Here is a 144,179-nt window from a genome sequence, read left to right as displayed (position 1 = left end):
TGAGAATGATGGATCTAAGGGTTTATGCAGTGAGGGAATTGTGACGGCAGACACTAGACACCCAAAAGGTGCTTGGGTAGACAGCTTCCGGGAAAAGGCAACCCAGGAAAGAGAAGGTGGGGGATGTTAGCACAAGCTTACAGTTAGCCCCCTACAAGTAGAAAACTCCTCTTGTCACTCCACAGGCTTGGACTTGGTAGTTCCAGATTCCCAATTGCAAGAGTATCCCTGGTTAGCTTGGCTGCTTACTTCTCATTACAGGTCCTGAAGCTGTTTTCATTAGGTAAAAAGATTAACAGATTGTCAAGTTCACCTCTTAATCCACTCACCCCTGCAGCAAATATAAAAACTCACAAAGGGTAAGAGTCAGTTTCAAATAACACAGAGGAAAATGTTAACCTCGGAAATAAATTGACAGCCTTTCCTTTTCCTTCTTTTCTTCTCTCTCTCTCTCTCTCTCTCTCTCTCTCTCTCTCTCTCTCTCCTCTCTCTCTCCTCTCTCTCCTCCTCCCTCCCTCTCTCCCTCCCTCTCTCTCCCTCTCTCTCTCTCTCTCTCTCTCTCTCTCTCTCTCTCTCTCTCTCTCTCTCTCTCTCTCTCTTTCTCTCTCTTTCTCTTTCTCTCTGTGCACATGTGCCTGCATGCACAGGGCAGCCAGAGGTCAACTCTGGGTGTTATTCCTCAGGAGCAGCTCACCGTGTGTGTGTGTGTGTGTGTGTGTGTGTGTGTGCATGTTCAGGTGTGTGCTCACATAGGTATTAAGGTACAAGTGTGAGTGCATACATTTGGAGTCAAAAGGTTGGAGTCAGATGTTTTCCTCAGTCACTTTTTTTTTTTTTTTAAGTCAGAGACTATCACTAAGCATGGAGCTCACTGATTGAGCAAGGTTTGCGGGTCATTGAGCTACAGGGGTTTGCCTCACCTCATCTACCAGTGTTGGAATTATAGGAATGTGCTGCAGCATTTAGCTTTTTACATGGGTCCTGGGGCTTCAAACTCAGGTCCTCAAGCTTGCATGACAAGCTCTATACTGACTGAGCCATCTCCCAAGTCCCCATCTTGATTACTGGAGCAGAGTTCAATAATCTCTGTTTCAGCTGGTGAACCCCAGGGAGTCTCCTCCTCCTCCACCTCCCAGCACTGGGATGGCAAAGCCCACACTATGCTGAGCTTGTACATGATTTAGAGGACCATACTACAGCCCTCAGGGTTGTATGGCAAGCTCTTTACCAACTGAGATATCTCCAAGGCTTCACAAAAATATAATTGCTTTCTTGACTATCGTTTTGTAATCATTGGTACAAGGTAGACTATTGTTTAGTCAGAAAAAAAAATTAAGAGTAGTGCCCACCAGTTTCTCATGTACCTTAGGGGCAAACTGGCTTCTGTGGTTTCAACAGGCCTTGTATAACCCTATTAGGAGATGTTTCAAAGGCGTTTCTTAGCATTTTGAACAAAATATTTGTGCTCCCTACTGAAAATAGTTTAATATTAAGTCCCAAAGGAATTCTGTCTGTCTCATAAAGTTGCTTTCAGAGTTTTCGGCTTTTGGCCCTTCCTCTTCCAAATACTGGATACATAAATTCAAAGTTAAAGTCAAAATTGTGTCTCCAAATTCAAATTGGAAATATGTTGCATTTATCTTTTAAAATAGGAGATTTCCACCTAAATCTTTCATTAGAGAATATTGTACTACATCAAAGCAATCCTTAAACCCAACAATTTGTTACCAGTTCATCACTCCACGTTTCCTATGCAGCTTGGTTTCCCTTTTTGTGTGTGCAGACCTCCACAGGCACTCTCTTTACTTCATCAGCTTCCTAATCAGAGAGAAGTCATGCTCCCTGACTCTCGAGAGTGCCCTCCCTCAGATTTCAGCGGCACAGATTTCACCAGCTGTCCAGCAAATCACTTACCCCACCGCAGTAGTTTGTAACATAGGCTCACAGTAGCAACTCCCAAACAGAATTACTTGGGTGAATGCATGAGATGGTGAACATGCAACCTGCAGGATAGCACCAGCATGTGCAATGGGTGCAGGAACTGTCAGCAACTCTTACTTTAATTAATTATTTGCATCTTGGTTAGGAAATCACATTTTTCTCTTTTTTTAACCTGTATTAACATTACTTTCTTGATTTTATAAACTTTATCATAAAAAGCTTGTAAACAAATAAAAATATCACACACTAAAAATAACCAGACCCAAAGTCTTTACAACCCAATTGACTTCCATACAGTTCAAATAGGCATTCAGAATGGAAGCTGTGGGGCTTCACACTGACTTTTACACTTTCTGTTTTTTTGTTTTGTTTTTTTTGTTTTTGTTTTTTGTTTTGTTTTTTTGTTTTTTTGGTTTTTCGAGACCACTTTCTGTTTTTAAGTCTATCTTAGATTTTGTTTTCAGTGGTGGATAAGTGCATAAGGTATACTGGGTACACATTTTTTAAAATAACATCCTGCTTTTACTTAATCAGACATAGCTATTATGCAAATAGTGATATAGCCCAAATGTCAATTTGTGAGTGAACTCCAGACACAGTGAGGTCATTATCTGGTGAGTGCCAGATAATGTTGATGGTAATCTAAGCATGTTAAAGACTTCAAAGTGGAAATAGATAGCATCAGTCAGAACTGGTTGCTATGTAGTATAATATCAAATGTGATCCATAAAATTCTCTGGATAAATGCATGGTTATAGTATATTATGAACTCGAGCACTTCTTTCCAGGTATTAACAATTCATTAAGATTGGTAAATATAAACAAGATGGATATTGCAGTTGAGTGTGTTTGACTTTTTTTGACCCTCTGACTAATTCAGAGATTTCATTCATCGTACATTTCATTCATGTACATCACAACTGATGTACATGAAGTGGAGTAGGAACCCTGAGGTTTTCAGTCTTTCCTGGGCCACTCCCATCACTGTTTAGCATATAGCATTGTATCCCAACTCCCACCAATCTTGTCTCCCTTCCTCCCTCCATCAGCTGCTTCATTTCTTTGTCTTCTTTTATGTCTGGACCCTGCCTTTCCTAGGCTGCCCTCTTAGAACAGTTCCGTGGAGAGTTTTCTTGTCAAGTCCCCTCTATACATTGCCAAGTTCCAAGTCATTCTTCACCTTTGGCTCAGCTATTGCTGGGTCCTAGTGCAATGATCTGTTTCTCTCCCCCCACCCCATTCTCTCAGTCTCTCCGTGTGTCTCTTTTTCCCAGTCTCCCTCTCTCTCATTCTCTTCCTCTTTCAGTCTCCCCTTCTCTCTCTTGTTCTCTCAGTTCTCTCTGTGTGTCTCTCCCAGTCTTGCTGTCTCCCTCTCCCTCTCCCTCTCCCATTTTCACCTCTGTTCAGGCCTTTGGTTTTAAATATCTTTATATATAGATGACCCTAAATCTTCAACACTGACATTTCCATGAACTTTACATATGTATAGACAACTGATAACATACAATAGCCTTATGTCTAACTAAATACAAAAATTTAGAAAGGAATATTGAACTTACCTTGTACATAATAGGACTCTCAGTTTTGGGGACATTCCTAAAGTTTCTCTAGCTCAGAATACTTGCATATATTCTCGTTGTCAACAGATCAAATTGACCAATTTGGAGTTAACCTTTTATTTTACTTTTCTTTTATATTTTATATTTTTATCAATAATTACCATCCCTACTTCCTAGATATATACAGAAGTGCCCCCTACCATCTTCATGATTACCACTTAAGCCCATGCCATGGTCTCCTTTCACCTAGGTTGTGAAAAAAGCCTCTAGATTTCTCTCTATTGGCCTAAATAATACTAAGATTCTTGTTATCGCTAATTAACTTTGTTATGGTTCTTTAATGTTAATGTGTCACATTGAGAAAGAACACAGGCAAGTTATCAGCAGCTGAATACCAGGAAGTCCAGATAATTATTCTTTAGGAAAAGATAGAGGTGGAATTTTGATGTGAGTTTTGCGTGTGGATAAAAGGTGAGATCATGATGTACTTTGGGGTCTCAATTTGCTAATGGGTTAGGCGGATCCAGAGGGATGCTAAGTGAGACCTAATGGCCTGTGAGCTAGTTAGGAGACCCTCTGGTCCCACAGATGGGAGCAGACACTGTTCTGGGGGTTGTGAAAGCTTATCTAGGCACATGGTATAAATGATACACCTTTTGTCTTTCAGTGCTGGGAATCAAACGTAGGGCCTTAAAACTACTGAACACATCCTATTTCACCACCACTGAGCAATACTCACAGGCTAATTGTGTGTGCTCACAGTTTCATATGCAGGTGTGTGTGTGTGTGTGTGTGTGTGTGTGTGTGTGTGTGTGTGTGTGTGTACCTGTGTGCGCATGCGTGTGGAGGTCAGAGCTCAATCTTGGGTGTAGTTCCTTGGAAACAGCCACCCTAGTTTTTCGGATAATGGGTCTCATTGGTTGGCTTGGAGCTTGCTGATTAGTCTAGGCCCTCTGCAGATTAGTCTAGGCCCTCTGCTGATTAGTCTAGGCTGGCTCACTAGTGAGTCCCAAGGATCTGAGTGTCTCCACCTCCCCAATGCTGAGACCACAAGTGTGGCGTTATGTCTAGCCTTTTTTATTTTTTTTTATGTGAGTTTTGGGGATTGAGCTCAAGTCCTGTGCTGTGTGACAGGAATTTTGGATACCAAGCCACCTCTCTAGTGCTGTGGATATCGCTCTATACAAATAAAGCACTGATTGGCCAGTGACCAGGCAGGAAGTATAGGTGGGACAAGGAGAGAGGAGAATTGAGGAAGGAGGAAGGAAAGGGTGACCAGCTGGAGTCACCGCCAAGACAAGAAAGATGTAAAGTACCGGTAAGCCACGAGCCATGTGGCAAAGTAGAGATTAATAGAAATGGGCTGAATATAAGAGTGAGAGCTAGACAATGATAGGCCTGAGCTAATGGCCAAGCAGTTTAAATAATGTGAGAGTCTGTGTGTTTATTTTATAAGTGGGCTCTGGGACTGGCGGGACTTGGCGGTGGGAGCTGGAGAAAAATTCTCCAGCTACAAATGGCGCCCAACTGCTTGAGTTTCCACCTTAAACCTAACAATATTTAATAACCAATTCTAAACAGAGCCAAAACCAGGTTCCTGTTTCATGTCTCATATGGGCAGCTACACTCTAGCCCTGCATATCTTTTATTGCACACGTTATCTTCAATTTCTATAAAAGTTTTATATATATATATATTTTGTTGAGTTTATCCCCTCTTTAGTATTTTTATTTTCTATTTTCTTATACATTCATTCCATGATAGCTTCCTACCTAAAAAAAAAAAAAAATGTACTTGGGTCATTTAAGTCTAAATGGAGCTATTTTAAACTTCTAATTTTTCATCAGAGAGCACCAGAATTGAAAGCTATGATTGACATGTACACAGTGAGCTTTTATAATGAAAGTTTGCTTAAGTCATTTGCTGGTTCTTAGGACTCTTGCAGATCCTTTGGGGTATTTTGTACTTGGAGAGTCTAGGGACAGACAGACAGCGGCATCCTTGTTTGGCGTTTGCTCACTTGTTTACTCGTTTTCCTTTTGACTTCCTGCCCTCCCACTCTGCTCCAGATATCCATGCTGCTCTCCATTCTCAGGGCATAGCATTTCACTAAGTCAGGTGACCAACAGACTTCTGTGCCTTGTGTTAACAGATTCCTTGATAGGATTAAGGAACTTTACTTTTGTCCTAGATTGCCAGAATGGGTGCCTCCTACCATGAAGAGATGCAGGCTTTGACCAGTTTTGTTTCCATGTTTAGATGACCATGTTTTAAAAATACGACGTCGCATTGATTTTTAGTCTTTTAAATGTACTCACTCTTATTTGAATTATTTTTTCTTTAAACCACACTTAAATTGATTTTTAGATTTTTCTACCTTACCCACACTTCTGTAACAAACTTCATTTACTCATGATGTGCTATTCTTTCTATTCACTGTTAGATTCTATTTGCTAAAGGTTTTGCAGTGGTTTGTCAAACTCATCAATAGAGGCAGGGCTGTTCTAGCTGTCTGGTTTACTCTATCTGAGAGTCCTCACTCTCACAGCCCCAGCCCTCCTTCTCTGCCACAAAACTTGACTGCTCCAGGTCCGAGAAGACGGAACAGCTCATTTCTCACTTGCTCCAGGTTCTCCCTGTGGTTGTCTCCTCCTTCCAAGGTTTTCTCCCCCGTTCTCTCATTATCCTGTAGATGTGCGTCACTGATTGCATTACCCTGTGTTAGAATGTCCCCTTTGTGTATCATGCTTTCCCAATAGACAATGGAAAGAACAGTGTTTTTCTTGCTGGGCACAGTGGCATATGTCTGTATGCTCAACACACGGAAGACCAAGAGAGGAGGGCCTCAAGTCGGAGGCCAGACTGGGCTACATAGTCAGAGACCTTGTCTCAGAAAAATAATACAACTATGTTTTGCTTACTAACATATCTTGGTACTGGTACAAAGAAAGCATAGATTTTTATATATGTACACCCATTATGCACATATACATTTTAATTATTTAAATATGCATGAACATATCTATATATACATATTTATGTTATATATTCATACATTTACATATATACATACATTTTACACACATAAGCATTAATCTATTTTTATCAATCTGCGTTTATTACTGTCTGGGCTTAACCTTCAGAGATTGAGAAAACATTTGGAAAATCTTTTTTGAGCTCATGATGTTAACTGCTTCGAGGAAAGCCATGCTGAGATTGATGCCAGTGTCACGTTTTTCTAGGACTTAGTTGCTTACTGCAAAGCAAGAGACTTATTAAGCTTGTTGGAATGATAGTGCCATCTGTACACTCGTGCACAAGTGTCTTGTTTTCTTCCTTATTTCTCTGGGTCGCCTCTAGAATCTCTCTTTATAAAAAACAGGCTATATTCCTGGGCACATTTTAACACCACAATTAGTCATGGACCTGGTGACTCATCAGGTTGGCTTCTAAAGCAAAGGCAGCCTTGCCCTTCCTAAGCATTGACTGTTGGCAAGTGTCTTTCCTCCTCTGAATCAGACGTGTATTTGTTTGAGTAATCAAGAAAGAACTGTCTGTCTTGTGACCTTAGAGGTTGGTGAAAGGGAGCAACTGAGTGTTTTTGGCATAGGCAAGTTAGCAGAACAATGCAAATCTGTAAAGCAGAAAGCTTCTCTGTTGGCTGCTTCCTCTGGGTAGACGTGAATGTCACACAAGCCTCTGATTGCCAGCAGGCTTTTTCATCCTCGAAGAAAACTATTTTAATATAAGCAAAAATGGATTTCAGATCTTATAAAAAGCCGTTCTCAAGCGCTCTCTGTGCTCATTTGTTAAGTGCTCTGTCTTCTATGAGGAAAGGCAGGTCTTTGCCAAATGAGCGTTTTGAATCCTACTGTGATAATAGTCAGTGAGATGCAGCTTCACAGCATGGATCCCGCTGAGGAAAAGCTCACCCTCTAACCTAGCTAGGGAATAAATGAATCAGACCAATGCAAATTAGGTGAGGCCAGGAGAGATGGTTGCTGAAGCCATTTCAAAGACAAGTGAGTCCAGGAACTTTGAATGAGATGACAGATCTGAGAACAATAGAGCAAAGGGACTCTGGCAAAAGCAAAGGATTCACTTTACAATGAATTCCCTCCTTCTATTTGTCAGTTAACCAACAGGTTACAGAAGCCATCATTTGAAGAAAGTTCAAAGGTTGAATTTTAAGGATGTTTTACTAGATTAGTTACAAGATGGTCTCTGTCTCTCATATACATACACACAGAGAGACACACTTGTGCACATACACAGAGACACATGTGTGTACACACACTGAGATAGAAAGAGAGAGAAAGAATTTTTTTATCATTATAACTATGTAGACTGTCATGAAAAGATTAAATAGAGGTATAAATCATAATGCAGAGAAACAGATAAGCAGATTCCTCTCCCTTGGATGGATATCTTTTGATTTGGTGCCTTTTATTTTGAAATCTCTAGAACAAATCTCCATTTTTTTTTCTCACGCCTGGTTAAGTCAGCTCTATGATTATACACCTTCTTCAACTCCTCTTCCCAAGTGATCCTACTCTAGATATGACTTAGGGTTAGTTATGTGTGGCACTCTGATGTCTTCTTAAAGGAAATTTATTTTGAAAGTAAAGTCTCTCATAAAAATAATAAACAAGATAATGCACTATGCAAATATGAGTCTGGGCAATATTGGATACCACCAATGTCAAATGTCAAATCACAGATGAATTTTCTCACTGCATAGAGAGATTGGTTAATACATATGGGTGACTGCTGGTTTGGATTAAGTTCCTACACTGGCCAAGAAGATCAGACTATGCCAGAGTTGAGGACTTCTGCTAGATAATGAAGTTGAAAGAGAACTAATTTTCAAAATAAACAAGCAACCCCAGAGCTTCCTAGCATCCAATCAGAAGATTCCAGCCAACCATGAGTGTAGGACACTCCCCTCTTTACCAACCCAAAAAGGAAAACAACCGTTCCTGTTACTGTTTCTTTCAGCCTTTTCTGCCAAAAAAGCTTCCTTCCTCTGCTGAACTCATTGGAACACCTACATCTCCAGGAAGGGTTGAGCCTAATTCAGGAGTTACCAATAAAAGCAGAAGAGATTCCCAACTCAATCTGAGAAAAGTCAGACTAAGAGTTTTAAATAATTAAGTTCAGGACTACTACTTGAGTGGGTACTTAGAAATTCCTCATGGAAAAGAAAACACAAATGGCCAATGTTGGAAACAGAAGTTAATGTTATAAAAGAAACCAACAAAAGTCAAGTTTCTTTGTGGTGATATTGTGTTCCCCAAAATATTGTGCACCCTAATAAACTTATCTGGGGTCAGAGAACAGAACAACCATTAGATACAGAGGACGGAAAATGGTGGCACACACGCCTTTAATCCTAGCATTCCAGAGGCAGAGATCCATCTGGATCTCTGTGATTTCAAAGCCACACTGGAAATAGCCAGGCGTGGTAACAAGAGCCTTTAATCCCAGGAAGTGATGGCAGGAAGCAGAAAGGTATTTAAGGTGTGAGGACCAGGAAGTAGGCCTGGTTAAGCTTTTAGGCTTTTGAGCAGCAGTTCAGCTGAGATCCATTCGGATGAGGACACAGAGGCTTCCAGTCTGAGGAAACAGGATCAGTTGAGGAATTGGCAAAGTGAGGTAGCTGTGGCTTGTTCTGCTTCTCTGCTCATTCAGCATTCACCCCAATAACTAGCACTGGGTTTGTTTTTATTAATAAGCCCTTTTAAGATTTGTGCTACATTTCTTTCTACCCCCCAACATGGGAGACTCTCCTTTGTCCAGGCCTCCTGATCCTATGAGATCAGGTCAGCCTCAGCTCCAGTCACCAGGTATCCTTTGTCTCTGTGGGGACTGCTTCGGGAAATCTTGGGACTCTTTGACTCCGTGGATCTCTGCCTGGGACCTACTACATTGACTATCTTATGGGGAGTGGGGGTTAGAGGTCAATATGGTTGCCACTTGAAGGTCACATTTTTCCTTTTATAAGGTGACTGATTGAACTCACCTTCTAAACTTCAATAGCTTCTGAGCTCAGATACGAAAGAGGATATTTATTCGTGGATTCTGCTAAGGCTCCAGTGGTTGACTAAAACATAAAACTGGAGAGCTGAAAGAAGTATGCCTAAGTACCCATTACATAGATCTATTAAACAGAATCTGATTTCTGGAGAGGAAGATAAACCAACTAATTTTAAACGTATTTGTTTGCATTGATGTGTGGGCCAGACTCAGCACAGAGGGAGCACAGGGCTCCACTGCATGAGTATTGCCCAACCAGAAAAGAACTAGCGCTTCCAGAAAATGCCCAAAGAAGAAAAGAATTCTGAATTATGTTCCTCTCACTCCTGCACACAGTGGGCATTATGAAGCAGAGGTAGATTAGTTAGGTGTGGGAAAAGGGCAAACTGCATGAGGGGTGGACTTCCATGCCACACTGAAATGTAGTAGAGGAGGACACCATTTGGTGGCCCAAACAGTAAACAAGTGCCAACCCAAAATGAGAGGAGCCCAATTAATCCTGTGGAGACAACTGCTCATTGTCCTTTGCTTAAAGACAATGGCATCTCCATATCACTAGCCTTGTAGAATTGCTACTCCCATGATGCATCTGATGCCATGACACCCAGAAAACCCAATACAAAGACAAGGGGGAGTGGACCCTATTCTGGGGAAGGTCTGACCCATTCCTGGAATCATTGGCCGTTTTTCCTGCTTTAAGTCTGTTAAGCTTACTCATAAAACATCCCAGTAGTCTCCCCACAAAATCCCAGTAGTCTCTCTCTTTTGGCAAGTCTTAACTCACTCCATGAGTGTTTGTCATCCTTCTGCAAAAAACATCCAATTCTTAGTTTGCCTAATCTTTGAAATTTCTCCCTGATGGTGACAAGAACCTAGGTAGAAATCTCAGTCTGCTCTTTCTCTAAGACCTCCCAAGCCATTATCACCAGCAACAAAGCCGTAGAGTGAAATACGATTCTAGACTAGGAGTAATTAATTCCAAGATCTAAATCAGGACCAATCACTCTACATCATGACAATGTAATGAGGCTATGCTTGAAAAGACTCCCAGTGATCCATAGGAGAGAAGGTTCTCTACGGGAACAAGAGAGTTTCCTTTTAGAGAACAGCAGGGAAGAAAGAGGGTAAATATAAGACCTAGAGGATCCCGACATCCACATATTCATATATATCTGCACACACGAGCACCTGCATGCACACACATACACACACACACACACACACACACACACACAAATGGCAAGTGACAAATTCAGATTCTTCCATAGGTTTTGTGGTAAGCATGAATCCTCCTCCCACAACCCATAGAACTGGCTAGTTCTGACTTGGCTCCTGTTGAGGGCTTTCTGTAACTCCCTAATTTCCCATTCCTCAGTAGTCTTGCATGATCTCCTCCCAAATTTGGAGTGGGTCAATGTTTAGTTACTTGGATCTCTATAGACAGACCTGTGTTTGAAAACCATCTCACCAATATAGTATTTCAGCTATTTTGTCTAAGTCTCTCCTAATCTTATTTTTTTCATGGATAATACCTAGTAAATGATTGTACACAATCCATAGGCTTGTTGGGAACAGGAACCAGGCAAAATAACGCAGTACCATTGGCACATCAAAATCACACAGTAAAGGGTGGTTATGATTAGCGGGCCAGTCGTTCTCGTGCTCTAGCCTAGTCCCACCTCCTGCATCTCAAATGCATGTCTGGGTCTGTTTTAGTGTAGGCTATGACCTGGAAGTTGAGTGTCCAATGCCTTGTACCTGTCACAAAGCCCCATCCGTGTTTGTTGAACCACTTCAAGGAGTAAGCTTACTCAGTTCTCCACTACAAATGGTCTGTGGTCAAACTCAGGACACTGTATGCTAGAGAAGAAACTGCCCAAGTTGAACTGCCACTGCTTTTTCCGTAAAAACATCTAAAACAGGAGAGCCTGTGATCTCCCCTGAGAACAGCCTGCTGTCAACATTCCCACAAAATCAAATGCACACCTCTTCTTTAAAATAGAAGCCTACGCTGAATGTTTTGTATCAGTGGAGAGAGAAGACTTCTGCTTTACGTAAAATCTGCTCACGTGCACACAAGCATTTGCACCAGCTGGGCTTGTACCCTTCTCTTAGCAGAGCAAAGCTATTTCCTAAACCATTTAAAATGGCCTTTGCTCTCAAATGCTCTAATAATTGTGGTCCTGTAACATACAGAGTCACAAAGAATGAAAATAGTTAATCAAATACGTAAGTCTCAGAGCTAGTATATTTAACAGGTGAAGGATGACCATCTAAAAATAGCCTAATATTTCTGAGGAGTTACAATTATTCAAAAATAGTGCTTTAAAACAATACTTTGTAGGGAAGTAAAATCTTAGCATTTTATTCAAATGTGCTAGTTAGTCTTTCTTAATAAAATAATATTTTTCCAAGCGGTTGAAACATTCATTAAAGTGAGTAATAATCTTATTTTTTTTACTTTGACACATATACAAATTACATTTCTAAAGATATGGCCCAAGAAGAATTATCAGTAGTTTTATCATAACATGATGTCAGGTAGTGAGAAGCTGGAGATGGCCTGAACTTTAGCATTATGGAAAAGGTTGTAAGGTGATTTGTCTTAGAAAAATTCTTCTATAAAAATCCATAAACAGGAATTACATGTATAAATTTTGAATACACACATAAAATATTATTTTAAACATTATTTTTGGTATGATAAAATATTCATGATATAACAAAAAATGTTAAGTAAATTATCAAATTGAATATTAAAATTAAAAAGATTCATGAGATTTTAAAATAACATTTCAATAAATATACTGCTGTAGGCATTTGTCATGTATGTAATTTTGTGTGGTGGAAGATTAAGATTTAATGGTACATACTGCACTGATACCCAGTAAAATCCAGACTTTCTAAAAAGCTCTGGTGGTAAGGTTCCAAACCTGAGTGACCCTCCTTATCATAGGCATCAGGCAAAATGCATGCTGATCCCTGAAGAATCAGTGCTTTCAGAATCCTGAATCCAGAAGAATCCCTGCTTCAGTTCTCTGACATCCCATCAGATAATCAAACATGTTGAGCCAGCCCCCCCCATAAGAAAGAATGCCACCTCTCTTTGGGTACTACAAATCCTACCTCCCACAGCCTCTACTTGCTCACTCTGCTTGCAGGTGCAGCCCACCACATGGTCTCTGGGGTGTGCCAGCTCCCTTCACCCAGCTCTTCTCTGTGCCCAGGTATTTTATAAACTGCTGTTATTTCAGTCTCCCTAAAGCAGAAGTGATTGGAATCCCTCTGTCACTAGTGAGAAGATAGGAGGCCACCAGGAACCACTCTAAGTCAGTAAATTCCCTCTTTATATTTGGTGAACTTCTCACCAAAATATAAAGCATCGCAGTCCAAGGACTTGCCTGCCTTCAAAAAGTGTTTTCCCGAGAACAAGGTCCCTATGCGAGCAACTCCAATAGGAGACAGTCAACCGCCACTGTCCTCAGGAGTGTTCCTCGAAGGTCTTGGGTGGTAGTGGTTTTACAGGGGGGCAACAGTTATTCTATTTTGCCCCTAAATCATGGTGGAAACACATCTGTGAAAGCTGTGATGTGGTTGATATATTGTGCACCCCCATAAACTTATCTGGGGTCAGAGAACAGAACAGCCACTAGATGTAGAGGCCAGAAAATGGTGGCACACATGCCTTTAATCCTAGCATTCCAGATCAGAGATCCTGTGAGTTCAAGGCCACTTTGGAAACAGCTAGGCATGGTAACAAGAGCCTTTAATCCAGGAAGTGATGGCAGGAAGCCAGAAAGGTATAAAAGGTGAAAACCAGGAACTAGTCAGTTAAGCTTTCAGGCTTTCGAGAAGCAGTTCAGCTGAGATCCATTTGGATGAGAACACAGAGGCTTCCAGTCTGAAGAAACAGGATCAGCTGAAGAATTGCGAGGTGAGGTGGCTGTGGCTTGTTCTGCTTCTCTGATCTTCCAGCGTTGACCCCAGTACCTGGCTCCAGGTTTGTTTTTATTAATAAGACCTGTTAAGTAAGATACTTGCTACACTGTGGTGCCATAATGGAGATGTGGTGGCTCTTCTGACTTGACAGTGTTTGGGAGTAGCAAGCTTCTCACACTGGATCTTTGACCCTCACAGATCCTGTGAAGCCCAGGATACATTTCTGGATTCAAGTCCCTATGTGAAATCGTGTGAACTGGTTCTCTTGTCTACAGTTTAGTACTCGGATGAAAAATCACAAATGATATCAGAAGTATCAAGCATTTAGACGCGTAAAGAAAGAGAAATCTTCCATTATCTGCCCAGCTTCTGTCTGAGAGTCTAGAGAATTAAACTGTTACCAGATAAGACATTTTGCCAGCCCATGTGAAGAGCAGCAAAATAGTAAGTTAAGGCTTAACTTGAGTGGGTCTCAATCTTTGGGTAGTGATCCCTTTGGCATTTCCATTTCTATCTCCAGAAATATTTACATTATGATTCATAGCAGTAGCAAAATTACAGCTATGGAGTAGCAAAGAAAATAATGTTTTGGTCGGGGGTCACCACCTGTATTAAGCATGCGGAACTGTATTAAAGGGCCACAGCGTTAGGGAGGTTGAGAACCACTGCTGTAGCAGGCTAAAGAACAAAGCAAAGGCCAGTGCTCTGAATCAGTGGGGTGTTCGAGGGAGATGTAAGCCTGTGGGGTCAGCTGCTTGGTTCCAGGTGCACTAAAGACTTCACAGGAAGACAACACACCCAACCCTAGCATGCCTACGGGAGCAGGTATTTCCTGGATCCTACGAAAAGGACTTAGAAACTTCCAAATTTGAACTGGAACAGGAGTAGTTGAATATTAAACTAAAAACTGTGTCCTCTGAGTCAAGAAATTGAGAAAGTCAATTGAACTCGGACTTCTCGTGCTCATGTGACAAATCAGGGCGTCCTTTGAGCAAGGGGAGGAGTCTGTGCATGAAATGGGCCACGAAACCCCAGTTGTTCAGAGTTCCCACCGTCATCCCTGTCTCAAGCCTCTCTCGCCCCCCAGTTGGCCTGGAGGCTTGTAATCTCGGCTTGGGAAAGGCAAAGGAAACCTCTCTCCATGCCGGCCCACACCATCTCTCCCGGCTGTCAGTGTGAGCAGAGTTATACGACAGCATACCTCTGTTAATAAAACAAGGGAGTAAAAGCTTACAGAACAGAGGGTTTGAGATGTTTGTTGACTTGTGGCAAAGGCCGAGGTAACATATGAGGGGATATATTCCGGAGGTGAAAGATAGAATGGGGAGACAGAATTTTAGATGAAGCTGAGTAGCTTAATTTAAAACACTAATTGATCTTCTCTAACCCGACATCCTAACCCAAATATCTGGAGATGGTATTAACTATGAATATAATGAGAGTCACCCAGGACCTACATTCTAAATTAATATGGAAGGTCGTAGCTCAGCTCCTCACTGTAATGTAGAGGTTGAGTGTTGATGTTAGGCAGCAAAGAGTTAATTACGCACTCATTTTTAATTTTCTTCATAATTCCTTGTGTGTGTGTGTGTGTGTGTGTGTGTGTGTGTGTGTGTGTGTGTGTGTGTGTTTGGGGCTGACCTATATTTGTGGAATACCTTTTCTATATTTTGGGAACCCGTACCTGTGTTTTTGAGTCTTCCTTCAGGTAGAATTTAGATAGGCTGTAGGAGTTGATGCATGAAAGTCATTAGCTCAATTTAACCATTACTTTGAGAAAAGATGTAATATCAAGAGTCTTCCCTCACCTTGTGTATAGATTTGCTCTCATTTGAGAATGTGATTTGAAATCTGCAGTTTTCTTTATAAATCAAAAGATTAAATGGAGTTAGCAGAAGAGGAATGTAAATTGTTCGTAAAGTTGGGTCAGCTTTTGAGAAAATAGTGGATAGGGCAGGTATGGGGATGACAGGATGAGAAATGATTACTGGAGACACAACTACCTCTATATAGATTCAACTAAGTTTTTAAATTTTATTTCTATTGGCACTTCTTTTTCTTAGAATTTTTATAATACTATCAGTTTATCTTAGCATTCCTGTATAGAAGCAGCTGAAGGGACTTTGTTTATTCTGTAGCCAGATGTAAAAAGTTGGGAGTTAGTAGCAATCCATAAACTAGATGGCTAAGAGGCCTGGAGCCCTGAGAGGGAGTGGAGGCTTATGTAACTCAATGCCCTTTCAAGCTCGCTTCTGCTCAGACCTTGGAAGGAATCACTTTGTTTTAATTAGAGAGGCCAACACCTATAAAAGGAGATGAATTTAATTAATGTTCGTCAGAAAGTATCCAGACAGTGTGTATAAAAGGTAAGCACAAAAGTTCCTGGTGAGTCATGTGCAGGCTACAAAACCAGACTGAGGGGGTCAGTGAGTGGGATGTCCAGATTTGACTGAGCATGGGACTGCATCAGGAGAAACCTTAGTTAATAAATGAGCGAACTTGTGAGGTTTTACAAAGTGAGGATGCAGGGATGACACCCAAAATGAAAACCAGCTCTGGCTGTGTCCGGCCACCTGTGTTTACCCCCCTCGTCATCACAGATCCCCTCATTCATAACCACAATCTCAACATCCAGTTCATCAGGGTTGTGATCACATAGTATGGAAATCATATTAATTTTGACTCTTTTCAACTGGATATGAAGGGAACCAAACATATGTTCTTAGGGGTCTGCCTCCTTCAATTCAATGTATTTTGTGAAATTTGTCTATAATGTTGCTTGAAATCGCAATCATTTATTTTAGTTCCTGTAATGTTTTGAAATGTGCACTATTGGATTGTGTATCCTACTGTTGATGATCATTTTCTGCAGTTCTCTGCAATCTGGCATATTCTGAATCATGCTGCCACAAGCATGCTACAAACACATTTCTGTTAAGGATGTATGTAGGAAGAGACTTGTTTGGTCAAACGCAAGTTAAGCTTTATTAGGAATTCTGTGTTTGATTTTTAAGTGCTATATTTCAAGCGAGATGTGTGAACACATATATTCTTTCAGATTGCAAAGGAAAGCAATTTGGGTATTTTCCAAAGTGATAGTATGATGTTATTCATGATTAAAGTACTTCTTAATAAAGTTGGTTTTATATAGCTTATCTATTATGAGCAGTTTAAAATATTTTCCTTTGTCTTTTGATTTACACAACCTTTGGCAGCTTCAATTACCATAAGGTGACATATGGATGACTACATTCTTAACAGACACAAAAATTGACTTAAAAAAGATCTCCCATAATCCTTTCATAATTTGGAGATCTCACTCATTAACTAGACTTATGTTATGTAGTGAGGTTGACTAGACAGTAAGGTATATGGTTGTGTGACCTGATTTTATTGGCTAGTAAATGTGTATATTTGAACACTTCCAAAGTGAAAAGTTTCATTTTGGGTTTTGATTTGTGCCAAAAGGGATGACTTTTGTGTATTATTTCTCAGTCAAGAGCCATTATTTAAAACGCAAGCTTGTTTCTTTTCACCCATATTGCATGGCTTTTTTATGGGGTTGTTTCTCCTAGGCATTTCTTTCTCACCCTCATCACTCGGCATGGTGTCTATTAAACTCTCCCAGTGTGTATGCGCTGTCAGGTGATGCACAGCAGAGGATCCCTGCTTTCAAAGAGCAGGTGCACAGCTGAAGTGTGCTCGCAGCTAGAGCGGAATGTCTTACTTGGACCACTTTGTCCCCATTTTTTTTTTTCAGTAGAATTCTGTGTTCAGGAAATTTATTCTGTAACCCCACCTTCCTTCTAGAGACAGGTCAGGTACCAACTTTTAAATCCCATGCTCTTAAGGTTTATTTAGCGTATCCCTTACCATCCTGTGTGTACTCCCTACACTGTAGATCTGTTCATGTTTTCCTCTCCTCATTTCACTACCACACTCAGCCTTTTTTGACCCAAATTAAAACCTATTTCCTAGACTCTCTCCCGCAGGGACTCTTACATGGGTCCTTTGCTAGCACTCACTGGCCATGATATTGACTTGCCACCCAGACTTGTCCTACATTGTGTTTGTAGTTCTTATCCAAGTATCATCCCAAATACATTACAGGTGTAACTAGTGCAAAATATAGGCCTTGTTTATAGGCCTGCGTCTTCTACATCCCCTACTGCCAGCAGTAAAGTTTCAGTGAGGGTTGCTCTATTCTTATTTTTAAAAGAACAGAAATATGTCAGCACAGTCTCCATATTGTTACATATATTATATATGTACATATATATATGAATATATGGATGTAGTATCAGTTGTAGTTTTTAATTCCATGATACTGAGCTAAGATAAGGGAATATGGGATAGGGGTATCCCATCCTGGAGGTCGAAAATGTTTTGGGTGTGACATAACAATTGATATGAGGGGAAAACACATTTTCCTAATGTGTGAATTCAAAATTCCACAGTCTCTTGCCAGGTGTTGCCAAACTTTGGTTCAGTTTCGATAGCTCTGTTAGAGCCAAATTCTCAGTGTGCACTAAGATAAGAGTAATACAACACCGAACTATATAATTACAACAACCACACAGGCTTCTTAAACAAAACAAGTGAGGTGCCCAAGGAGTCACATTCATGGTCGGGATAAAACTTGGTGCTGTGATAAATTACAATCTCACCTTGACTCTGAGTAACAGACGATCACAGATTATTTCAAAGTCAGTGAACTTTATATAAGATGGCATTTTGCTTAAAATCAAATTTTATGGTTAAATATTTGTGACCCTCAGACCTTTAAAAGTGCATACTCATTTTCTAGATTTTAAGAGGCACATTATTTTCTTTCTTTTCAGTACAGATGTGGGGAGGACTGGAGGCTCTTAATATTAAGAATAGAAGGTAAGTTTTAGTTAAAGTAAGTTCCGTCTTAATTACATGGAGACACATAGCCATGGTTCTGCTAGCTTCCTACCTTGTCATGCACTTCCAATGAAATTCACGAGCTAATAAAAGATTCTGAGAAAAAAATCTCTACCATTTGTTCTGATTTTCCCACGGATCCAAGGGGCCTGTTTGCTTCATGGTTATACTTAAACAAAAATTATGGAAAGGCCTTGTTCTGGACTGAACTCCTGTACTGTACGCCAACAGACCAGACCAAAAGGAGTCACTCTTGAGAAATGTCATATCAAACTAAAACCTCAAGGAAGCAGATAGATGCTAGGGTATGTTTTTTCAGGAAGTTGGAAACTGGAGTCTAATAAAAAAGTGATCTCTGATTTTAGCCCTACAGGAAAGTGTCATCAGAACCTGACCCCACTGATACTTTCTTACTGTACCGATGCATTGCTTACATCTTACACACATACTGTTCAGTTATTGGCGGTGGACCTCCCATTCTATTGTATAGCATGGAGACTACCGTAATTAATTAGTCTTCAATAAGATTACAGCTGGATCCAATTGGGAAGGTGTTTGCTGTGTATCCAGGACCTATGTCAAAAACAAACCACAAAAACAGGCACAGTGACACTGAAGTGACTTCAGTGCTGAGGTCACAGATACAGAACACTGAAGTGACTTCAGTGCTGAGGTCACAGATACAGAACACTGAAGTGACTTCAGTGCTGAGGTCACAGATACAGAACACTGAAGTGACTTCAGTGCTGAGGTCACAGATACAGAAAGACCCTGGGAGCTTGCTGGCCAGCCAGTCTGATCAGATAACTGAGCTTCCTGTCCTGTGAGTGACAATGTCTCAAAAAATAGAAGGTGGAGAGTGATCAGGTAAGAACTATAGCATTGGTCTCTGGTTTTCACATACACCCAACGTACAAATGTGTGCGCAAACATGAACCACCCCCGACACACTAAAATCTATTAGAGTTAAAATTGAATTTGTTATATTTTCTTCAGATGTTACTCTGGGTTACAAGCAAAACATTCTATAAAATGGATTTTAAAGGATTCAAGAAACTTGACAAAATAATCCATTTCTACATGATCCACACATTTCTTTTCACTACATACAGTAGTTTCTTTACACATCCTTGCATCAGAATACCAGTCAGAAACAAAGTACATGGGGAAGAACTTAACTTTGCCCAGAGTTTCATCCCATCATGGAGGAGAAGGCATGGCAGAGCAGAGCCCTTCATGTCATGAAAGACAAGCAGAGAGAGGGAGAATGTCAGTGCTCTCATGACCTTTCTCTTTTTTTCCCTTTCAGCCACACCTGTCCCGGAGGATCTTCTACCCATATTCAGGGTGGATCACTTCAGTTTAGTTAATTCTCTCTGAGAACAGCCTCACAGACACACCCCTGAGTGTGCCTCACCAATCTCTTAGGAACTAGGTGATTGTAAATCCAATCAAGCCGGCAATGATGATTAGCTTCCTACTTTGGCAATAAGGTCAGAGAGAAGCCTACGGGTATCCATTCACATACTACCTACCGACCAAGAGAAGCTTCTGAGATGGTCAGTGGTGCATATACCAAAGGCTGGAGTTGTAGACTAATCGTCTAAATGAGAAGAGTACTCTGTGCTACTTTATGTGACACCTCCAGACCTTCACAAAAAAAAAAAAAAAATGGAAAGTGCTGCAGAGAATTCAGGGTTCTGAGACATTATTGGTAGTACTAGGGAAAACCAGTTTTGATCTATTGATTGTGTATCTTTAGTGTGAAGTGTAATAGTCTATCCATTTTAGATCAGGCTTGCTATTAATGCTGAAATACTAAAATCTTCTATTATCTACTATTAGTTACTTTTCTCATTGCTTTGGCAAACTACCTGACACAATCAGCTTAAGGGAGCAGAGGGTTACCTTGGCTAACAGTTTCAGAGGTAACAGTGCATCATGGGAAGGCAGGTACAGCATTGGCTTAGTCTATCCTCGTGGTAACTTCAGCCAGTTTGTCACATTATGGCAGCTAACCAAGAAGTAGAGACTACAGACCAGAACCAGAGACAAATATAACCTGCACATTACACTTCCACTGATCCACTTCAGCTAGGGAGGCCATGCATTTCACAGATTCCACCATCTCATCCAACTGCACCATGAGTTGGGAAACAAGAATTCAAATGGATGGACTTCATGGAACTTTTCAGAGTCAAGCCATAACACATATTTATACTACCTTTTTATCTTCTGGACAACGTATCTCACTGTCTGCCCCAATTATCTAATAACTACTGTCCTTAATCTGGTCTTTTGTTGCTAACTCAACACCTGGCTACCCAGGATGGGCTGTTTGAAGTCTGACTCATTCAACTAATATTTCCTGAGCAATTGGAAGAAGCCAGCCCTTGGCTGGTTACTAAAGTTATAGAGCTAAACAGCATTGCCTCTCCCCAGTATTATTTACAGTCTATTAGGAAATGGTACTCTGTTCCTTTTTTTTTTTTACACATTTCTTAATACTTAAAAATGATACTTTTAGCAATGAAGTGAAGTCAGGCACAGAAAATGCAGAACATTCGACCTGAACAAGACAAGACAGAATGACATCACAAGTCACATTCAAATTTGTCTGGATTTAAAAAAACAAACTTTAATTTGCATTAGATTTTGGTCAGCAATTTCTGAGATACTATGGGTTTCTCAGTTCCACCTTAAAAGTGGGACAAGTCCTATCATGTATTGCCCACCTTCTGAGATACTATGGGATTCTCAGTTCCACCTTAAAAGTGGGACAAGTCTTATGTATTGCCCACCTTCTGAGATTCTATGGAATTCTCAGTTCCACCTTAAAAGTGGGACAAGTCCTATCATGTATTGCCCACCTTCCCCTCAGGGATGCTGTATTTTTCTATTAGTCCTACTTTCCAGTATGAAGAAAGCATTCTCTTTGGTCTCTAAACACTTCTTTGTTGAGTTTGATGCTATATTGACTGACCCTGCTTTAGTTTCTTATTCCTTCCCGTCACCTCCCACAGTTCCATGTTTTGTTCTGTTTTTTTTTTTTTTTTTTTTTTTTGTATCATTTGTCTCCTACTTTCTTACCATTCTCCAATAAAGTTTGACTTTTCTACTGACTGCTTCCAGGCTATAGTTTTTAAAACATCAAGCCCTACTTCCTTATTTATGTTTTCTTCTGGGAAGAAAAGTAAAGTTAATAAAAACTCCCAGAGGAGGCAGGTCCATTATCTTGTAGACTGTGACAACAGAGTGTATAATCTTGGGACGCTGACCTGAAGTCACCCCAGGATCTGGGATTCACGTGCACATAGTATGGTCATTCAGCATTCAGGCTGGAATCAAAGCCACAGTGAACCCAAACCATGTCCTACTGATTAGCTTTGCATCACTACAATGGAATACTTGGCACAAGGAATGTGAGAACAGCAGGATTGATACTTAGCTTATAGTTTTGGAAGTTCAATGTCCAAATGGCATGGAGCAGGCTGTAGAGCAAGGCTCAGCTTTGCTGAATCATCATCTCATGGTTTGGTTAACACTTGTGGAGAAAGTGTGTAAAACAAACAAGTACTTCTGTGTTGAACTAGAATCAGATGGGCTTGATCCTTTGATCACAATTGCCTCATACAAACTCAAGTCACCAGATGAAAACTACATTCCATGGCCCTGATGACCTAAGGATTTCCCACTAGGCCCTATTGTGGTGGCTGTTTCTGTATTTATATGCATACGAGTGTATACAAGTATTTGTGCATGTTCATGTGTGTGCATTTGCATATGGAGGCCAGAGGTCAGCTTTAGGAGTCATTCCTCAGGAGACATCCACCTTGCACTTTGTTTTTTGCTTGTTTGTTCTTGGACAGGATCTCTCACTGGGACCGGGCTCACTGATTAGGATAGAGTGGCTGGCCAGAAAGACCCAGGGATCTGCCTGTCTCAGGCTCTGAGCACTGGGATTATGAGTACATGCCACCACCCCCAGCTTTTCACATGGGTTCCTCAAACTCTGGACTAGAGTGCCTCAGACCCTAGTCCTTGTGGTCTCATGGCAATCATTTCACTGAGCTCTCTCCTCAGCCCTGAGGTTCCACCTTTTAAATGACCCACATTACCTGCCAATGCCTACACTGTGGAAACCATGTCTCTAGTCACAATGGTCTTGGAAAACAGCCAAGCCATATCCATATGAAAACTAAAGTAGTGAGGGACTGTCACTTTGAAGAGACCAAGTAAAAGTCATAATGGAGAGTTTTTTAATTTCTAGAAAAAAGCAAAATAGAACATGGGAAGTAGAAGGGAGCTACATTTTCTTATGAATTAACAAGCACTGGTGAGGAGTTTGAGTAGGAATCACGTGGTTTCAACTGCCAGCTTTTCCTTGACTACAGGATCATTTGTTCCTTTATCCTCTGAGCCCTTTCCAGGAGACTTGGAAGAAAATAAAACGTAATCCATGGAAATATAACTGTAGATTTCTATTTATACTTCTAAGTGCTAAAATAAGTCCATATTTCATGAAATTAAATGGGAATGTTTCCCCATTGAATATAGGGATGATCCTAGCAATATTCAGTTTATTCCAGATGGCTGTTTAATGAGGTAGAAGCTGGGGGAGTTGCTCAACATCCCTTTACTTGTATGGGAGAAAAAACATACATGTATTGTTCGGGTCTGTGTTTGGATTGATGTGATCACATGTATAAGCTGATACTTAGCGGTGTTTTGCATTTAGTTTTGAGTACACTTTACACGTACTCATTAGTAGCAGTGATCTTGTAAATATCCTTTGGCAATGGAGTCATCTTCTACTGAGAGTTCTTCACATCTTGTCTCTAAGCCTCCTACAGCTAAGGGAGGACATCAGGACAGCTCTCCCATACAGTGTCCAAGTGCTAAAATATCCTCCTTCATCATCATTTCACTCTCTCCCACCTTCTGCCTATCATTTGCAACACCCTTTATTGAGATTCTAGTTGGAGTATAAGATAGACGCAATCCAAATAAATTAATTCATGTGAAAGCTTGAAGTACTCAGAAATACTTGTCTCTTTCAAAGAATATGTGTTAAATGTAACTCAAATTTGGAAAAATCAGAAAGTATAAAGAAAGAATGAACTGTTTCTAGGGGGTAGTCAAGAAACAAGACAGACTAGAATCAGAATTACTTTTTTTTTTTAAAGTTGAAATATTCAGACTGGGTCATTTCACAGCATGTCAGACCTGTACTATCTTAGCCAGGGAAATTAACACTTCTGGAAACTCTTTCAGTTCTAAAACTTACAAAATAAAATGGAGTTGTTCTTGTGTGTGTGTGTGTGTGTGTGTGTGTGTGTGTGTGGTGTATGTACTTGCTCATGTGTGTGCAAGCTTTCACTAAGATTTCTGTTCATGGGATGGTGCTCATGCACACTTGTGTGGAGGCTGATGCTAGTGTTAGGAGTCCTTGTTAATTACTCTCACCTTATTTTTTGAGATGAGGTCTCTCACTGAATCCCTACAATTTGACTGGCTATAAGTTTTTATGGCTTCTCTTTGGTGGTCTTTTTACCTATCCAGAAATTCCCTTGAGTGGGGTTTTTGCAGCTTCCCAAGTAGGATCATGAGAAATTCAACACTTTGACTGGCCTCTGTGGAACGCACAGTTCTATGGACAGAAAGCAGCAGCTGGAAATCTCCAAGGGATGTCAGATGGTCTAGCTCCAGAGGATATGACAGGGTCCTGCTCTGATACTCTGAAAGCCTTTCTTGCCAAACTAAGGTGACAGGGAAACTCTCCCTCATAGTTGGAGGATAAGAGCGGAGGGCTGTGGGCATACAGAGTCTGGAGGGCAAACTCTGAGGTTTCCAGGTTCTTCTACCCAGGAACAGGGAATTGGACCAGGGACATATAAACAGTGATAGAAATACATACCTTTATGGAGAAAAGGAACATTCTAGTGCAGAAGCAGGCCATGGAGCTCGGGAAGGTTAGAAATTCTAATGATCCTCAGCCACAAGAGCACTAAGTCTTTATGAGTCAACTACATAGGACCTTCATTCTCTCCCATTAGGAGATCACAGAGTTTTGATTCCTTTGCTTTTGTTTTTGTTTTTCCTCATTCTCTGACTCTTCCTTGTTGCACAATGAGAAGCGTTTCCATTCTTTGGGCCAGCAAGCATGTTGCCGGTGTTCATCTTGATCCCCTGCTCTGCTGACCCTCCTGACACAGAAATGGAGACACACATTGGTTTAACAACTTTTGCAGCCTCTTTATTCATCAGACTCATGCGCATTTACGTTGAGGTAAGGAAATGAAAAGCCACTTTCCTTTCAAATGTTCCCACATACTTTCCTTCCTCACTGAAGTTATGCGACCCACCTTTCGCAATGCTTGAGGCTGATGGTAGACAATTGTAATCCTGTTAGGAATCCAAAGTAACAAATGCCAAGTTAGAAGTAAAAATAAATGTATAATAAGGAAATTAAAAGGGAATAAGAGCTAGCTACAAACTTTAAGAGCTTAGAAACATTATGAACTTCAGAAAACTACGAGAACATAATACTTTGATTTGCTAACTCTGACACCCCTACTTTTTCTCATGATTTTTGTTTGCCCATTTTTTTACCTCTTCATGTGCTAGTGATTTAGAAACATAGAAATGGTAGCTGTAATAGATGTATTAAGAAAAAATTTCAATTTTTCTCTGATGTAGTGAATGAAAATGTTGCTTCTCTCATTACTTTGGAAACTCTTTCTTCCTTTCCACCTTGCTATTTGGACTACAGCGCAAACCTTTGAGATTATTGTAAAATTTTGGGAAATAGCTACTAAAATTCTTCCACATGCAAGCCATAGTATCGCAAGATGTTTCAAGTTACTCAGTGACTCATATTAAGCTCGAATTTAATTGACATGTGTAGCCTTAGAGACAATAAAAAAAAAAACCCTCAGGGACAGGCTTGCAATATTTCTCAGCAGACACTTTAAATAACATTAACTTAAAAGAATAACAGTTGATTTCTTGTGTATCTGATACCTTCTTTTTAAAGATTTTTACTTCAGATAGGCAGAGATAAGAGAGACACAGGAATGCTGGTTAGTATTTGCTTCTTCATTTTCGATTGGCATAGTAATTTGGGGGCTCTTTTCTTTTCCTTTCCTTATCTTACACAAAGGTCTTTGGTGGGCCTATTTCAAGTAGGTCAAGTCCAGATCTCTGACTGGACTTGTAAGCTCATTATAAAAATGCACCCTGCACACACAAATGTGTTCTGAAAAGTATCTACGTAGACAGAGACTGCTTCCCAACCCTTTTCTTTCTCCAGCCAAACCAGGGAATTGTGAGTATGGGCTTTGGAAACAACTCATAAGTAGTGGGTAGAACCTTTGAACAACCTTTAAGTTGCTGTCAAGAGTTCATCAACATAGAGAACACATTGTAAAATATTTTGAGAAAAATCATACTACAACAGATATATATATATAGTGTATGGACAAGAAGCTTTTGACACTATAAATAATACATTTTATGTGGCTATTAATGGTTTAGAGTTTTTCCCATGTTTATCTTCCAAAAGCTCACCTTGTCTCTGCCACAGCCAACAGCTCTATTATGAGTAAGGATGAATTTATCGGTCACATTTTAGCCAGTTAATGTCTTATCCCTTTTTAATTCCTGCTCTACAGATAGTTCATAACACCACATACTCTTTACATCCAGCACAACAATCCATATAGCACTGAACCAGATTGAAGTGAGTCCTGATATAGTTCATTCTGCTAGGGTCAATGATTTCCAACCTCAGATTCCAAATTCTTGGACATATTCTTGAGGAGAATTTAGAAGTGTGTGTGTGTGTGTGTGTGTGTGTGTGTGTGTGTGAATGCACTTGTGCAAATGTAGAAGCCAGAGGTTGATGTCATCTCCTATCACTCTCCACTTTATTGTTTTAGACAGGCTCTCTATGGTTCTACTGAGCTGTCCATCTAATGAGCTGACTAGTGATCTCCAGGGATCCCTGCCTCCTCTCGCACCCACACCCCTTTCAGGCCTTTGCTACTGGGCCCAGCTTTTAGAATTCCTTTCATCCTTTTACAGAAACAAATACATTTGAAGTCTCCCAGTAAATTTTTATATGAAGCCATCTTTTTATTCTCCAGATATTCAAGAAACTTCATGTCCACGTTCAGTAGCTAAAATAATTCCTTGATAGTTTTTTGTTTGTTTGTTTTGTTTTTTGGGTTTTTTTTTGTTTTGTTTTGAGACAGGGTTTCTCTGTGTAGTTTTGGTGCCTGTCCCAGCTCTCGCGCTGTAGATCAGGCTGGCCTCGAACTCACAGAGATCCGCCTGACCCTGCCTCCCGAGTGCTGGGATTAAAGGCGTGCGCCACCTAGTGGCCCTTGCTAGTTTTAAAGGCTTGAATTCCTTCCCTTGGTGTCAATGAAACATTGCTTTGCAAATTTACCATCATTTTTCTCCTGTGAAAGACAACTGAAGATATAATATATAATGATTTTATTATGCCTTTTTATGTGTCACATGCACATGTGTGTACATGTGTGTGTACATGTGTGCGCACATGGAAGTGAGAAGAAAAATGGTCAGACTCCTGTTCTCCTTCCATGACATGGGCGCTGTGGAACAGGCAACAATTCAGGTCCGACTCAAGTCATCTGGCTTCTACCTGCTGAGAGATCTCACCAGCCTGATATCTCTATTTTAATCTTTAAAAATAAATCTACAACTATTTCTTACACACATTCCCAACTCTGCAAAAGGTTAGTGCTAAACAAAGAACCATACAGTTGTGAACGATACAGTCAAACAAAGGGAGCTGTGAAGCCCTACCATGCAGGTTTCCACTGCCAGGATCCTGGAAGCCAAGTCTCCAGTAAACTGCAACTGGGCTAGTGTGTCTCTGAGCTTTGCTGTAGAGGCACAGGGCACAGTCCACTGTGACAAAGACCGGAAGGTGACCGTGAGTGAGGCCCTTCCTGAGAACCACCAAAATGAGAGCACAGTGGAAATAAAGATTATTGTCCCCTAGGTGGAGGAGGAAGAGAGGGCTGGAACCCACGGGAACAGCTTTAACTTCTCCTAACACCTAACAAAACGAAAGAGGAAGAAGAAATTCCCCAGCAGCCACATAACAAGAGGAAGATGGTACAACCTCTGTCCATCAAGCTGAAAAGTGATAGTGTAAGAGACAATAATTCTAAAAACAAATCCTCTCAGAAAATAGCCATCACTCCTCTGTCCGTTAACACAACCGTAGATTGTTTCTCCTAGTCCTCCAGGTCAAAGCTCAGGGCCTCAGAAATTCCTGCCTGGGCCTCTGTGTCCTGACTTCTACACCTCTGACCTTAGTGCTGTCCATTCTTCTCATCTACTCCTCACTAGTCACCTTGGCCTGTTCACTCTGAACTCTCACAGTCTGGGTCTTATGTGTGCTCTGTTCTTCATTCATTATAGTCTTATCTCCCCAAAAGCTGATACACATGGGTTTCATCTTGGGTCTGTGCTGTTTGCTGCTCTAAACTGAACAGAGTGGGTGATACCAACTGAGACTCTAAAATACACATTGAATGAGTGAATGGATTCTGTTGTGGTACTCTGTTATAGCCCTAATCTTATCTTTCAGAAACAAAGCTTTATCAGTGTAGCAGTTCCACAAGTGATGACTGACACCCTTCAGTAACATGTCCCAGAAAGAGATGCGGACTGACAAGATACCCCAGGAGAGTTTTGCTAGGGCCTCATGCCAACACATACAGAGCTGGAGAAGTTTGCAAGAGTTGAATATACAACAAATCCATCACCCTAAAGAACTTTATAGATGAGGACCATGGCAAACAGAAGATGAAATGAAGAACTCAGTCTGGAAGAAGACAATTTTACGACAGTGGTTTAAATTTTATTATTTGTAAAATATAATTAAAAAAAGAATATGGCATAAAATAATAGATTAACATTAAGAAGAAAATTACAAAGCCAAATAAGCAAAGTTTTAAGCAGAACAATATTGTATAAAAAGGTGAGAAAAGCAAAATCAAGAATGTATATAGTACAAAAACTCAACTCTGGTATACTGGAACAGTTTTGGATAACCAGAATGCCCATAGGCTTAAAACAATGGAGCAAAGATAGTAAGTGTGGAGACTGCACAGATACCTTAACAACTTGAAATGTAATCTCTCTCTCTCTCTCTCTCTCTCTCTCTCTCTCTCTCTCTCTCTCTCTCTCTCTCTCTCTCCTTTCTCTACCACTGAACTACATCCTCAGCACTGAGCTTAATTATATTGAGTCTCTGACATAGCTCTTTTTGAGAATCAACAAGTGTTTTGAGAAATTTCCTGCAGTCCACGGAAGTGACCGTTGGCTCTCTATGGTTCCTTCCTCTGAGCTCTATGAGCCAGCACTCAATTATTGGCCCCTTGTCTTCACAATCTCTCTTTCCTGAGTTGTGCTCTCCTGTAAGACATAACTGGATGTAAAACTAAGTATACATATTTTATTTAGTTCAGAGAGATCACATTGGCCATCTAAATGGGTAGTCTTCCAAGATCATGCTAAGATGGACTTGTATTACCTGGTCTTCTGATAAGAGCTGCTTCTTAGGTGACCTCTGTTCAGTTAAAATTCTTCAGAAGAGGCCATGCTGGGAAACGACACTTCCTCAAAGCTTTGTTGCAAATCACATACACACTGAACATTTTAACACACTGTACAGAGTGAATATTCTGTACAGTTGATATTTTAAAATTAGGTAGTAAACAGCTTTTTCAAAAACTCTTGAACTGCAATGATGGCTGGCATATGGATTCCACTGGTCTTGAAACAGATCAGGAGATGATGGCACAGTTTACCTGGCTGGATGGAGTTAGTTTTCCTCTTCATAAGGCACGTGCCAACATATGACCAAACTCAAGATGTTTTCATTGCTCCATTTTATAGATGGATAAGCAAGGCTCAAAAGGAATAGGACCTCATCCAAGATCATTTCTAAAGAAGCAGTCATAATCAAAACCAGCCAGCACAGCCAGATACTCATCTTGATATAATTTGATCAGCATCTAAATTCAGTAAAGACAGCAGAAGAATTGCTCTGCTTTACTCCAATAATTGCTCCAAGAAGTGGAAATAAATTGTGCATGAGATGTTTACATGCTAGTGTGAGTCACAGACGATTGGTAAGGTATCTCTGGCATTTTGCAACAAATGATTCATGCAAGAATATCCACCACTTGGCCTTGGAAAAAGTGGAAACTGCCTATGTACACAAGATTGAGATAATATTTATTTCAACAAAACACTTCGAGTCTGTTCAATTTTGTACCCAGGGAGTTTGGAAAATCAGACATTTGCTTAGTTTAGCTAGTGCAATCTACTTTGGCATTAATGCTCACTCCCTTTCTAATGAAATTAGTTTTAGGTAAAAGGGCAGTCTGTATTAAATCAAGTGTTTTCAGTGTAGTGTTGTTTATCTTAATCAAACTTGTATCCAAATTGACTCCTGGAATACAAGTCCTTGTAGATCATGAAGTTTAGGAAAGTTGAAAGGATGAAGGTGATTTTCTCAGAGAATTTAAATCCTAACCTGATATGTTATCATTTTCAATTAATGTTGAGTCCACATACTAACTTCCCTTTACTTCCATTTGTGTCTAGAACAGCAAATTGTAGCTATTGGACCCTAATAACCATTGCATTGAGAATAAGTTACTTAGTAGATTGGAATTTTTTTTTTTTTTTTTTTTTTTTGGTTTTTTTCGAGACAGGGTTTCTCTGTGTAGCTTTGCGCCTTTTCCTGGAACTCACTTGGTAGCCCAGGCTGGCCTAGAACTCACAGAGATCCGCCTGGCTCTGCCTCCAGAGTGCTGGGATTAAAGGCGTGCACCACCACCGCCCGGCTAGATTGGAATATTTTATACAAACAAATACGTGTCTCTTGTGTCAGCTCCGTTTTCAGGAGAGGCTAGCTCATTTTTAAAAGTGTAGTAAAGCCATATGCCCCATGGAGCCTTGACTAAGACTGGCAGTTTGTTGTGGAAGGCAGTTTGAACGAAAAGATGCCATCTCATTAAAACTATTAGCAAGGAGAGGGTATCAATGTAAAGACGTCTGTAAAAATCTCAGACTTCAACACCCCTTCTTTCATGAACTCTGGCCATGCTTTTCCGGCATGCCTTCCTCAGTATGACATGGCCCTTCGAAGATATACATCCAGACACAGCTAATTTTCCCCCCTCAGATTCATGTCTCCAGGCCTGTCCATTTTGTTTCTGAACCCAGTACTGCAGGTGGAAGTGACAGAATCATCACGTTTTGTACTTGTTGATTTGATTCTTAAATAAATCTTAGGGCTGGAGAGATGGCTCTGCAGGTAAGAGCACTTACTGTCTCATGAAGGACCAGTTCCCAGAACCCATATCAGATGGCCAGCTCACACCATGAGTAACTCCAGGTCTAGGGGATCTGATACTTTCTGGCTTCCACAGACATTTGCATGTGTGTAGTACACATCTCATATAGGCACAAATGCTTAAACACATAAAATAAACATTTAAAAAAGATAAATACTTACAATGTCACAATGGGGGTTGTTCAGTCATGCTTTTTAAAAGAAATTCCAAAGGTGTAGAAAAATTACAAAAGAAAAAAAAAGAGGCTACTAAAATTTTCCATTCAACTCCCACCAAAAATTGTCACTTGTTATTTATTTGAGAGAGGGGTTCGTGTATAGTCCTGGCTGGCCTGGAACTCTCTGTTTAGACCAGGCTGGCCCCAAACACAAAGACCTACATACCTCTGTGTGGTGATGCAATATTACAAAAATATCTCTTATTCTAAGAAACTGGAACCTTTGCTGAATCTCACAGCCATAGTTAGTAATATAACTTGAGGTCACTTCAGACTTGAGACTACTACCCTACTGTGTACTCAGCTTGAGTTTTTAACCTGACTTTAAGAGAACAATGCAGCAACCAACCTCAGTTGCCTTGTGTTTCTCATGTAATAAACTTTTATAACTTAAATTCATTTCTTAGATATTACCTTAAATTACATATTCTTCCATGTGCTGTGGGATAATGCCCTTGTATACTGGTTTAATAAAATGCTGATTGGCCAGTAGCCAGGCAGGAAGTATAGGGGGGCAAGAAGATGAGGAGAATTCTGGGAAGAGGAAGGGCTGAGTCAGGAGTCACCAGCTGGTCACAGAGGAAGCAAGGTGACAAGGCAGAACTGAGAAAAGATACCAAACCATGTGGCTAAACATAGATAAAAATCATGAGTTAATTTAAGTGTAAGAGCTGGTCAGTTATAAACCTGAGCTAATGGCATAGCAGTTATAATTAATATAAGCCTCTGTGTGTTTACTTGGGGGATGCAAGTGGGAGAGATTTGTCCCGGCCAGTCAGGACACAGAAAAGCTTCTGACTACATCCATGCCCAACCCAGAGTAAAAATGCATGTGTATCAGTTGCTAAAAGCAGCAAATATAGAGGTGGAAAGCAATCTTTTAAAATGGATGTCCACCATATATGTTGAACACAACATTAGATATTGGTTGATAAATACTGGTGTTTGTAATACTGCTCATTATCTAGGTCAGTTGGAGGCAGTGACTTAATCCCTTGTTTTTTTTTTTTGGTTTTTCGAGACAGGGTTTCTCTGTGTAGCTTTGCGCCTCTCCTGGGACTCACTTGGTAGCCCAGGCTGGCCTCGAACTCACGGAGATCCGCCTGGCTCTGCCTCCCGAGTGCTGGTATTAAAGGCGTGCGCCACCACCGCCCGGACGACTTAATCCCTTGTAAAACTCTGTTAAACATTTCTGTAAAGTGTCCCATTCTTTTTCCATGTGATGCTTTCTATATCATTCAACAAAGACCTTTGTTAGGAACAGACACACATAGACATATAGAGACAAACACAGAGGCAGATACAAGGACAGGGACAGAGAGATTCACGAGACAGCCTTCTTCAGGAAGGCACAGATTCAGACTCACATAACAGAAAAAGGACAGAAGACACAGGGAACATGAAGTAGATAATTCAAATCTGGACTTTCTCTTAGTTAAATGATTCCAAGAGGAAGTTCTTTTATTTCTTTTCCTTAATGTGACATTGATGCATTACTGGTGACTCAGAGTTAATCACTAATGTGATTAATTTATCCCACCTCTGTCTCCTGAGTGCTGGGATTAAAGGCAGGACCACAAATCCTGGTCTTAACCAGATTTTAAAATTTCATGTTTTAACATACCATGTTTACCTTATTATTGTCTTTCTCTCTTTCTGGAAATTTGCCACATGAAATATGTAGTATACATTTATATGTGTATATATTGCACATTTCTTTCTCTCTTTCTGGAAATTTGCCACATGAAATATGTAGTATACATTTATATGTGTATATATTGCACATTTCTATTCTGTTTGAGAGATTTTACAGGCTTTATGCTCCACTTATTATTTAACTATTTTGTTGCTACTTTCTAAGAATAATAACATCCTCTAAAATTAATATAGTAAAACGACTGTAATATAAAACTGACATTATCAAACTCATAAGACCTATTTTAAAATATCTTTTTCAGTGTCTACTGCAGCACATATTTTGCAGGTGTAAGATGCCATGAAGAATCACACCTGTACTTAGTTTTCCCATTTCTTTGTCACCCTACTTCTTGAACCTTCCTTGGCCTTCACTACATCAATATTTCTTAAGAGCATAACCCATTGAATTCTTTTTTCCAGAATGCTTTCCAAGTAAATGTTAGCTTACACCCATAGTTCATGGTTTGTAGTGGTGTAATGACCTTGTCAGTGTGCCATATTGAGAGCTCCTTTACCATCAGTTTGTCTCAGTACCACAATGATGTTATTTTTGATGACTTCATTACTTCATCATTATACTCCCATTCAACTCTCCATTCTCCATTAATTAACCATTTAGTTCTGTGAATTCTGAAAATGTATCAAATTCAGACTTTCTATGCCATTCACATGGGCTTTCCCTAGACTTCCACTTCCCAACTTAGTCTTCCAAGTCCCCCTTTAGCCTTGCCAAACTTGAATTTCTGAAATTCAAACCTTCCTGAGACTTTCTTCGCCCTTTAGTGAATATGATCTTCAGTTTTACTCTGTTGTTTATAGTACCATACATGCTACACTAATGCTTCATGATAACCTGTGAAGGAAGGTCAATTAAGCAAGAGCTGTCATTATTATAATACCTTGCATACTATATATTACATATTAGACACAGAAATAATTTGGACAATACATTCAGAATTTCTTAAATGAGCTTGAGAAAAACCCTTTCCTTGTCAGTTCACTGTAAGTAACTTAGGAAGAAGGCAACCAATGAAGCCTTTGTAAAGTAAAGCCATTCTGTGAAGGACCCTTTGGAAAGAACAACTATGCAGCTGCACTGCCAACAATGTCTTCCTCATGCATTCTCTTCTTCACCAGCTCAAAGGCTGCTCCTCTTCCTGCATTGCTCCTTCTCTTCCTTCAGTCAAATTACTCCTCCTCTTGGGTTACATGCACACTCAGGTCTTGTTACTGAACACATAATGCTTCTGTTTGCATGACTGTGATGCCAGCATATCCACTGTGTTGCCTTCTTCCTTCTGGTCACTCAGACTCCTGTTTATGGATCCAGTTCCAACGTTGTTTTTCCATTCAATGTCTCCTTCCTTCCTTCCTTCCTTCCTTCCTTCCTTCCTTCCTTCCTTCCTTCCTTCCTTCCTTCCTTCCTTCCCTTTTCTTTCTTTCCTTCTCCTGAGGATTCATGTGTTGTCTAAGTCTATTGAGACTACTATAACTAAATGTCATAAACTGGTAGGCTTATAAAACATGGAAATTTAGTTCTCACAGTTCTGAAGCTGAAAGTACAAAATCAAGGTGCCAGAAGTCTCCAGGTCTGATAAGGGTCTACTTCCTCATTGACAGCCAACTTTCCTACTCAGTAGCAGATGACTTCTTAGGCCTCCTTTGTAAGAATGATGAAGTCTGCATTCCCATAACCTCTTACTCCTCTAGGAGAGACAATGTCAGCACAAGAATTAGAGAGGATATAAGCAGTAAGACAATATTCCATGATGATTAATTGATTACATGTCTGCTTCTTTCTCCAAATGCTAAGTGTCTTGAGCTCATGAGCTTGGTGCACACCATACAAATGTTTGTAGCTAAAGTTTTCCTGGTTCTGTTCAGGTCCTGTGGCCCTGCAGCTGGCCACTTGGACCCAAGTAAACACACAGAGACTTATATTACTTATAAACTGTATGGCCGTGGAAGGCTTCTTGCTATCTGTTCTTATATCTTAAATTAACGCATTTCTATTAATCTATAAGTTACCACAGGGTTTGTGGCTTACCAATACTTTTGCATCTCACTTCTTCTGTTTCTGGCTGGCGACTCCTCTGACTCAGCCTTCCTGTTCCCAGAATTCTCCTCTCTGCTTATCCCGCCTATACTATACTTCCTGCCTGCCTACTGGCCAATCAGCATTTTATTTATCAATCAATCAGAGCAACACATTCACAGCAAATAGAAAGACATCCCAAGCATATGTTATCACAGTTCTTAGAACTCTGAGAGCCCTGTTGGTTAAAGAAATGAATAAACACAGAGCTGATATTTTCTACCTGCCATCAGAGTGCTATCTGATGGGTCTGTTGATATCAGTTATACCTGGTGATGTCACATTATTGGCTCTGAAGGGATGTTCTAATAAGTCAGCATTATAATTACCTGAGATTGCTTTTCATGTCTCTCTTCACATACCTTTTGAAATATTTGTTACAAGTGAGGAGAGGGAAAGAACTTGGCTTTTTCCTTTGAATAATAACCCAAACCAGTAGGCATCATGCACACTTCCTTCTCAAAAACATTTAAGATTCACAAATTAAGAGGGCATGTTCACAGGGTGTGGTGGCACATGACTTTAATCCCAGCACTTGTGAGGCAGAGACAGGCAGGTCTCTATAAGTCCAGGCCAGCCTGGTCTACAGAGCAAGTTCCAGAACAGCCAGGGCTACACAGAGAAACCCTGTCTTGAAAAACAAATAGAAAAAAAAAGAAAAGAAAGAAAAAAGGGGGTATGTTTATATTATTGCTTGACAATGAGAGAGAAATTTATGGCATATGTATATTCTACATTTCTGAAAAACTAGTAATTCTCTACGATTTGGTAGAATAAGTGACTTCATTGCACATATCTTTTCAGAGAAACTTTTAATGTTATAGCCACAAATTTTCTGCTTTTTTGCTCATTCAAAATGCCTTCATTATGTATTTTTAAATTTTCAGATATGTTAGTATTCATGAAATTCAAAAGCGAAAATAGCAACATCCGAAAAGCACAATGTATCTATTTCCTCTGAAATGAAATTTCAAACATGACGGCTAGTCATAATTGACTTTGCTGCATAAGGGCACGTTGCTGATCAACAAACCGGCATTTCCAGCTTAGGGTAAACCTGTAAAGAACGTGGTTGTGAACGATGTTCTCACATCTGTCTATGACTTTCATAAACAGCCCTCATCTTGTAAGAGTCTTAGCTTTTTGGTGTTGAAGCTATGATTCATTGGACCTTTAGATTTGTTCAAGAAAATTAGCTTAAAGTTTTGTCTATGGTACCTGTGTGTTCTCAGGGCACATCTTTCCACTTTAATGCACCACTGACCTGCTTCTATTATCTTTATAATTTAAAGGGGTCAAAAATTAGCTATTTCCTAATCAGTAACCTCAAAGCATTAGCTTAGCAGCTCAGTTCCTGTCCCTGTCTCCAGACAATGTTTGAGGAATGGACTTTTCTACAGCATAGTTTTTTTGTTTTTTGTTTTTTCCCTCTATTCTTAAAAATGACTTTGAGCCGGGCGGTGGTGGCGCACGCCTTTAATCCCAGCACTTGGGAGGCAGAGCCAGGCGGATCTTTGTGAGTTCGAGGCCAGCCTGGTTTACAGAGCGAGATCCAGGACAGGCGCAAAGCTACACAGAGAAACCCTGTCTCGAAAAACCAAAAAATAAAAAAAATAAATAAAAGACTTTGAAATCAACTGTTGAACTAAACTTTAGGTTTGTCTTCTATTTAAATGCATCCCATATAGATTATGGGGCAGGGCTAGGGTATATCATGCAACCTCCTCATCAACTGTAATTCATAAGAAAAGCCCTTTTACTGGCTGCCAACAACTGAGGACCTTGACATACCAAGGTATGAGGGATCACAGATCTAGAGTGAGCTTGGACCTGGCAGGAATACAGTGTGCATTCCAGGTTGGCAAAAGAAGCAGTTTACAGTTGCAAGGCAAAGAGCAGCTCTTGTTACCAAAGAACAGTTGGGAAGGTTGGTAAATGTGTGATAAAAGCATCCCCAAATGCAACACTCCACTCTGTGTGTGTGTGTGTGTGTGTGTGTGTGTGTGTGTGTGTGTGTGTGTGTGTGTGTGTATCTGTCTGTCTGTCTCTTTCCTTCCCAAACCCTTTCTTTCATTTTCTTCCTTTCTCTTTCTCTAAAATTTGAGGCACTTCACTGTTCTGAAACCCCTTGCCCCTTGTTAAATGGCAAGCCAGTGAAATTCTCTGCAGCACCATAGTACTGATCCAACACTCCAATCGCAGTTGAATTTAGGATGCCGAAGTATGTGGTGGTTTGAATCAGCATTACCATACAAGGCAGCTTTGAATTCCTCATGGTAACCTTTTATTACTGTTTTTAAGTCTCCAAGCACTGCCAAACATCTTGAGCTTTGTGGAATGATTATAAACTTTATAAAGATAAACCTTTGATTCCACTTCGAAATGCTGCTGCAGCATGCCAAAATTATATAAAATTGCATATATTTCAAAATCAAAGACCTGTAAAACTATTTGGATTGTTCAGTCTTAGAAAAAAATGTTGGTGCCATTGGGCAATTGATGAACGGGCATCACTGCCACAGTCGTGCGGGCTTTCAGATTTAAAAAAAAAAAAAAATGGCAACTCCAACGGAACTGCTTGGGCTGCAGAGCTAGCTTGCAGTCCAGGCTGGCTTCTTTCAGATTCCTTGGATATTTAGAAAACTTCCCGTTTACAATCTCTGAAACATTTGTTAGAAACACTTCATAATTCGAGTGTTTTCCTTGGCACCTCAGCAGAGGGCTTCTTGCTTTCAGCTCACAATCAGAGGAGTTTTGCTGGAATGGCAAGCATTCTGTCTGTAGCAAGCTGCTGGCCTCCCCACCAGGAATGAACCCACAGTGCAGCAAATCCTCAAGGATGTGGACTTTCCCCATGAGGGCCGGTTAAAGGTTCTTAGAGGAGACTGTTGATGAGAGAGAAATGAGCAAACCCCACTGCTTTTACGTGGTGCTGACACAGTGTTCTTCTGTAGTGTCTGTGAAAGGGATGAAGTTGGCCATGGATGCTCAGCAAGCCACTATGGCATGGTAAGCAGGGCTCAGGCTTTGGGGCCTGGTTGCTACAGTCCCAATTCTAGCCATTTAGTTTGCAGGCCTGGCTGTGGCCAAATGGTATCATCCCTTTATCCCCAGTTACTTTCTTGTAAAAGGATTTGACGAAAAGACTTATCTCAAAGCCTTCTTGTGAGGATTAAGTGGTCAGTTCAAAGAACAATCTGGAACTTCTGCTCAAAAGAACATTAAGGCAATTTCAGAAAGGAAAGAAAGACTTAAAGTGAACTTCGTTCATGAAAAGTTTTGGTCAAATTTGCTTTCACAGGATATACCAAGCTCCAAATCACACACACACACACACACACACACACACACACACACACACACGTGCCAATGTAGACATGCCCACACTTGCATACACACTAGTACAAACACATATACAAATGCATGTACCCAGGCACATGTACACACATGTGTTCATACATACAGGCATACATATGCATGAACATACACACACACACATGCGTAGATGCATACACACAAGTACAGAGACACACAACCACCTGCACCCACGTATACGTTTACAAATACACACATGGGCAAATATGCACATAAGTACATACAAAAGTCATTCTAATGCTATTCATGCACCCTTTGTTAAAATCTCTAAGTCTTGTGCTCACTTTGGCAGCACATAACTAAAATTGAAATAATACAAGGAAGATTAGCACGGCCCCTGCGTGAGGAGGACAAGCAAATTCATAAAGCGTCCCATATTTTTTAAAATCTAAAAGAAATGGACAATTTCTAAATAGATACCACTTACCAGAGTCAAAACAAGATCAGATAAACAATTTAAACCGACCTATAACCCCCAAGACAATAGAAGCAGTCATTAAAAGTCTCCCAACCGATGAAAGCCCCAGGGCCAAACGGTTTTAGCTCAGAATTCTACCAGAATTTCAAAAAAGAGCTAATACCAACACTCCTCAAATTACGCCACAAAATAGAAACAGAAGGAACATCGCCAAATTCTTTTTATGAGGCCACAATTACCTTGATACCCAAACCACGCAAAGGCTCAACAAAGAAAGAGAATTACAGACCAACTTCCCTCATGAACATCGATGCAAAAATACTCAATAAAATACTGGCAGATTGAATCCAAGAACACATTAAAAAAAATCATTCACCATGATCAAGTAGGCTTCATCCCAGAGATGCAGGGATGGCTCAGTTTACAACAAACAAACAAACAAACAAACAAATAAATAAATAAATAAACTGTCAATATAATCCATCATATAAACAAACTGAAAAAAAAAAGTATGATCATCTCACTAGATGCTGAAAAAGCCTTTGAAAAAAAACCAGCACCCCTTCATGATAAAGGTCTTGGAGAGATCAGGGATACAAGGGACATACCTAAACCTAACAGAGGCAATTTACAGCAAGCTAATATCAAATTAAATGGAGAGAAACTTAAAGCAATTCCAAATCAGGAATAAGACAAGACAATAAGACAAGTATTGTCCACTCTCCCCATATCTATTCAATATAGTACTTGAAGTTTTAGTTAGAGCAGTAAAACATCTAAAGGAGATCAAGGGGATACAAATTGGAAAGGAAGAAGTCCAAGTATTGCTATTTGCAGATGATAGGATAATATACATAAGTGACCCCAAAAATTCTACTGGAGAACTCTTACAGTTAATAAACACCTTTAGCAAAGAAGCTGGATACAAAATTATCTTAAAAAAATCAGTAGCCCGCCGGGCAGTGGTGGCACACGTCTTTAATCCCAGCAGTCAGGAGGCAGAGCCAGGGAGATCTCTGTGAGTTTGAGGCCAGCCTGGTCTACAGAGCAAGATCCAGGACAGGCACCAAAACTACACAGAGAAACCTTGTCTCGAAAAACAAAAACAAAAACAAACAAAAAAAATCAGTACCCTACTATACACAAACAATAAATGGGTTGAGAAAAAATATCAACACCCTTCACGATAGCCACAAACAATATAAAATATCTTAGGTTAACTCTAACCAAGCAAGTGAAAGACCTGTATGACAAGAACTTCGTCTTTGAAGAAAGAAATTAGAAAAGATATCAGAAGATGGAAAGATTGTCCCATACTCATAGATCCATAGGGTTAATAAAGAAAAAATGACCATATTACCAAAAGCAATCTGCAGATTCAATACTGTTGTTGGTTGTGTTTTTATTCTTATACTCTTTGAGGGGCCTGCCACCCAGCTCCCAAATAATCACATGGAGTCTTATTCTTACTTATGAATGCCCAGCGTTAGCTTGGATTATTTTTAGCCAGCTTTTCTTAACTTAAATTATCCTATCTATCTTTTGCCTCTGGGCTTTTGTCTTTCTCTATGCTAAATACCTTTCTTTACTTCTTACTCCATGGTTGGCTATATAGCTGTGTAGCTGGGTGGCTGGCCCCTGATGATCTCCTCTCCTTCTCCTTTTATGCCCTGAACTTCTCTTCCCAGATTTGTTTTCCTATTTATTCTCTCTACCTGCCAGCCCTGCCTATCTTTTCTCCTGCCTGACTATTGGCTGTTAAACTCTTTATTAGTTCAATCAGGTGTTTTATACAGGCAAAGTAATGTCACTTCACAGAGTTAAACAAATGCAACATAAAAGAATGCAACCCATCTTTGCATCATTAAACAAATGTTCCACAACATAAACAAATGTAATATATGTTCAACTAATATAACATAAAATATTACAATTCCCATCAAAATTTCATCACATTTCTTTACAGACCTTGAAAGAACAATACTCAACTTCATATGGAAAAACAAAAAACCCACGACAGCTAAAATGGTCCTATACAATAAAAGAACTGGAGGTCTCATCATCTGCCATCCTCTGTTTTAAGTTGCAATAGTAATAAAAACTATATGGTATTGGCATAAAATAGACAGGTTGATCAATGGAATTGAGTTGAACACCCAAGTGTAAATCCACACACCTATGGACACCTGATTTTTGACAAAGAAGCCAAAATTATACAACATAAAAAAGAAAATATCTTCAACAAATGGTGCTGGTCTAATTGGATACCAGCATGTCGAAGAATGCAAATGAATCCATATCTATCACTCTTTACAAAACTCAAGTCCGAGTGGATCAAATACCTCGACATACATCCAGTTACACTGAACCTGATAGAAAAGAAAGTGGGGAATAGCCTCTAATGCATTGGCACAGGAGACACCTTCCTGAACAGAACACCAATCATGCAGGCACTAAGATTGACAGTTAATAAATGGGACCTCATGAAACTGAAGAGCTTTTGTATGGCAAAAGACATTATCAAATGGACAAAATGACAGCCTACAGAATGGGAAAAGGTCTTCACCAAACCCACATCTGACAGAAGTCTGATATCTAAAATACATAAAGAACTCAAGAAACTAGACATCAAAAAACCAAATAAGCCAGTTTAAAAATGGAGTACAGATCTAAACAGAGAATTCTTAGGAATCTCAAATGGATGAGAAGCACTTAAGGAGATGTTCAGCATCTTTAGCCATCAGAGAAATGCAAATCAAAATGACTCTGAGATTCCATCTTATATCTTTCAGAATGGCTAAGAGCAAAACCACAAATGACAGCTCATGCTGGCCAGGATATGGAGCAAAGAGAACACTCCTCCATTGCTGGTGGGAGTACAAACATGTATAGCCACTTTGGAAGTAAATAATGTAGGTTTCTCAGAAAACTTGGAATTGATCTACCTCAAGACCTAGCTATACCACTCTTGGACATATACCCAAAAGATGCTCCATCATACCACAAGGACTCTTGCTCAGCTATGTTCATAGCAGCTTTATTCATTGTCTTAGGGTTTCTATTGCCACTACAAAACACCATAAACAAAAGCAACTTGGGAAAGAAATGTTTTATTTAGCTTATACTTCCATACTGCTATTCATCATGGAAGGAAGTCAAGGACAAAAATTCAAACAGGGGAGGAACCTGGAGGCAGAAGCTGAATCACAGGCCATGGAGGGGAGCTGCTTACTGGCTTGCTTCTCCTGGCTTGTTCAGCCTGCTTTCTTATAAAACCCAGAATCACTATCCCAGGGATAGCACCACCCACCAAGGGCTGGGTTCTCCCCCTTTGATTACTAATTGAGAAAATAACTTACAGCTGGATCTCATGGAGGCATTCTCTTAACTGAGGCTCCTTTCTCTCTGATGACTCTAGCTTGTGTCAAGTTGACAAACAAAATCAGCCAGTACTACTGTGGGATGGTCTTTATGTCAAATGTGTTGCTGATTGGTCAATAAATAAATCACTGATTGGCCCGTGGCCAGGCAGGAAGTATAGGCGGGACAAGGAGGAGAATAGAGCTGGGAAGTGGAAGGCTCAGAGAAGAGACACTGCCAGCCGCCATCAGGATAAGGAAGATGTAAAGTACCGGTAAGCCACAAGCCACGTGGCAAGGTATAGATTAATAGAAATGGATTAATTTAAGCTGTAAGAACAGTTAACAAGAAGCCTGCCACGGCCATACAGTTTGTAACCAATATAAGTGTCTCTGTTTACTTGATCGGGTTTGAGCGGCTTGGGACTGGCGGGTGAGAGAGATTTGTCCTGACTGTGGGCCAGGCAGGAAAACTCTAGCAACAAATGGCGTCCAACGTGGTGGCAAGAGTTTCCACCTAAAACCTGAGAAAAAAGATTCTAAAACGGAGCTAAAAACAGTTCCTAATTGTTTCTCTCAAATGAGCGGCCGCTGCCGGTTTGAGCTACTGGCGGGTTCCTAACGTGTGCGCTCGACCTGTGGTATGGCAGGAATGAGGCTTCTGCAAGTGGCACATTAAGCTGCTTGATGGATTTAGCCTTTGTTAGTACAAAACAAAAAAAAAAAAAAAGAGGTTTCTGGGCTACATGCTGCTTGGATAAAAGCATAGACCCACGATAGCTCCCAGAGCTGGTGGTAAAGTACCACGCCATGTTCGGAAGCTGCGGTGGGCGGAGCCAGCAGCCACAGTTGCTGCAGCTTAAAGCAATAGATTCACAATAAGACAGATTCAGATGTAATAGTTTAAAATGTGTGTAAAATATACGTAGGCTTGAAAGAGACAAAAAAAGGTGATATATACAGTATAGAAACAAATACATGGTTTTAAAAAATAAAGTCTTTAAAGAGACAGTAAAATTAATATAAAAAATAAGCCACGTAGAGATGACTATTACACAGAGAGTCTGGATTGTGTTGTCTTTGGGATTCTTAACTACAGAGAGATATTTGATTGTAAAGGAAGCTGAGTTAAACCAGTATGTATATTTTAAAGATACTTTGACTTCAAAATTTGGATATAAGGATATGTTGCTTTGGAAAGGAGATTCTGCTTTTGTTCCCACAGAAAGCCAGAGGCTATGGATTTGTTCCAGATTAAGACACATCAGGTTTGACCAGCCAAGACCCCCTGAAAGGTCTCCGATGACACCATGGCCCAGATGATCCAACATCCAGAACTGTTTCAAGACAACTGGCTCAGATGATACAGCCTCACGGACTACTCCATGATCCTAAAATTTTCTTTGTTTCCCCAGAAGATACAGCGCCCCCCTCCAGCAGGAAGTAGTAAGAGAAGCTACGCCCAAATTCCCAAATATACCAAGTTGACTTTGGAGATGTGTAAAGGTTAAAACCTTCCTTTTTAAGAAAAGAAAAGGGGAAGTACTGTGGGATGGTCTTTATGTCAAATGTGTTGCTGATTGGTCAATAAATAAATCACTGATTGGCCCGTGGCCAGGCAGGAAGTATAGGCGGGACAAGGAGGAGAATAGAGCTGGGAAGTGGAAGGCTCAGAGAAGAGACACTGCCAGCCGCCATCAGGATAAGGAAGATGTAAAGTACCGGTAAGCCACAAGCCACGTGGCAAGGTATAGATTAATAGAAATGGATTAATTTAAGCTGTAAGAACAGTTAACAAGAAGCCTGCCACGGCCATACAGTTTGTAACCAATATAAGTGTCTCTGTTTACTTGATCGGGTTTGAGCGGCTTGGGACTGGCGGGTGAGAGAGATTTGTCCTGACTGTGGGCCAGGCAGGAAAACTCTAGCAACACAGTACAACTGACCCCTATCAATTTGACACAAACACACACATCACTATTAAGTCACAACCCTTCCTTTCTTATTCATCCCACAAGATTTTAGATAACCTTAAAAGTACCAGATTCTTTACAAATTCAAACATATTCAAATTTCAGTCCCTTTAAAATAGCCAATCTCTTTAAAAATCCAACGACTTTTAAAATTCAAATCTCTCAACTATAGGCTTCAGTTAAAAAACTCTCTTACTTCAAGAGGGAAAAATCAGGGCACAGTCACAATTACATCAAAGCAAAACAAAATTTCACCATCCAGTGTCTGTGATTCACTCATGATCTTCTGGATCCCTCCAAAGAACTTGGGTTTTCTGTGCTCTCAGGAAACACTTCCCAGAAGATTTCACCTCAATGATGCTGGTCTCTTCTAATTTCTTATCTCTAGCCGACCAGCATCAAGTATTCAGCAAAGCAAAATTTTGCTTTAATAGTTCTTGTTTTCTGTTACTCACTGGTTAGCTGATTCTTCAGCCCCAGTTAATCAGAACCACAGGATCTAAATTCAAAATAACAAATGGCCCTGATAGAGCCTTTAAACTTCCCTCTGAAACTTCACGAGCCAGGCTTCCATTTTCTATATTGCTCTCAACATTCTTATCTTCCAAGCTCCCACACAATATCCCACAGATCTTTTAACACTCAATGGTTCTTCTAGCCCAGAGTCCTTAAACAATCCTCCCCAAAACAAGGTTAGGTCTGTCACAGTAATATCCCACTATACTGGTACCAATTTCTGTCTTAGTTAGGGTTTCTATTGCTGTGAAGAGACATCATGACCACGCCAACTCTAATAAAGGAAAACATTTAATTGGGGTGGCTCACTTGCAGTTCAGAGGCTCAGTCCATTATTATCATGGTGGGACATGGCAGCATGCAGGCAGACATGGTACTGGAGAAGTATCTGAGAGTCCTATATCTTGCAGGCAACAGGAAGTGATCTGAGACACTTGGTGTGGCTTGAGCATATATGAGACCTCAAAGCCCACCTCCACAGTGACACATTTCCTCCAACAAGGCCACACCCACTCCAACAAAGCCATACCTCCTAATAGTGTCACTCCCTTTGGGATCCATTTTCTTCCAACAGACCACATTCTACTCTCTGGCCCCCAAAGGCTTGCAGCCATATCATAATACAAAAATACATTCAGTCCAACTTCAAAAGTCTCCATAAGCTATCACAGTCTCATCAATTTTTAATAATCCAAAGTTCAAAGTCTCTTCTAAGATTTATGCAATCTTTTAACTGTAATCCCCTACAAAATCAATATCAAAAAGCAGATCACATACTTCCAACATATAATGGCACAGGGTATATATTACCATTCCAAAACATAGGGAAAGGACCATAGCGAGGAAATACTGGACCAAAGCAAGACTGAAAACAAGCTGGGCAAACTCCAAACTCTACAGCTCCAAGTCTGATGTCAAAATGCTTTTCAGATCTCCAACTCCTTTCAGCTTTGTTGAAGACAACATACTTCTTCCTCTTGGGCTATTTCCACGCCTTGTTAGCAGCTTTCCTCGGCAGGTATCCCATGATTCTGGCATCTCTAACACCTCAGGACCCCCAAGGCATTCCATGCTTCACCTTCACAGCTTCACACAATGGCCTCTCTAGGCCTCCATCAGGGACATCTCTGACACAGCAGCTTTCCTTAATCACAGGGTAAATTTCACAGCCCCTTTCTTCTATCCTTAACTCTAAAGCCAGAACCACAGGGCTGAAGCTGCCAAGTTCTGCCGCTTGCTGGGGCTGGAACATGGCCCCTTGTTCAGTTACATCTTCACAGGCTTTCTGTTTTCCACCTTCACTGCCTGAGCCTGGGTGTCCTGAAACTGGATCTGTAGACCAGGCTGCCCTCAAACTCAAAGATCCACCAGCCTCTGCCTTCTAAGTACTGGGATTAAAGGCATGCTTCACCACATTAGACTCTAAGCTTTTCTTTAGCTCCTTTTCACAAGTTGGAAATTTATCTGGGTAGGATCTTGCCCTGAGGTCGCCACTCCCTTGACTCCATTTCTTATTCTGTTTGTCTCCTCAAATACAGGGCTTAGCGCCATTCTACTCCCTGGAGCTCCCTTTCTCCTCAAATATTTTTCCTTGCTCAGCTTGCTCCTTTTTATTATGTATCTTCATTAGAGTTAACACTAGTAACCACACGATAGAGTCTATACTAGGCTGTTTTGAGATTTCCTCTGCCAAGGGAATTAATCCAAAACTCTTCACTTAGCCCCAGGTATACTTTTTGGACAAGAGTAAAAGGCAGCCATATTCTTCACCAAACTATCACAAGAATGATTTCTAGGCAACATATTAAAATTCTTCTCCTCTGAAATCTAATGAACCACCACCACCCACCCAGTTCAAATCACCCTCAGCACCACTACCTTCCATGCTCCTACTGGTATGCCAGTTAAGCAGTGTTTAGAGCATCCCACTGCTTTCCTAACCCAAACTTCTGAAATTCAAATTCCTCTAAACAAAAACATAGTCAGGTCTGTCACAGCAACACTCAACTTCTGGTACCAATTTGTCTTAGGGTTTCAGTTGCTGTGACAAAACACCATGACCAAAAGTCAAGCTGGGGAGGAAAGGATTTATTTGGCTTACACTTCCACACTGCTGTTCAGCACTGAAAGAAGTCAAGGACAAAAATTCAAACAGGGCAGGAACCTGGAGGCAGGAGCTGATGCAGAGGTCGTGGAGGAGTGCTGCTTACTGGCTGCTTCCCCTGGCTTGCTCAGCCTGCTTTCTTATAAAACCCAGGACCACTGTCCCAGAGATGGCACCACCCCCATGAGCCGAGCCCTTCCCCTTTGATCACTAATTGAGAAAATACCTTACAGCTGGATCTCATGGAGGCCTTTCCTCCACTGAGGCTCCTTCCTCTGATGACTCTAGCTTGTGTCATATTGACACACAAAACCAGTCAGTACATCCTTAATAGCCAGAACCTGGGAACAATCTAGATGTCCCTCAACTGAATAATGGATAAAGAAAACATAGTAATTTGAGTATTACTCAGCTGTTAAAAACAATGACATTGGGCTGGAGAGATGGCTCAGTGGTTAAGAGCACTGGCTGCTCCTCCAGAGGACTGGGTTCAATTCCCAGCACCCACATGGCAGCTCAAAACTGTCTGTAACTCTGGTTTCAGGGGTTCTGACACTCCCACACAGACATACATGCAGGCAAGAGAAAAAGATAAAAAAAAAAAAAGAAACAAAACAAAGAAAAACAACCAATGACATCATGAAATTTGCTGGGAAATGGATGGAACCAGAAAAGATCAAAGTGAATGAGGTAACCCAGACCCAGAAAGACAAACTTGGTATGTACTCACTCATGAGTGGATATTAGCTGTAAAGTAAAGGAGAATCATGCTATAATCCACAGCCCCAGAGAAGCTAAGTAACAAGGGGGCCTTAAGGAGTAGGGGTGGGGAGGTAGGGGGTGGAAGGTAGAGTGGGGGGGTGCATGAATCTCCCTGGGAAGGAAAATAGAATGGACATTGGCAGTGCATGTGGGGGAGTGGAGATATGAAATGGGGTGGGGTAGGAATGGGGACAGGAGAGATTAGGTGTGGGGAGGATGGAGGGAGAGAGGACTGGAATCTGGGAGCGTCTCTGGAAGGAGCTGGAAACCTAGTATAATGGAAACACCCAGGAATCTGTGAGGATGACCCTAGCTGAGACTCCTAGCAATAAGCGATTCAGAGCCTGCCCTGGCCTTCTCCTGAACCAGGCAAGACTCCCAGGGGAGGGACTGGGACACCCATGGAACCACAAACCTTTTGACCTACAATTTGTCCTGCCTACAAGATGTGCTGGGATAAAGATGGTGCAGAAATTGTGGGAGTGACCAATTAATGACTGGGACAGCTGGAGACCCTTACCCTGAGAGAGAGTTCACCCCTGAGGGCAAAGACCCAGAGGTAGGATACCCCAGAGACCTAGGATAGAATCAACCAGGACTGGCAAAAAATAAAAAAAGTCAGTGAAATGATTCTTAATGATATGCTGCTACACACATAGATTGGTGCCTAGCCCAATTGTCATCAGAGAGGTTTCATCCACCAACTGATGGAAACAGATGCAGAGACCCACAGACAAACATTAGGCAGACCTCAGAATCCTTTGAAAAGGAAGGAGGAAGGATTGTAGGAGCCAGACGGCTCAAGAACACCACAAGAAAACCCACAGAATCAACTAACCTGGGCTTTTAGGAGCTCACAGAGACTGAACTGACAATCAGGGAGCCTGCATGGGACTGACCTAGGCCCTCTGCATATATGTTACAGTTGTGTAGTCTTTATAAATCTTCTTATGATACTCCCAACAGTAGAAGAAGAGGCTGTCTCTGACTTGGTTGCCTGCTTTTGAGACCCTTTCCTCCTATTGGATTGTCTCATCCAGCCTTAATAGAAGAGGAGGTGCCTAGTCTCACTGCAAATTGATATACCATGGCTGTCTGATAGCCATAGGAGGCCTGCCTGTATCTGAAGAGAAAAAGAGGAGAAGGAGTGGTTGAGGAAGGGATAGGTGGGTAGTGGGGACTGGGAGGAGAGAAGGGAGGGGAAACTTTTGTTGGGATGTAAAAACAAAAACAACAACAAATCTATAAGTCTTCTAAGAAGGTTTGTAAGACTGTCCAAAAAAAAAAATCACTTGATGCCCAAGTGATAGTTTTATTTATAAGAAAAAAGGATTGTCTTCAACCATGAAGAGATAGCAGTCCCAAACTTGGCGAGTGAAGAAGTGTCATAGATTACCTTTCCGAAAGTGCCAATTTTACAAAGTCATGGAGATATAAGGGATGTAAGCATTTAGGAATGTAGATGACAATGTGTATGTATGGAAGGGTTGGAGGAGGCTGGATTGTGCTTGATGCTCCAAGTAGGGGTATAGAAATGCTATTTTCTTCCTGTACTTTGGCCAAGTAGCAAAGATTGGATCAGAACAAGAGCTCCTAAACTGTGGATTCATAGCATCAGCGCCAGCTTCTTCCAGAAGCTTGTTAGGATGTAAATCCTTGGGCCATATGCAAGATTTACTGGATCAGAAAGTCTGAGAAATGGGGTCCTGTTATTCATATTTTAGGAATCCTACAAGTAGTTCTGATGCTTACTCTAGTTAGAGAACCATTGGATTAGATCAAGAGTGAAAGTGAGCACGGGAAGCCCAGAAAGGGATTTACAGTGAACCTCACGAGAGCTGCTGGTTCAGAAATGATGTGCTGACTATGCTGATGGAGACCTTAGGCACAAGCAAATACAAATAAGTGTTTCAAATAGCAAGGTAGTCCACATGGTAAGAACGCCTGGGAACAGGTTGCACTGTTTTGTGGGTATAGGGTATAGGGTGTGATAAAATAGCAATGGCCTGTGGCTTAGAAACTGACTTAGAAAAAGCTCAAGAAGGAGGAATGAGATAGTGGGAAGAGCAAGCCAGAGTCCAGTAACTAACCACCTTGAAGATGTCACAATGTCTCTTATTCTGAAGTCACATATTTGCTGTCCATTTAAGTGAATTCTTGCCTAAGAATTGTGTTCCCAAATGATGTTGCTGCCTCATCCTACAAGCCAACACAGTCCTCAAACTTCAGAAACATGCATGCAAGCACACCTTCTAGATGAAGACTTAATCTAAATAATTACCGTAGCCATCTCTGTGGATTGAAAATGCAACAGTCTGGCCCTATCCCTCAAAGTGTGGCCCCGCTCCTTGCCTGCTGCTGCACCTGGAGAGAGGGGAGGTCCAACCGAGATTGGGCTGACCAACTTCCCTACCACCCAGGTCCAGATCAAGGGCCTTGGGTTGGCACACCCCAACACCTACCCCATCTATGAGCTGCTGGAGCACCGTGAAGGGGCCGGTCCTGTGGAACTATAGCCACAGGATCTCCATGGTTCAGGACAACAGCAGGATATCCAAGAGGAGTCTCGGTGAGGGTCTACTATGGATGGCATAGCAAAAGCCAGAGGCTCTGAACCAGACCAATGACTCATTGAAATGAAAGCTGTTAGGGCGAAAGGGCGTACTGCATGGTGCTACATCCATAGCAACACCCAATGCCACTAAGACAAATGAGTATGTGATGGAGAGGCAGGAAAGATGGTGGAGCAGAATGGTACAAGCACAGCAGTAGCTGTGACTAGCATGAGAAAAGACTGTGATTGATAGAGAAGAGGTTGATGCCAGAGGGGTCAGCGAGATGTACTTTTTAATTCAATCTTAATTTTATTTATTTATTTATTTATTTATTTATTTATTTATTTATTTATTTATTTATTTATTTATTTATTTATTGTTTTCTTTTGCGGGAGAGGTTACAAGGGTGGAGTCCCGATATGGAAGGACTGGGAAATGGGTAGGATTGGGGTGCATGATGGGAAATTCCCAAAGAATCAATATAAAAGTTATGTTAAAGAAAAAATTTTAAAAAAGATGAAACAGCCTTTTCTCTTCTTCCTGGTTCAGAAAACTACTTTTGTTGTGGTTGACTATAGACCTAGCCCTCCAGGTATAAATCACGACAGGCAAAGTTAGTCATGAATGTTCTACTTACATTTACCTCTGATGGGATAAACACATGAATCATTTGTAGACAGGGGAATAGAAAGGTAGGCAAGTCTGCTGGGGATTTCTGGAAACAATTTTTCCTCTGGTCTAGTGTGTAAAACATTCATGTTCCCCTTTTCCTCCTTATCATTCACGCTGGTGTTGGGGGACTGGTGCTGAAGAAGTGACAGATCCTCGGATGGAAGGCACCATGGACCACAGCAGAGTGGGCAGACGACACAGACTTGTCTGAGCCGTGTCTGGTTAGCTGACAGTCTCCTGTAGGGATGACTCAGTTGTTCTTAGTTGCTGCCTATGGCATTCCCGATTACTCACCTTTCTCTAGGAAACCACTGGGGAGAACATCAGCATACCTCTAGCCCTTTTACCCCAGGCATCCAGAGCTTCCAGGCTCATTTGGAAAGCAGACACCCATTCTGCTCTGTTAGTCTCCTCATCTGACCCTCTCCCTTCCTGAACTCTTCCCTCATGATATTCTAACTGCTGTGAACTGGAGACTCCCATCTATTCAAAACCTCTTCAGTTCTTGGCTGCAATAAACTCCTAGTTATATCTCAATGTCTCTGTTTTACATTTAAATTTTACTTTTATAATACTTTCAAGTGGAGACTATTTTTTTTCTCCCATGTAGGCAGGTTGGTTGCAGTGCCTGTGAGGTAGGTAGGTAGGTAAGTGCCTTCCTCATGCATTCTCTCTAATTTGTGCTTACTCCTTTTGGTTTTTGATAATCACAGTCTTTGAAAGTATGGTACAGAGCCTCAGGCTTTAACATCTGTTTCTTTTCCAATCATTCAAATCCATTTTGTTTTGAATGTTTAAAAATTATTATTGTTGCCTGGTGGTGGTGCATGCCTTTAATCCCTGCACTGAGGAGGAAGAGGCAGGTGGATCTCCTTGAGTCCAAGGCCAGCCTGGTCTACAGACGAGTTCCAGGACCGTCAGGGCTACACAGAGAAACTCTGTCTCAGGAAAAAAAAAATGTGTTAAATAAGGGTTACAATGATATGCTCCCAGTGAAAGGGCGGACTGATTAGATAAAGCTCTTTAAGCATTTTATAAGTGCATGAGACAGAAAAAGACTCTTCATCAAGCTAGAATGTTTGTTAGATTGTGTGATATAAACCCCATTACCTGAGAGAAGTGGTTCTTGGCATATGTGTTTCCTTTTTTTTTTATCAAATTCCAGAACATTCCTTCATAGCCTTTGATAACATTTGTTCCTAGCTTATTCTTTCTTGCTTTTTTTTGTTGTTGCTGTTGTCAGTGATGACCTCAATATACTCAGGGATGTTCAAGCAACAATTGTGCCTGTTTTTTTGTTTTTTGTTCTTCCTGTCTTCCTAAAATCCAATACTCCTGCCCTCCATCCTATCCACCTGTAACAGGAGACGATATTCAATGGTTTTTTGCCAGGTGTCTGTTTTGACTCCTAAACCTAGATTTCTTTTGCACTATACCATGGCATCCCAGTTCTTGGTCAGACAGTATTTATGGAGATCGACTCCAACATGTCTACATACAATAGTGGCTGACTCTAGCAACGGTGACTGGGTATAAGGTGCTTTTGTTATTGGGTGAAGGTCAAGATATCCTGGGGAAATGCAGCATTGAGGAAAAATCAATAGCAGCCTTTATAAATGTCATTTAAAATGCCATTCAAAACAAGTAGAAAGGTTAATGGTATTTTGTTTTGAGTGTTTCAAAATATATTATCAGATTAAATAGAAGCTACAATGACATGTTCCCCATGAAAGGACAGAATAATTAGCCACAGGTATTTAGGCATCTGGTAAATATATGAATAAAAAAAGATTCTATTAATCAAACCAGAATGCCTGTGAGGTTATGTGCTAAAACCCTTATCTATATAACCCAGGGAAACGGGCCTTTTTCGTATGTGTGAGCAGTCAGTTAAGTCAAGATTTAACATTGAGCACTTGGATCAGCAGTGGTTAGGACAGGCAGAGGGTAGCAGATAAGAAATGGCTACCAAGTAATTTTTTTTTTTTTTTTTTTTATGGAGCCAGGGACAGTGATAAGTTCTCTAAGGAGTTAAGGACAAACTCAGAAGACAAGTTCAGATATGCCAGGGCATTTTGAAACAAGGGCTTAAAACTGTTCTTGGGTGGTGGTGTATCTTTGGTAACCATGGTGAAGTTGGAAGAGCTCAAACACTACATGCTACAAATTGCTTAAGGATGACTCAATACTGAATCTCTTGCCTCTGGTGAAATTCATCTGAGACATTTGAGTCAATTTGGAAATATATGCTTAGAGACCTCAGTCACTGAGGTTCAGTTAGAGCTTATGAAAGAAAAGACAGTCTGAACTGGTCAGTGGTGGCGCACGCCTTTAATCCCAGCACTTAGGAGGCAGAGGCAGGTGGAGCTCCATGAGTTCGAGGCCAGCCTGGTCTACAGAACTAGTTCTGGGACAGCTAGGACTGTTACACAGAGAAACTGTCTCGAAAAACCATAAAAGATAAAAATGACATGTCTCAAATGTGAAGGCCAACATGCCACTAGAGCAATTTGGATGTCTTAAGTGGAATTGAATAACAAAATTCCATCAGTTTCTCAAAATCATAATTTTATCCAAGGTTACGAGGATGTGTGGATTCCGTGAAGGAGTTTGTGATCAACTCCTTTTGGGTGGTCTGAGCCTCCAGGGAAGGTATTAAGTGTATCATTTGACTATCCTTCATAAACTGATGCTGATGCTGTTTCAGCATCTTCTTTTGAATTTCCTGGACCTCAAGAAGTTTCTCCCTTCTCTTTCCTCATTGAACCCTCTGCTCCCGAGTTCCTACTGCTGGTTAGGGGACTAGAAAGCAAGGGTCACTGTCATGTCTTTTAATAACCAACACAGTGGCTTCTGTGGAGCATGAGGACGTCTCTGGTTGTGCCCTAAGTATCAGCAATGGTTCTATGTTATTTTCTAGTGAGGATTTTGCTACTGTTAAAGCAGTGATGTGGTTGTTAAATTCATGCCATATCAGAACTAAAAAAAAAAAAAAAATCTAAGTTCTGTGTCAGAGAAATGAATTCACATGAGGTTCTAATGAGAAAATTTTTATTATTTTACCAATAAGTAAATAATTAGAATAAAAAATATTCTATATTGTTCACATTTGGAAAAAGAAATGCACAAATCTAGATAAAACTTTTTTTTTTCAGCTTCCAGGGAAGGGCTTAGTGTTGGCAGTGGTGGCGCACGCCTTTAATCCCAGCACTTGAGAAGCAGAGGCAGGCGAATCTCTGTGAGTTCGAGGCCAGCCTGGGGAAAAAAAAACTGTTAGTTAATGTTCTATTGCTCCAATGGTGATCTTAGTTGACTCCTGTGAAAGGGTCCTAGGGCTCTAATAGGCCCAAGCATGGCAAACCTGGCCATAGCAGGCATTGCTCTTCTCCCCCATTCCCTCTTCCTTGTTAAAAACTGTTAGATTACATCCCTAGCCACCAATGTCTATTCCCTTATTTGGCCACTGCCTCCCCTGAGGCTGACTAGCAAGGTCCAGCTATCAAAGTATTGAAGTCCAGCAACTAAAAGCCCCTTGTGGCTACCCTAATTAACATGCCCATTCAAAACATACCAATTTATCCTAACATGGAATTTCTCCTTTTACCTTTATAAACTGCCATTTGCCTATGGACCATGCCTGTCTACTCTCCATCACAGGCAGTCCTTTGCCCATCCAGGGCAAATACCCCCCCTTGTTCCTTTCCCCTTCTCCCTCATCCTCTATCTCCTCTCTGCCTCCTATTCCCTTCCCCTCTGTTCCTCTGAGGCAAATCAATCTCCTTTGTGCTGAGAACTTGGTCTTATGGTGTCTTGTGCTGATGCTGATCCTTTCAGGGGTGGTGACCCACAGGTTGAGAACCAATGTTCTAGACCGTCGGGTAAGGCCCTGGTAAATCTCGTTTCAGCTTTCTCAGACTTGTGAAATTTGTTTACTTCTTGAGTTATAGGGTCTTTCCCTCCTTCCTTAAGGGAGTATTTCTACTCAGAGGAAATGGTGGTGCAGTAGGAAGGGAGCTCATTCCTGAGCACTAGAGGAAAACTAATCTCATAGAATTAGCATCTTACTCTCTTATAGGATAAAGTAATTTGAACAGCTATTTCTTATAGTCACCTAGGAAGAAGTAACAATTGAAAAACTGCCTCTATAGAACTGGCTGGTGGGCATGTCTCTGGGACGTTTTAACATTCCTATTTTTCTTTTTTTGTGTGTGAGACATTTTGTTAATTGCTAATCGATGTAAAGGAGCCCAGCCCACTGTGGGCAGTGTCCTACCTAGGCAAGTGTGTCTGAGCTGTCTACGAAAGCTAACTGAGCAAGCAAAAGGGAACAAGCCAGCGGGAGCATTCCTCCATGGTCTGTTTCAGTTCCTGACTCTCGGTCCAGGCCTTTGTTTCCCTCAGTAAGGGACTGTAACCTTATAAACCAAATGCCCCACGGAAGCTGCTTTTAGCCATGGTGTTCCATAGCAACAGAGGTAAACTAACAAGAATGCCCAGGCACCTTGAGAACCTCTTAGCCAAGGAGTCCATGACCTTGTGTTGCAAGGGGTAAACTACAGCTGTTCAGGGGAGAGCCAGGCCTAGTGGATCTTTACTCTTCATTCATTCCATGAACGACATGTAATCATTCTCTTAGTGAATGACATGTTAGTGCCAGCCCTATTCTGCCTTAGCTGGAGGCACAGGGACAGCGGGGTAGATTTGGGAAGAGTCTGCTGTGGTTGTGTGAAGGGGGTTCCATTCAACTTTATTCTCACTCTGCCAATGTCTGGGAAAAGTATTAAACTTTAGAGACAAAATGGACTGGAAAATACGTTACTATTTGAGACAAACCAAGGGGAAGATAAGTGTAAAGGGCTGGTTACAAGATATTGAATGTAGGATTGGATTGCTCCTTTCAACACTGTTCTATGTGTTCAAACTCCAAAAGGTACTTTTCATTGTTGGAGACAGCACAATGCAGAGGGAATACAGCATACTTGTTAAGTACTTATATACATACTCTGTGTGTGTGTGTGTGTGTGTGTGTGTGTGCGCGCGCGCGCGCATGCACACAACAGATAGAGCAGTGGTATCCAACAGAAAAATAGTAACTGAAAACAAAACAAAGCAAAACAAAACAGAAATCAACAAATAAACAAAAACGCAAACCAACTGTCGTGAGTATGTGTCAGAAAAATTAAAACTACTAAGACAGAAATACTTCAGACTTTGGGGAGGTGGGGGAAGGAGGCAGAATGTGTTTGGGCAGCATGCACAAAATTCTTGAGTTTGGTCAACAGCACAGCAGAAACCGGGTTCAGGGTACACTGCTATATAATCCTAGCACTTGGACAAAGAGGCAAAAAGATCAGAAGTTCAAGGTCATCTTTGGCTACATAGTGATTTTGAGGTCATCCTAAGATACATGAGACCCTGTCTCAAAACAAAACAAGTTTCAGACTGCAGAAATACACACACACACACACACACACACACACACACACACACACACACACACACACAAAGTCTGATACCAATCTAGAATCTAGAAAAAAACCTCTAGGAAATTTTAAAAGATCGTATTTATAGCTAGGCATAATGGAGCACACTTGAAATCTTAATGCTTGGGAGGCTAATTAATGCAGGAGAACAACTGAGAGTCTGAAGCAGGAGTGGGGGTCCTAGTGAGATCCCATTTAAAAAGCAAAAAAAAAAAAAAAGAGAAAGAAAGAAAGAAAGAAAGAAAGAAAGAAAGAAAGAAAGAAAGAAAGAAAGAAAGAAAGAAAATGACCTTCCCAAACAACTGAAAATGCAATACTTGGTGCTCTTTCTAAAGTTTAACTAAAATAACGACACCTTTAATAAAAACGCCTGCATGTCCTCAGAGTTACGATTACAAACAAGTCCTGACCGAGGGCTTCCTGAAACTCACTCTTTCTCTGCACTGAGAACCCTGGGTCTGTTCTGCCCTGTCAGAAGCGGCCTTTCCTTTTGTCAGGGTTCTTTTTACTCTTGGAGACATCGCCCCCTGCTGTACCAGATACTTAACTGCAAAAAGGATGTGGAAAAAGACAATTGTTAAAGTGAAAGAGACTTTATTTTGAATAACATATATAATTGTCATTCCGTTCAATATTTATAGTGCATAGTTATGTATGAAAGCATACACGGGAAAACGTTAAAAACACCCAGTTATGGGAGTGTACAGGTAAGAAGACAGTCTGTGTCTACAGCAAGCTCAGAGGTAGTGCAAGGGAGTTTCCATCAGATGAGGCTGAAAATCATGCAAAAAATTGAGCCAAAGCATGGCAGGCAAGTGACATCAGCACAAGTTATAATTCCCTGGGTATGAAATCCATGCATACTCTTTGGATTTCAAAAAAAGCTAAATGAATAGCCTGGTTCTATGTTCTAGACAAAAAAATCTCTAACAGCAAAGTGCACATACTGTTTTACCACATACATGTAAAATATTCAAGGCCATAAATGGAAGTCACTAGATGACAAAGAGAACTCGGAGAGGTAAATACAAGGAAATGCAGTAAGAAAGAGTCCCCTTTGTCTCAAGGAGGAGATGCAAAGGTTTAGGCAGCGGAACACCCACTACGCACCACATGGAGTGCCTGCCAGAAGGACCTCACCGAGCATCACCACACAGTTCCATGAGACAGGCTAAGTGTGGGGTGTCGCGTCAGGCAACATCTAATTAATTTCCTTTACATTTTCCATGTCAATCAAAGTGTAGGAGTCGAAATGTTCATCTGTCCTAGGACACTAACTTTCAAGTGACTATATATAGAATTTGGCACTAGGGGTAGGCAATTACAAAGATTGATTAAATTCAAGCTTCCAACTCAAAGATTTCATGTGTGGAAATAAAAGCTACAATTCTTTACTGTTTTATTATTATTTTTTAAATCACATGCTTAAAGCAGTAATTTAAAATTAAGACAGACAAAATTCATAAGGTCAAAAAAAAAAGGAAAATTTTGGACAAAATCTTCTGGTTTGCTCTATAGTTTTTTTTTCCTTTTATTATTATTGATTTTGAATTGCATTTTATTGTGAAATGCAGGCCACTTTGGACAGCTATGGCTCAAGACTGCTCGGTGCTCTTCTCCTAGGACATCATCTTCTTACACTCCATGGAACAGAAAACCATCCCTTCGACAGGCATGAACTTCTGCCCGATAAGACACTTGCTGCAGCAGGAACACAGGAAGCACTCTGTGGACGCATGCCAGCTGAAGTTATTGTAGGTCACTCTCTGCACTTCTGGGTCGATGGCGTTGTGGCATCCTTGACACACCTGTTCGGAAACAGAGCAGGTGGAAGAGGGTTAGAGACCAACCACGTCAGCCACACTGGCCCCGGGGAGCAAACCGAAGCGGAGTCTTCGGATGGTAAGTTTGAAAATGATCTACAAAATCCTCAAGTGACAGTGACATCTTTGTGAATCACTTGAGGCAGCAGGGACCTATATATGTCAAGCAAGGTGAGAAGCAGCAGTAGAGGGCAACAGGTGGGAAGCTGCTGCTAAGATGTCCCGAGGGTGTCCTAAATTCTGACAGCAAATCCCGAAGCCCTGCACTTGCCTCCAGTCCATGTTACTGGATATTACAAAAGTAATTAAAAGGAAGTTTATAAGACTGTTTTTCCTCACTCATTAAAGCTCTGAAGGGGCAACATCATATCTATGACACGGACATGTCGTACCTATGACATGGACCCATGTGACTATTAATGGCACTAATTTCTAGAGAGTAGTAAATTAAAATCATTTTCAAATACTTAAGGATTCCATTAAAAACACTGACAGTATTTGAGAATAATGAGTTCACACCATAAATATAACTTCTGGTTAATTAGCCTCCACTCCGTCATAAGATCAGTCATTACTCATCTGCCATCTATGCCATGAACATTAATACTTTCATCCCCTGCACCACTCAGCTTGTGTTTTATGGACAACGTCTCAGGCTGGACTCCAATTCCCAACAATTCTCCCTCCCCCTCCCAAGTGCAGTGGTAGTGGGTGGATGCCACCATGCCTGATCCACGCAGTGCTGGGGATCAAGTCCAGGGCTTCATGCATACTACGCAGTCCTGTTCTAACTGAACTCTACTCCCAGGCCACCATTCAGTGCCCCATCGGTGTTATACTCAAATATACAAATGATGCAAACACATGCACGCATACATACACAGCACAATATTCTTCTTAACTGAACAGACACATGAATAGAACAAACAACCTCCCGCACTGTAGCAGGAACTCACTGACATTTCCAAAGCACTAGAGAGTCCATTTGCACTCTTGTTCATATATGATCTGAATAGATGGGAGACTTCTAAAATCTATATTTTAAAGGAAGTGAAGAATACCATATGACCCTGACCAATCTTAAGTGCCACTTGATTCTTGCTCAGGAGTTACTGGTAGGGGGTGGATTTCAATTCTTTGGATGAAAAGCTATCAAAGCATATTTGTGAGTCGATGGGTAAACTGGTTGGGCAGTGAAGTGATCCATATTACATACAAAGCCTCTGAAGTATACTTTCTGTACACTTTAGAGCGACACAGCCTCTTATTAGAGAGACTACTGCCTCTTGGCTGGGAAACAGGGGCATACTTTCTTTGCATAATCCTGATAGGATTCCTGGACACAACAAAGATCAGTGTGAAAACTATAAGTGAACTCCGAGTCCACTTTCAACACTTTAAAAATGTGTTACAGAGCAGCCATTTCAAAGAGAATGTTTTATTTCCTTATGGTCTGCCTTTCCCCCCAGTTTTATAATATTATTTGTGGATACTTTTAATATTAGTTGAAACATACTTTTTCATTTTTAGCATACAGAAGAAGACTAAACAACTGTTCAAGTATATGCAGAATTAAGGAAATTATGTAGGTTGAAAACTATCAAATGGATGTATGAATGGCACGTTGAATTTAGGGCCTGTGGCTCCATAGTTTAGCTCCACTAATTCATTTAATCATCGCTCACTCTAGAATCTTATATATGACTCCATATAACACCAGCAGTTCCCTGCTTATTCCAAAAGCTCAAAGCTACATGTGCAGCCAGGGCCTTCAAGGGGACGATACCCTTTACCACAGTGTGCCTGGCGGTGCATTTCCTGTGTTCATAAACCTCACGAAGCTCAAAGAGCTATTTCCTTCCATCCCCCTTGCTTCTTTTATTTGAACTCGAGGTAGCCAATGCTACTTGTTGTAATGGGCTGTTTGGCAGGTGGGTGGTGTGAACCTCCCAGATGTGAATCCTGGGAGGCCATGGAATTCCGGGGAGCACATGGAGGTGAACCAGGTATCTGGCCATCTCACACCTCCTCCCAGTTGACATTTACCTCAGAAATCCCTGTTTAGATTGAGAACATTTCTTCAGGTCTAAAAATAATTGTTTTCTCTGTCACTTTTTAAAAAATATTAAAATATCTATCCAAATCAACACTGTGAGTTAAATGATCTCCAAAGATTTACATCATATTGCATGTAGCATGCTGCATGTACAACCATTTTTCCTGTTCAGATGAGATGAAGACATCTTGTTTTAATATTAGGTAAAGCCAATGGTTTACTTTACTGAAAAAGTAACTCTTCTAAAAGAAACAGTGGTGCATTATAAAATTAAATGATTTGATATTCTTTTTCAAAACTGTTCCTTTGTTAAATAGATTTATGTGTCTTTACTGATTAGATACAATAATATGGAGGGGGGCTTCAAAAACTGAAAAAAGCCTTGACTAAGCAAATAATTATGGGTATCTGTGATGCTGTTCAAATGTTGGGAAGAAAAAAAAATCCTTGCCCTCATGGATTTATATTTAATTTAAAAAAAAGATCAATTCTATATAAACTGCACATTATGATATCATTTTTCTGTAAAGAAAGTTCCCAACATTTTAGGTTATATAATATATTAATACATATAATTATTTAATATCATGTTCCTAAGAGAAGGAGAGTCTAGGGTTAGCCCCAAACAAATGAGAAGTAAGAAAAAAAAAGTCAGGTATTTGAGTATTTCCCAAGTGGAGATACTGGAGATAAAGAGATAAAAAGGGAAGCTATACTTTCCAGCTGCTACACGCACACACACAAACACACACACACACACACACACACACACACACACACACACACACACACACACAGGAACATGGAGAGGCTAGCCAGAGAGAAAGGGGTGGAGTAGAGAACCAGAAAAGGTGCTGTGAAAATGAGTATGGAGAAACACACAGGTAACATATAAAACAAGGAACAGGTGAGAGTGAGCAAAGACAGACATGTAGAACTGACACAGAAAGTCACAGGCCTTGGGAACATGTCATTTGGGTTAGGTGACTGCAGCAGGCAGGAGACCAGTCAGGAGGGGTTGGTGCACTAAACCACAGCCTGGGGTCCTGTCTGCGTTTTGGGAAGACCATCTGGCATTGTCACGGGAGATGGCTTGTAGAAAGGCGACGGTTGATGCAGGGGCTAGTCTGTGATGACAATAACTAAATTTACAAACAAGGAAGTCTGAAGCAGCAGTGGTGAGGATCTGAGGTGGCCTGACAAGGCAAAGTGGACAGAAAATTCATGAGGCAATGAGTCAGGACTGAACATGGGCAGACATCTACACGTGCCTTTTGTCAAAACACTGTACTTTTAGAACTACATATAGGTACATTTTTTTCCCTTACCCAGGAGTTTCCCCTATGTAATAGCTTAGGGGGACCTTAAACTTAAAAAAAAAAAAAAAAAAAAAAAAAAAAGTAGGAGCCTATCCTTCTCATAAGCCTAAGTCTTCCTGGCTTATGAGCCCGACTATATATGGTCATCTTTTCACCCTGTATCTACATTACCATCTCTTGGCCAGCATGAAGCAGCAGCTCTGTGTAACACAATGGATGCAATAAAAAATACACCCTCACATTAAGCACCTGAATGGTCCACACAATAAATCTAAATATACAGGCCAATTTTTGTTATACTAGGTCAATTCCATGAAGGCTTAAGAAATAGTCACTGAATAATTTCCAGGGAGCAAAACAAGGTCCTAGTGGGTGAGTTAGTAATATATACAGAAACTATTTTTTTATTTATTCATTTTAGTATTTTATGTGCATGAGTGCTTTGCTTGCAATATATGTCTGTACATCATGTCTGAAGAGGTCAGAAGAGGAATCAGAACCCCTAGGACTGGAGGTACAGACGATTGTGAGCTGCCATGTAGGTGCTTAGAATCGAACCTGGGTCCTCTGGAAGAGCAACACTCCAAGTCTCTCTCTCTCTCTCTCTCTTTCTCTCTCTCTCTCTGGTTTTTCGAGACAGGGTTTCTCTGTGTAGCTTTGGAGCCTGTCCTGGAGCTCACTTTAGAGACCAGGCTGGCCTCAAACTCACAGAGATCTGCCTGCCTCTGCCTCCCGAGTACTGGGATTAAAGGTGTGTGCCACCACCCGGCGCAACAAGCTCTCTTAATCGCTAAGCCAACTCTAAAGCCCCAGAAACCATTTTACATGGAATCTGATCTGTAACAATAAAAATAAATGCATTCCTATTAGGGATATTTTTAAAGATAGGAATTTATTAGCAAGCATCATGTGCAATCTCCACGGCAAATGCAAAGGTAGAATGAGCCGTCTTGAGGTCCTGGCGGTCAATGCACTGACAGCGTTTGAACAGCCTGGTGTTAAACAGCCTATGCAGGAACCACATGCTTTCTTTACACAAGGTCGGCTCTTGGCTTCCCACTTTGAGGAGATCCAAAGAGAGGCAGAAACTGGAGTCACCACACAGCCTGAGGCAAGTGGGTCCCCGTGCTTACCACAGCATGGTTCTTCACATAGCAGGGCTTGCACACAGGCTTGTTGTTGACCATCACGTATATTTCTCCCGCCAGGATGTTGTCACAGTCAAAGCAGCAAAAGTGTTTCAGGTGCCAGTTCTGGTTCTCTGCTTGGGTGTACTCATTGCTGAATATCAGCTGGCCAGAGGAGAAAGAACCATCCATTAGGCATCTCTCCTTTATGCACAGTGACAAACCCAGGTTCTTTAGATAGGCATTTAAATCAACAAGAGCAAATGCCTTCTTGGGGCTCAACACTCGAAAATGGCAACATCGGGTTTGAGTTTATTATCAAACGATTATTAACCTCTTGTTTCCGACAGTCTTTCATGAGTTTACTCAGGACACCCAGAGTGAAAAGTAACCAGGTTAGTGCCTGTTGTCTCCCGGATGACTGAGCCACGTGGGGCAGAGGGAGAGGCTGCACGTGGGTGGCCCTGGAGAACATACCTCATCACAGCCAGCACAGCGGGGCTTCTCACTGTCACAGTAATGTCTGCCACAGTACAGCTTCCCATTCTTCCAGAAGTAAATCATGTCGACCAGGAGCTCACCACAGATGCTACAGATGAAACAAGCCGGGTGCCAGAGTTTATCGTAGCCAGCCCTTTCCGCATAGATGGCTGGGTCTCCTTCCTTCATGGTCAGTCTGCAGCAGTAACAGGACTAAGGGAGAGAACCCAGACAACAACCGTCAGAGCACTGGCGTCCAGACCCTTCTTCAGGGCACACCAAGCACCAGCTTCAAGAGAAGCCATTTCTCCAGACATGACAATATGGAGTGGACACTTCCGTGAAATGGAAATCCTCAGCTCTTTCTATCCAGCCAACGTCTTTCACCCTATGTACAACACAACACTGTTTCCTGCATGGAAGTCATTCAGGGAAAATAATCGTAGTTTTAACCTTATTTTATGTCAGTTCCCTCAAAAGCAATTATCTAAGAGCTGTTAGTAAACTTTTTGAGGATTAAACTGTATTAATTGATGTGCTAACTGTATCTATGAGAAATACATTACAGTCAGCTCAGGCCTGATGCTCTATTTATCTGCATCATGATTCTTCATTACCTTTAAGTCATTACAAAAGAACTCTCTGAAAGACCTTTAGAAACTCTTGCCAATACAGCTACATAAATCAAGTCTGAATCGAAGTATGGGCTCACAAGCAAAATTAGATTAACCTAAGCATAAGTTCTTCTTATTTATGGGTAAAGATAAGCTCTCTGATGGGATTTGCGGCCTGCTCTGTAAGAGGGAATTCATACTTGTTACTATAAACCCAGTCAAAACCCATGGCTGAGGTCTTAGGGAGGAACTTCCTACCGTTGTTCAGCTGTATGGATACAGCAAAGGCTACCCTCAGCCTGAATCATGAATGCAGAGAGACTGCTCAGGGAGCTGAGGATACACGATGATTAGTAAGCGGCTCTAAAGAGATCATTTATAACACTCAGGGAGTATCTCAGAAGAGGGCATAGAAAGACTAAGAACTGGAAGATAGGGAGAGAAGAGCTGTCTTCATGGCGTGACTCTGCCATTGCAATCAGATCTTACAGCAGCAGAGGCTGTCTGCACTGGGTCTGTACAAGATTGGGCCAGTCAACAGTCAGTCATGCATTGGGGCGGGCCTCACAGGGCCTCCTGGCTGAGCTATTGGTTACTGATGGATTCTGGGGGACGGGCAATCATTGCCTTCATCTGTGTACCCCCTAGTGAGACTACTAGGCTCCAGTGCATAGTTCCAATCCCGTGGCCACATAGTCTCGGTTAAACTCAGATCACAAAACAGAAATACATGAATGTGACAAAGAGACAAGGGGGCTTAACAGGAATGGGAGGAAGACAAGAGAGGGATGGGAGCAATCAGTATTATATACATCTGTGAAATTGTCAAAGCACAAACTGACTCAAATCTGAGAAAGGAACAAAAGCTTCACTAATATGGGGGTTAATAAAAAGTTCAACAGGAGTTGATAGATGCTCCCTTACTCTGAGCTACATGTATCACGGTAAGATACAAAGACTCAAAGTATTCTTTCCTAAAGTCAGTTAAAGAAGATGTTAGTGATGTCATCACCATTCAGTGGTACATTGATATTAGTCAATGTTAGGCAATGTAATAAACTAGAGAAACATTAGATATATAAAAGATAACCAGTTAACACAAAAAATTATGTTTAAAAACAAATGCTAGGGCTAGAGAGATGTCTCAGCAGTTAGAGCACCAGGCTGTTCTTCCTGAGGACCTGGGTTCAAGTCCCAGCACCCACATGGTAACTCACAAGTGTCTATCTCCAGCCCCTGGACATCTCTTTTAGTCCCCATGGGCAATGCCTGCATGTGGTACACAGACATATGTGCAGGTAAAAATAATTCATACACATAAAAACAAAAAATAAAACATTCAAAAGTTTTTTTTTTACAGAAACAGGTGCTAGATTGGTATGCTATATTCAAGTAAGAGGCCAAAATCTAGTGCCAACTACTGTGAACACATAAATTCAAAATTATTTTTCATAATAATCAGAAAATTTGGCTTCAAATAGACATCCCAAACATAATAACTCTCTAAGGTAAGCTAAACTGAATTTTCACTCATTTTTTTTTTTTTGCCCTTACCTGATCCTTTTAGAAATGGAAGAGTGCCCCTCCCCACAAAAAAGTTGTAAGAAAGCAAACAATTCACAAACACAACGCAAGCCAACAGTGTGGCTACTCACATATTGGGTCTTCTTGGGCTCGGCAGACTTGTCCTTGGAGACCACAGCTGCTGGAGTGTTTCTATCCCCAGCAGGGCTGTGTATCTTGTCCCCCTGAGCATTCATCTCAGAGGGGAGCTTCACGTCACCGACTCCCAGTGCCTCGCTCTTGTATTTCTTCACAAACTGCTCCATCTCCTTCACCTCTTTGGGCGACAACTCGTGGCACTTCGAAGGGTCCTGGTCATGTGCAGGGAGCTGCTTCGCGAGCTGCTTCTTCCGGTACTGTGCCCCCTCTGAGCCTGCCACTGGCTGCTTCTCCTTAGGCAGCATCTGCATGTACTGTCTGGCCTGGAGCACAGGGAGACCAGTGTTAAAGAGCATTATTCAGTCTTTTATAACACACACCAGAAACAAGTTTACTCAAGAAAGAAGGGAGTTCCATCCTTTTACTGTAAACATCTAGAGATAGTAAAACATAAAAAATAGGTTTCTATGAATATAATGAACACATTCTTCTCCATGGAATTAACCCCCTCTGTCCAGTTTTGAAGAACATTTAGATGACTCCTATTTAGCTGTGTGAAATCAACAGATGCGTGGCTGTAAGGAAGATTTTGGGTAAACCATCATGAGTACGGGTGGATCAGGGGCTTTTCCTTCATATACAAACATGATGTGCGAGATTTACTGTAACGACGACAACCTAACTGACCTTCCAATGCTTCATCTAGTTGTCATAATAATGGAAGGAGTTTGATGCAAAATCACATTTTTTGCCTTTTATAGTAAAAGAAATATAATGTTGGAACATTTTTGTTCAGCTCTAAATAAGTCAGAAATTCTATTATTTATTCTTTCTCATAGACTCTTAGAAAAAGTCTTGAGATTGTACCAGAAAATTGGTTAGATTGATATAAAACACCCAACTGTTTTTCCTGATTTTCACAGAATCACTAAAATTGTTAGAACATTTCCTTAAAACATAAGGTAAATTAGACAGTCAAAAAAGTCTATGAGTCATCTAGACTCATATTTTAAAATGTAGTAATAGGAACCTAAAGTCAGTATAATGGGAACTCAAGAAAAACAATAGCTGTGTAATGGTTGACTATATCACAAAAGGGACTGCCCTAAATAAATAGTCTAGTAACAACAATAACAACAAAAAGCCTCCTCCCTCATCCTCCCTCCCCCCCAGTACTTACCAATGCCTGGTTCTGGACGGGGGGAGCCCACTCATAGGTAACAGTGTTGATGGAGACATTCTTCTTGGCAGCAACTGGATTGGTCAATATCATAACATTGCGTTTATACATGGGAATTCCATCTGACTTCAGCTTGGCAATCAGGGTGGTGTACTTGGTGTCTTCAAAGAGTCTTCCCACTTTCCGATCTTCCTCAGTGCTCAAGAGGACATCATGTTCTTCTTGCCCACATTTGCAGTTACGGCATATTTTTCTATAATTTGTGAGAAAGCAGAAAATGACCAACTACACCTAATTGGTGAGAACTATGCATGTGCAGTCCCTTGTGGTTCATAAAATACTTTAAAAGGTATTATATATAGTAATATAAAAAAGCAAGTACTTTCTTTCATGGGGAGAAATGAGTATTCATAAACTTAAGAAAGAAAGACATGTGAAAACACACCCTTTGAAAAATTAGGTTATAACTACAAAGTGCATGTTTGAGGATAACCGTTTGGTGTTTGTTCCTCACATTCTCTCAACAAAATAAAAAAAATATATAAAGCTGCCCAAACTATCACAGCAAGAGACTCCATATTCCATTCTTCTTCTGGTAAGCAGCCTGAGGGTGACCTGTGAAGATGGCTCGCTACTCTCTTGACCCAAAAAAACCTTACAAAATCATGCAAATTAAGAGGTTCAAATCTTCGTGTTCACTTTAAGAACACCCATGAAACTGCCCAGGCCATCAAGAGTATGCATATCTGGAAAGCCACCAAGTATCTGAAAGATCACTTTAAAGAAGTCTGCCCCTCTGGTGGTATAATGGTGGAGTTGGTAGGTGCGCGCAGGCCAAACAGTGGGGCTGGACACAGGGTCAGTGGCCTAAAAAGAGTGCTAAATTTTTGCCGTACATGCTTAAAAATGCAGAGAGTCATGCCGAACTGAAGGGTTTAGATGCAGCTTCTCTAGTCATTGAACACATCCAGGGAAAAAAGAACTAAAAACGTGCTGACGAATTTACAGAGCTCATAGCCAGATTAACCTATACACGTGCTGCCTGTACCACATCGAGAAGATCCTCACTGAAAAGGAACAAACTGTTCCAAACCAGAAGAGGAGGGTACACAGAAGAAGAATATATCCCAGAAGAAACTGAAGAAACAAAAACGTACGGCACAGGACTAAATTCAGCATGAAATAAATGTAGATAAAAGTAAGACACAGAGAGAGAGAGAGAGAGAGAGAGAGAGAGAGAGAGAGAGAGAGAGAGAGAACCCACATTCCATTCATTACCTGTTAATATTTCATTGCCTTTCCCCATGTTTTTTTTTTTAAGTGAGTAGGAGATTCATATACTTGCCCCCATAAAAGACCATAATCCTACATTTAGATCTACAGCCTTCCTCAGTTTCCCTTTCTGCTTCAGGTTCAATTTCCTTTCCTCTAAATCCTCTCTCTTTCCTTTCCATTTTCATATTTTCTTTCCCCATTCCTTCCTTTTATCCCTCTTATTTTTTCAAACACTTGCCCACTAACTGCCGTGTATTCTTTTATGTATGAGAGAAAAATGACCTGGCATTAGTTTCTGGCCAGCCAAGGCTATATATTGACACCACGACTCCAAAATAAGACAAATAAGTCAATGATCCTCTGTTTGTGTGAGTTTAAGAACACAACCCTGTTCCACCCATCTCTCTAGCATCAGACATTCACTCATGCAACCTACATGCCTGTCCACGTGTGAAGCAGTGTGCTTGAGACCAGGACCCAATGAAAGCCACAGATTTTACCTTTTTGTTTTTGTCTTTCGAGACAGGGTTTCTCTGTGTAACAGCCCTGGATGTCCTGGAACTCACTCTATAGACCAGCCTGGCCTCGAACTCACAGAGATCCACTTTCCTCTGCCTCCCCAGTGCTGGAATTGACCTTCTAAAATCTACTTCCTGGTGAGATGATTACACAGACACACACAGACATATTTCAAATTGCATTTGTGTTAGGAATGAAAAAACAGGCTACCACGACAGTAGAATTTTTACTTTAACCTGGTAAGGAAAGGATTCCCAAAGAAAGTGGTATTTAAGTTTAGACCCGAAAGCTGCATAAACCGTAAGTGTGGGAGTGTGCAAGTATGTGTTTGTGGATGGGGAAAGGAGAAGAAAAGGCTCCCAACATATGAATAGAAAGAGGACTATTTGCAGTGGCACTAAATTAGGAAAGAGATATTCACATAGGCCCCATACCAGATAAAGCTGGTAGGGAGTGAGAATTGATGAGGCTAGAGAGCCAGAAAGGCATGAGACACCTGCAGACACATCATGCAGAGTCTGACCTTCAGTATAATAGCATCTATGAGCCATTGAATCATAGAGAATTAGAAATGTGAACAGATCTACTGTTTTAAATATCACACAGCCTACCACGCAGAGACCGGCTTAGGGATGAAACATACTTGAAGACTACATATTAATTATGCGCCGAGTTAGCAGCGGTGTGGTTTTTAATAGCAGTGGCACTGTGGCTACTTTTAATGTAATTCACATGTTTGGTGGTCTTTGCTGCGGTCCGGGTAAGATATACTACAGTTGGAATTAGGGCATTAGACAGTGGACTCAAAAAGAAGAGATTTCAGATCTTCTCACAAGCAAATCTAACTAAGCTTTGTGACTTAGGCTTAGTGATATACTCCCAAACAAACAAACAAACAAATAAACAAACACATGTATTTTGGTAATGAACAAGGGGGTAAGATGAAGGTTTAATTCATCAAGATTAAAAATACAAGAGAAATAGATTTGAGGTAAGGGGTGGGGAAAGTTGAAATGATGGATGTCTTCAAAAATAAACTATTGTGGTATTTGGATTGCCTGTGATATGAGATAATGATATCAAGTAGACTGGAAGACACAACAATCTGGTGACAACTATTTCCGTAAAACAAAACACAACAAAACCCTCAAATCTTGAGATTCAGGGAGCAATACTTAATAATGAGTTGTGTCAACCACCTTCACCTCCTGGGGAAAGCATGGCATGAAAGGCTGAGGACCAGAGGGTATCTGGCAAAGGACCAAATTGGGAAGGGTGACAGAGAAGGAAAGGGACAGGGGACTCTGTGATATTAAAGTTTTAAGCTCGGATAGAAACACAGGGCAATGGAGTTGAGCACTTCAAAAAGCATTCTGCAACCTTAGATTGCTCAGGAGGTCAACACAGATGCAAATTAGCATTAGATACTATTAAATGTGCGCTAAATTACATAGATCACTAACAAAACAACTTTAGAGCTTTGATGCTCATAACAGAAAGGACAAAAGGACATTTACCGGGGAAGTATTCTACCCAAAAAATTGTGGGAAAAGGTCAAATAACTCTAAACCACAAGGAATAAAAGTAAGAATGACAGGGAAAACTAATCATGTGAATGCCCACTTTTCATTACTGGAAGCATTCAACATCTCTCTTGATCACTACTGGTGACTCAGGGGCTGATGCTGTCCCTTTCCCTCCACAATCCGATATTTATGAGAGGGAATGAGGTGAGCTGGGAAAGGAGTGTGCTGTAGGGATGTGAACCACAGCTTGTTTCCATTCTCTTAACAAGGTCTTTCTGTTGTTTGTTTGTTTGGTTTTTTTTGTTTGTTTGTTTTTTTTTTTTTTTTCGAGACAGGGTTTCTCTGTGTAGCTTTGCGCCTCTCCTGGAACTCACTTGGTAGCCCAGGCTGGCCTCGAACTCACAGAGATCCGCCTGGCTCTGCCTCCCGAGTGCTGGGATTAAAGGCGTGCGCCACCACCGTCCGGCTGTTTGTTTGTTTTTAATAATACATAGCATGACTGTTAGTTTCTAGCTTCAAATCTTAAAATTAATATACTAACTATAAAATGTATGCTCAGTGTTTGGTGGATTGGGGTTGGGTGTTTTGTGGTTTTCCTCCTGATTCTTCTTCTTTCTTTTTTTTTTTTTTTTGACAGTCATGCTATGTATTATTAAACAGCTTTGTTTGTTTTTAATAATACATAGCATGACTGTCAAAAAAAAAAAAAAAAAGAAGAAGAATCAGGAGGAAAACCACAAAACACCCAACCCCAATCCACCAAACACTGAGCATACATTTTATAGTTAGTATATTAATTTTAAGATTTGAAGCTAGAAACTAACCCTGCTCTCTCCACTTCTATTCATACTTTCCTGTAGGCACTGTTCAGAGCAGTAAGAAAGAAAAAAATCAATGAAAATACAATAAGGATTCACCAGAAAGAAAGAAAGCATTCTGGGGTGATGTCCTGATGTGATTACTGGTCACATAAAGGCTCAAAGCATTAGCATGAAGAAGATTTTAGCAGGTTTTCTGATTTAAAGTTAATATTTTACACTAGAACCAGGAAAAATGAAGCACTAAAAATTAAATGGATATCTTTTCCAAATAACAAATTCTTAAATAATGTTTTTGTGTCTCCAGTTTTCTTAAAACTCTTTCTAGTACATAAACTGAAAACACTAGGTATCCCGTGGAGAAAAGAAGAGATGAAGAAAGGAAGAAGAAAGGGAGGAGAGAGGGAGGGGCGAGAGAAAAAGAGGAGGCAGCTGTGGGGGATGAACATGCACATCGCTTTTCTTGTACACATACTGGTCAGGAAACTTTATTTGGTAAAAATCTGTGGAGAATTAATGTATTTTATTATAGCTATAAAAGATCCTTTCTTCTATCTTCTTATCTCATACCCCCATCTAGTGGAAAGGATCAGAGCACCCTTCTACAGTGTGGCCTTTACTGGCTTGCAGTTACCCAAGGAAATTATCTACAAAATTATCACATGGTACTTAGATCAAGGTTACAATTATACCTTCTGGAGAGGGAATGAGGTAGGGGAGGAATTTAATCCTCAAGACAGGTAAACAGACCTTTATAAGGCCAGGGACTATGGTGTGCATCCTAGCAATCAGCAAGGTGGCTGCTTACAGGAACAGGCACAGAAGGTGACTCTGAGTTTGGATTTGGTGACCTAGGTTTGCACTGGTAAATATGTGTACCATAAAATAAGGAGTTTGGTTTTTTGGGTTTTTTTTTTAATGACCCATAAAAGTCATGATAAGGGATATGAAACTTGATGGTTTGTAAACATGAGTTTTAGCAAACTGTCGGTACAGTTACAATTACTACGAAAATCCTAAGTAAAAAGGCTCAGTGACCAATAACACTAGACCTATGTCCATAGTAGTTTTATTACATGGCTTGGTCATCCTTTGGAGGATTCCTTTTATAGTGAAGACTTCTTCCTACCAACCCACTTTACCTACCCACTATACCTCTAATAAGCAAATCACATCAGGTTAAACGACATGCCAACAGCCATGCTGAACAAGGAAAGAAATCAAGTGTTGCATTATCCCAGCTCCCCAGTTTTCTAAGTAGAGAAATCCTATTATTGATTTATGAACAGTTTTCAATTGTGACAGTGTCTAGCTCTTCTGTATTCCCACTCCTACGGGGATCATTTTGGCGCTGAACACCTTCTCCACTGAACCACCATCACCACAGCCATGGGAGTGAGCACATCCTTCCAGCTCTCTCCCCAACACCAGCAAGCCACCTTCACTTATAAAACCTGGGCAGGTGCCAGGATCTGGACACTGTGGAGGTCTGTGCTGCACTAGTTAAAAATTATTCTTAAATCATTTCATAATAATTCTTATAACTTAACCTACAGTGTCAGACACACACACAGACACACACACACACACACACACACACACACACACACACACAGACACACACACACAGACACACACACACATACACACAGACACACACACACACACACACACACACATGCACGCACACACACTAATATATAGAACAAACCCAGACTCCAGATTTAATATTTTATGGAATAACTTAAGAGTTCTTTACTTAAATCCAAGGAAGAACGAATGAAATTTCTAAAGGCTTAACAAAGAAAAACAGGAATTTACTGTTTAAAGCGGAAAGCAGTCAAGAAACTCCAATTCGCCCTCCTGGGAGAGAAATGGTTTTTGTATCACGATTCATAAAAATGATTATTTTTCCATGGCAAGGAGCGGAACCTGGAGAGCTCTGGCGTACTGCCAGCTGTCCTGGTGATCTAAGACAAGGCTATGCCACTGCTACAAACTGTAATTTAAAAGGCTGGCAGCTACCCTTTTGTAACAGGGATATACATATATGGGCAGGAGTGTGGGCCTCTGTTACAGAACTCAACACAAGGGTTACTCCATTTATGGTGGGGAGTCCTCAGTTTTCTACCAGCTTTAAATCAATCAGAAATTCTGCAACATGTCCATGACGATGAAGTAATTTCATCTTTTATGAAATGTAACTATTTTAACATAGGTAAGGCAAGAGTATAATTCCATTGCTTATATGATGAGTGAGTGGTTATGGTTGTAATGGTCTTACTATGTATTCAGTATGAAAAAAAATTGGCTACAAATGTTTTAAAATCTTGGAATTGCACCAGACATTTCATAAACACTTCTATTTGCATTTTGCGGAAAGTGTGTCCCATAAATAGTTCTAGTTGGATAGATGGCAGCTTTCTTAACCTCTGATTCTCCTCTAGTCTTGGAATCTCCAGCACACTGAAGAAGGGACGCGCTCTCGGGAAAAGGATGTCATTGTTCTCAGGGATGTCCGTGCCACTAAAATCACACTTCAGAGCAGACAGTCTGGTGAAGCTCACTTGTCTGGTTGTGAAAGTGAGCAAGTGTTCCACTTTCTAACGTGGCCTGAGGAAAGATGGTTAGGAGGAATCTGCCAAGCTTCAAGGTCAGCTCCGCCTCTGTAAGCCTTGACATCGGTGAGATATTTATTCACTCTCCTAAGAATGCTTCCTCACATAGAACCATGGGTGTTAGAGACATTAAGAAGACTCAGGACCATAAAATGCTGTGATAGGCAGAATCTAAGGCTGCCCCTAAGACTTTCACACCTTGTATTTGTCTCATAAATAAGATTTATAGTTGGTAAATGGGGGGAGTGGTGTCCACATGGACCTACGTTAATCACTCAAGCCCTTGAAAAGGAATGGAAAGAGAAGTCAGAGAGATTAGAGGCCCAGCAAGGGTTCTAAGTACTGTTGATTGAAGATGGAAGTGACTGTGTGTCAAGGTATGTGTGTGGCTTCCAAAGACGGCAGCGATCTCATCGGAAAGGCAGAGTGAAGACAGGGACCTCAGTTGTCCAACAGCAACAAAAATCAGATTCTGCAGACAGCAGGAATGAGCAATTAGATTAACACACACACACACACACACACACACACACACACACACGCGCGCGCACACGCACGCACGCACACACACGCACGCACGCGCACACGCGCGCACACACACACACACACGCACACACGCACACACGTGCGCGCGCGCCAACACTTTGATATTGGCCTTCTGAGATGCCACGAACAGAGTCGGCTGGGCTGTTCCTTCTCCCTCCTCCCAAGTGTAAGAACGGAGGCTCAGTTAACTCATAGTGTTTCTACCTGCTCAGTTTGTAGTGTAAGAACAGAGGCTCAGTTAATCCACAGACAGTGTTTCTACCTGCTCACTTTGTAGTAAGCGCTTTCACAGAAAAGAAAACCACCACATGTGTGGCATACAGAAATGTTTCATAAATTATATGTATATATATTAAAAACTCATTGGCACTCACGAGTCATTATAACATTTTTCAAGTTTTGCTATTTAAATGAGGTTTTATAAGCGGAGCTGAAAGTTTCCCTCTGAACTTCTGTAAGCACAAAGACTTATTTTTAGTTTTCTATAACTTTCGTGACACATTCCCAATTTCCATCCACCTCTCTGGATCTATGCTCCACCTGCAGCCCTCTGTGCTGTGCCAAGATGCTGGCTATGTAAGGTGGGCTCCCCTGTCCTCAGCAATGGGGCAATGGGAAGCACTAGCCAGAGGCTTAAGGGTGAAGCAGAGGGAAGCTGGAATGCTCTGCAGTATTCCGGAGAAATGATCTCTAACTTAGGAATGTGTGGAAGCACAGGATGAAGGGGCCCCAGATCACATTGCCCCCCTCTAATCCATATGCTGAGCTCCCATTGCCCCACAGAAGCACGGTTAAAAATTAAAGCATCCAGGGGGTAACTAAGGATCAATGAGGTCATATAGAAAGAGTCTTGATCTGATAGGATTGGAGGCCGTACATAATACATGGATGACCCTATCCCATGTGTGTGTGTGTGGGGGGGGTGCACCCACATGCACTGGCCATGAGAATGCATAGTGAGGATGTGATTGCCTACAACTCAGAAAGCAGACCCTTGACAGACTTTGCAGCTTTCACAATGGCTGCAGAAATGCATTTGTACTTAATCCACTAAATCTGAGGTGTTTTGTTATAGCAGTTGGAGCTAACTAATACTAAGTGGACAACAGTAGTGCATGACCTAAGAATTCCTGTTTCTAGTGCTAGGAGGTAGTATCTTTCCAAACATGGACGCGTGTGGTAAGAAATTCAGAGAATTTTGGGAAATAACATGCAACAGAGTGCATAATGCTTAGAAGGAGAGAGAGAAAGGCTGGATAAAAAGTGAAGACCAGATGATGAGGTCTGCCAACAAAGGCCAAAGAATGTGATGAAAGGAACAGGTCCAGTGTGCATGGAGGGGTTTTAAACAATTAAGAAGTACCTACCAAAAACCGTTTTCAACATACTATGTTACGGGGAGGCTGCACTCGTGAAGAGGTATAAACTCTGAATCCTAAATGTCAAGATTGACTGTGAAGAAGAGGTGATTCAGTAGCTGGGGAGCCCATGACTCTGGTCTACAGATGGCGTCTTTGTTTGTACTTAGGAATGTGGGTCTGAAATATGTTATTATGACTATACCAAAAGGGGGCGAGAGAGATGACTCAGTGGTTAAGAGCAGTTGCTGCTCTTCCAGAGGGCAAAGGTTCAGTTCCCAGCATCCACATGGTCACTAACAATTGTCTGTAACCCCTAACAACCTTACACCCTCGTCAGGCTTCGGAGGGCACCAGCCACACATGTGGCACACAGACATACATGCAGGCAAAATATCCACACACATAAAATAAATAAAACATTTAAACATACATTTAAAAATACTGAAAACTAGCTGCACCCAGAGGTCAATGGCATCTACCTCTGGTCTTCCAGTTATAGAAGTTGGGGAATGATGAGAAATCCTAGTGGAGAAATATGTCTGGAACCCCGCCAGGAGGATGACAGCATTACTAAGAAATATCATCTGGAGGGACCATACAAGCACCAGCTGGGTTGGAGGTCAACTACTAATATTTACGATGCTTGGACTCCAAGACTGTGGCTAGTTTATCAAAGCAGCCTGTGTGATAAAACTAAAGAAAGAACAGGTTTTCATGCCATGAAGGTCGGCTCTTGCCTGACCAATGTTTTAACAATTTGAAAATACCAGATGATAACAACCTGCAGGAGAGAAATGATGCATACAAAGAAGTTACTCTAAACTAACCTGATTTACAGGAAAGAAAATATCTCTTAGGTATGAGTTTGAAAAATCTCAAGAGCAGTTTATAGAACTGCATAGCTAAAAGGATTATTTTAAGATTGAAAACACTGTGTCCAGCAGAGGGCGATATGTCCCTCTACAAAGTCAACTGGAGACTCACAGGAAAGTGGTGATGGCAGTAAGGAGAAATGGTCACCCGGGTATCTTCTGGTTCCTCATCCTCAGGTTCACTAAAGAGACAATGTCAAACAAACAAACCAACCAACCAACAAACAAACATCTGTTGTTCTTCCCCAAACAATACAGCAGAGCAACTAGTCACAGAATTCACCGTGTGTTTAGATACTGTAAGAAATCTGAAGAAGCGTATGGATAGAACGCAAGCAAACACCAGAGGTTTATGATGAGATCTGAGCATGTGTGATTCTGGCTCTCCAGTGGTACCAGGAGATAACCTCTAATCCTGAGAAACTGTTTTCTGTTCAATGATATTACCTTGTATTTCCCCACAGGCATGACAGCTATTAAAGTCTGGGATTTACAAACTCAATAGAAAATGAACAACAAAAATAAAGAACCAAACCAATGCTTCTGGAAATAGTGATGTTTCTGTTGCCATCACTTTTTAAGACATTTTTGTCTATTACCTATGGCTTATTAAATATGCAAACCTTTAAAGGAGACAAATATGCCAGATTTTATTATGTCTCTCTTCAGCTTACACTGTATACAGCCATAATGGATGCTGAAATTTTTTATTCGAGTGTTCTATGGCAATCTGAAGCATGGAAGTAGTCGTTAAATGAAGTTCAATATGGACTGGGCCTACAGCTCAATGGGAGAATGTTTGCCTTGCATACACGAGGCTCTGGGCTCAATCCTCAGTACTTAAAAAGAAAAAACTGCCACAGGACAACCATTATCCACTGTATAACTGGTTTTTATTTCTCTTGACAATATTATGCTGACTCTAGCTTCCTGCATGTATGTGGAAGAACTTTTATGTTCTTTGAAAGAACAGGTTTCCATTTTTAGATTTACAGGCTACAAATAAGATCTACCCAAAGTAACATTTTTGATCCATTACTTCTATCCTGCAGATACCTAGCACTTCATTCAAAAATGGGCAACAAATTACTTCTTTTAAAAGTTTCAAGTTCCTGAAAGTTTCTCAGTAAGAAATTTACCCCTGAGGGAGGGTTTTAAGAACTAAGCTTAGTGTCATTTCCTGACAACTAGAATATGAACATGTAACTGATGCACACGGACTGCCTTGCAAAGGCAGGTAGGAGCTGTGCGGAATTAACAATTAGTAACAAGTTAATTAGCAGTCCTGCGGGGAGGGAGTACCACAAACTCCTCTGCCACTCAGAAAGGGTATATTCAGTATTGGGGGGTGCATAAAACACCTGAAAGATAGCAAATAAATCAAGCAACTCTACGTGCAGCTGTTATCGCCCAACCCACTCTGCCACACTTCATGATAGGAACGCCGAAGAGTTTCACTCTTATTAGCGCCTTAGGGAACGGAAGCCCCACAACTGCAGACAGAAGCAGCTGCTAAAGAACTTGTCGGAGAGCGCAAGCACGCTGTCCAACGGGCCCTGCCCGAGAGCCTAAAAGGCTGCTGACACTAAGGTTTCCAGAGCTCACCTCCAGAAGTGCAGTTCAAACCCTTCACAGTTCTCTTTGCATCTTAGACAGGGGGCTCCAAATCCTTGTTCATGACCCAAGCCCATCTGTGAAGGGGGAGAAACAAAAGGAATCTATTACTATGAATTTTTAAAAAAGTTAAAAATTCAATCCACCACACTTTTAATTCCACTTAACACTCTTGCTGATGCAAGTCTTAAACAAATCTTTTATGAGCTTCACATTGTTTAGCCAACAAAGGCAGCGGGTACGTAAATGGAAGCTGCAAGTACACACATAACATACTTTATATTCTCATTGCTTTTATCATGAAAGGAAAAGAGGCAAATACAACTTTATGGAAGACTACAAATACCGAAAGTCACAGACATCATGAATTTATGTCTTTGCCCATTATGTGCCCCGCATACCTCAAGTACAGGGAGCACTCAAAGGGCAGAGATTAGACAGCAAACAACTGTGCGAAAGAGTTTAATTATAACATTATTTTATATTGAGAAAATACAATCGAAGCAACTGCAAATATTTATTGAATACCAGAAACAGTATTCTAGTATATTTATTATCTAATTAAAATCTTATAAAACCTCATAAAACACTTATGACGCAGACACTACTGTACTCTGTTCTTTTTCTTTCCTTATTTTTTTTTCCTTTTTGGTTTTTCAAGAGAAGGTTTCCTTGTGTAGGCTTGGCTGTCCTGGAACTTGCTCTGTAGACCAGGCTGGCCTTGAACTCACAGAGATCTCCTGGCCTCTCCCTCTGAGTGCTGGCATGAAAGGTCTGAGTCACTACCACCCTGCTTGCTATCTGTTCTTTAAAGATTTCATTGAAACCCAAAAAGGTTTTAGAATTTGCTCAGGATCAAAATGTTAATACATTCTGGAACTGACCTGGAAGCCTCCTCATTGGAGGACTCGCTCTCATAGTACCCCAAAGTGTTATGAAGGCTGCCAAGGGAGAAAAGCAATCAGCGGGCTTATCCAACCGTAAATCTAGATTTCGCAATGACCAGCCTGGTTGAGATAGCCATGATGGTGCAGTAATGGTACTTTCATTTGAGGGGTAATGAACAGCTGTCTACTTGGACTTGAGACCTGCCCAGTGGGTAGAGATTTATGCCTGGTACTGTAAACTGAACAACTGTCTACAGCTAAGAGGTCATGGATGCTAGAGAAGAACCTATACTGCCAATTTCCTAAACCAGTATAATATCTAACTGTAGTCTAAATACATAACCTTATACCTATGGACAATGGTATCTCTCACGTCTCATCAAAGAAGTGTCTCCTTGTAGTAGATAAAAACTATTATGGAAAGCCACAACTGGTCAAAATGTAGAGAATAACTGACTATGGTGTACCCAAGTCAGCGATACATCTACAAAATGGCTCAGGGATCATCGCAGGAGGGATGGGATACCACAAGAGCCAGACGACCAGATGCTTGCTGCTAGTTAGTACCATTTGGATATGAACGGGAAGCTGCATCCATGAATGCTCAAAAATATGGTTTCCCAAACAAGACATGCTAAACAAGAGACCCTTGGACTCATAAGAACACTAAGTTACCTGTGCTCACATGTAGTAGTAATGAAGCCCTTCTCTGGGATTCATCTAAATAATGACAGAACTGAATTGGACTGACACTAACTTCTTTTTCTGAACACACATCCTTTCATCTTTTGTGAGTGCCCAGACTAAGTGAAAGCACCAAAAATGTCACTGACAAGGAATTAAGTAAATAAGAGTGGGAAGAGGTCACACCAGCATATATTGTGTCCTTCTGTGATCCAAGGGAAGAAGTCCTAATTAAAAACAAAACACAGATAAAGACACCACCTAGTTTTCAAAATCATTGCTATCGACTGAAGTCACAAGACAGAATTTCGAGCTGGCATTGAACTTTTTTGCCTATGACAGAAATTATTTTACATTTCCACATGTTGGGCTACAAAACGTAAACCTCACTGACACCCAGCTGAAGATCTCTATCTTATGCTACATCATTGTGTAGAAATTTCTATAGTCGAACCCTCTTTTTCAACCTCGATTGTGATAAACAAGCACAATACCACTCTAAGAAAAGGCATCACTGAGTCACACTCTCACCCCCTGTTCAGTAGATGCACCCGCTTCTAGACTGAGTTCTAATCTGGAATGCAGTTCTAAAACCCAATACAATAACATCATCTAGAGAAGACATAGCTCTACATGTGTGTGCCAAATTTCTTCTGCTCTGCTCCTAACTGAGGCTTCTGGTAATCTGTCAGTCTCCTCTCCAGAGTCAAGCATATCCCAGAAGAAGGAAAGCATACTGATTCTACTTTGTAGAGCCAGACACACGCAACCCACCCCTGAGCTCTTTAAGGTCCATTCCCACATCTTTTAACGCACAGTGTCAGAGGACCTGGGGTTCCCCAACTCCTTTGAATTTCAGTTCAACAGACCTAGTTGTTCTAAATCCCCAGCAATTTCTCTCTCTCCTTTACTCCATGGTCGGGATTCCCTGAAATCTAAGACCCAGATCCTCACCACATTTCTTCCCTTCTCTTTACCCCAGCATGGACCACCCCAATTGGGCAGACTCCTTTTCATAAAAGAAATGATGGTTATTTTTGGACACCCAAGTCTTACAAGCTAGTTTCTGTTCTTGAGAACTCTTGGTGAGGAATTTTAGGGAAGGTGATATCTAACACTAGGGATGCAGGGCTATGTAGGATGGGGTAGAAGAGTAGAAATGGAGGCCTAGGTGGTGTTAACTCCTTGTCAGCCAAGGCAAACTGGCTGCTTAGACAATTGAAAGCCAGACCCTTGGACTCATATGAACTCTAAGATTTGTGTGATTATAAATGGTAGTGACATAAGAGTTCGCTTCACCAGTTAATAGGAAAGGGATGAAAACTGCATTGTTATAAATGTTAGAGAACTAACAAAACAGAGAACTGTGAACATGAAGAAAGACCATCAAAGAAGAGTCAAGAAAACTGTGATCTGGTCCCAGTGTCAGCTACATTTAAGGATTTTTGAAATCAATTTTCTCCTTTGGGTTTTGTCTAGATAAGGAAAGAATTGAATCAGATTGACTCCAACTTTTTTTAATTCTAAAATTATGATTGTAAATCATATGTTGGGTAACTTTATCTTCTGTTAGCCACTTGTCAACCTGTCAAAGCTAGATTGCTAAATATAAAATGACCACTTGAGAAAGGCAGTGTATTATCAGCTCATACGAGCCAGTCATTTGGACCTCAGTCTGTAATGTATGCATAGGGCACAAGCAACTCTGGTTGTGAATGACTCTGCTCAGCTCTGTTGTGCATTGTTATTTCACCAGCTGTGTGTGATGGACTTCTCTGCAGATCAACTGGTACCTAAAAAACACATGGTTTTCATAAGCACACAAGTTCTGACGCTGTCTACTCCATATAATTTTAGCAACACATTCTGGCCATTGTCAATAGAAGGACATGACAGATTAATTTTTCTTCTTTATTGTCCAAGAAAACAGGTCCTCTGGATTGACTATATTCGGAGAAATCATAGCTGGGCTTTGAGAATACCCATCAAGGTCCTCTGAAAGAATAATAGTCACTCTATAGTCATTATCTTGAAATACTAGTCCCAAAATGTCTTTTTACATAACCATAGCAGTAGGCTCCAGAAACTCAGCTTACAGTTCCATGACCTGAGTCTCCAAGCCCCTCCTCCCTCCGTTTATTTTAGAGTTAGAAATGGAAACGGCATCAATTTCTTCATAATCATAATGTCAAGAAACCAGATACGTTGGCAACGTTTCAGTTGACCCTCTCGATCCAGAGCAGAGGGATCACATGTCAGATACTTGAAAGAGAATGGGGGGAAAGAGGAAGGGGAATAAAACATCTGGTATTTCAAACATGGTCTGAGCTGATCTGGAGACAATTTGGATCTGGAAGATATTATACAGTATTCAGGGTGAGATCATGGGAGTTGTGCCGACTTATAACCAAATTTCCCTGTGGAGCAAGTGTTACTGAGATGGTTTAATCACCTTGGAATGAAGTTTCCTGAGGAAAATGATTGAGATGCACTTATTCTGTATTCTCTTCTGTGTGTGCATATATTCACTCTCATATAGGACACATATGTGCAAGTGTATACAGACACACATCTACATATGTGTATGTATTTACATTATAATCACAGACAATTGAATACCATTTCTAAACAACGCTTCTCATAGAAATGAAGTAGTTTCTGTGAAGTTCCCCCCTGCTTCCAATCAATAAGTCTTGACTCATCTCTGATACAGGTCTTAAAATGGAATTGTTCAGATCATTGCCTGCTCCCCAATCTCTACCAAGATATGTATGTATGCACATATATGTGTGTGTGTGTGTGTGTGTGTGTGTGTGTATATATATATATATATATATATATATATATATATATACACAAAAAAAAAAAAAAAAGAAGGGGGAAGAGGTGAGTTTAGTCAAAGGCTGACCTAAAACAGGAAGAGAAACACCCTTCAACATTTCCCAACTTTCAAAGGTAAGAAAACAGATGAATTATCTCTAGTAAAACCTCTAGGTTTACTTTTTTTTTTATTTAGAAGGTCAAAACTTCCTCTCTCACCCATTTCAAAATAGATGAGAGAAAGACTAAAGAGAAGGTTGTGACCATATGCCTCATCACCTCACTGAGGGCCCCAAGTCTTCTCGATCCTTGGCAGGTATGCTTATTGGGTGGCGCGCCCTACACACGCCAGGTTGCTCCCTCATCTGCAGCCAGTGTCCCTGTTCAAACTCTCCTCATGGCCATGGAGACCCACACTCTAACGGATCCCTCCCCCTGTGTGTCATCCTGCTGTTTCAAAATTGAATTCACCATTCACTGCTCCCCTTGCCAGACACTTTTAATGAGATCATGAATTCCTCTTTTCTCCGATGTCAGAGGAGTTACTTTCAAACCCGCCACTGCCTCCTTCTCCCATTTCCTCTCCGGTTTCCCTCCTGTAGCTGTGATCCCAGGAGCGCTGCCCCTTGTCTAGATCTCCATTCTTTCTCTACATCTGTCCAAATCTCTCTCTCCCCAGTCTACAGGCCCAATGTTAATGTCTGCTACTCGAAGAAGCTTTCTTCAACTACTCCCTGTTTATTCTCCCCTGATTCCTACATGTCTTGGTAGAAATCTTCCGATTTAGTGCTGCACTGTACTGTGACTATTGACACATCAATTTACTGTGAGCTGCTGACCATGACCCTGAAATTCTAGCAATGCCAGAAGGTTTTACTTATTTAATTGCTTTAATCAAGTGCTCTTTAACACAGCATCTTGTTGCAGGGATTTGGATCGCTCTGTGACACTGAGGCTGTTAAATAAAGTTTACCTTGATTTGGGGGCGGAGCTAGCGACTAGATCACTGGAATTGGCCTTAGAGAAGCCAGTAATTTGGATAGAGAAGCCACACAGCAAGGAAAGGGCGGGGACTTGAGTTTGGCGGTCTTTTTGGTTTTGGGGTTAGTGAAGGGGCACTTCTCTTGCTGGGTCTCCAGCTAAAAGGCAAGGTCAGCTGGTTGCTTCTTTGTTTCTCTCATCTAGCAGGTTTTCACCCCCACATCTGACTTCCCAGTCTTTGTTAGTAAATAGAAAGACAGATACTTAATTTAAATCTACATGTTGCCACCTGACTGGAAGGCCCCCCAAGCCACAGTCTGAGGGCCCTGGCAGGACATTGACTGCCAGGCCTTGTGGCCGCAGACAATAATTAACTATCAGTAGATTCATGTGCAGCTGCTAAGCTGACAGAAAAACATCAGTATCTTACCCTCCACAAACTTCCACCATTTTTAAAAGAATGGCCGGGGAAGGGATTGTCCCAGTAACAGCAACAGCCCATGTTTACTGAATGCTCACACTGCCCGGCATGGTTCTGTCTCCCATGAATCAACTTGTTTGATCCTTGTAACAGTCTTAAAGAGTATGTTTGGTAGTATTGATGCCCACATTTACATCCAAATGGCAAAGTGCTTTGTGATAGCGGCATACTATAAATATGGGTACAAGGAGTGATTATTGGCACCATGCTTCATTTTTACTGATTTATTTTTTGTTTTGTATCAAATCTCTTTAGTCAAAAGGTCACGCTAAAACAGAATTTGGTTTCTCCCTTACAAATAATTTCCTTCTCAATATGTTAGTAATTCACTTTGTCAGGACCAGGAAAATCTTGCCAAAGTCAGAACAGATGATAACTGTTTTTTTCTTTTTTGAATTCTCAAAATCCCATTCTCCTTCTCAAACATATACAAGCATATACAATTTTATATATACATACACACATAGTTATAAATGTTTATAAAATACTATGTAAAATACCAAGCTTGATTGGTAGGAAACTACAGTGACATATTTATGAGAAAATCTCCATAATTCTATATAAAACACATGAGGGTTTTCTTTTAAGAACACAAAGAAAAAGGGTCTGTATAAACTTTCTTACAGAAAAAAGAAACAGACACAGGACCTCAGTCCTTTGAGGATGTTACTACGTGACTAAAATTAGGGAGTACTTATGGCTAATCATTTTTATATGTAGAGTGTTAATTGAGCATTCAAAAGCCAATTTAGCCATAGAATAGTATTATGGACAATGTAATTTAGGTTTCACATATTTCAGGTGAACAATTAATAGAAAAATTGTAATCTATCTCCTTAGTTTAAGCAGGTTCCTTAGGAACACATTGAGTGACTACTGTCCCTCTTTGAGTAAGCTTCACCAGGAAAAGGCCTCCCCTGAATCTGTTACTTCGAGAAAACCCAATGCAAGCTGTAAAGATGTCACAGTTAATAGGCTATGATTGTTGCTGAAATCACTTCTTAATTAAGACTGGTTTCACTGAAGGACTCTGCAGTGACATGAGCTTACGCAACATGTCCTCAAAACCTCCTCTTTCTTCGCTATAAAAGGGAGTTTCAGAACCTGAGTCCCAAAGGTGTCTGTGGGAGTTCCTTTAAAGAATGTGGATTATGGCAAACATTCCTAATTTGGCCTTGTGTCAGGCACTACCTTCACAGCTGGGTCCAAAGAGGGGTCACTCAGACAGAAGTACACTAAGACGCTCTGAAGACACTGTACCCCAGAATCGGAAGTGCCACCATTCTTGGCATGTGCAAGGTCTGGAGCATAATTGCTCCAGGAGTACTCCACCAAAACACATTAGCAGAGCAGGGGAAGGTGACCACACAGTCAGTGGACTTACTGACCCTTGTTCCCTGCCCGTCTGGTTGGAGTGTATGTAGGAACAAGGGAAGTACAGGCATGTTTTCACAGTAATGAAAGGCTTGCAGTAATGGCTGAGAAAGCTGTAGGGGACGCTGCCCAAGGAAGCTGGGAAATCTGAAGTCAAGTAAGGCCCAGAAGAGAAAGTACAAGGAATAGGGGGAGGGACTGACATGCAGAAGAATACACTCTCACTGAAGTCAGGGAACTCAGACAGCAGGAGAGGAGAGGACTGACTGAAGAAGGCTTCCTACTGGCAGTCCTCCTGGCTGCTAATTTACTTAGTGCCCAGACTTTCCACAGCATCCCTTTCTCTGGAAAACAAATCAAAACTGAATACAGTGTGCCATAACTAATGTAAACCTGTTATCTAACTTTTGATGGGTTAGAGAACTGTTTGAGGCTTGGGGCAAGGCTCAGTGGTAGTGTGGGAGTCAAGCTCTGAGTTTCTTCCTAATGCAAGAGCAAAGGGAATGAGCGAGAAGGCTTTGGCTCACCATGTATTGTATTTAGTATTTAAATATTATAGAAGGAGGATTTCTCCACTAAAGAAAACACACAGGCAGCTTTCACGTTGCTTAATGGTTCAAGAATATTAGGACATTTTTAAAGCATTCATATACTTTCTATTTATAACTACAATCAAATTTCAATTGCATGCTACTTCAATTTCCCTTTGTCTTGGTAGAACAAGCAAAGAAATTAAGGTTAAGTAATTAGTGGGCCCATTCCCAAGTCACCAAGGTTACAGAAGCTATGGTCCACTCACTTTGACTCTTTGCTATGCACAGAATACTACAGACTGAAAGGTACTTCAGAATGAGGGAAGCCACGAAGACTCTTGTCACTACAGGACAGTGACAAGACTCCATCCCAGCAATAAACAGGTGCCATGATGTGGTGTCTAAAAACCTAAAAATCCACCCACCCCCATAAAGACAGTTGTTTGTTCTGTCCTTTCTGACCATGATACTCTGTTCATGCTTCAACATTTGTCTGAGCTGGGGTCAGCTAGCTGCACCAGCAGCCAGCCATGCTTCTGTTCAGTTCCGGACAAGTGGCTCAGGGTAGCATCTGTTGAAATTGCTCATCTGTTTCTAGTGGTCTCTCATTTTCCTCCAGGCTGGCCTGGGCTACTTCCCAGATAGGAGTAGGGCTCCAAGGAAGCAGGGAGAGACAGGCAAGGTCTCTTGAACATTTCTGTAGCATACTTTGAATTTGTTGTATTTAAAAGGTCAGACTTTGTAACCTCTCTTAAAAACCTCAGGCAATTTGGCATTTTCCACAGAAATAAGTTCTGCATTTCCTCAGGCAACATGGAAGTAACATAGCCTGGCTGAGAGGAATTTGGAGGGATCTATATCTCAAAGCCAGCAGAAAAGTGGGAGGATTAAACACAGGCAGGCCCTCTGAAGATCAAGTAAGACACACTGCAACATTCCTCATTTTTTTTCACAGCCTTTTAGCAGGCCCAAAGACCACCTGCCCTCTACTGTTCCAACCCTTTGCTACAAGTACTCGATTTAAGAGAGATAGATTAGAAGGTGCCAACCGTCTTTAAGGATATTTAGCCAGAAGTTAAGGATTGTTAGATAAAGTTCACTGAAAAAGAAGATTAATTTTGTGTAAGATCTTTGTTATACATAGTCCCTCATGTTCTTCCTCATTATGAGAAAGACTGTTGGGCAGCTCTGTTCCTTGATGGCTACTTGGCTGACAGCTGTCAGATACTTTCCATACCTCTAGCCTCAGTGGTGGCGGGGACGGAACTGAGTGAGTAACCCAGGTGGGATAGAGGTGAAGGCCAGCTGGGGAGGTGTGGCTGTGCTTTCCATTGTTCCCGAGCCTGCCTGGACTGTGGATGAGCTTGCTGGTGTTCCAGGAGCTCCACAGCAGAGGGCAGCCCCATCATATTCAGGGGACAGCGGAGCTATTCAACTCCCATTCAGACCCATGGGAAGTTCCTTGAATGACTGTCATGACAGGTGTGGCTGTTTTGAAAGACATGGCATGGTAGAGGACATCTGTGACTTCAGGACATAGAAAGTAGAGGCAAGAGGTTGTGTGTATTCCTGCTATTGCAGTCCTCTTCAAAATGTGGCAGTTGGCAAACCATGACTCACCAGCCCATCTGAGACATAGACGAAAGAGAGCATGAGGTCATCATTGGTAACACAGGAAGCTCAAGGCCAGCTCGGGCTACATAAGACTCTGTCTCAAAAAAATATGCATAGTGGTTCATATCTGTAATCCTAGAACTTGGAAGGCTAAAGCAGGTTGACTACCACAAGTTCAAGGCTAGTTTGGGCTATGTAAGCCATTTTTTTTAGGCTAGTTTGCACTAGAGCGAGACCCTATCTCATAAAAACTAGACATATATACAAACACATATCCTCATGGCCTCTCACCAAGACTGCAATGATAACACAGAGAAATCAAACCTATCAAGGCAAACACACATGTTGTTCTAAATACATGGGGCATTGCAACTCTCATGGCTGCCTGTCAACTTCACCTTTGTTTCAGGAGACTTTGATTACGTCATGAAAGCTTCCAGTGAGCCTGCTCTGACTCCTGGGGTATCCCCCGTAAGTTCCTCCTCTGCCTGGGAGGAGAACCTAGCCCATCCAATGCAGTGCGTGTATGCAGGATTTGCTCACTTTTTCCTTCCCCTGCAGCAGGCCAGGAGCAATCCAGAAGAACATCTGTACATTACCCACTGATGCATCAGCCCTGACTCCAATAAAGCCACATTAAGAGTGTTTGGTGGCCACCCACTCGTGGTCTTTACTACAGGTAGAATGCACTACATTAGCAACTCAATCAGCTTGTGGCCCCAGGCATCCCCAGCAACAATTTGAGAGCAGCTCAAGGGTTACAGACAAGGAGAGAGAGAAAATGCAAAGAACCCAGCCTAAGAAGAGCCACAGAGAGCTGTAGCTGTGGAGGTGAGGGAATTGTAAAGAGCCAAAAGTGTAGAAGAGCTATAGCCACTAGCAAAGTTCTAGAAAGCCCTGGAAGTTACTACGTTGGCTGCTGAGGAGTTGTTAGGCTCCTTCCTAGCTGTTTGCTCCAAGTCATTGCTGGACTCCTGGCAGAGCTCTCATACTCAAGTGTAAGGTTGAGGATCCTAACATCCCAGGGTCAGAGATGCTGACCCTAAGTCCCACTTTGCGCATTCATCTTCGCAGAGCAAACAGACCCTTAGTTGACTGGAGGTTTCCCGAAGACAAAAGCTTGTGGTAGGCTGATGCCAACCCACAGCGGTGAGCCGAGTCCAGCCAACACCAGCTAGCCCACAATGTGGAATGTCCTCCTTTTACAAGCAGATTGAAAGAACTTACCCAACATGAATCAGTGTTAAAGCAAAGGGACAGAGATCCACAGCAGTGGGCGGGGCTGCTTCAGTAGCTCAGCTTCCCATTTCCTCAATTAAAACCGGACCTTGGGAAAACTACCAACTGCTGAGGCTGCCATGCTCTTGGCTCAGCTTCAGAAGGGTCAAAGAGGAGCTGTGAACGGTGTGAACTCCAAGCAAGGATGTACCTATTGACTTTTCACCACCCAGCACCTTGGTTTCATGCCACGTAGCCTGCCTGTGAGATGCCTTGTTTGCCTAGTGAAGTTTTGTTTCTTGTCCAGGAATTGGTTCCTCCATAGACTACTCCCAGTCTACCCAATTAAAGTGCATTACTTCTGCCCGGGGACTCAATAACGGTTGCTTGCATCCCTATTATTGCAGGGCTCTTCAAAAATGTGGCAGTTGGCAAACCATGACTCACCAGTCCAGACCGAGACATATAAAGAAGTAAGAGTGAGCAACAGGAGCCATTATAAGCCTTTGACAACTTAAAAAAAAAAAAAAAATCCTCAGTTGTTTTTTTTTTTGTTGTTGTTGTTTTTATTTTAGTAACTCATTTTTGCTGTTTTCAGAAAATTATCCTATGGTAGATTTTTTAAGTTGTTCCTTACCAGATGAAAAGAAACAATAATATTAAATTTACATGTCTGTCTTGCCTCCTTCCTTCTCATTCCAGCCCCCCTCCTTTTTTTTTCTTACCAATGCTGACACCATAGTATTCTAGACGACATAAGCTCAAAGCGATATGGGTAGAAATCCAGTTTAGAGTCTGTCATCCTAAATGTAAACCACTTTAAATATTCTTTATGTAAAACAAAGCATAACTTTCTGCTGAGTCCCAGCTACTTTTACTGCAGGCCAGAACCTCATAAAAGGAGAAAAACCAGACATCCTACCATTGTGACTCATTGTACCAGGCTGTCACGATGATGTGCCCATATAAAACCAAAAGTCTACCTTCACATCTGCATCACCATTTTGCAATGAAACTGTATCACGGTCGCATCAGACACAGCAAAAAAAAAAGTTCCCGTGGCTTTGTCTTATTAGTGACCTCCTCACCAAAGCATTCTAGGCTTCCAGCCCAGTTTTCTGTGTTCAGCTCACCACTGTTCAGATAAGAGGCGGCAATAAACTCCCGGAAACTCCTTTTCAAAGTTTTCTTAAGGTAGTCAGAATGTTACTATGGTAAATACACACTCAATCACTCCAGGTCTGAGGATGAGTCAGAGTGCTTCAGCGACAAAGAATTCCTCCAGTAGTAGTAGCCTTACCTCACTGAGCAGGCAGATCTCTGCAGCCCCCAAGGGCTGGCTTCTGGCCAAACACTCTCTACCCTTAAGTCTCACCCCAGCCCAGCCCAACCCCATCTCAGCAGACTGGGGGAGGATCAGAGAAACTGAAGATGGTAAACTATCCCTTTTACTTTGGGGACCAAATAAAAGGAGCGAGAGCTAGAACATTGTGATCTCCTATACCCTTTTATCTCGCTAGGCAATTATTTAAACAGGAAGTTAGGTGGTGCGAAACTCAGAAAATAAAAAGACGCACCTCCTTCGACTCAGACTCTGGTTGTTTTATAGGACAGTTGAAGGCTAAAGCTGGATGGTTGGAAAAACTTAATCTTTATGTTTCAGCCTCTAACATAGGGCCTGAGTGCATATTTATTCTAAGACCAGTGACACTGTTTTCTTTAAAATCTTGCAAATGCTGCTTTTCAACCTGTTTTAAATTTGATTATTCTTGTTTCTCCATTTTTGTGTTTTTTTGAGGTTTCCTTAATCACAACCAATATAATTTCCCTGAACATTTCACTATCTTATAAAAATGAGTTTCCTATATGCCTTGAACATTAATGATCTAATAAAATCATTTTTAAAAAATCAAAGTATCGCTGCACAGTGGTGGTGCACCCCTTTAGTCCCAGCACATGGAGGGGGGTGGAATCTCTGAGTTTGAGGCTAGCCTGATCTACAGAGTGAGTTCCAGGATAGCCAGGGCTACACAGAGAAACCCTGTCTTAAAACAAAGCAAAACAAAACAAAACAAAAAATAAAAAAACAAACAAACATAGTATTAGTTACCATGGCAGTAGTTGCTACATAAAACTTTCTGGGCACAGCAAGCAGGAATCCAAGGCTGACTCCTGCAGGGCGTTTGTAATCATGAAGACTAAGTGTGGCCACTTGAGAGGTGCAAGGATGCAATGACCATAGCTTCATTTTATCATGGTTGGTTCCATACTTCAATATATAAAATCGCTTTTGCATTTTCTCCCCCGGTGGCCATTATTGAAGATAAAGGAAATGAGAGTTCCAAAGCTGGCAAGATTAATGATGCTGAAGACGCACCACCCAAACTTCCCACCATGTTAGAAATCCAGTATACTGCTAACCTGCCAAGGTACCGCCGGATGTTGCAATCTTAGCTCTGCTGATTTTCATCTATCATTTACTTTTATTTGTTTTTGTTCTAACACTCTTTTCTTTTCATTACTATAGTACCACATCCTGCACCAGTCATAGAGAGGTAGATACATTCTCTCTTTCTTTTTTTCTTTCCTTCCTTCCTTCCTTATTTATTTATTTATCTATTTATTTATTTATTTTACCTGAGACAGGGTTTCCCTGTGTAACAGTCCTGGAACTCACTCTGTAGACCAGGCTTGCCTTGACCTCACTGAGATCTGCCTGCCTCTGCCTCCCAAATGCTGGGATTAAAGGCGTGCGTCACCACAGCCTAGTCAGATATCTTTTTTTTTTTTGGGGGGGGGGGTGCATTTCGAGTCAGGATTTCTCTGTGTAGCTTTGGAGCCTGTCCTGGAACTCGCTCTGTAGACCAGGCTGGCCTCAAACTCACAGAGATCCTCCTGCCTCTGTTTCCTGAGTGCTGGGATTAAAGGTGTGCACCACCACCGCCTGGCCAGATATCATTTAAAAAACAGCTTTTAAGAGGCAAGTCTTGTTTGAGAGACATGACAATTAAAAACAGTGAGTGATCCTTTGCTTTTCATTTCTCCATATACTAAGGAAAATAACACTTCACATGTGAGCTCAATTGTCCGACGCAACTAGCTTCCCTGTGGAATTCACAGATGTATAAAACAGTTATATACTATACCACTTCCTGTGTACATGTGTATATGCATTTACATGCACATTTGTGGTCTGTGTGATTTATAAGGGCCATGGGACACTGTACTTGGTAGACTGTTACCATAACTTTTCATAGCCAGAGCCATGGGACTTAGAACCTTTGGAATAATCTCTTTCACTTACTGAGTTTTTTCAAACATGGAAATTGAGATCCAAGGTGGCCAACATAACAAAAATAGTAGAACTACTACAGCCTAGTATGACGTGAAAGGATGCTGATTAAAAAATAAGGGAGAAAGTATGGATACATGGGTGATCTTTCCAGACACAGACATGTCCTGAACATTACTGACTGCCCCGCTTGTCCTTTCCGAATTTCTAAGCACACTGTGCGGTTCACTTTGTATAAAGAACTTGTACTCCAATTATCAGGTAGCCAATTGCCATTCTATTCTCAGAGAAAGAACACCAAGAGTAGCACTAAGAGAGCCCTACTATGTAATCCTTGCCACACAGTGATGGCCCCTAATATTAATTCCATTCTGATAACTTCCATAACAAGTTCAAGAGACAGCTCACCATTTTGATGTTTCTCACTGCTTTTTTTTTTTTTTTTTTTTGGTTTTTCGAGACAGGGTTTCTCTGTGTAGCTTTGCGCCTCTCCTGGAACTCACTTTGGAGACCAGGCTGGCCTCGAACTCACAGAGATCCGCCTGGCTCTGCCTCCCAAGTGCTAGGATTAAAGGCGTGTGCCACTGCTGCCAAGCCAAATGTAATTTCTTTAAATAAACAAGTAAAATTGTTCAAATGCATCATACTTTATTTGTATGATATAATTACTTCAACACAGTGAATAAATTTGGGTAACAGAAGACTCACAAGGTAGGTGGTATAATAAAAGGAACACAAATTCTCAGGATTATGGTTCAAGTTCATAGTAAGGTTCTTCAGTTGCAGATTAAGTAATCTGAGCTGAGGTTTCTTAGTCCTCAAAATGGGACTATGGCCCTCATAAGACTTTTGAACAACAATCAAAGCAGTCAAGTATTATAAAATGTAAATTTATCTCTCAAGCTTAAAATCTCGGTGAAAAGGTGAAGCTCCAAATGTATTTGCGATCGACAGTGACTATCTTAAGAGTTACAGAAACAATCTTTGGGAATTTAGAGTCAATGCTTTTCTTTGTAGGTAGGAACACGGGGGTGGGGGGCATGTTTCTAGAAGAGGGTGGGTTAGTTACAATAAGACAGACCTTGAAGAATGCATAAGATTTAGTATTGGACTTGGAATATGACCACTGTACAAGCAATGTTATTCAGTACGGAGTACATAGTTGTGACTATTAGTGTTCCCTGTCTGCTTGAGAGGATCTAAAAATCACTTGGGAGATGGGCCTCTTAGCATGCCAGTAGGCGATCATCTTTGTTTGGTTAATCAAGGTGGGAAGGCACACCATTTCCCTATGCTTGTATCTAGACTGTATAAACGGAAAGAGGAGCTGAACAGCAAGCAGTGTGTATTCATGGCTCTGTTTCCTGATTGTGGATTTACTATAACCAACTCCATCAAGCTCCAAATACCTTGACTTCCCCGACATGATGAATTGTACTCTTGTGCTATGAGCTAGAATAAATCCTTTCTGCTATATTATTTTTGTTGGAGCATTTTACCACAGCAAGAGGAAAAGAAACAAGAGCTTAGCGGGAGCACTTTCCTTTCTTCTGTGGGTTCTGAGTCAGAACATCTCCCTTTAAAGACAAGCTCTCTCTTCACGCCAGTTTGTGTCAATGACTCTTGAAGGAAATGTCTTTCCAGTGCTTCATGAACAAAAACTCCTGGAAACAAGCTGTGTCTGCAGAAAGTGATGGTATGATGAGAATGCTGGTACTATGGAGAGATTGGAATGGTGAAGGCCCAGAAGCTAATTAATTACCTTATCTTGGGCTAGTTCTAGCCTTCTGGAACAGCCAGTCCCAGCCCATCTGAGTCTGCACTAACATCTGTTAGACAGAAACCTTTTGGAATCTATTAACTTAGCATCAGATGGCATCTTGCATGTTGGGCCTACAGAAACCTCCCAACATCATGAAATCAGACAGCATCTTGCATGTTGGGCCGACAGAAACCTCCCCCATCTTGACATGATTGCATCTCTGATGTATTTTAAACTTGCCTCGATTCATGACTTTCTTTGCACTGTAAAGTTATAAAATGTCATGAAACTGCTCCCACGGTGGAACATGACATATAGGATAACTTACATCTGTGTTCCTGGGCCACAGTCACTCAAAATGGCTCCAGAATAAACTCACTCTCTCCCCCCTCCCCCCACCCCTTTCTTTCTGGGTGAGGGGTAGTTTTTCTGTCAACAGTTTCCTACACCAAGAAAGGCTTCATGCAGAGAAGTTAATTAGATTTGAGGACCCAAATTCCCACATACTTGCTTTTTTCACTTAACTAAGGGGCTACCTATGAGAAAATGCTCATTCTCATTTCCAATGCAATAATCTTTGTGATGCTGAATCTTTTCCAACTCCAGTTACTTGAACTTACTATCCACTTTTGGATAATAATTAAAGCTTTTTAAAGAAATCTGAATGCAGAGAAAGACTTTCTTGTTGTTGTTGTTAATGGCCTTCCACATTTAAGATGTATCTCATTCTTTTTAAAGTAAAGTTAAAAAACAAAGAATTTCAAGAAAAGTATGTAAGATGTTAGGATAGAGTTTCAAAATGAGGTTTACAAAACACAGTAAAATAAAGCCTGGCAGCAATTCTAGGCAGTACAATGGAAGTCACTGGAGTCTCTGTCTTCAGTATATTTTGAAGAATAAAAGTTGATTTTCTCAGAGAGAGGAGCGCCAAGGGAAAACATCTGGTGATGGGCCATGATTTACCATGAAAACAAGACTGTTTCTACCTCTCAGAGCCAGTGTTTACTTTTGCAATCAGACGCAGATTTTTACTCACACAAAGTAAAAGGGATGCAAGACTCAGGAGCAGGGTCCAGCTGAGTGCTTCAGAGGACATAAAAGTCAAATTCTCATCTAAAATATTGTTAAGACAAAACTCTGTGTAGACAGACCAGTTTCCACATCCTAGCAACAGCTCACTTGCTTCAAACAAAACAAAATACAGCAAAACAGCAATTATGAAACCCAGAGTGCCTGTGATAGTGGTGTGCAACTGTTAATCAACCCAAGGGCAAGTTCATGAAGAAATCTCTTCCTTTATAAACCAAAGACTCTTAGAATAGTACAACCCAAATAGGTCACTGAAAGGTAAAGACTGCCCTCTTTAATCCTTTTTACAGGAAATGGTAATGGGAAATAAATAACATTTTTCCAACTGCCTGGGGAAAATTCTTTTTGTAGTCAACAATGAAATGGAAGGGCTTTGGAAGGGAAAAATACCACACTTCTTAAGCTACTACAAGTCAAGTTGATTTTTACTTAAATGCCTCCATATTTCCATTTCCAAAATGCCTTTGCTTTGGAAGTACATTCAAACAATGGCTTTTCTTGTGTAAACTGAAGAAGATCTAACAATTATCTAGACAATGAGGGGACAAGCCTTCATGATGAGTCAGAGAATCTTGTAATATTTCTTTAAGTGTGTTAGGAAGCGATTTCTAAATAAAACAATTCTTAAACATCTGTTTCTTTTGAGATAATGGCTTCAAGGGTAAAATGGACTCCCAGAATCTTTAAAGTGTTTTGCACTGGGGAACCTTTCAGCCAATCCACTACAAGGAACAGCTTAGGAAAGTAAATCCCATGGTTGGCAGTCAGATGGGACATTGTTGGGGTGTCTGAGTCATCTACTGACAGAGGACCCTCTGAGCATCACCGGGAGTGACAGCATCGTAAAATAGGATTTATTGATGTTACTTCGTTTTCTTTAAATTTCTGAAATCTTTGTTCTTGAGATGGGATGGAAAGGAGTAAGCTTACAGAGACGGTTAAGGAACTTGGTTGAAAAGATGTCCTTTTAAAGTAAAAGGAGAATGGAGGAGGATAGTTATGCCACATTTCAAAAGAATTATTTATTATAACCCAGGCTTCAGGAAAGTGCTTATAAATATCTGCATTTGTTAAATCCCTTGCTAGCAGAAATCACTCTTAACTTTAGACTTTCCTTCAAGAATTATTGTCTCAAAGAGGTTTGTTTTTTTTAATAGAATAGCTTAAAAAATAGTCTTTCAGTCCACAGTAAAACTGAGCAGAAGCACAGTTCCCCCATGGTCTTTGTCTCCACATGCCCAGCACGCCCCCTCATTATCAACCTTGTGCTTCAGAAATGGCCACTTATGAGACACACTGGCACAATACTATTGTCAAGTTCAGATTCCACAGTAGGGGTCACTTCTGGTATCTTATATCCTGTGAGGTTTGACAAATATATACCAGGGCAGTATTATACACAACAGGGTCATTATCCTAGCAGTCCTCTGATTTGCCTATGCATCCCTCTCTACCTTCAAAGAATTCCCACTTTTGAATATTTGAAAAGAATAATTTTCAAATCAGTATTTCTAAACAAAAACAAATGCCTGAAGTAGTTCTTACATTAAAACTCAATGAGTTCAGTGTTCGTCAACAGAAGACTACACAGTCCATCAAATGTTTGCTAAGTGGGAAGCATGGTTAACCAGAAAACATGTTGAGAGAATCAATATCAAACAGGAAGAGACAAGAACGTATTTTATATTTCCTGTTCTTGACTTCCCTTCTGGGAGCTGATTTTAATCAGAAGGGACCAAGGAGTGCTTCCTAGGTTCAAAGGTTCAAATTTTTATTGGTCAACCGCTTCCTACCCTCATACTTCATATTTGCATACAATTTCAGAAATTCAATTCTGGACACAAAATAGAAATTCCCTTTTAGAAGATGAACCAGCAAATGTAAGGAAGCAAGAGAAGAAAGTTTTCTCAACTTTTCTTTCTTACTCTGCACAACTTCCTTCCCTATTTGATAAATGACCACTAGCTGAAATTTACTTCAAAGTAAACAGCCGCAATTCCCAGGAACAAGACCTTTAAGGTCGAATGTTACAATAGAATGTGACGTCAGCGTTCTTTTGAGTCATAGTCTGGTCCCCACCCCTTTCTCCCAGGCGACTTGAGAGACTCCCCAGAATCTCAGAGCTCCTCAGGTAGGGCTATTAGCCCGGACACCACGAACAGTGATGAGGGTGTTCCCCAGCACCTGCAACAACCGCTGCTGGCCGCTGGCTGCAAACATTTTGAGAACCATCTCCGCAAGGAGACAGTATTTTGGCACTCAGGCCATCAGTGAAACACACACAACTCCCCTCAAAGTCATCACTTCAGAAGTTATCAGCAGGCGCGGGTGTGAAGGAAGTGTCACTAGTCAGCAGCCACTTTAGAGAGCCTGGGCCAGCCAGGCTGGGGGTTGGAGATCGGGACTGTCAAAGCCACATCACTGAACCACACCGGCTCCCCAGAGCGCAGCTTCCCCAGACAGGAAGCGGTGTCAGTCACGGTCTCGCCCAGACCTCACCCTGGGCTTTGGAGAAGGCGTGGCTGAAAGGTTTTCCGGAAAGTTTCAGGCGCGGTGACAACGGGTCGCAGGGTCCCGCCCCACCGCGACAGTCACTCAAGGGTCCGGGGTCCGCGGGGTCGTCCTCTCCCGGCACCTACCGGGCTGTGGGCCGCGAACACAGGGCAGCTCCCGCGCCCAGGTGAGGCGACCGCGCCCGCCGCCCGCGCCACTCACCTTCTTCATTTTGGTTTCCAGGTCCATGCTGGGCGTCGGAGGGGCTCGGTCCCGCGTCCGCGATCTCCGCTGCGGGGACACGGGCGCCGACGCCGCAGCCGCTCACCCCGCGCCCTCGAACTTCCGCAGCCCGGTTCGGCTGCGGCTGGGACCTGGAACAAAGAGGCCCCGGCAGCCAATGGCAACGGGGCAGCGCCGGGAAGCCACCAATCAGCGCGCGCCGCACGCACCTTCGCGGCCAGAGCACGGCGCTAGCAAGGTGAGGGGCGGGGCCGCGAGGGGGCGGGGCCCTGCCGAGTGCCCCAGGGTACGTGGACTCAGTTTCTCCAAAGCCTTAGCTCCAGGGCTGGTGTGGCAGGTTTGCGTCCAGCTGAAGGCCAGGCCCAGACCTTTCCATTTCGGTGGGTTGTACTTGTGTGTCGCCGGGACTTTTGATTCAGGTCAAGAGGAGTAGTCCTCCCAGTACCAACTTCTTGGGTGGTTGTTAGGGCAAAGAGGAGCCATGGAACTCCTGAGGCATCCTAGGGATGAACTTCAAGTCCTGATTTCACTATGGAATTGTGGAGATGTCCGTTTCTCAAATGCTTTTCTCCAGAGTCCGGAACACTGCCAAAGAATCTTCTCTGACATCCTTAATGCCAATGGAGACTGCTATATTGTTTTGTGAGCCAAGTGAGGCTCACACGAACTTCTGCAGAAGTAAGTGCTCCATTTGTTTGGGAAACAGAAACTTGCCTTTTGTGCCCAGTGTAATAAGGCAAGGCTGTTCTTGCTTCTCAGTGAAGTCGTGTTACAAATACCAGTCTCACAGAAGCCTGCGCCACCGGAACCCAGTCCATTTCATACCCTCATTCAAGAGCAATTGCAATGAAGATCCTCAGGTTGGAGAGACGTGGGTGGGGGGTAGAGGCATCTAGGGATCAATCCACTTCACATTTTGCAGGAAACTGAAGGCCCCCAAATGCAGCCATAGCATGTTGGGGACAGAGCTCGCACTTGAGTCACAGTAACTTCTCCAGGATGTGGAACTGAGGGAAAGAAGCGTTTTGATTTCGGCAAATAAGCGTTTTGATTTTGGCAAATAAGCGTTTTCTTTTGAATATATATATATATGGGTCTGTGTGTGAGCACGTGCACTTGTAAGTGAAGGTTCACTTAGAGTCCAGAAGAATGGATAGGATCTTCTGGGGTTGGAGTTACAGGCTGCTGTGAGCCTCCTGAGTTGAGCTTTGGACACTGAAATCAGGTCCTCTGCAAGAGCAGGAGGAGCCTTAACAACTGAACAGTCTCTCCAGTCCCAAGCAAATTTCTTCAGTTCCTACTCATAGTAGAAAGTGTTAATGGCTAGGTGTCAGATAGTCCCCTAACCTGGTATCTACATTACACACACACACACACACACACACACACACAAACACACACACCTCTAAATAGACATTCGATATTAAATATAAAATCTCCATACAATACAGGCACTTGGGTCCAGATGTCATTTCATTTTACCTCTGGAAATTTGGCAACTATAACACTTCAAAAATTCACTTTAGCTAACACTCTCTACGTTTTGTTTTACTTGACAACTTGCTAATAGTGCTTAGCAGAGCACTGAGGTAACAGAGTATGTTTTCCGTATCTGGAAATGGAATGGCCAAAATAGATTGTGATCACTTTTTTCTTTTTATTCAATCGAAGTAAAGCATTCGAAGTCATTTTCCCAAACTACAGAACAGATGTGGGCCTGGAAAAGTCTGCCCCTTGTAAGTGCTAATGCACTCTGATGAGGTCTAGCAATAATAACGTCTCTGCTTTCCCAGAAAGCTTAACAGATAGAAGATGTCCAGTAGATCAGTTTAAACGAAGGCATTAAGCAAATGTTGTGACATAAACTTGGGGCCCGTTTTTGAGAAATAGCAGAGATGACACCAAGAAAAATGATATGGAAGTGTTTTTTGTAATAATTATTATTATTTTTAACCATCAAATTTTGGCTTTCTCTTTCTCTTCCTTGCAGGCCCTCATGGTGTCACTATGCGTGGATAGCATTAGCAAGGATGGCACTGGAGTTCAGTGCTTTCTGACGGGACTTTCCATCCTGCCAACTCTAGATTATTGTAAATCATTGGTAGATGGTTTATAGAAAATAAAATGAGGTAGATCAATGTTAGGAGAATTGGACTGAAGTCTGTAATCAGTTCTTTGAGTGTTAAACAGCAGAGATGTCAAGGAGCTAGAACTGGCATGGTTTGATGAATGGTACAGTTGGTGGCCGAGGACAGGCATTTCTAGCATGATTATCTCTGTGGAAGATTCAGAGAAAAAGAATATACGGGACAGGGCAGCGCTTTACATACCTGTGCATTTCTCACTGAAGAGATGGACAGGTAAAAGGTATGGAAATTGGGATGTTGAAGTGGAGCACCAAAATATAAAGTTTAGAGTTAAGGCCTGTGCTGGAATGGTGACTAAGGTAAGTAACATCCTATCTGGGTTAATTAAAAGCCGTAGGTGGAAACAACAACAGCTTGGGGATAGTAAAATAGAAGATATGGAAGACAACCAATAAGCCAGGACCAGCACAGAAAGGAAAGGAAAAGCTAGGCAAAGAATACCCAAAAGGTGAAGGAATCAAATCCATCCAACCAAGAGAGGAAATTCAGGGAGGGTTAGCCAACAATGGGAAATTATAGAGAAGGATCCAGTGTGAGGTGCACGTAACAAACTTCATTGATAACTTCTGGAAAGTGCACTGTTGGTGAATTGTGGGGCAGATATTATTTAATTGTAGCTCCCTCTGTGCCTACTGAAGTACTGTGGTTAATGTTTGCCTTGGCTCCACCACAAAAATGCATGGAAAATCAGCTAAATGCATGACCTTCTCTGGCAGAGGAGAAATCAATCAAATAGAGAAGTCAATATACTGGGATTTGAAATTCTATCCTTGGAAAAATAAGCAAATATTCTAGATTTTACAAACACACACACTAAAAAGTTCTTTATGCAAGCCAAATGTAGTGTTTCCACTTAAACTTTGTGGTTATCTCATTCCAGTCTCTGATGAGGGAAGTGGATGAACGATTCTTCTACCTTTGTGCTGTTATGGGAGGGTTACACTGAGCAATGTAAGCATGCCTGAGATGTTTCCTTTGTCCTTAAGTTGTGTATAGATTAGCAATGCATTCGACAGACAGAGAGGAAAGCTTGTAGGAGTCCGAAAACTGCGTAGGTTGAGGGAGCACAAGCAAGGTCAAGGGAGAGGGCGCTATGGGTGTTTGCCAAAGCTTCCCAGAGGTGCATTCCCTGGCTGAAGATTAAAAAGTGATTTTTAACAATGTTTTTATTAGTTCTTTGAGACTTTGATATAATGTATTGTGAACATACTCATGCCCCATTCTGTAACAGCTCTTTCTTTGTACCACCAGCTCCTGAATAATGACATGGAGACTTTTTATTAATTATGAAAGCTTGACCTTAGCTTAGGCTTGTTCCCAACTAGCTCTTAGTACTTAAATTAGCACATTTATATTAATCTCTGTTCTGCCACGTGGCCTGTTACCTCTCAAAAGTACCAGACATCCAACTTCCTTTGTGTTTGGCTGGCCAATCTCCCACCTCAGATTCTTTCCCCACCTTCCTAACTCTGCGTGGGAATCCCGCCTACCCTCTCCTGCCTAGCTCTTGGCCATTCTGCTCTTTTTTTTTTTTTTTTTTTTTTGGTTTTTCGAGACAGGGTTTCTCTGTGTAGCTTTGCGCCTTTCCTGGATCTCACTCTGTAGACCAGGCTGGCCTCGAACTCACAAAGATCGGCCTGCCTCTGCCTCCCGAGTGCTGGGATTTAAGGCGTGTGCCACCACCTCCCGGCCATTCTGCTCTTTTTTAAACCAATCCAAAGGTGTCTTAGGAGGGCGAGGTAAAACAGTGACACATCATTACACAGTACACAGAATGATTATCCCAACATCCTTCCCCAACCCCTCTCCCATTACCCAGTACTGGCTTTACCTTCTCCATCTCCATTGGGTCCAGTTTGTTTGCCAGCTAGTCTCCGAAGTAGGGCCCTGGCATGTGGTAGACCTACCAGGGGTCAGATCATCAAAGAAAATGGACCAACCCTCTTTGATTGCAAGTACAGAAACCCAGTAAGCTAGTTTGATAGCTTAAAATCAAGATGGCGTTGTATTATCAGGAGATAGGTTTCTTACAAAACTCAACGGCTACATGTATCTGGGAGTAGATGCAGGCACTGTATGACCTCAGGAATAGAAAGCACCGCTCTTCTCTGGGGACATATGGACTCTCATCTCGCTGCTTTTCCTACATCAGCTTTGGGTCTTTTTCTTCTAAAACCGTCTTCTGTACATCCCAACATCTAAGCAGGCAGCCTCAGCTCTCAGACTGATATCTTCTCAGTTTAAACAAAAGACCCAGAATGGGGTTCCAAACCAGGCAATAGAAAGACACTTGTTATCCTGACTTGGGGGACTTTGGACGGCTGATCCAATCAGCTTGGGCCGATGCCAGGGTAGAGGCCTCCGCTGGACACACAAACTGAAGCCCCAAAGAAAGATCTCGCAGGAAGGAAGGGTGGAGAATTTCCCCAACACCTCCAAAGACAAACCGATAGAAGGGAAGGTTGATGAAGTCGTCCTAGCTGAATTCTACGTGATCTAGGATGAGGGCCAAATGAGGCAGTGATGGCACTGGAGAGTTCGAAAGACTTGCTGGTGATGCTCCAGAGGAGGTAGTGTTGGGCTTAGGAGGACAAGAAATCAGTGAGGGCTCCTCACATCTTAGGACTGTGCTGTGTTGCAGGTGTGGAGATCTAACACCTTCCTTCTGTGTGAAACAGAAGCAGACAAGGAAGCACGCTTGAGAAGGGCAACGTGTTACCCTTCTCAAGACAGGTACCAAATTTGTAAGGCCAGTGGAATCTGGTTCTAGGAACCAAAAGAAAGGTGTGGGGCTAATACAGATGATGTGTACACAGGCCTACATGAACAAAAATATATCCATATGGGGCTGGAGAGATGGAACAGTGACTGAGAGAACTTGCTGCTCTTCAGAGGACCCAACTTTGGTTCCAACACCTGCTCACAACTACTCCACCCACAAGTACATATAATAATGTACATATTAAACACACTGTAAATATAAAAAGGAATTCTTGGAAAGTTGTCTGAATTAAATGAGGTGAGATTTCAAGGTAATGGTGACTACATCTTTCTCCTCAATTGTTAGCATGGACTCTATAAGCCTCCAGAGAGAAGTTAATCATTGCTTAACACTTGTTACAAGAATGCTTCTGTGAGCCTGGTATGGCTATTATGACTCATTAGCAGCTCGAATAACATTACAGGCTGTCCTGTAGGAGAAATACTTCAATAGAAAGCAGGCACCAATATATCTCAGAACAAACCATCATGTGGAATGCTTTTTAAACTGCCCAAACACTGGAGCTTGGTTCTCAAGTAATGGATGGACCACACAGTAGATTTAGCACAGCTAGGAAACTATGATACTCAGGGATTTTGGTAACAGTTACATCACAGGAACAAGGGGAACATGGAATTGTATATCCAATATTCTCACAAGCATGAAAAAAATACCATGCACAGAGAAGGGTCATGAAAGAACCATAGAAAATGTCATCAGTGATTTGTCTTTGATGAATCAATGGCCATTCTTTCTTCCTTTAAAAAACATATTCCATGACATATATGATTTATTCCTTAATGGAAAAACTTTATCTCGATAATATATGCTCTAAAGAATTTGAGGAAGACAGGCCAGCAGCAGTGTAATTGTTAATCTATTTGAAAACATATATTAGCAAAACCAGTGCAAAAATAGATCGACTAGTTAGCAAAAGTCCAGGGGCAATCTATAGTAAAAGCAGGTAAGAAATGATTTCATAAACAGCAAAACTCAAGAGATGAGGCCAAAGCATCCGGAGTCATGGGACAGAGATAAGCAATTCTTCCGTGGGGGAGGGGAGGAAATCATAGAGCAGTGGCCGGTGGACAGGGTAACTGGAATGTTCTCTGGTCTGTTACTATGAAGAATTTCAGGCCATTTCTTTTCCCCAGGCAGCTGAAATTTCAAGAGGTGGAAGGCATCTCACCCTTGTACTATCTCAAAAGTAATGGCTCGGACTCAGGACTGACTGACTGACTCTCTCTCCCTCCTGAATAAAGATCCATAATAGGAAACTACTTCCTCAGTGGTCAACAGTGAGCACTAGACAAGAGACAGTGAAGAAAATATTACCCGGTTGGTAGGCACTAACTGCATGTGGCTATTTAAATTCTATTTAAAGAGTGTTTATAAATTTACATTTTACCCTCTTAGTAACACTAGCCATATTTCATGTGCTCAGCTAGGAGGAAAAACCCCCCAAACACAGCTGTATTTCTCAACACTTCATAAAAACTAAGACTAGGGCTCTGTGAAGTCAGCAAAATTTTTCTAAACCTTGTCTGATTGCAAACAAAAACAATGAGTAATGTATGAAAATGAGCTGCAGTAAGTTCTGAGGGCAAAATCCAAAGAAATTTATCCAAAGAAAAAACAACAGAAAAACAGATCAGAAAAATATTCCTACAGATGAGGAATGCAAACAAAACAACGAGCTGTTATTTCAATTTAAAACAGTTTTTACATTTACTTACGTATTAGTTTGTGGGGATGGAGTGGGCATGAGTGCACAGGTAAGTGCATGTGTGGACCGAGGTCATAGGACTACTTGCTGGAGTCTGTTCTCTCCTTCCATCCCAGAGGTACCTGGGCTTGAGCTCTGTTCTTGGGACTTGTCAGAAAGTGTCTTTTCCTGATGAGCCATTTTCCCAGCCAGTAATCCATTACTGTAAACAAGATCAAAGAAATGGAAAGCTTGATATATGTAAAGAATTATTGAATTGTAACTATAAAACCTCAGGCATAATGTGACAGAATATTATTTTAACTTGGCAAAGATTTGTTACATTTGTTTGTGCTGCAGAACATTGCTTTAACTGTGTAAAGGTGTGTTACATTTGTTTCTGCTGCCTTCGTTAATGATGTAAAGATGTGTTGCATTTGTACACTTATTTAATTATGTAAAGATGTGTGAATGATTCACCTTGCCTGCCTAAGGCACCTGATTGGTCTAATAAAAAGTTGAACTGTCAATAGCTACACAGGAGAGTGACAGGTGGGGCTGGTGGGAAGAGAGAATAAGTAGGAGGAGAAATCTAGACTTGAGATAAAAAGGAGGAGAAAACAAGGGAGAAAGAGAGCTGCCAGCCATGGAGAGGCAGCAACAGTGAGATGTGCAGAAGGAAAGAAAGGAAAAAAGCCCCAAGGCGAAACAGATAAAGAGAAATAGGTTAAGTTATAAGAGCTAGCAAAAAATGAGCATGAGGTAACTCCGAGCATTCATAATGAGTAAGAAGGCTCTGTATCTTGATTTGGGAGCTGGGTGGCCACCCCAAAAGAAAAAACTTGGTACAGCATAAAGTGATAGAACTCAGGGGAAAAAATTAAAGATAAATAATATTATGTAAATGGAGAATATTGTGAAAAGTTTACAAGAATAAAAAAATATCTTCTGTTTTCCTGCTTCTCCCTCTCAAGAGGCTGGAGTTACTGGAGTTACAGACCTGTACTATCACACCCAGGCCAAAAAAAAAGTGTATATACAAATGAATTTGTATAAGGCTAGAGTATTCTAGAGAATGTAACAGATACTGAAAAAAAGATGATGAGGTAAAAATGAAAGGTGTTGGACATGATCAGAATTGCAGGAGAAGAAAACCAAACCAAAAGAACAAATACCCCAAACATAAATCAAGAAAACTTCACTAAATAATAAAAATAAGATCATTTAAAACTAGATGTTGTTGGACTAGTACAATAAATAACCAAAAGTATTAACTCAGAAAAACCAGCACAAAGAGACATCCAAGGGGGATGTATCTTTGAACAGTGGGGAAAATAAATTATTTGAATGTCTGGATAGTTTGGGAAAAAAAGCATTTGATTTATAGTAGAATGGAAACTATCATCAGTCTGTTCTACAGCAACCCCCAACACCAGAAGAAAATAATGAAGATATTCAAGCAAAATACTGTGAACTCAGCATGGTTATGAACTTTCGAGCATAAAGGACACAGCCCTGGGTGGTGGTTCAGCAGGTGGATGTGCGTGCCACATAAGCCTAGTGACCTGAGTTCAATCCCCAGAACCCATGTAAAGGTGAAAAGAGATCAACTCTGCAAAGTTGTACACACACACACACACACACACACACACACACACACACACACACACACCAGGGGCAAGAGAGAAAGAAGGAAATAAAAGTTCTTGGGGAGCTTCTGACAGAAAGAGAAAAACATAAAACACTGATTTCCAAGACAAACTGACAGAAAGTGAAGAGTACGCTAATCCCTTACGACCTGACAATATAGATGGCCAACACAGCAAGTGGGAATACAGTATATAGAATTTTAACTGAGTTTTTAGTAGTCATGTTATTGATAGCATAGATCTGTTATTATATGTGCAACATAAAATAAAACATGTAGATATGGGATCATGCAATTTTATCATTTACTGCAACTTTAAGAAATGGGATCCTGCGGGTGATGTTGGTGCATTCCTTTAATTCCAGCATTCAGGAGCCAGAACCAGAGGCAGGTGGATCTCTGTGAGTCTGAAGCCAGCCTGGTCTACAGAGTGAGTTCCAAGACAGCCAGGGCTTCACAGAGAAACCCTGTCTTGAAAAAACAAACAAGAAAGAAAGAAAGAAAGAAAGAAAGAAAGAAAGAAAGAAAGAAAGGAAGGAAGGAAGGAAGGAAGGAAGGAAGGAAGGAAGGAAGAAAGAAAGAAAAAAAGAAAGAAAGAAAGAGAAAGGAAAGGAAAGGAAAGGAAAGGAAAGGAAAGGAAAGGAAAGGAAAGGAAAGGAAAGGAAAGGAAAGGAAAGGAAAGGAAAGGAAAGGAAAGGAAAGAAAAAACAGGATTCTACATGCTTCAATCCATAGACCTAGAGAGGCTAAGTAACAAGGAAGGCTCAAGAGCAGGCTTATGGATCTCTCTGAGAAGGAGAAATAGAATATATTTCTCTGGTGGACTGTGGGAGAGTACTGGAAGAGATGACTGGAATGGGGGGGGGGGCATTTTGCGGGTATTGTAGAAACCTAGTGTGGTGGAAACTCCCTGGAATCTATGAGGATGACCTCATTGAAGACTCATAGTAATGGGGGATAGATATGAAGCCTGAACCAGCCATCTCCTATAACCAGGCCAAACTTCCAGTGAAGGGATGGGGACACCGAGTCAGCCACAAAATCTTCAACCTACAATTTGTCCTGCCTGAAAGTGTGCTGGGATAATGGTGGCGCAGAATTTGTGGGAGTGGCCAACCAATGACTGGTCCAACTTGAGGCCCACCCCAGGAGAGAGAGCCTGAACCCACACTGCCTGGATTGCCAGAAACCAGAGGCTGGACAGCCCAGAGACCTAGGATAGAACCAAACATGACTGGTTTAAAAAAAAAAAAAAGTCAATGAAATGGTTCCTAATGATATTTTGCTACACTCATAGATCAGAGCCTAGCATGATTGTCATCAGAGAGGCTTCATCCAGCAACTGATGGGAACAGATGCAGAGACCCAAAGCCAAACATTAGGTGCAGCTTGGGGAATCCTGCAGAGCAGGGCAAGGAAGGATTGTAGGCACCACCATGGTCAAAGATACCACAAGGAAACACAGAATCCACTAACCAGGGCTCATGGGGGCTCACAGAAACTGAACCTACAATTGGGAAACCTGCATGGGTCTAATCTGGGTCCTCTGCATATATGTTGTGGTTGTGTAGCTTGCTCCTCTAGTGGGACTCTTAACGGTGGGAACAGGGCCTATCTCTGACTCTTTTGCCTGCTTTTGGGACACTTTTCCTCCAGCTGGGTTGCCTTGTCCAGCAGGATATGTCTAGTCTTATTATAATTTGATAGAGGGTGTTTGGTTGATATCCTTGGGAGACCCTGCCCTTTTCTGAAGGGAAGTGGGGAGAGTGGATCTGGGGGAGAGGGGAGGGACTGGGAGGAGACAAAGGAGTGGAAACTGCAGTTGTGATATAATATATGATAGAAGAATACATGAAAAAGAAAAAGAAAGAAATGGGATTCTATGTATGGATTTAAAAAGAAAAGGCAAATCAATATCCTAAGACTAAAGTAGTTTAGCTTTTTACTATTATTAACTAACTTATCTGATGTATACTAGTTGTATTCCCACAAAAGGCTTACAAACAATAACCTACTAGTAATAAATATCCCTAGTGCACAGATTATGAATTTGAAATAAAATGTTTCAGTAAAATGAAACCTAGAAGTTCTTGGAAAAATTACTGGCCCCAGCAGAAAGTATCCAGGATAAACTGAGGATATTTCATAGAAGAGAGAGCTGTAAAAACTTTCTGGGGTCATTTCAAAAGAAATTGTGGGAGGCTGGAGAGATGGCTCAGCAGTTAAGAATGCTTGTTCAACAATCATAAGGAGCAGAGCTCAGATCATAGCCCTCAGCTAATAAGTCCAGGGTCACCATAACTGCTTACATAGCTCCAGGTCTGAGGAGAGTGGAGACAGGATGATTCCAGGGGCCTGTGGCTTCTAGCCAAACTGAAAATGGGAGCCCAGGAGCCTGGGAGCCCTGTGTTCAAGGATGAAACCCTGCCTCAAAGAAATAGGCAGAGGGATAGGGGATAACACAAAACACTCTCTTACAGCCTTTGTGTACGGACATAGTGCACCTACATACATGTGAAAGTATATTCATGCAAACATACACACAGAATATAAATACACTAAAAGTAAAGTCAGAAGCCAGCTAAAAGTGTCTTCTACAGGCCAAAAGGGATCAGTTTGACCTTTAATAATGATTATGATTTTAATAATAATAATAATAATTATTAATGATATTAATTATAGCAGATTGAAATTCATCAAATATTTTTCAATCCATAATATATATAGATTAATAATGTTTCATATATATATATATATCTTGATGCACCACCTTTAGATAATGCTAGGGAAATCAATAATCATTTAAAGAAACAAGTAAAGACCATTAATTCAGGACTTATCCAGCCTTTCTGAAATTTTCAATAATCTGTAAAACTAAAGATTAAAAAGTGTATCAGGAGATTCTGAACTAATACTGAAAGGATAGAATATTATCATCCCATAACATACAGTGAGTAAGATGCATCATCACTGACTGCTACCATCACAAAAGAGATGAACATGTTATGTGTCTAACACCCTCCCTAAGGGCTCCCAGAAGGATAACATCTAAATCTGGTCTAGTCTTCTTTTCCAGCTTCTACTTAGTAGTAAATAACTTGGATACAAGAATATATTGTCCTGAATAACAAATGTCAAAACAGCAAAATCTTGACTGGGGGAAATTCTTAACAAACAGATAAACCAGAGTTTCAGTGGAAATATTACAAGGGGAAAAACAGATGGAGGGAGAACCTATAGATTAAAAGATGTAAGACAGCATATCTTTATTATCTTTATTAAAAGTTAGGGTTTCTATTGCTGTGAGGCAACACCATGACCACAGTAACTTTTATAAAGGAAAAATATTTAATTGGGGGGGCTTACATTTTCAAAGGTTCAGCCCATTATCATCAAGGTGGAACATGGCAGCATGCAGGCAGAAATGGTATTGGCTACATCTTGATATGCAGGCAACAGGAAGTGGTCTGACTCACTGGGCATGGCTTGAGCATATATGAGACCTCAAGCTCACCTCAACAGTGACACACTTCCTCCAAAAAAACCATACCTACTCCAACAAGACCACAACTCCTAATAGTGCCACTCTCTTTGGGAGCCATTTTCTTTCAAGCCACCACATTCGACTCCCAATCCCACAAAGGCTTATCATAATACAAAAGTACCTTTAGTCTGACTACAAAAGTAACCATAGTCTATAACAGTCTCAAACATATTAAAAAGTCTAAATAAAGTTCAAAGTCTCTGAGATTCATACAATCTTATCAACTGGAATCTCCTATAAAATCAAAACCAAAAAATAGATCACATACCTCCAACACATAATGGCACAGGATATATATTACCATTCCAAAACATAGGAAAGGAAGCATAGTGAGGAAATATTGAAACAAAACAAGACCAAAAACCAGCTGGGCAAACTTCAAACTGTATCTCCATGTCTGTTGTCAAAATACTCTTCAGATCTCCAACTCCTTTTAGCTTTGTTGACTGAAACATACCTTTTTCTCTTGGATTGGTTCCACTGCCTATTGACAGGTCTCCTTGGCAAGAATCCCACAGCTCTGGCATCTCCAACATCTTGGGGTCTCCAAGCAATTCAGGCTTCAACTTCACGGCTTCACACAATGGCCTCTGTAGGCCCCATTCAGCGACACCCCTGACATATGCCTGGCCTCGGCAGCTTTCCTTAGTCATAGAGGAAGATTCCATAATGCCTTTCTTCTATATTTGACTCTAAAGCCAGGATCATGGCTGAAGCTGCCAAGTTCTGCTGCTTACTGGGGCTGGAACATGGCTACTTCATTCAATTACATCTTCACCAGCCATCTGTCCTTTACTGCCTAAGCTTGGCTGTCCTGGAACTGGACCTGTAGACCAGGCTGGCCTCAAACTCAGAGATCAGCCTGCCTCTGCCTTCTAAATTCTTGGATTAAAGGAATGTACCACCATGCTCTGTTTTCCTTTAATTCCTTTCACAAATTGGAAATTTAGCTGGGTGGGATTTTACCCTGAAGTCACCACTCCCTTTATTCCATTTCTCAATCTGTTTATCTCCTTGAATACAGGACTGAGCTCCTTTCCACTTCCTGGTGCTCCTTTTCTCCTCAAATATTTTTCTGTGCTCAGCTTGCTCCTTTTCATTATATGTCTTCACCACAAAACAATCTATACTAGGCCATTTTGAGATTTCCTCTGCCAAGGGAATTAATCCAAACTCTTCACTTTAGCTTCAGGCAAACTTTTCTGACAAGGTAAAAAAAAAAGCAGCCTCATTCTTAACCAAGATATCAGAAGAATGATTTCTAGGCAACATACTAAAATTCTTCTCCTTTGAAACCTCTTGAGCTAGCTCCCAATCAGTTCAAATCATTATCAGTACCACTGTCTTCCATGCTTCTACTAGTATGGCCCATTAAGTTTAAAGCATTCCACTACTTTCCTAACCCAAAGTACCTAAGTCCAATTCATCCAAACAAAACCATGGCCAGGCCTATCACAGCAATAATCTAGTCCCTGGTTCCAACTTCTGTCCTAGTTAGGGTTCCTATTGCTGTGAGGCAACATCATGACCACAGCAACTCTTACAAAGGAAAAACGTTTAATTGATGTGGCTTACATTTTCAGAGTTTCAGTCCATTATTATTGTAGTGGAACATGGCAGTGTGAAGGTAAATATAGTGTTGGCTACATCTTGATAAGCTGGCAACAGGAAGTAGTCAGTCTCACTGGGTATGGCTTGAGCATATATGAGCCTGCAAATCCTGCCTCCACAGTGACACACTTCCTCCAACAAGATCACACTTCCTAATAGTGCCACCCCCTTTGGGGGTCATTTTCTTTCAAACAACTACATAGCATTTCACTTGTTTGTGATGGACAACACTAAGAATAGGTCATACTGTATAGGAATATTCATCTGAACTGTGAAACTAAAAGAAATCGCATACTAACCATTACCACAAAAATGAGGGTGACAATTTTTTATGGAGACAAGAGTTGGTGATGAATGGGGTGGAATACAATAATAGGATTCCTTTAGTACCTGCCAAACTCCTCAGAATGAGAGGTCCAGAATGGTTAGTGGGAAACTGAAGCAGATAATAACTAGTGCCATTTATGTCCATTCCCTGATGTATACTTTATTCCATGAATACATTTCCAAAATGTCTCTCCTCTACATTTTCAAAATGTATCAGTCTTATGATTAAATAAAACTCTGGCACCTTGCTCTAAATCCAAGCTATCTGGATGACAAAAATTCATTTGATTCATGTTTGACTCAATTCTTTTCTATGTCACACACCTTTAATCCTAGCACTTGGGAGGCAGAGACATGTGGCTTTCTGAGTTCAAGACCATATTGGTCAACACAGACTGTTCCAAGACAGCCCAGTTACACAGGGAAACACTATTGCTAAAAAACTAAAACCAAAACCAAAATAAACAACAAAAGCAAACTAACAAACAAAAAACAAAACTAACCAAACAAAAACATTCCATTCATTTTTATTGTATTTGTGATTTCGGGGGAAGGGGTATTGGTGTGTGTGCCACTCTGTGCTTGTGCAGGTCAAAGGTCAATTTACAGGAGTCTCTTCTCTCTCTGAGGTGGAACTCAGGTCACCAGGTTTGGTGGCAAGTTGCTTTACCCAGTGAGCCATCTCTCTGTCCCCTAATAATTGGCTAAATGATTAAATATATAACCCATACTCAATTTAGAATGGATTGTGATGGTTTATACTAGGAATGCCAGAACAATTGACTGCAAATTGAGTAGCTTAAAACAACAGAAATGCATTTTCTCCCAGTTCTGGAAACTGGAAACACAAACATCAAAGTGTTAAAAGAACCATGCTTTCTCTGAAGATTCCAGGAAGGAATTATCCCTTAGTGTTGCTGGTTTGGGGTATCTTTAGGCAATCCTTGCCATTCTCTGGCATCCCTCCAATTTGTCCCTCCCCCATTACATGGTAATCTTCTCTCTGTGTATGCTTATGGTCAAATCTCTTTCCTCTCTTTAAAAAGACACGAATCATTGGCCTTAGGGCCCACCCACATCTCTATGACTTCATCCTAACTAAGTATATCTGAGAAAACTACTTCCAGATAAGGTCACATTCTGAAGTTCTGGATTGTTATGAGCTTTGGAGGTTACTGTTTTACCTACTGCAAGTGAACTGACTGCTGTTGGGTAGAACAGTAAGGAGGCCAGACAAAAGAAAGCTCAATATAAAAAACCAGAAATGGTAGGTTCTGTTTTACATTGTCCTACAGCAAAATTACACCCTGGAAGAATGGGAACAGCAGAACTAGCTTACGCTTAGTGGAGCTGATTCCTTGATCTTCTGTTCTAGATACAATGGCTTTTCACTCAGAAGTGTTTTGGGGGTTGATTGGTTTGTTTTTCCTTATGTGTTGCCCTCTATGATAATCTTCCACAGAGGAATCATTTGAGATTTTCTTCATGGAAAGAAGTTCATTTGGAGGATAAAATATTTAGGATGCTATAGGGAAATGATCTATTTTCTTCTTTGTCTGGACTTGAAGCCTACAATAACTATCTGTCATTTTTTATTTCAGGGAAAACTTTAATCAGTATGCTTTGAAACACTTGACATTTATTGTAGAAGACTATCCTGTGTATAGTGGAATGTGTAACAATATCTCAGAAGTCAACTTACCAGACGCCAGTAGCATCGTACCCTAGTTATGACAACTAAATTTGTCTTCAGATATTGCCAAATGCCTTCTGGGAAGCAAAATCATTTCCAGTTGCAAATCATTGTTGTACAGGATTCCATAAACTTCTGTCTGTTTTTGTATTATCAGTTGCCTTCAAACAGTAGATTAAAATAACCAAAAACCATCTGTCTTGTTCACAAATCTTCAGTGAAAAAGGAAAGGGAAGGATGCCTTGTCTGTTCACGCATTAGCTGATGGCTCTACTGAGATGCTGCACAAGGGCACTGCTTGGCTGGCATTTGATGCGGGAGTCACAGTCGCTCTTTCTTCTGTGAGGTTCCTAAGGGTTGCTGGGCTTTTTTCACAGCATGGTGACTGGGTTTCAAAAGAAAACATCCCAAGTAAGTGAAGTGGAATTCATGATACACTAGTGGTCTGCTCCCTCCACCCCATATTGCCTCATCTATCCTGTTTATTGTTTGAGATAATCATAATGATCTGCCCGTGTTCAAGGGGAGAAGACAAAGTCCCCCACCTCAGTTTGATGAAAGAGAAAAGAGTGTGAGGAATGGGAGAAATGTGACCTTTTGCCTCCTCAACTGTAAACACAGACGCTCACATTCTTTCTGAATGTCAAATACAGTAACATTTCTGTCCTATGTTCCTTAAGTTTCCACATCCCAAATTCTAATATGTAACATCTAAGTAAAGCCTAGGTGTAGATAATCCTCAGGTGTGGTTAATTAGCTGAGGTCCTCAGAATATGATTCTTGATTGGAAAGACTCTGTATTAAAAGTGAAAGTCATCCGTCCTTTACATACACACACACACACACACACACACACACACACACACACACACACACACACACACACACACATACACACACACACATTCCAGTGAGACAGTTCTAGAATCTGCTTGCAAAAGTGGGTACAGCAGTCACTGCTCTGTTGCAGTTCTGAAATCCAGCAAACGATGTGCTGCTTTCTTAACTAGCACCTTTTCCTGCTCCTTAGATAGTGTCAATCTGCTGGCCTGTTTTTTTTTTTTTAACTGAAAAAAAATGTTTTTTCATACAATATATTCTGATCATGGTTTCTCCTCTCTTAGCTTCTCCCAGATCCTCCCCATTTCCCCTACCCATCCAATTCTGGGTCTTTTTTCTCTCTCCTTAAAAAACAAACAGGCAGCCGGGCGGTGGTGGCGCACACCTTTAATCCCAGCACTCGGGAGGCAGAGCCAGGTGAATCTCTGTGAGTTTGAGGCCAGCCTGGACTACCAAGTGAGTTCCAGGAAAGGCGCAAAGCTACACAGAGAAATCCTGTCTCGAAAAACCAAAAAAAAAAAAAAAAAAAAAAAAAAAAAAAGGCAAAAAATGAAGTAGAATAAAATAATAAATAAACAGGAAAAAAAGAAAAAAGGATAAAAAAAACACACACACATATGCACATAAAACAAAACCCATAAAAACACAAAATCAGAAGCCATAATATATAAGCAAAGGACCAGTAAAAAAAAAACAGTAAAAAAAAAAATCCCAGATAAAGGAATATGAGACAAAATGTCTACAAAAATATCACTGAGTTCATTTTGTGTTGGCCATCTACTACTGGGTACAGGCCTCTGCTTAAGTATAGTTAATATACCCATTGAGATTCCACTGGAGAAAGCTAATTCCTTTGCAAGCATTTGTCTGTTGGAGATATCTTCTTGGTTTGGGATGGGAAGTCTTGTCTACCTCCCCCCTCTGGGACCAGTCTGGCTTTAACCTGGGTAGGCCTCGTGTGTGCTGCCACGGTTTCTGTGAGGTCATGTGTGCATCAGTCCTGTTGTGCTTGGAAAGCACAGTTCCCTTGGTGGCATCCATCCCTCTGGCTCTTGCAATCTTTCTGCCTCCTCTTCTGCATAATTCTTGCTTCTGCTCTCTGAATCATCCTTTTTCTATCAAAATTACTCCATTTCTCATTCCCTTACCTCCTGACTTCAGAAGTCAGGGGTTCAAAGTCCTCTTCGTTTCATATTGACGTAGTCCCTTTCATCCGTTGCTGTTATAATTACTTCAGAAACCTTGGGGATTTCTTGTGTATTTGTGTATAGCTAATTCTACTGGGTCCAAGTCACATCCACAAGTCTCTCTCAGATTATCTTTTTCTAGCTTCTGTTTCCAGTGTGACACTTTCACGGATTAGCATATTTAATAGGCTTGGAAATCCTTTTTCTTTCAGATCATCTATGAAGCACACTCTTAGGGTCCTTGGAATGCCTTCTCTCTCAGTTATATTGTGTTAATACTGGGTTAGATATTGCTTGCTTCTTACTGAAGGCATTTAGCTAACATCTTGGATTGATTTCATTCTGAAGTCATTTTTTAATTCCTAACTTAAAAGACATTTGCCATACGGAAATTCTGAGTATAAGAAACAGAAAATCCAAAACTCCAAACACCAACCAACCCAACAACAAAAAAGCTGGATAGTGGTGGTGTATATCTTTAATCCCAGCACTCCGGAGGCAGAGGCAGGTGGATCTCTGTGTGTTTAAGGCCAACCTGAGAGTGAGTTCCAGAACAACCAGGGCTACACAGAGAAACCTTGTCTTGAAAAACAAAACAGAAACAAAAAAAAAAAAAAAGAAAGAAAGAAACAGGAAGTAGTATTCTATTTTAAGCATTTCATTCTTTAATTTTTCTCTCTTTTCACATTTTATCAAAGGTGGAGAGAATCAGCCAGGTGACACACTGTGTGTATAATAGTCAAATTCTGGGCATTTTTTTTTATCATGTGTATCACTGTGGACAAGAGTCACTGCACACTGGTTGTGGCTGTCTAACATTTCTTTCCTTTCCCAGCATCAATATCATAATATAAAAATGCATGACGGGAGATATTTTGATAACTATTAACTATTTAGGATATATGCTATTGATAACTCATTAACTATTTTATTCTATGTGTGTGAAGTAGAATTCTTGTATTACTAGACTCAATCTCATAGGAGCAAGCTTGTGTCTTTATATCCATCTTCACTTTAAGTACTTTGAAAACTGAAGTCACTGTCACAGACTGAGATAATGAAGACTTCACCATGTCCCTTGGCTGACCCTTTTTTTTTAAATTGAGGACTTTTTGAAAAGGAACTAGGCAGAATTTGATGACTCATACACCTCCGGTTCTTGAAGAGCCACATACTACATTAGTACAGGACAGTATTCAGCCTTTATAATTCAGCAGGATGCATGACTTTCAGTCCTCCATTAACTTGAATTTCTGGCCATAGGTGGAAAGGGCTTCTCCTAATGAAACTGCTGATCACCTGAATGGCTTTTCTTTTTAACGAGTATGCTTGTAATCCCAGCTCTTCTTGATCTCATAACCTGTGGATGGCTGTAAGAAGTCACCAGCACATTCTACACCCTGGCACTAGGTATAGAGTGCTCCCGAGTCACAGCTCTGGTACACAGCCTGTGTCCTAAAGGAAGACCGGAGTGAGATTGAACTCACTTAGTCTTTCAACAGATTATCATCTCCTGGAAGAGACCTGCCCCGCCCACATGTTAAGGTCTCTGCTTTGCAAAGCTCTGATTTCTGATGTCTCATTGCATGTGTCCGGGGCACAATTTGAACTGACTTAAGCCAGCTGAGTGAGGTTTTACCAGCTGCATGTACCAATGAAAGCAGCTGCAGACACCAGAGGAGACTTGAACAACAATACAACTCACAGATTTTTTTTTTCTGTCCCTACCACCTATTTGCTGCAATCTTGCGCTCTTCTCCTAGAACAGAGGCCCTGTGTCACAGGAGAAAGGGCTACCGACAGTTCTAGGTCACCTCTTCCCTAAGCAGACAGAAGCTCCGTCCCACATTCAAGTCTGAAACATCCTGGTAATGATCTGAGATCTACCAGTTTCTCAGCAAGCAGAGAGGCCACTGGTACTGTGAGTTACTCCTGTCCTTTATAACCTTAAGGCAAATGATGGCTCAAAATCCTCATTTTCTACTCCAAGAACAAAATCCTTTTGTTTGTTTTGGTTGAGAAGACTCCATACTACTGCACCAAAAATATGCTAAGGTTTATTTGTAATATGAACCTAGAGCAAGAAATAATTCTTTTTAAATTGCTGGGTTAGATTAGAAGCAATGTTTAAAAAAAGCAAAAAAGGAATAATGTCTATTTCTCTTAAAAGTTAACATTAAATATTAATAATAGTCAATAAATATTAATAACAATGGTCTTCTTTTTAGTAAACAATGTAAAAAATAGAATTATAAAGTAAAACTATGAGACATACTTTGGGGATTACTGAGGCAATTGGCTAGGAATTCCTGTGTGTCCTGGAAGCACTCATTATTTTTAAAACAAATATTTTCTTGTGGGCAAGTGGGGTGAGTGCTTAGTAATATTTGTGGAATTATTGTCTACAACCCCGTGCTCCCTGGGTAGAATAATATCTGTTATAAATAAGTAATGAGGGGTTTTGAAAGTTTTATTCAGTAATCAAAGTGGCTATGGAAATATTTTGAATAAACAAAACATGCAAATTTAAACAAATGTCACCAAGTCTTACATTATCTTAACTATTGTAGAAATTTATTTTCTGAATAATGCAATTGTAGTTCTTCCTGTAGGAAAACAGTAAGTACAGTGAAACAGCATACAGAAATAAAATCTGGCTTGAATGTACATACATGATGGAGGATGTTGCTTTCAAGACTCAAAACTCATGAATATTTCAGTTCTATATTAATTGTAACACAAACCCTTGCCTTAAGTGTCTATGGCACTTATAGAAAAATAGTAATTTTACTTTGCAACAGAAAATTCTTCTATCTGTGAAATTATCATATAATAAATTTTCTTACTTTAAAAAGAGGTCATTTTAAACACTGCCTTTCCTGAGAGCACAGTATGTTAATTGTTAATAGAAAATACTTTCAAGATTGCCTCTTAATTATATATAAATTTGAGTCTCTGGAAAGTTTCAAAGTGAGAAAAAGTTGCTAATATATTTATCATAAGTTTCATTAGTTTTAAAAGGGGACAGCTCCAGCCTATTGGTGACTATTTCAGTGTAGCTCTTAATATAATAGTTGGGCAAGAAAGGAAATCAATTATAGTTCTGAAGGCGATGTGGATTCCATCCACTTAAAACTCAGGCTTTTAATCCCTGAAACCTTTCTGGGAATGCACTTTGAAAGGCATAACATTTACCTCTACCATACAAGGATGTAAAAACTTGTATGACCTTGTCATTTAAACATCTGAATTTGTCAATATAATGATATGAAAGATATGCCAAATAAGGCCAATATGTTCTTTTGGGATCACTGAAAAGTGAATTGCACGACAAATTCCTCATCATATTGCATGTTTTGATTTATTACAGAAGTTGTATCACTGTTCATGCATACCTAGTGCTCCAAAATATCAAAGATAAGCGAGTTCATTGATTTGGATGATTCTTTTCTTTTTGTGTGTGTTAAGGCTTAGTGTCTGTGTAACTTTGCAGATAGTAAGAATCATGTGTGCAATTTATTTTATCTTCTTGGTTCTATTTTTTGGTGAATTCATTAATAAAAAACAAATAACCAATTTGATGTTGCATTTCTTGGCCCATAGCAAGATGCTAATTACATTAAAATTAATTTTTATGTACATCATATCATTTCATTTTCTCCTGAGAGATTATTCCTTTCCCAGTGAAATGTGTCATGAAGTCCAAAGATGTTAACATTGTCTTCTTTCTCTGATGATCTAGAGGGACAAGAATAAGTAAGAAGTAGGAAATAGTTAAGTAATAATTCAATTACTCAGTTAAAGCATAGTGATAAATAGCAGGTGTTATAGACATTAAGATAAGGCATGTGTAAGCATGTTGATGTCTGTTCTACTCATTATAAGAAAACATCAGAAGTGACTAAATTGCTCATTATCAGCAAGAGAGGATAAATATGTCCTTTGATTCATACATTAGAATTCACCATTATATATATATATATATATATATATATATATATATATATATATATATATATATATATAGAGAGAGAGAGAGAGAGAGAGAGAGAGAGAGAAATATTTAGTTATAGCTCTATGTATTAGCATTGATGACCATCGGCTGTCCTGGTAGTTTTGGTCAACTCAGCCCAAGCTAAGTCATCCAGGAAGAAGAAATCTCAACTGAGAAAGTATCTCCATCAGATTGGCCATAGTCAACTCTGTGGAGGTGTTTTTTTAATAATTGATGTGGAAGCATCCAGCCCACTGTGAATGGTGCCATCTGGGAAGGTCATGACATTATATAAAAAAGTCAACTGAGCAAGCCATGGAGAGCAAGGCAGTAAGCAGTGTTTCTCTGTGACAACTGCTTCAGTTCCTGCTTACAGGTTTCTATCTGAGCTCCCATCCTGGCTTCCTTTGAAGATGTACTGTACTTAGAAGTGTCAGATGAAATGAACCCTTTCTTCCTGAGTTGCTTTTATTCATGTGTTTATCACAGTAACAAAGAGCAAACTAGGACACACATATACTGTAGGGCACCCAGATAGTTCTATCTATAAAATGATGCAATTTGATCCTTTCTTTATCCCATACACCAATATAAACTCATCAATTTAAATGAAATCCTTTAAGTACTAGATTAAGCAAAAAATAAAAACATTTCTTTTTAAAATTAGATCTGAAAAGTTCTAAATTTCTTTGAAAAATTCAGGAGCTATTCTCAAGTTAACAAAATTGATTACATTAAAAAACATATGCAAAACTACCATTAGCAATGTCAAAAGACAAGCAAATCAGAAAGGAGGTAATTCTTCAGTACTAAGCAGCTAGAAATTAATCTTTAAAGGTATCATTAACCCAAGAGAAAATTGTGCAAAGACATGGAAAGCTAGTTTGTAATAACTCCATGACTTCTTTTACAACAAAAGAATTACATATTAAACTATGGTGATTTTCACATTTCTCAACTGTGAGGTTAGTAACACTCAAGTTTAGTGACACTCAGGGGAAGAGTATGAGGTAGCAGATTCTTGATGAACGGCAATTTGTGACTATGGAAATTACAAATAGATTTCCCTTTTGATTCAGTGATCCTATACAAAGAGTTTATCCTACAGAAATCCATACCCATATAAATAATAGCATCTATCATCCTTGCAGTCTTCTATTCATTACCAGGATCCACCCCCAGCAGTGGATGGGTCCTGAAGAGGGTATAAGGAGTCAGTGCAGGAAGGAAGTGAGCTAGGCCATGGTGGTTGGGAGAACCTTGCAGCCTGACTGACTAGCAAACAGAGTGTTTCTTTATTTATACAGAATTTAGTAAGCAGGGATACATCCATAATGTTCTAAAACATAGATCATATCATTTTTGGTTTTGGACTTCCCTTTGCTCATCTTTTAGTCATTGTTAATAAACTATGACAGAACAGAGTTATCATTTCCAACCATTTTCCTTCAAGTTTTGACATCATTGATAAACAGAGTTTTCATTCTTATTCATTAACCCCAGAACCCAATTTTGGAGAATCTAGAGGCATATGCCAGCCTGTTCTCAGGCTGATAGCTTTTGTTGCTTCAAGGACACCAGACCAAAACAAAATCTTGAACCACCCTGGCATTTTGCCATATCCTAAGAAATGTATTATTAACTCTTAGTGGTCAGAGTGCCCAGGAAAAATCCTCAGGCCAAAGTTGCTGCAGTTATTATTCAAATTCTGGCATAATACAATTGATGTTCACATTTATATCTTTATAAAATTTGTCTATATGTCTAATCCTGGCATTCTGTTGTTCCTTGGTCATATGACATTATGGCTCTGCATGAGCTAACTTTTCTAAAAGAGAGAGGTCCTGACATCTCATACTTTTTATCATCTTTCCACTCCATACTTTGCTCATCATTATGTCTCTATGTAGGGCAGAATTGTATGCCATGTAATTGTCTGAGTGTAAGTGGGAAGAGTCTTGCAATCTGAACTGTGGCCAACTCCTCTAGCCCACCGAATCTTGTTGACCTTTTTGAGTTTACATTGTTTTGAATATCTTGTTCCTATGTAAGTACAAGGACAGATGTTTCAAGAATGCCTCATAGCTTCATGAAGAGACCTCTGGCTTATTTATGTGTCACAACCTCCAAGGCTTAAGGGAGACCTTCAAGTAGATAAGGATATCTCCCTAAAAGCAGGGGAAATAGTATGTTCAGGAAGCTTAGAAGCAACATTTCTGAGAGAAGGTATAAATGATTCATAAGGAATTTTTCATCAATCTAATAACCCCACATTGTACAATATTAAAAGTGCCCCAAGTATGCAACAGGTGGAGATGAAAAACAAAGGTGGCTTGGTGGTCACCATGTGGCTCAGTTTTGCTGAATCTTTATCAAGCAGCTGTGCTGGCTTTATGATTTCTGCCATTTCATTCAGATATGGCTGTGCCAATTCATAATAGGGAACAGCCAATTGTCTCTTAGTAGAGGACTTGTCATAGAGATTTGATTTATATCATAGGATGTTACACAGTTATAAAAAGAAAAAGGGCCTGGGAAATAGCTCAGTAGATCTCTACTGCTCCTGGAAAAGCAGATAGGTGTGATGGCCTACCTGCAATCCTAACACTTGGGAGGTGAAAATAGGAGATCCCTGGAACAAGCTGACTAGCAAAACTATCTGAAACAGCTAGCTTTGTTTAGCAAGAGATCTTGCCTCAACATACAAGGCAGAGAACAATTGAGGAGGATACTCAATGTCAACCTTGGACAGCCACAAGCATGTGCACAAATGAGTATGTGAACTTTCACATACATGTGCACTTACATGCATGTAAATATACATACATATGAGCACTCCACATATGCAAAAAGTAGGAAAATGCTAAGTATAAGGAATTGGGTAGTATGAAATCAGACAATATTATTTATTTTTTGAAGGAGAAAAATAACATAGATAAGATGTGAAAGTACATTCTGTGAAAAAACTGAAGGATATTCCTGGATGATCAGTTGGATAGATAAGGTAGTCATGAGTAATAGACAAACAGATTAATAAAGTTTGATTATAGAGGGAATTAGAGCTTATCTGAAAAGTCAATAAATGTATCTTAGGGTTTCTGTTACTTTGAGGAGACACCATGACCGTGGCAACTCTTATTAGAGAAAACATTTAATTGGGGCTGGCTTACAGTTTCAGATGTTTAGTCTGTTGTGGAATATTTGTTTAACTTGGCAAAGATATGTTACATTGTTTATGTTGCATTTGTTAGACTATGTAAAGATGTGTTGCATTTGGGTTAACTAAATAAAATTAACCTGGGCTTAGAGAGGCAGGATTAGCAAGTAGTTAACAGGAAGCAGCAGGGTGGAGGTTAATGTGGTTTTTTTTTTTTTTTTTTTTTTTTTAGTTGGGGCAGTAAAGAAGGGAGTGGCTTCCAGGGGATGCCAGCAAGAGAGAAATTTAGTTGCTATTCTAACTCTCTGAGCTCGCAGGTTTTTGCTGTAGCCTAAGAACCTTGAGTTTTATTAGAAAGATAAAGATTTATTTAAAGCTATCTTTAGTGGCAGCAACAGAATCATTGTCTGGGAGAACAGAATTTCCCCCAAGGTACAGCCTGAGAAGCCAGTCTGAGAAGCCCAGCTGATGGTAGTTTAAAGCACTGTGATGAAGGTAAAACATCATTTTGGCATTATGACCACACTGACTGAGTGTTCACATCAGCTGGCCTGGGCCTCTGCACTAGAGCATTCACAGCAGGTGGCTGCCACTTGCTGGGACCCTGAAAATCAGGATTGTGTTTGGAAAGTGGGGGAGGGGCTTGACTTTGCTGCCACAATATGGACAAACAAAAAAGTCATCAGATTTGGTGAGATACTTGGGAAATCCTTTAAGAGAGATCTTTCCAGTGTTAAGAATGGAGAACATCTCAATGCAGGGTGCTAGAATCCATACAGTGCTACTGTGGATAGTTTGATGGAAAATGTAAATGAGGGGATAAATGACCTAGCTGGGACTGACATAATGTTGATTGCAATTACTGTCAGTTTGGTAATTAATATTTTCTCATTCTTATTTTTTTTTTTTTGAGACAGGGTTTCTCTGTGCAGTTTTAGTGCCTGTCCTGGATCTTTCTCTGTAGACCAGGCTGGCCTTGAACTCACAGAGATCTGCCTGGCTCTGCCTCCTGAGTGCTGGGATTAAAGGTGTGCGCCACAACCGCCTGGCCTAATATTTTCTCCTTAAAAGAGTTGTTTGATAACTGTACCAAATAAGATGATTTGATTGATAAGATACAAGCTTTAGAGAGACTTACTAGTGATAATATACCAGCCTTAGAGAAACCTACTAATGAAAATGAGAAAAATATTCACACACAGACGGAGGAATTTAGAGTAGAACCTACTGCACCACTGCATTATGAAACTGAAGAGGAACAGCCTGAGGTTATTAGAACACCAACCTTAAAATACTTAGTTATCCTACAAAAATCACCACAAGATGATAGGAGCCCCCAAAGTTATGCAGAAGTTAATTGGAATCCTGTAGAAATATTAGATTTGAGAAGATCTGAGGAAGCAGTCATTTCATATGGTATGCATTCCCCATTTGTAAAACAAATGTTAAATTCATGGGCAGTTAGGAACAGAATTATTCCACAAGACTTGAAGGATTTAGTTACAGCAATATTGGAAGCTGGTCCTCAGTTACAATGGAGAACATGGTGGAGATAGTAAACTAGGACCATGGAACAATGAGTTAGGACTAGAGCTCATGAGATTTCCCAAGACCAAATTCTCAGTGAGGGTCAGTATGCTGATTTGCAAAGACAGGCTATATTTGAAGATCATAATCTGGTGCTATGCCATATAGAAGCTTTGAATGCTTGGGACAGCATTGAAGAATCAGGAAAAAGGACTGAGCCGTTTACTAAAATTATACAAGGCCCACAAGAAGACCACTGATTTTTTTTTTTTACAAAGATTGACATCAGCTGTAAATAGAATGATATCAAATCCAGATTTTAGACAAATATTAATTGAATATTTGGCTTTTGAAATGCTAGTTCAGAATGCAAAAGAGTGATTAGAATTTTTTTTTTTTTTGGTTTTTTGAGACAGGGTTTCTCTGTGTAGCTTTGCGCCTTTCCTGGAACTCACTTGGTAGCCCAGGCTGGCCTCGAACTCACAGAGATCCGCCTGGCTCTGCCTCCTGAGTGCTGGGATTAAAGGCATGCGCCACTACCGCCCGGTGAGTGATTAGAATTTTAAAGGTGGCATCAGTACACATAGATAAATGAATCCAAAATACAGTTGATATTGGACCCCATATTTCTAATGATACTTGGAAAAGAGCACTGCTTTCACAAACTATCAAAAATCAAAATGTTGGATGTTTTAATTGTGGTAAACAAGGTCATCTGAAAAGGGATTGTAGGCAAGATGATCTTAGAAACAATATTTATTCTAGAAATAATCTAAACAGAAGGCCCTAGCCTTCTGGAGTATGCAGAAGGTATGGAAAAGGCTGGCATTGGACTAATGAATTCAGATCAACATGGGACAGGCAAGGTAACTTTGCCATTGGGAAACACCATGAGGGTCCCCTGCAGGCCCCAATATCAAATTTGGTTCAATCATTCCCTTCCAGTATTGGAGAAACCCCTCCACAGAGCAATTAAAAGATTTAATGCCTGTTGTTAAAAACCAACACTGCTCTGGGTGCCAGAAAAGCATCAGTAGATAAAACAAAATTTTCAGGAGAAACAATAAGGCTAGTATTTTGGCAAACTTCTATAAATGATCAAAGACCAAAGCTAAAAGTATGAATAAATGGCATACAAATTGAGGGTTTAGTAGACACAGGTGTAGATGTAACAATAATTTCACCAAAATTTTGGCATTCAGGTTGGCCACTTCAGTAGGTATATGTTCAGCTTCTAAAGATTGGAACTTTATCTCAGGTGAAACAAAGTGCAGAATGGGTCAAGTGTATAGGGCCAGAAGGACAGATAGGAAAATTAAAATCATGTGTGGCTAGCATAGCAATGAATTTATGGAGATGTGATTTGTTGCAGCAATGGGAAACACAGATTAACATTCCTGTAATCTTAGAAACAAACTGTAAAATAAGGAATGCTTCTGAGATAAATGTTAAAAGGCATTATCATATATGGTCACAAACTGATCAGGTTGTATATAAGAAGGGCACAACAGCTGTTGGTCTTTGAAAGATACCAAGAGCCATACCTTTAAAATGGTTAACTAACAAACCTGTGTGGGTGAAACAATGGCCTTTGACAACAGAAAAATTACAGGTACTAAAACAGCTGGTACAGGAGCAATTAAATACTCAACATATTGAAGAATCAACCAGTACTTGGAATTATCCTATATTTGTTATTAAAAAGAAGTCTGGAAAATTGGACAATGTTAACAGATTTAAGAGCCATAAATAAGGTGATTCAGCCAATGGGACCTTTACCTGGAGTTCCCTTGCATTCTTTATTACTTAAGGGATGATCTGTTATAGTGATTGACTAGGAAAAATTTGCCTTCACAGTGCCTGCTTATTGTAATTCCCAGCCTGTTAAAAGAGAATGTTGAAAGATTCTTCCAAAAGGAATGTTAAACAGCCCTACTTTATGAAAATATTTTGTACAACAGCCATTAGAACTAATTCATAGACAGTTTCCTCAATCTATAATTTACCATTGTATGAATTATATTTATTGACTGATTCAGACATAGATACTTTAGAAAAAAAGTGTTTGATGAAGTAAAGAGAATTTTGCATTGTTGGGGATTACAAATTGCTCCTGAAAAAACACAACGAGGAGATTCTATTGATTATTTAGGATATAAATTAGGTTTACAGAAAATTCAACCACAGAAATTATAAATCAGGGGAAATCAATTATGAACTCTTAATGATTTTCAAAAATTGCTGGGAGATGTAACTGACTACAGCCCACAAGTAGATTAACAACTCAAGAACTAAGTAATTCATTTCAAACCTTACAAAGTGATAAGAACTTAAATAGTCCAAGAAAATTATCAACTGCAGCTGAGAGAGAATTAGCTCTGGTAGAAAATAAATTATAGGATGCATATGTGGATCACTTGGTCAAAGCTTGATTGTATTTTGGTTATTTTTGCCTTCTACTCATTCTCCCACAGGAAATTTTATGCAGAGAGATGATAATATCTTAGAATGGGTATTTTGTTTTATCACACAGAGTAAAAAAATAAAGACCTATGTGGAAAAGTTTTCTGAACTCATTCTGAAAGGAAAATTGGGACTTGGTCAATTAACAGGAATAGATCCAGCAGAAATTGTGGTACATTTTGCTAATGCTTAAATTGCCTCATTATAGGCAGAAAGTAAAAACTGGTAAAGAGCTTGTAGTAATTTTTGGGAGAGATTAGTACCAAATATCCACAAAGCAAGAGACTTCTGTAAGAAAGAATTGAATTCTCCCTCATACAATAAAAGGTACCCCAATTTCTGGAGATCATACAATCTATACTGAAGCAAATAAATCAGGAAAGGAAGGTTATAAGTCAGGAAAAATAAGTGAAGTGGCTCAAAGCCCTTATGATTTAGTTCAGAAATCAGAATTATATGCTAATTCTCATGGTATTCTTAGATTTTTTCAGAACCTCTTAATATTGTTACTGATTCTAAATATGCAGAAAGAGTTGTTTTGTGTATTGAAACTGCTGAACTTATTCCAGATGATTCAGAATTAACTTTGTATTTATACAGCTACAACAAATAATCAGAAATAGAAATTATCCTTTGTTTGTAACAAATATCAGATACCATATGGATCTACCAGGCCCTCTATTACAAGGTAATGATTAAACTGATCAGCTATTTGTAGTAAATGTGGTAGAAGCCTCAGAATTTCATAAGAAACACCATGTTAACATCAAAGGTTTAAAGAAAGATTTTTCTATTACTTGGTATCAAGCCAAGGAAATTATAAAATAATGTTGTACTTGTTTTCTTTTTCTTTTTTTTTTTTTTTTGAATAACCAAGCTCCATTACCTGGAAGAAATAACTGGAAAAACACTCAAAGAAGTAAAACTTGAAAAATAGATGTGTTTCATTTTGAAGAGTTTGGAAAATTAAAATATATGCACCATACCATAAATACATATTCAGTATTTCAATGGGCCACTGCTTTAAGTTCTGAAAAGGTTGATTATATAATTACACACTTATTAGAAGTCATGGCCATTGTGGGGATACCCATACAAAGTAAGACTGATAGTGCTCCAGCATGTGTCTCTAGTCAAATGAAACAGTTTTTTCACATATTACAACATAAAGCATATTGCAGGCATTCCACACAATCCTACAGGACAAGCAGTTATAGAAAGATCTAATTGAACTCTAAAAGCTTTGCCTAATAAACAGAAATGTTTAATTAAAAAAACCCCAGAGATAGATTACAAAGTGCTTTATTGACTTAAATTTTTTAAATGCTAATGAAAAAGGAACAATAGCTGTGGAGAGTCATTGTATAATAGAAAAGACTGCTGAATTAAATCATTAAAAATGTATTGACCTTAGAATGGAAACCAGGATATATGTTACTTTGGGGAAGAGGTCTTGCTTTTGTTTCCACAGGCAAAGAAAAGGTATGGATACCATGAAGATTAATAAAGATTAAATTCAAATAGGAGAGTCTTACTGATGAGGAGACACAATACTTCATCAAACAGCTTGGTCATTCAATCTAAACTAGCATATTAGACTAACAAATGCCTTTCATTTGATAAGGTTGAAATAAAATAATTTTCATTAGTAAAGATACTGCTTTTTTTCTGTTGCCACAGAGCATTTTGTCTCAACAAAAATATAATCTGATGTAAAAAGAATTACCAAAATTGGGTCAGGAGAAAGAAAACATCCAATTAAGGGATCTGAAGACCACTGGACAAATGAGACATCTGAAGAAGGACCTGAGAAAAATGCCCCCCCCCCAAAAGGAGTAAAATTGGCCTAATGGTATAGCACATTTCCAACAGGATAAAATTTCAGAAATCTTCTCAAATAGTTGTTACTGTTGCTCTTTACAAACATATAAGGCAAATGATCTATTTGTGGTCCCAGTTCAATTAAAAATCAAAGCTGGCCGGGCGGTGGTGGCGCACGCCTTTAATCCCAGCACTCGGGAGGCAGAGCCAGGTGGATCTCTGTAAGTTCGAGGCCAGCCTGGTCTCCAAAGCGAGTTCCAGGAAAGGCGCAAAGCTACACAGAGAAACTCTGTCTCAAAAAAAAAAAAAAAAAAACCATAAAAAAAAAAAATCGAAGCTGGCTTTGGAGTTGGCGCATTGTTCTCTCCTTCTCTAAACCCAAGCATGCTTGTTAAAGGAAAATTCAAAATCTCTGTCTCATGTCAGAAGAGCCACCCTGATAAGGGACAGAAGAAAATAAAAATTAAGGCACTATACTATTGTCACGAATGTATAAATATTATTTCTAAATTTATAAGATTAATACATATATATTTAAGCTTTCTGTCATGATATTAATGGTCATATAGAATATTAACTAATTCTAGAAATAGGTTTCATCTAAACTCTTGTACATGATTTTGGACTTGAGTCTGAATCAGGGAACTAGCAATTAAGTTTGTGAACCCTGGATGTACTTAATAGACTGTGGTCCTTTAACATCTCTGAGATCTATAGCATATGACATTTAAAGTGTTTAAGTTTTCTCCAATGAACTGTGACCATTTCTAACGGTGACCTTCAAAGTCTCCAAAAAGATGAAGGGGCCCCACAACAATTACACCTGTATTGTGGTAATGCCATTAAGCAGACAAACACCACCCAAAGATCAGCTTTGAACTACAAACTGCTCAGGACAATTTAAGGCAGTTAACTGAGATTGTCCAGCCTCACAGACTATCCAGTTAAGACTTCATGTAAGCTCTACACTTTTCCATTACACAGAGACTAAGGAAAAAGCAACTAGTTCTCCCAGGATTTGACCATTATCTCAATTTTCTCAGGGTCCCCTAAAGATACTGTCACCCCCAGACAACAGGAAGTAATTTTACTAATATGACACCCACATTCTGAAGAGGTGGGGTGGGTGGTTTTTTGGTTGTTTGGTGGGTTATGAATGTTTATTGTCATTTAGGGGGGTTGATTGCAAATTGTTATTGTTTATGGAAAAGGAGGAAACTAAGCAAGAGATGTTAGATTCAAAGATCTTCTGAGGAAAAAAAAGGGGGGTATATAGAAAGGATAGAGAAAAAAGTAGATTATCAAATCTACTTTAAACTAAAAAGCAACTATTAATCTCAAATATTTTACATTGGTGTGGATATTTGTATATTGATGCAAATTTAAGGTTATTTTTGTGATAACTGTATATATATTTCTACTCTTGTTTAAGGGATTCTTGTATTTTGATGCAAATTTAAGGTGCATTTTGTTACAATATACTGTATATATGTTTCTATTCTTGTTTAAGGTATTGTACCTATGCAGTTCTTAAAAATGTAAGATAATGTTCTAGCCCTTGAAAGCTATTATTACAAACCATTTAGGATAATTAAGAAATGCAGGTTAGTAGTTAGTCATCTATAACAACCAAATTTGTATTTATGTTAGGTATGTTTTCAAGATCATACAGAGATATATTTTAGATAGATAGGCAGTCTTCAAACACTTCAAAGACCTACACAATATGGCTTTTAAAATGTTTTGTTAACATAGGACTTTTCATGACAGTGAGATATGTCTTCTCCTGGCAGTACCAATCTACTTCAAAAAAAGCCTTGGGCATCAAAGAACCTCCATATGCAATTTGCTTTCATTGTGGCAAAGCTAGACATTTGGGCAAGAAACTGCTAACAGTAAATGGACAAACAGCATACAAAGGAAAGTGATGGCTGAACTTTGCCAAGACAAGGTGGGACAGTCCTTCAAAATTCCTGCTTCATAGAAAAGTCTGCTAGATATTTTAGGTCTGTTGGCTGAAGATGTATGTCCCAATGTTGCTGAGGAACCTTGGGTGACTGCTCAGGCAGTCAGATGTAGTTTTGGAACTTGCTTACTCTGCACTTTCTGTTTACTCAGGTAATATATCCCTCTGGGGTTTTTGATGGAGTTGAAGACTAGATAGTTACAGTTTTCCTTAGTTATGATAGAAGGTAAATTAGGTAAAGAGCTTTGGACTCATCAAGATATGATAGATAATAAAGTGATTTCTCTGAATTTGCAAATGCAAAGGAACTGGATATTGTAAGTATAAGTCTTACTTGATAACTGTCCTTTATTATGTTAAAATTAAAATTTTTCTATTTAGACAAAAAGGGGAAATGTTGTGGAATATTTGTTTAACTAGGCCAAGATGTGTTACATTTGTTTATGCTGCATTTGGTTAACTATGTAAGGATGTGTTGCATTTGTGTTAATTAAAGAAATTTAACCTGGGCTCAGAGAGGCAGGGTTAGCAACTAGTTGACAGGAAGTAGCAGGGAGGAGCATAGCATGGGTTTTTGAGTTAGGATGGTGAGGAAGGTGAGAAGCTTCTGGGGATACCAGCAAAGAGAGAAAGTTAACCAGTTGCTATTCTAACTCTCTGAACTCACAGGTTTTCACCATGACCTTTGACTCTTGAGTTTTCTTAGAATGATCGAGATTTAGTTAAAGCTACCTTTAGTGGCAACAACAGAACCATTGTCTGGAAGAACAGAATTACCCCAAGGCTATGGCCTGAGAAGCTGAGCCCCTAGTAGTTTGAAGCAGCACCACTGTAATGAAGGTAAAACAACATTAGTCCATTATCATCATGGCAGGACATGGTGGTATGCTGGCTGACATGGTGCTGGAGAAGGAGCCAAGAGTTCTACATCTTGATCAGCAGGCAACAGGAAGTGAACTGTGTCCCACACTGGGCATAGCTTGAGCATATAAGACCTCAAAGCATGCCTCCACAGTGACACACTTACTCCCACAAGGCCACTCCCTATAGGCCAAGCATTCAAACACATTGGTCTATGGGGGTCATACCTATTCAAACCATCACAAAATGTTTGTTGGTTAACAAGGCATGATAGTTTTCTTTGTATTGCTATCATAAAACACAGAGTCTAAAAAACTTAGAGAGGAAAGGGTTTATTTCATCTCACAGCTTGTGATAATAGTCTGCCATTGAGAAAAGCTAAGGTAGGAACTCAAGCACTTCAAATAGACAGCCTTGTGGCTCATTAGTCCAGGTGGCTCATTAGTTACAGTTCTTTTGAAATGGAGAAACTTAGATGAGTGTCTAATCTTATTTCTTCCTCCAACTGTTTCCAGACTACAGATTTTCCTTGTAATTGTGGGCTATTGGTTTTCAGGGTTAAATATAAACATTTCTCAAAGCTTATCACTCATATCAAGAGCCAATGGCATTTTCATGATATTTTCTTATAGAGTGCTACAGATGTTTTGGGTAATTTTTAGTTCTAAAATTTTGGTTGTGATAATTTTTGCCAAATTTATTTGTTTATTTTTGTTTTTAAGGAAAAATCAACATCTATCATTTACTGATTAAACATTATACTACTTTGGTAGTCTATCATTTATTGATTAAACATTATACTATTTTGGTAATATAAAGAGAGAAGGCAGAAAGACTACTAAAAAAGCAATGATGTTCAATTTTTAAACAAATCTGTACATATTCTATTTTAAAGATGTGAAGAAGAATGATAGGAAATTATATGTAAAAAAGCAGCAGGAGAAAAAATAGAAACAATGTCTTACCAAGTAGAGAATGTGAAAAGCATCAACATTTAAAAGAAGAGAAATTCTGGAGTTGATGGGCTCAACTAAAGTGAAAACTATACTAGAGTTATTGAAGAAGAGTTCTGGGAAGACAGAAGACAGAGTCAGAGAAGTGAGGCATAACTAAATTGAGATTATTCAGTCTGAGAAAGAATACTCACAAACAAGATGGCCATAGTTTGGGGGAAGGAAGGCCAATAAAATAGAGCTGGGATATTAATTACCAAGCAAGTACCCGCATTTCTACAATGTATAGACTTATGTAGTTTTAGTAGAACAATCATGAAAGCTTTGAAGAGGAAACTAGCCATGCATTTGTATGCAATAGATTTTAACTATAATTTGCCAGCCCCTTGTTTCCTGGAACAATGTAGGGGGTGGGAATAAAGAAGATGATGCTGGTGATACTTAAACCGTCTCCACTATGCAGAGCATTTTATGAACAGGTGATGTTTGTTTAGAATGATAATACTTTTAGGGAGCAATGCGTTCTGTGATTCCTTTCTTTTCTTTTAGGCCTAAGCTTAATAGAGAAGAGAGAGTGCTTGAAAACCCAGAGAAATCACATTCTATGATGTCAACATTGCAAAAATAATTCTATAATATAACCTAGTTATTAATGCCATATACTATATTTTAAAAATTTCACCACAAGAGAACTATTCTTTTGAAATTTAAACAATATTATATAGGGAACACTTGGTTTGGAATATGAGGGATATAATACATATTTATACTGCATACACACACAGACACATATCCAACTTTCCTTGATAAATAATTCATTCACATTAGGAACATAAGTTTCCTGTTGCTGGTAGAGTGGATCGCTCTATATCTGACGGCTTAAATACGTACAAGTGTACTGTGTTACAGTCTGTAGGTCAGAAGTCCTACAGGGCTTTCACTGGGGTAAGAATCCATGTGCCAGTGGGTTGCATTCCTTTCTGGAGGATAAAGGAGAGAATCTCTTTCCTTCCTTGGCTTCTATAAATGTTTGCATTCTTTGGCTTGTATATGCCTAACTCCACTCTCAAAGTTAGCAACCTAAAATCTTTCTGACTCAGCTTCCACCAAAACAGCCCTTTTGACAATCACATCTGGGAAGAATTTTTTTGCTTTTTCTCCGAAAAGTGATATCTTGGACCAACCTGGATTGTTGAGAATAATTTTCCCATTTCAAAGTCATTAACCTCAACCACATCTAAAAGTTCCCTGTTTTCTATATGGAGTATATAGACTCAGAGTTTGGAGACTAGGACCTGAGTACCTTGATGGGCATCATTTTGTCTATCACAGTAGAGTGAATTTTAAAACCATTGAGTAGTAGTACCCCCTAAACATACAACCCGTTCAAATTCCCGAAACCAACGCTTGCCTTTCATTGCTGCGTTATGGATGGGAGGTCAGGATCAGTGTTAGAGGGCTCACTTAACATGCAAAGACCCGATGTTTTACGTTCAGCATTACAGAACCAGACAAACAAGTACTTCTTAAATTAAAACAAGCGTTTATTCCTGGGCTAGTGTTACCAATGTAGAGTACTACCTGGAGGTCAGTAAAGGACACAAAATGAGTTACTTAAAGATCAGGTCACTTGAAGTCACTCACACAAACCTCAACTCATTCTCAAGCAGCAGACACCCAAATCAACCGATGCTGTCACACAGCTCAGCAGGAGTCACAGCTGGAAAAGCTCTTAGGAGGGCGCTGCCTGGCAGACAATGGGTGAAGAACCCTGGTGGCGATGTGAAGTAAAGACAGACTGCTACACAGCTGGAAGATAGAGTCCTGGTGCCAGTGGAAGCCATCCTCTCCCTCCTCCTCTCCCTCCTCCTCTCCCTCCACCTCTCCCTCCTCCTCTCCCTCCTCCTCTCCCTCCTCCTCTCCCTCCTCCTCTCCCTCCTCCTCCTCTCCCTCCTCCTCTCCCTCCTCCTCTCCCTCCTCCTCTCCCTCCACCTCTCCCTCCTCCTCTCCCTCCTCCTCCTCTCCCTCCTCCTCTCCCTCCTCCTCTCCCTCCTCCTCTCCCTCCACCTCTTCCTCCTCCTCTCCCTCCTCCTCTCCCTCCTCCTCTCCCTCCTCCTCTCCCTCCTCCTCTCCCTCCACCTCTTCCTCCTCCTCTCCCTCCTCCTCTCCCTCCTCCTCTCCCTCCACCTCTCCCCACTCTGCTCACATTTCTGACCTTTCCATCCTACTCTTTTTTTTTTTTTCTGTCTTTGGGAACATTGTCTTTCTGATGAGGACAGGAGACAGAAACTGTCGAGGCAGCTACTGTAGGGACCCCAAGCTCAACAGTTCCAAGAATGTTCTTAGTTCTCAGGCCAGGAGTGCCAGAAGGGAGCTCTGGTTTCTTTTAGCCTCCCAAACGAGCAGTCCTGCTTGGTGACAGAATATGAAAGTGAATTGAAACTTTAAGCCAGTCGCTCAGCCCTTCTGATGAACAGGTATGGAACTGGATATCTGGGTTTTCACGATGGAAATGGACTATACTTATTCTCCATTTTCCATCCTATCTCCTAAAGGATGCCACAGCTACCCCTTCAAAGGGGGGAATGTTTTAGTACACTCTATCCAGGCTTTGTTGAGTTCCAAAGGGCTAATTTTTCCTTGTCACAAAAAAAATGGAATCTACCACTGGCTTTTAGTGGATACCTAGCATTCCAATCATAAGACTCCAATCATAAGAGTTAATCCAGCTAGGCCTGTTAAACACTTAGCCAAAGGACCATCCCTCAGAAAAGCTGATTTTTCAATAGCCATGCTGAAGAAATTGGAGAAATCACCATTACTTTAATAAGATAATATAAATTTCTTTCCCAGAATCCCAGCCCTCTATTAGTCTCTACGGGATTGCCATGAGACCCATGTCTGCCCACATTTCCAAATCCTGACTCAAAAAAACATAACGTTTTCTTTTTGTCTGTCTCTTTCTTTCAGATGCTAGACGGAGTCTAAGTATGCTTTCTTTAATACTTTGGACCTTTTCACACTTTCTCTGAAGCTACATCCCATTAGCCATGTGGCTGATTGATAAATGTCCGCAACTAACTCAAAGCCATGGGTTTTTTTCTTTCTTTTCTCCATCTCCCTCCTTTAGGCAACTGACAAGATTTACAGCTAATAAAATGTTCCTCTAGTTTTCTTCTATTATGAGAATGCTGAGAGGGGACCCTAAATTCTCCAGTCACATTTCCTTAAAGGTTATTCTCTCATCTTCACAGTCAATGTTCTTCTTATAGACACTTTCTAAATGTCATATCTATTCACCAAAGCAACTTTTCATCATTGTTTCTCTCTAGTGAGCCTCCTGTCTGTATTTCCAATCCCTTGCTTTAGAACTCAGTATGTTCAAATGAAAACTTAGTAGTGATGATCCTTGTTTACAGTAGGGATGAGATATTGAAGGATGGAGAAGATCGTCTGTTAGAAGCTGAGAAAACATAAAAATATTGCCCAGTTAGCTATAAAGTTGTATATAGTGTGTTAAAATATTTTAGTATTTAATTTGAGATTTTTCATACTAAAATCAACATGAATATATGATTTGAATTTTGGAAAAACTGAAAAGCTAAAAAAAAAAACCCTCCTCTGTTGTAATCTTAGCACAATCACACAGTAACTGTTAACTGTTACTGTTATGTTTATGCCTTTTTCTCCACTATGACACATGCAGGAAGTCAGCTGAGCTTGGGTAGGGTTAGAATCTATTTGGCAATCATGGGAGTTCATTTGTCCTATAGGAGGATCTCTTCCAGGTTTACCCCAGTGTGACATTCAAGGGGAGTGTCTATGTTCTTATCCTTCCAGGGTGACCTCATAGAAGGATGCAAAGCACTTTGTTTTGCTCAACTTGGGGTTCACTTGGCAGGTAAGTGGTAGGCATGTTCTGTGTCTTGATTAGGACAGAATTTCCATAAACACATTTGCCAAAGTTCACCATATTGGAACCTTAAAATGAGAGCACTTTATTGTGTGAAATCTATGTTCCATTTAGTTTGATAAAATAAAAAATGTAGGCACAGAATTCACCACTATGACAATGATTATCAGCAAGAATAAAGATCAGAAGGTTTAAAGCTCATGATACAGGTAAGTGAAACCAGGAAGAAAATACTGGGAAGGGAGACCACTGACCTTCCCTTTTGTGGGACATGTCAGTGTTTTCCTTAGTTTAAAGGCTAGGAGGGATTTGGAAGGTGGGAAAGTGGGAGTGTGGTGTTGAGGGGGAAGGGGTTTGGATACAGAGTTTGATGTCAGAGATTTATCCATGGCATTAGTTCTCTTGGGGTTTCATAAAGAGGGGAACGTTGGAGACATCTGCCATTCAGAGTGTAAGGGCATGTTGGTCTAGGACTTACCTACAGTACCTACCACAGAATGGGGAAGCACGCTGCTGTGGTCTACCCTTCCTTCCAGCAGGAGTCCTTATCGTGAAGGAGGAAGTTCCCACACTGCAACTGCTGTAGGACATCTCCCATAGGGAAGACTCTGTCCCTATTTGGACTCCTTCCTGCCACACCTGAGGATATTGGTTAAATAGGACAAGGGAATTTTAGGACCCTCTTCAAATTGGAGATGAAGGGAGTTGATCGATGCACTTTAAGACAACTGGAGTGATTCGGATGATATGGTGATTTAGGAGTTTGGATTTCTAGGTAGGGATAAGTTCTGTGACCAGGAGGGTTCCTCAGATGACAAGGACTGATGAGAAAGAAGGGGAAGGTGGCTTCCTCATGTTGTTAAAACTGGGTTTAAAAATTAAAATAACACTGCTTGCTTTTTTGAAATTTGAAAGATGGTCTCCTTTACTGTCTAGCAAGCCTTTAAATTCGATGCATCACTAATCTCAGTGTTCATGGAGTCCCTTCCCTGAGAAGGAACATTTGATCCTTCTCTGAAACTCATATCTCTGAGAGGTGTAACCAACTTTTGAAGATGAAAATTTGAAACTTTACAATATGAAAGAACTTTGCTGCCACCTAATGGAGAAGAGAAGTATACTCCTCATTCAGCAGTAGGCAATTTCCTCCATCATACAGGAACATCCATATAGGACTTTCATAACAATACAAATCCACTTGAATTGAAAATTAACTTTTATTTATATTCATTCTAATTTTATTGACATTCACATGTTTTATATATGTGTACTGTGGTTGTGGTAATGTGATATGGCAGAATATGAAATTTGATCGTACTTCTTAGGTTTATATTTTTAAGCAAGGTCTTACTATACCGTCCAGATGACCTTAAACTTTCAATCTTTGCTTCTAAAATCCTGTGATTACTTAGGGCAACACCCATCCCTGTTTATTTCTGTTTTAATATAACTCGTTCTCTTACTTTACTGAAGTTGAATTTAATAAAGACTCAGTGATCCAGTAGATGAGTCATAGGTGTTGATCTAGTTTGCTTAGAGTCCTTCAGGGAATTCTAATAGACCTATGAGTGAAATGAAGACTGACCCACAATAAGAGGGGGTACTGTTCTGGGAGAAAACAACTGGAAAATTAGAGCAAAGTATGACAGATACGGAACGTCTGTGTGTGTTTGTTCACTTATGTGTAGGGGTGTGTTTGCCACTAAGATAATAAACTAGTCAAGATTTATTTTTTATGTTTAAAAATTATTTAAAGCCCTGGTCTCGACTCCCCCTTTCCTCACAAGTGAAGAATTCTTGGCAGGTGTCAGGGTTAATCAATACTTTTTGATAAACAGGATCTGTGACTTCATAAACTCTAGAAGATAGAGGAAAGGGGATGGAGGGGCAGTTCTGGGATCCCGGGGCAGTTCTGGGATATGGGGACAGTTGTAGAATACGGGGCAGTTCTGGGATGCAGAGGCAATTCTGGGATACAGGGGCAGTTCTGGCATATGGACGTAGTATGGGAATATGGAGGCAGTTCTGGATTACGAGTATAGTTTTGGAATATGGGGGAGGTTCTGGAATATAGGTGTAGTTCTGGAATATGGGGACAGTTCTGGGATACAGGGGCAGCTCTGGGACACAGCCAGTTATGGAATGCTGGGGCAGCTAGACCTTGCCTCGTGTAATGCAGTGGACCTTGAGTCAGGATAACAGAATGGCCCTAGTCCAAGGGAAATGTAGTGCATCACCAGGAGCCCCAAAGGGAATAATGGGGCAGTTTAAAGTGCCGAGAAACAGAAGGGCAGTTCAGCAAATGAGCAGCATGCGGCTTCAGGAGCGCTGAGAGAAACAGAAGGCTCACACTGAAGATAAGCCTGGCCTCCCTGGTGGCAACAGTCAGCCGCTCTACCAGGCGCACACACCCACAGCTCTCTACAGCCTGTGTCTCCCTGGAGGGTTGGCCAGAAAGGGGATGTATAGTGGGAAGTAGCCTTGTCCTCTGGGAGTTGACATCATCTCCTGAAAAAGACTGTGGGGTCTGATTGCCTTGAAGTGAAGACAGCTCTGGTAGATGACTGGCCTTTGCACAGTCAGGCTGGTACCAGCCCTAAACCACAGAGCTACAGATGTGCCCGCTCAGCCACCCCCTCCACGCCAATCCTGTGTTTACTTGTCGGCTCCAATCTTAGTGGACTCGGGAAGAAACCTCTCCCAAATGTTGCATTTATTCTCCACTTTTAACTGTGCTTATAATAGAATTCTGACATAAGTTTTTGTTTGTTTTGTTTTTCAGACAAGATCTCATGTAGCCCAAGCTTGCTATGTAGCTGATGGTGACCTTCCTTGGTTACAAATATGGAGCCCCACATCCGGCATAAAACTTCACTTTCATTTTTAAGGACATGCTCAATTTCATTACTCTTCTGATTTGGCTCATTCATTTCTTCATTATTGTTCAATCTGTTTCTGCATGTCTTGTTCGTTCTTTTTTATTATATTTTCTGCTCTTTGATATAAGATGGTTACATCATTTCCCTGTTGGGGAATATTATTTTAAGGTGTGTTACTTTTGTTTATGTTGTATTTGTTTAACTCTGTGAAGCTGTGTTACTTTGCCTGTCTAAAACACCTGATAGTCTAATAAAGAACTAAATGGCCAATAGCAGAGCAGGAGAAAGAATAGGTGGGGCTGGCAGGCAGGGAGAATGTATAAAAGGAAAAATCTGGGAGAAGGGAGAAGTAGCTAGAGAAGGAGGAGGACTCCAGGGGCCAGCTACCCAGCTACACAGCAAGCCAGGGAGTAAGAATAAGATTTACAGAAGAGAAGGGGAAAAGCCCTGAGGCAAAAGGTATATGGGATAATTTAAGTCAAGGAAAGTTGCCAAGAAACAAGCCAAGCTAAGGCCAAGCATTTATAATTAAGAATAAACCTCCATGTGTATTTAGGAGCTGAGTGGCGGGTTCCCCCCATCCCCAAAGCAAAAAAAAAAAAAAAAAAAATCAAACAAACAAACAAACAAAACATTTTGGTGTTCCAACATAGGCTGAATTTTCACATATGCCTTAAAAAAGTTGAGAAAAAGAAGAAGATATGGCTCTTTTAAGAGTTTTTGCTCGCTGATAAGCCCATGAGCAGTCAGTATGTTAAGCAGGAACAACAAGAACAACAACAAAAACAAGTAAAAATGTCTGCCACAGCACAAGCATCAGCATTTTAGAGCTCTAGGAAGGTTGAATGCTGTTCTCAGGACAAATCTCTCACAGAGCAACACACTTTAGGTTTGACTTTCATAACCCGAGAAGTGAGCACAGCCAGCCACGAGTGCCACGAAAGACCCAGGTAGAGGTCCACTTAGCAGTTTAAAGTTTGTTCATGAGGTCAAAAAATGCTAAAAGATATGCAGTAAAAGAGGTCCAGATGGAAAAACACACACACAAACAAAAAAAAAACCCCAAAACCTCTAAGCAGTTACAGTGTGTTTTACAATGTGAGTAGGCTTAAGAAATAAAAAGGGTATGTACAGTAATAGAAAAAAATAATAATTTGAAAATAGTGAAGTCTTTAAAGAGAGAAGTAAAATAATAAAAAAAAAGTATAAGCCATGTAGAGATGAGAAATACACAGGGAATCTGGATCCTGTATGTTATTATGTTGATTTTGATTTTTTTTAATGTTGTTGAGCAAACAACAGGTGCTGACAGACTTGGGATTGTGAACAGGACTGCAAAACTGAACCAACCTAGATACTTTGGGTCTATCTTAACTTTAAAAAAGAAGTCAAAAATACATTTGCCAAATGGAAATCAAAAATGCTTTTGAGTTTTGTTCCTACAGGGGATGAGAGACTGTGGATTCCTTCAAGGTTAATGTGGATCAGGTTTGATCAGGAGAGACCTCCTAAGTCTTAACAGGTGACATATATCAAAAAAGATCATAGCTGGTCTTCCCAGGACTTGTTTGTTATCTCAAAATATTCTCAAGGACCCTGGAGATACTTCATCCAGAGACATCAGGAAGCAGTTTGGAGAAAACAATGTCCACATTTTCAAGAGGGGTGTAGGAGGCTTTTGATTATTTGATGGGTTATGAATCTTTGTTATCATTTAGGGGAATATAAAATACTGATACAAATTTAAAGTTATTTTGTTACACTGTATATATGTTTCTATTCTTATTTAAAGGACTTTGTATATTGATAAAAATTTAAGGTTATATTTGTTACAGAATATTGTATGTATGTTTCTATTTTTGTTTGAGGTATTGTGCCTATGCTGTTAATTTGGAAATGTAGGGTGAAATTCTAGTTTTTGAAAGCTATTATTATAAACCATTTAGGATAATCAAGAAACATAGGTTAGTAGTTAGTTACTTATAACAATCAAATTTGTAGATAAGTTAGGTATGCTTTCCAGATCAAGTTGAGATGTATTTTAGATAGACAGATGGTCTTTAAACCTTTTAAAGACCTACAGAATATGGCATTTAAAACATTTTGTTAACATGGGGTTTTACATGACAATGAGACACATCTCCTCCTGACAGCACCAATTTACTTCAGATATGAAGGGCACTGAAGAAACTCCTCATAGAGTTTGTTTTCAATGTGGCAAGGCTAGCCATTTGGGCAAGAAGCTGTTCTTGCCTGGACTGATAGACAGTATGTTGTATAAACTGGCCATTCAGGACCCACAGGAAAGTGCTGAATTTTAACAAAACAAGGTGGAATGGTCTTTCAGGAAACCTGCTTCACAGAAGAAACTGTCAGACATTCTGCAGGACACAGAGGAAAGTGACTGACAAACGTTGCCAATATAGGCTGGACAGTCTTTCAAATTTCCTGCTTCATTGAAAAGTTTGCCAGATACTATAGACCTGTAGGCTGAAGATGGATGTCCCAATGTTGCAGAGGAACTTTGGGTGACTGTCCAGGCAGTCAGATGGCTCTGTCATTTCTAGAGTTTTTGGAAGTTGTTTGCAATATACTTTTTGTTTACTTAAATAATATTATAATCTTCTGGGGCCTTTGATAGAGCTGAAGACTAGATAGTTATAGTTGCAGTTTTCCTTAGATATGATAGAAAGTAAATTAGGTATAAAATTTTGGATTTACTAAGATAGGATAGATTATGGGGTATCTTCCTTAAATTTACCAGACACAATGAATTGGAATTCAGTACATTGTGAATGTAATCTTTACTTGATAATTGGTCTTACTGTATACAGTCTTACTATGTTAAAGTTAAAACCTTCCATTTTTCTTTGGAAAAAAGGGGAAATGTAAAATAATATTTTAAAGTGTGTTACTTTTGTTTATGTTACATTTGTTTAACTCTGTGAAGCTGTGTTACTTTGCCTGTCTTAAACAACTGACAGTCTAATAAAGAGCTGAACGTACAATAGCAAGTCAGGAGAAAGGATGGGTGGAGCTGGCAGGCAGAGTGAATATATAAAAGGAAAAATCTGGGAGAAGGGAGAAGTTGCCAGAGAAGGAAGAGGACTCCAGGGGCCAGCCACCCAGCTACACTTCAAGCCATGGAGTAAGAGTAAGATTTACAGAAGTAAGAGAACAGGAAAAGCCTGAGGCAAAAGGTAGACAGGATAATTTAAGAAAAGCTGGCAAGAAACAAGCCAAGCTAAGACTTGGATGTATAATTAAGAATAAAGCTCCATGTGAGATTTATTTGGGAGCTAGGTGGCAGGTCCCCTAAAAGAGCAAGAACAAACAAACTGAAAGACCCTAGCCCTTCAGGCTTATACCCCCAAGCCTCAGGAAGAGAGAGACTTCAAGCACCAGGAAATGAGAAACTAAAAATCTAGTTCCCAGGGCAACCTGACTCAGCCACTACTCAATCACCCCTGTAACAATATAACAATGTAAAAAGATTTCTGTTAATAGATGTGCTCAACTGTGACTGGGATAGTTGCAGGTGTTCCAGGAAGGACCACTGTGACCTGTGTGTAAGCTCCACTCCCGCCCTGATACCCTCCTTGAGGTTTACGTAACTGTACCCCCTCTGTGATCACCCTGTGATCAGACCATGTTCTTGTAAAACGAAATTGTATGGGAATTGTAATTTTATAGCTTTTGTGGGTTTTTCCTTTAAAAGCCCTTACGGGGCTGCAGTAAGATGCGACTCTTGCTCTTGGGAGCAGAGGAACCCTTCTATGTAGAAGCTTAATAAATCCTCGTGGTGTTGCATCAACTGGACTGGAGTCTAGGTTCTTGGGGTGCCCACTTGAGACCCTAAACTTTGGGGTCCAACAAAACATTTCCCCCTGCCCATTATACCCTCCAATCCCTCCCATGTAGACTCTACTCTTTCAAATTCATGACCTCTTCTCCTTAATTGTTGTGATAGTGATGGTAGCTTTTTTTGTGTGTGTGTATGTATGTGTCTGTCTGTCTGTGTATTCCTAAATATATAAACACACTCCACTGAGTCCATATAATATCACTTGTATGTATTTGGTTTCATAGCTGATCTTCTAGTGTTGAATATGCACTTGGTGTGCTCTTTCTTTACAATTATTCTTCTTTTTCCTGTCTTTTGTTTAACTTCTCTATTTGTCCCCCTTCTCTGTCTCCATCATTTATGTCATTCATTTACTAACTCTGCATTTACCTTAATTAATATTCAATTTTATAGTATATACATAGCTTTGACATTTTCCTTTTTAAGGCATTTTGTGGTGTATTTAAGGAGCTTTGATGAATAATTGTTTATTAGTGTGAATTTAAGTATATTTTTACATCTTGTTTGCTTTGGTATTGCTGCTGTTAGAGCAGTTTGTTTTCTCCTCTACAGGTATAGTGAGGATTGAGTCTGAGATCAGAAGATACCCATGGAAAGCATGAAGAGATGTCCAAAGGACACACAGAAATACAACAATGATAAAAGGCAGCATGACTCCTCCACAAGGTCATTGCTCTTCAATGACTGAGTCCAAAGGTACTAGAATGAGTAAAATGGCAGATGAAAATTCAAAAGTTCACTTGTAAAGGTGATGAGTATCTTAATAGATGATCAGAAACAAGTGGATGGATGAAGTAAGAACCTGGAAAAGGAAAGCCACATGGATGCAAAAGCAAAGATCAGATATTTGAAAAATAATAAAATGTTGGAAATAATACAGTAAATCAAATAAAAATGAAGTGGAGTGTGACATCGAAGGACTCGACAGTTTACAAGAAAGTATCTCCAGGATGGAGGAGAAGACAGAGCATATTCTATATTCAGGCACCAACTAAGAACAATTAATAAATGAAGGAGTGTGGCCACATTTTCTAAGAACCTTAGTATGTGATAAAGAGATCAAACCTAGGAAATAGAATAGAACAGCCAGTTATCAAAACTTAAGGTATACAAAATCTATCAGAATTATAGCAGAAAATTTCCCAAACCCAGATAAGAAAATCAACATCCATACAGAAGAGGTATTCAAAACTCCAACTAGACATGGCCATAGAAGAACTTCTTCATGCTACATTATAGTTAAGATGATAGAAATATAAAACCAATAAAAAAATTAGAAGCGCCATTAAAAGTGAGAAGAGAAAAATATCAGGCCACCCACAAAGACAAACACCCAGAATAACATCAAACCGCCCAACAAATACAACAAATCCAGCAATACTATATTTCAGGCCCTGAAAACAAATCATTGCTAAGACTGTTAAATACAGCAAATTATCCTTGTCTTTTTAAATTGATGCAGAAGTGAGCACATTCAGGACAGGCACATTTGCAGCAGCATCTTCATTCTGTGGCTTCAGGTCAGCAGAAAACCCATACATTCTATTTCCCAAGTTGGAAACTTAGCTGGATGGAGTTTTTCCAATTGTCCCAGTACAGACCAGGCCTCGACTTAGTGCTAATCTCTTTAACAGTTAAAGCTTCTCTCTCAGCCCTAGATTCAGCTATCACAGGAGCCTACCCAGTGCTCTTTAAAAAAACAACAACAACAAAAACCTTTTTACTGATTATTTGTGGCTTTCACATTATGCATCTCAATCCCATCTGTCTTGGGGTTTCTATTGCTATGAAGAGACACCCTGACCATGGCAACTCTTATAAAAGAAAGTATTGAGTTGGGGCTGGCTTATAGTTTCAGAGGTTTAGTCCATTATCATCATAGTGGAACATAGCACTGTACAGGCAGACATAGTGCTGGAGAAGGAGCTGAGAATGGAGGAGTTACATCTTGATCCCACAGACATAGGAAATGGTCTGAGACACTGGGCATGGCTTAAGCATATATAAGACCTCAAAGCCCAAATCCACAGTGACACACTTCCTCCAACAAGACTGTCCCTACTCCAACAAAGCCATACCTTCTAATAGTGCCACTCCCTATGAGTTTATGGGGGTCAATTACATTCAAACTACCATGCCACTCATCTCCCCATCCCCTAGCATCTGCCCTCTACCCCTGTAACCTCCTACCCCCCCAAAATGAAGTAAAATTTAGGAGAAAAGAACAAAAAGAAAAAAGAAAAAGAAAAATCTTGTCATGGAAGCTGTAGTGAGACACAGTAAGTGACATGGTGTACTCTTTAGTCTTTATATCTCTACTTGAAGATTTCATTGCAATGAGTCATTGGAATGGTTCAAGGCCTCTAGTTTCTGCTATATTATCAATTAGAGACCAGCTCTGACCTGTGGAATGTTT

General features: G+C 40.5%; 1 protein-coding gene, 1 non-coding gene and 1 pseudogene across 2 annotated transcripts; 2 read left to right on the top strand and 1 right to left on the bottom strand.

Moving 5' to 3' along the window:
* The first annotated feature begins 38,454 nt into the window (after nucleotides 1–38,454).
* Nucleotides 38,455–38,560, top strand: LOC128100171 (U6 spliceosomal RNA). Its single transcript, XR_008214690.1, has one exon. It is a non-coding gene; the product is annotated as a U6 spliceosomal RNA (small nuclear RNA).
* Nucleotides 38,561–56,600: 18,040 nt separating this feature from the next.
* Nucleotides 56,601–97,055, bottom strand: Tes (testin LIM domain protein). The gene is made up of 7 exons (XM_052719969.1): nucleotides 96,881–97,055; nucleotides 77,422–77,507; nucleotides 66,282–66,534; nucleotides 65,095–65,424; nucleotides 62,823–63,038; nucleotides 62,352–62,510; nucleotides 56,601–57,828 (listed from the first exon to the last, which is right to left on the bottom strand). Exons 1-7 carry the CDS (start codon nucleotides 96,905–96,907, stop codon nucleotides 57,640–57,642), a joined length of 1,260 nt encoding a protein of 419 aa, XP_052575929.1. The 5' UTR covers nucleotides 96,908–97,055; the 3' UTR covers nucleotides 56,601–57,639.
* Nucleotides 66,905–67,451, top strand: LOC128098660 (60S ribosomal protein L17-like; annotated as a pseudogene).
* Nucleotides 97,056–144,179: the final 47,124 nt, after the last annotated feature.

This window comes from Peromyscus californicus, unplaced genomic scaffold (assembly GCF_007827085.1).
Source record: "Peromyscus californicus insignis strain IS unplaced genomic scaffold, ASM782708v3 Scaffold_6__1_contigs__length_162567912, whole genome shotgun sequence".
NCBI classification, from domain to species: Eukaryota; Metazoa; Chordata; class Mammalia; order Rodentia; family Cricetidae; genus Peromyscus; species Peromyscus californicus.
The sequence above is the reverse complement of the archived record's forward strand: the minus strand, read 5'-3'. Positions and strand labels throughout refer to the sequence as shown.

Excerpts from the sequence above, each read along its gene's own strand:
- Tes (XM_052719969.1), bottom strand. The coding sequence starts at position 96,907 with ATGGACCTGGAAACCAAAATGAAGAAG. Across the intron at positions 66,535-77,421 it reads TTTGAACTGCACTTCTGGAG|AAAAATATGCCGTAACTGCA; the intron begins GTGAGCTCTGGA and ends CACAAATTATAG. Across the intron at positions 62,511-62,822 it reads GCTGTGCTGGCTGTGATGAG|CTGATATTCAGCAATGAGTA; the intron begins GTATGTTCTCCA and ends TCCTCTGGCCAG.